Source organism: Cynocephalus volans, chromosome 2 (assembly GCF_027409185.1).
Source record: "Cynocephalus volans isolate mCynVol1 chromosome 2, mCynVol1.pri, whole genome shotgun sequence".
Classification (NCBI taxonomy): domain Eukaryota; kingdom Metazoa; phylum Chordata; class Mammalia; order Dermoptera; family Cynocephalidae; genus Cynocephalus; species Cynocephalus volans.
The window spans coordinates 124,137,718-124,281,896 of record NC_084461.1 but is presented as its reverse complement, the minus strand read 5'-3'; the positions used below and the strand labels follow the sequence as shown (position 1 = coordinate 124,281,896).

Sequence of the window (144,179 nt, the reverse complement as noted above, 5' to 3'; positions counted from 1 at the left end):
GTAGTAAACCAATTTTCTCCCTTGAAATTAACTGAGATCCTATTAAATAGTATTCACTGCAAATTTTGCAATGTAATGATGTGTTCCTATTAATACCTTTTTCATCTTCAGAACTGGACTCACACTTAGCCCCAGAATAAGCATTGGGGTTTTCATTTTAGCTGTAGGACCAGAAAATCCCTCTGTTATGTTCTTTCATTACTATACGTCATGAGGAAGAAAATAATCATTGAAACAATATATTTGAAAGCAATCTCTAAACTCTTAACCATACATACACATGTAAAATAGAAAAGTAAGTTAAAGTTTTTTCTTCTATGTTGAACGGTGTTACTATCCAATTCATACATTCACATTTATTTACTTGTTCATTTAGGAAGCATTTACTAAGCATATCTTATATTGTGGATTCTATTATATAATGAAAATACTAAGTATGCAAAATTACAATGTATGTAAATCTATTTTATTTGCAGTTAACATCATTATCTGAGGGAGAATAATTTATAACACATTTTTCCTCTTATTGCCTAGAATAGTAAAACAAGGGATGCTTGGTTTTCCTTCCCTAATTTCTGCACACCTCCTTCTCTTGTATCCACAATTTCTATAAGAACTTGGAAGTGGTGTAGAATTGCTTTAAAAAATGTTTTCCTGACTCCATTCAAAAAGTCTTGTAATGACAATGGCCACTGGGAATAAACTGAAGTATATGGATCATGTAACTTTTATTAGGTGCATTATTCTCAAATATAGTATTTATTTATTTGCTAAGTATATTTGGCTTCTAAAATAAGAAAATTAAGTCCAAGTTGAATAAACTATGAATAGTAAGTGCACCTTTGAACATACAAATGCTTCTGACAAAAATTACTCATCTTTCTTCTTTGTGAAATACATCAATAAAAACACAAAATTAAATGCTGTCAAGTCCTATACCCAAGAGTATTACTTTCTTTCTATCAGTACAAATAGGTGTTCTGAGACATGCCTATAATTTCTATGTACTTAAAAACCACTGCTGTGGAGTTATCAGCTATGATTTGGAGTGTCATTCTCAAAGAAGACTGCTTTGCCAAAATGGTATTCTGAAAAGTATAGGCTGGAGAATATGACACATTTTACTAAATAGTATATCACTCAAGAGACAAATCAAATGACATTTCTATCACAACCCTTCTCTGATTCTCCCTACCCCACCCAGATGTTCTCTAATGTTCTCTCTCTCCCTTCTTTGAACACTCATTGCAATTTATTTTTACATCAGTTGTAGTTGTCATCTTTTGATAATATATTGTAATGGTTTTGGTAAATGTTTCATCTTCTGTGATACTATGCTCACATTATACACAGATGCTCACATACTTTTCATTCTTCACTTTAGGTATCAGACTGCCTTAAAATATACATTGTTCAAGAAATATTTTTGGTACTTTATTATTTTTAATATTAGATCTTCATGATATACTACTTTTATTGTTTTTTAATAGGTTTTAATTTTTTACCTTTGTTTCTCAGAAACAAACTCCTTGAGTCCCAGGACAATCTTTTAATAATTTTATACTCCCAGAATTCTTAGCACAAGAGAGTTCTAAGAAAGAGCATTCCATTCAACTGATTAAATGTTGCCAAATGTTCATCTAAGAAACATTTCAGAACAGGGCTAGCAGCCATCTCCCAGTCAAAAAAAAAAAAAAAATCCCTTAAAGTTTGCTTACCATGGCATTGACATGTGTGTGATCCCCTTTCCTATTCCGAATCTGAATACAGGATATTGGCAAATTCAGTCCTACCCCAGTGGCCAGATTTCTCAGGTCAGCAGCATTGTACTCCCCACACAAAAGCAAACTGTTATTATCAGAACCAAGTCCCAGAGAGGTCTGATAGAGATAAGTCTGAGAAAGTCTCTCAATTGTAGTGACATCTATTGTGGCTGATGTCATGCAAGGATTTGAAATCATCTTCCTTTCACACCTCAGATCCTCTGGAGAGCGACAGCAGCTCTGACAGTGACAACCTGGGCTCTGGCTCAACTGGATCCACATGAAGAAAAGTAAGCACCCAAAAAATAAAAAGGAAATACAGGCCAGGGCAATTACTAAATACAAGTTCTGGGCAGAAAGCTGCCCTCCTGGCTCCCAGATATCTTCAAAGTCTGGAAGGACCTGAGGGGCAGAGTTGATTAATAACACTCCCAGAATGACAGAGGAGGAGAGTGGTGGATCTCCATGGTCCTGAACCATTACCACTACCTTCTGCTTAACTGCATCAGTGGGAAGAACTAAGCGAGCAGTACGGAGTTCTCCCACACTGGCTGAAATTCTGAAAAGGCTAAAGTCAGAAGCCTGTGAGATGTGATAGGAAAGCCAGGCATTGGAACCACTGTCTGCATCCTCTGCTACCACTTTTGTGACCAAATGTCCAGTTCTGGCAGAGCGGGGCACAATTTCTACTGGAACAGAGCCATTTCTAGGCAAGGGAAACAAGATGACTGGAGCATTGTCGTTCCTATCTACCACAAACAAGTTTACTGTCACTGTGGCACTTCTGGGAGGAATGCCTCCATCCTGGCCTTCCACCTGGAATCGAAATCCCCTGAGCCGTTCAAAGTCAAAGGAAGTTTTGGCAGTGATAGCCCCACTGGATGATTCCACTGCCACCAAGCTAGAGGCTGGTGGCCTATCAGAGGTAATATCCAACAGATCATAAAAGACAAGGCCATTCTTCCCCAGGTCCGGGTCCTGGGCAACCACACGGCCTAGAGAGGCCCCAGGGTTATTGTTTTCAGGCACGAAAAGTTCCTGTTGTGCTTGAGGAAAGCTTGGTGTATTGTCGTTCACATCAGCAACTGACACAGTGAGTGTCCTTTGAGTGCTAAGTGGGGGCGAGCCACCATCTGAGGCAGTGATCAGAACCTGGTATTCACTGATCTGCTCCCGGTCTAGAGGCCCATCTGTTAGCAGACTGTAGTAGTTGTCAAAGGAAGGCTTCAACTGAAAAGGGCCTCCGCTGGACATGCTACAAGTTACCCTACCATTGGGACCAAGGTCCTCGTCCTTTACACTGAGGAGAGCAATCACTGTGCCAGGGATGGCGTCCTCAGGTACTGGGCTGGAGAGAGTCATGAAGTTCACCTCAGGGGCATGATCGTTTACATCAGTCACCTCCACCAGCAGTTTAGCGGTGCTAGCTAGACCGAAGGTGCCTTTGTCCCTCGCCTCGATGTACGCCTCCAACAGCGTTTCAGGCGGTCCTAGTGAAGCAGCTACCAGTACCTCCCCACTTTCAGGGTGCACGTGAAAGCGATGTCGCAGCTCTGCTTGTGTGCTGTTGCTTAAGAAGTATCGGACTTCCCCATTGAAGCCTTCATCCGGATCTGAGGCCTGAACTCGGAATAACACAGTCCCATTGGGCGCAGTCTCTGGCACCTTCGTGCGGTATACGGAGCGCTTGCATACAGGCGTGTTGTCGTTTGTGTCCACCACGATGATGGTGACTTGTGCGTCTCCGGAACGCGCGGGCAGCCCACCGTCCCGAGCCGTGAGCACCAGCAGGTGGGTGGCGCGCTGCTCGCGATCCAGCGCTTTCTCCAGCACCAACTCTGGGTATTCACTGCCGTCTACCCGTGACCCTATGTCCAAGCGAAAGTGCTGGCTGGAGCTCAGGCTGTAGCTTAGTACTCCGTTGCTTCCCTCGTCGGTATCTTGAGCACTAGGGAGAGTAAATCGGGCTCCAGGCGCCAGGAACTCCGGGATGTGCATCTGCACGTCCCCGGCAGGGAAGAGAGGTGAGTTGTCATTGGCGTCCAGGACGTGAACGTGTATCTTATGCAGTTCCAGCGGGTCCTCGAGGACTAGCTCATAGGTCAAGACGCAGGCAGCTTTGGTTCCGCACAGCTGCTCGCGGTCCGCCGGTTCTCGGACCACCAAACTACCGTTGGCCAGGTCCACCCCGAAGTAGAGCTCGCGGTGGCTGGAAAGGAAGCGAAAGTTCCGCAAGGACAGAGCGGCCGCGGGCAGCTCCAAGTCCGCGGCAACATTGCCTACGGCTACGCCCCGCTCCGTCTCCTCCAACACTAAGTACTCCAGCTGTTCGGCGGCAGCGCCGCAGGAGACCCACAAGCATAGAACCGCCACCCCCCAGCCCACCATTGTCTCTCTCGGCGTCCGCGCTCCACCACCAGCGACCTGGGACCATACTCCGGACTCCCGGAGGGCACAAGCCGCGCTGAAGAGCAAGCTCCGACCGGCCGCCTCCGCTGCGAGCTAGAGGTTCAGCGACTGCTGACGTTCCGCCTCCGGAATACCCGGAATTACCCCGGACTGGCCGGCCGGGAGCTAGGTTTGCTAGACTGGAGGCTTGGCAGCCGTCTGGGAAAGCGGAGCAGGCCCGGTGCGGAGGAGCGCAGCGCCGCCTAGGGGCGCAGACACGAGGGAAACCTCCCGGGCTGGGGAAGCGGCGTCTCAGGTCGCGGCGGGCTGGGATCTCGCCCCCGGCTCGGGCCGCGGGCGCCCAGCGGAGCCAGGAAGAATGTAACTAACACGTCTCTCCTTAAACGGGGACAACGCTGCCTTAACCTCCACAACCTCTGCCGGAAGACTGCTAGTGAACTGCGGCTGAGCCCAGCGGGGCTCCTCTCGCCAACTGTTGGAGAGCGGAGCGTCTAGTCCCGGGCGCTCTGACACGCTGACCCCCCTACAGTGCCCGCGCAGAGGGCGGACCTCCGCGCAGAACCGCCGGGGCGGAGGCGGTGAGAGGCGGAACCGTGAACTTGAACGACCACGCCTTCTAGGCTTAAGGAAACAGGAGACTTGAACCAAGTGCTGTGATGCGTTCGGTGCTGGATTCCCAGCCTCTCCGCTGTGGGTTGAAATCTCTCCGGCATCCTCACATATCCCAAGAGCCAAAAGCCACAGAGCACAAGGCTAACGGTTCTACTTTTTCGGTTTTATTTATTTATTTATTTATTTATTTTGGTTTGGGGGGGTTTTGTTTGGTTGGTTTTTTGGGGTTTTTGTTGTTGTTGTTTGGGAGGGGTTGCGGGACAACAGTTTCTCCTTCCCCAAGAGACCCTACTGGCAATGCTTTGCAAGCGGCTGTTGACGGTCTGGGTGAAAGAAGAGGTCATAAACTAGTCAATCCCAAGAACCAGAAACCCAAAGACTTGACAACCAGTTCCCCAAGAGGACATGCGAAGAAGAGGAGGGGGGAGTGAGTACTGAGATACTCTCCAGAGTGTGACCAGAAAACTACTCTTTGTAAATTTACTCTCTGTAAATATTTAGAATACAGCAATGAGGCAAGGTAGGAATAAGCTAGATGTCTCCAGTTTCGCTTTTAATCCAGTCTTCTGCACATAAATCTGGACAGTGATCAGTTAGTTCTATGAGAAACATCGCTGAGACACAAGAAATACAGCCAAATTCCGCGTACCACCCTACAACCGGTGCTTTCCCTGAGAGGGAGGTGAGCTGAAAAGACACTGATTTAATTGACTATTCAACATTAAATCCTTCACTCAAATCCTTCTTTTAATACAATTGCAGTGTTCAAAGCTCTAAGAATCAAAATTTAAAAGGCAAAACTGAACACGGATCAAGTAATGAAGCTTTAGGACATTATATTTTCTGGCCAGAAAACTGCCTAAAATTACTGAAAATTATTAAAGCTGAGTGATAGTGCCTGGGGGTTAATTACACAATTCTCTCATCCTTTGGATATGTTTGAATATTTATATAATTTTAAAATTTTTTCTAATTAAAATGGTGTGGAGAGGGGCAGCTCCAACCTTCTCAAGACTAAAAGTGGGATTGGTAACTACAGGGTTTCGCTGAGAACCAGTGACCTTCTCTGAACTTCACAAACCCATTCTTTATCTTTTCCAGGGAACTAGAAAGGGCAGGCTGCAGATAAGACAATGTAAGTAGTATGCCCCCTAACTTTATGAATTAAGAAACCAGAAGAGTATTAACACCCAGTCTCAGATAAAATTAAAGCAGGAAACATGTTAGCCCATTAGGTAGCATCACAAGTACAGATCATTAAGAGACCTCACTAGGATATGAAATAAAAGTTCATAAAAATTGAATTTATTCTTCACCAATTTTCAAAACCAAAACTAGTTATCTGCTTCAGTGCCAAAGTTTAGGATTTCCATTTCCTCATCTTAATTTAATGCAGCTAATCAAGCTAACCGCTTGCTGTAGATTGGATGCCCCCCAATCTCATTAAAGCTTAATCCCCACTGTAAATGTTGAGGGTGGAAAATCCTATTATGGTAATTGAAAGGTGGGGCCTTGAAGAGGTGATTAGATTGTAGGATCATGCCATAGTGAATGGATTAACAATGGTGGTCAGGGACATGGTTCTGAGGGCTTTAGAAGGAAAGACCACAAAGAGTTTTTCTCTCTCTGCTTCCACCATCTTGCAATGTGAGACCCCAGGGTCACTGTTGCCACCACCAAGACCCTCACCAGATGTGTTCCCTGGACTTTGGACTTCCTAGCCTCTGAAACTGTAAGCAATAAATTTCATTTTCTTTATAAAATACCCAGTTCTGTATATTTTGTTATAAGCAACACAAACAGACTAATACACTGCTTTGAGATGAAAGTTTATTCTTTCTACTTTTCCATTCACACAGAGTGAATATACCTGGAGAGATGTACCCAACTTTTGGAAAACCCCTTACTTTTAGACCTGCAGTCAAGCCTCCAATTATACCAGGCTTAGAAATTCTGAGCTGTACGTATGGGTGTAGATTAGGGCATAAGGAAAAGGAAAAACTCATACAGAGGATCAGCATGGAAAATCGCACAAAAATGACTGTTTCTTCACCCACCTCTCAGATTTTTAGCTTCCTCTTTTCCCATTTTGCTACTTATACTGCCACTGACATCTATGAATTTATCACACAAAATGCCTCCCTAATTTTAGGCATAGCATTGCATTTTTATTCAAATATACTGGGATTTGTGGGAAAGCAATATTTAAGAGAGAAGGATTTTCCATAGATGAGGAAGATTAGAGACTTCTGGATAAGATGACCAGATAAACATTAAAATCATGAATCAACAAAACTTCTCTTTTGCAGTACCTTTCATTGCTAATATTTCATTTTGTCATTTTATGGAATTTTCCATAGTTTCCTCTAATTCATGTATTTTCAAGCTTTTAATTAAGTACAAGTATTATAACTTTAAGTGGACTGTATGCAAAATATAGTTGCAATTTCTGCTTAGGGTCTATTGCCAAGACTATTATTATAAAGTCTTCCCACTAAACTTACTTTTAAGCCATAAATTCAAAAGATTTCTAGCCATATTGCATAAATCTGTATTAGAGAAAATGTTGTATATATACACAATGGAATACAATCAGCCTAAGGAAATCCTGTCACTTGTGACAACATTGATGAATCTGGAGGACATTATGCTAAATGAAATAAGCCAGGCACAGAAAGACACTTACATGTGGACCTAGATCTTATAGTAAAGAGTAGAATGGTGGTTACCAGGGGATGAAGCATGGAGAGATGTTGGTTAAGGATACAAAATTTCAGTTAAACAGGAGAAATAAGTTCAAGAGATCTATTTTGCAATGTGGTGACTATAATTAATAACAATGTACTGTATTCTTGAAAATTGCTGAGAGTAGATTTTAAGTGTTCTCACCACAAAAAAATGATATGTAAGGTAAGGCATATGTTAATTAGCTCAATTTAGCCATTCCACAATATATACATATTTCAAAACAACATGTTGTACAACATAAGTGTCTACAATTTTTATTTGCCAACTGAGAAAATAAATAAGTTGCATGACTCTTGACTAGAGACCTCTAGTTAATTTTATCTGCTTCGTAGTAAAATTTTTCAGTTGTGTAGTCTCGTCTGTAGTTCTCATATCTATTTTGCCTTTTCTTGCAATATTAGTATAAATTCTATGTTGGATCTTTTTTATTACTACTTATCTTTGAGAGCAGTTCCTCCAAGACCAGCTATTTGCAAGTGGAGAATATAAATGCATGGGCCAGCAGTGCTTTGGGCTAAGGTAAACATTCACTTATTTACTGTTTGATAGAGTGGTTTGTGTGTAACATAGCTTTTACATATTTTCAACTGATGAGGGCTGCAGGGCAATTAGTCATCCAGAGTTTTCTCTTCACTTTGCCGCATCCTTAGGTTCAATCTTGAAGTAATGATGCATCTGCTCACTATCACCTTCAGTCTTGCCTTCTCTCCTATTTTGTATTGACAAATACGATTATGAGAAAGTTCTGCTTTCAGCTTCTATACCTAGATCTTTCTGTTTTAAAATAAGGAGTTTTGCATCTCAGTGTGAATAACTATTTTGGAAAACACCAGTCTACCAGCTCTTTCCAAGATCTCCGGGGCAGGCATCCTCTCAGTATTCTCACATTTTGGTCCAATCTTCACAGCACTTGGAAACTTAATTTCATATATATTATGGTTGCAGTTTAAATAGAATTTCATCAAAGATGTATTTAATTTTTGCTGTTCTTTTTGTTGTTTTTGAGAGTTTCATGGATGAGAGAGACATTTAAATGTATGTTTTCATTTATCCATATTGGTAGAAATCACACTTTGTTTAGTTATTGAAGATATGTGGGAAAGTTATGATTTTTATATTTATTTTTTAAACTAATTATCTAAGTGAATGCTTTTTAGTTCTAATTATTTTTTCCTTTGATTCTTTGAGATGTCACAAGTAGAAAACTATATTACCTATAAATTTTATCTAGGAATACGTTTTATCCATATATACAAATCTCCTTATCTTGTGTAGTCTAGAACATGCAAGACAGTTTTGAAATAGCCATCAATTTTTAATCAAATTCTTTTTAAGTATTTATCACAATGATGATCTAGTTGTATTCTGTTTATAATTTTTGAACTGTAATATAGTATAAGATTTGCATAGAGCTTTTTTTGGAGAATGTTGATAGTATTGTTCACAGATTTTTGTTTCAGGTTAGGCACTATCTAATAAACTGATGTTAGGTAAAGTGGTTGGTAGTGCTTGTATGTCTTCCTTTTCATTCACACTTGAAAAAAAATTTTATCTGCAGCTCAAATGATGATCTAGTGTGAATGCTTACTAAATATGTAAGAATACAAAACTTGAATGTGGAAAAATACATTATGTGATTGAACCAGATAGATTAGCTCTTAATACAGTGACATTCAGCAAATTCGAGTAAGAATAAAATATGAAAGTTTAGGACTTTTTGATCTGTAGTTTAACAGCATCTAGCAAAAACAACATGAATTCTGGTCTTCAATCCATCATGTGATGGATTGAAAGTATGTGATGTGGCTGTTAAAGAATCAAATGCAATTTTAACTCCATTACTACATATGCAGTATTTTGAATGAAAGGATCTCCTCCTCTTGGAGCTAATTTGACTAACCAAAGTGTGACTTTAAGTTCTAAGGGCCACATTTTGGAAGTGAAATAGAAAAGCTGTGTCTTAAGCAATTGTATAAAATGATATGTAGAAATATATTGTTGGACCTAAAATGTATAGAAATGTAACAAATTTGCCAATCACAGTACACAAGAGGTGGATGGGAAAACAGTTGTACGAGATAAGTAAATGACACTAGGTGGTAATTCAAATCTACAAAAACAAATGAATGGAACCATAAATAGTAAATAAGAAATGCTGTAAATATATAATTGCTCTCCTTTTTTCTCTCACCATCTCTAAAAAGATATAAAGTTACATAAAGTAATCATTATTATAACAATGTATTATTGGGTTTGTAATATATATAGATGAGTATTAGTTTTCTGTGGCTGCTGTAACAAATTATCACATATTGGGTGGCTTACAACACAGTTTTCCCCCCAGTTCTGGAGGGGAGAAGTACAAACTCAAGGTGTTGGTAAGGCTACACTCCCTTTAGAGGCTCTGTGAGGATTCTGTCCCATGCCTCTTCCATGTTCTGGAGGCTCCTGATGTTATTCCAGTCTCTGCCCACCATCTTCACATGGCCTTCTCCTCTGTGTCTAGGTCTTCTCTTCTGCTATCCCTTTTAAAAGACTTCTCCCCTGAATTAGTGCCCACCTGGAAAGTCCAGAATGATCTCATCCCAAGATTTTTAAGTTAATTACACCTTCAAAGATTCTTTTCTAAATAAGGTCACAGGTTCCAGGAGTTAGGATGTGGACATATTGGAGGAGGGAGGAACAATTCACCCTTCCACAAAATGTAATATGTATAACCATAATAGCAAAAGGGGGGAGGAATAAAGTTATATAGGAGTAACATTTTTATATCTCACTAGAATTAATAGAAATCTGAAGCAGATACTTATAAGCTAGAATGTATGTGGTAAGCTCTAGAGAAGCCACTGAAAAAATAACTAAAAAAATGTACAGTTTAAAATTTATTAAAGGAATTACAACATTACATCCTAAAATATTCACTTACTAAAAAGAAATCAGTACAGGAGGGTATAGGAACAAAAGAGAATTAAGACATATAGAAAAGAAAAAGTACAATGGCAAGCATATACACAGCTATATCAATAATAATATTAAATGTGAATAAACAATCCAATCAAAAGGCACAATTTCCAGACTACATTTTTTTTAAGAAAATAACGTTTAACTCTATGTTGTCTACAAGAGACACCTTTAGATTCAAAGATACAAATAGGTTGAAAATAAAAGGATGAAAAAGCATATATTGTGCCACATCAAACACTTGAGAGCTAGAGTGGTTATACTAACATGTAACAAAAGAGACTACAAGACAAAAAATGTTACCAGAAATAAAGAGAAATACTTTATAATGACAAAATGTAAATTTGCAAAATATAGCAGTTATAAGCATATGTGCTCCTAACAATAAAGCTCCAAAAACATGAAGCAAAACCTGACAGAAATAAAGGAAGATATAGATGATTCAACAGTAATAGTTGGAGACTTTAATATCCCACTTCCAGTAACAATTGTCAGAAGATAAGAAAGGAAATGGAAGACTTGAACAATACTGTAAACCAACGGGACCTAAAATAAATCTGTCTTAATTTATTCAAGCTTCTGTAGCAAAACACCATTTTCCAGGCAGCTTGGAAACAACAGAAGTTTATTTCTCACAGTTCTAGAGGCTGGGAAAGTCATGATCAAGGCACCAGCAGATACAATGTGTGGTGAGGGTCAGCTTTCTTGTTCATAGATGGCACATTCTTGCTTTGTGCTCACATGGTAAAAGGGGCAAGGCCGCTGTCTGGGGCCTCTTTTATAAGGGCATTAATCCCATTCATGAGGGCACTGCCCTCATAACCTTATTACCTTTCAGAGGCCTTACCTCTTTATACCATCACATTGGGAACTCAGTTAAAACATATAAATTTTGAAGGGACATAAACATTTAGTCCATAGCAATATCTATAGAACATTCACCTACCAACAGCAGAATATACATTCTTCTCAATTATACCTGAAACATTCTCCATGATAGACCATATGCTAAGCCACAAAACAAATTTCATTAAACTTAAAAGGATTGATACCATAATACCATATGAAGTATGTTCCCTGACCACAATGGAACAAAATTAGAAATAACAAAAAGAAATTTGGAGAATTCAGAAATATGTGGAAATTAATCAACACATGCTAAGATAAACAGTGGATCAAACAAATAGAGATTACAAAATACCTTAAGATGAATGAAAATGAAGAAAAAGCATGTCAAAACTTATATGATACAGGTAAAGCAGTGCTGAGAGGGAAATTTATAGTTGTATGCGCCAACAATAGAAATGAAGAAAGATCTCAAATCAATAACCTTTCACCTTAACACACTAGAAAAAAAAGGCCAACTAAACTTAAATCATGGAGAAGGAAGGATATAATTAGAATTATAGCAGAAATTAATAAAGTAAAGAATAGAAAAACAGTAGACAAAGATAATGAAACCAAAAATGGCCTCCTTGAAAAGACCAACAAAGACTGACAAGCCTTTAGCTAGCTTGACCAAGTGAAAAAGCCAGAAGACTCAAATTACTAAAACCATAAATTAAAGAGGAAGTATTACCACTGAACTTACAGAAATAAAAAATAGAAGGGAATACTATGAACAATATTATACTAATAAATAAGTAACAAATGATATGGACAAATTCCTAAAAATACACAAATATGAAAACTGAATCAAAAAGAAATAGAAATTATGAAGAGACCTATAAAAAGTAAAGATTGACTTAGTAACAAAAGAACTACACACAAATAAAAGCCCAGGACCAAAATGTGTCACCAACGCATTCTACCAAATATTTGAATAAGTACTGATAACACTTCTTTACCAACTCTTCTAAAGAATGCAAGAGTGAATATTTACTTCCATTCTGAGCCTAACATTTCCCTGATACCAAAACCAAACAAAGATATCGCAAGAAAAGAGAACTACTGTCTTATTCCATTTGTGCTGCTATAACAAAATACCTGAAACTGGGTAATTTATAAAAGAAATTTATTTCTCACAGTTCTGGAAACTGGGAAGTTCGAGATTAAGGTGCCGGCAGGTTTGGTGTGAGGTAAGGGCCCAGTCACTGCTTCCAAGATGGCACCTTGAACACTGGGTCTTCACATGGCAAAAGAGCAGAAGAGCAAAAGGGCTTAATGAAGTGTGAAGCCTTTTTTATAAGGGCCTTAATCCCATTCATAAGGAAGAAGCCTTCATGACATAATCATCTCCTAAAGGACCGACCTCTTAATACTAGTGTATTGGGGATTAAATTTCAAAATGAATTTTGGAGTGGACACAAACATAGTTGCTATGGTTTTAATGTTTGTGTCCACTCCAAAATTCATGTTGAAACTTAATTCCCTATATAGTCACACAAATCTTCAACAAAATACTAGCAAACCAAATTCAACAATATGTAAAAGAGACTATATACCTTGACCAAGTGGAATTTATCCCAGGAATGCAAGATTGGTATAACATCTGAAAATCAATAAATGCAACACACTATATGTGCTAATTTGCTAGGGCTGCCATAGCAAACTATCACAGATAGGGTGGCATAAAAAACAGAAATTTATTTTCTCACAATTCTGGAGGCTACAAGTTTACAATCAATATATCAGCAGGGTTAATTTCTTCTGAAGCTTCTCTCCTTGGCTTATAAATTGCCATCTTCTCCCTGTGTCCTCACATAGCCTTCCTTCTGTGTGTGTTGATGTCCAAATAGCCTCATCTAATAAGACACCAGTTGTATTCCACTTGGGTCCACCCTAGTAACATCATTTTAGTTTAATTACCTCTTTAAAACTCCTATATCAAATATAGTCACATACTTAGGTATTGGGAGTTAGAACTTTAATATATTAATTGGGGAGAGATACAAAATTTAACCTATAACACTCTGCCCTCTGGTCTCCCAAAATTCATGTCCTCACATGCAAAATTTATTCACTCCATTCCAACAGCTCCCAAAGTTTTAACCTATTTTAGCATCAACTCTAATTCCCAAATCTTATCTAAATCAGGTATAGGTGAGACTTCAGGTGCAATTCCTCCTGAATCAAAATTCATCTCCAGCTGTGAACCTGTGAACAAGACAAGTTATCTGCTTCTCAAATACAATGGTGGGACAGGAATAGGATAGATATTTACATTCCAAAAGGGAGAAAATGGGAAGAAGAACAGAGTCACTGGTTGCAAACAAGTCTAAAATCTGGCAGGGTAAATTCCATTATATTGTAATGCTTAAGAAGAAGCCTCTTTGGCACAATCCTCTGTGCTCTGGGCCCACAAAGCTGACCCTGCCCCCTCAACCCTGTGCCCTCTGGGTCCATAATGGCATTGGCAGCCCTGATGACCTCTAAAGCACATTTGAGGTTACTCTTCCCTTTTCTTGAAGGATAATGCATGTTCAATACTGGATATCTCTACTGATCTGTCTTGCAAGATCCCAGAAGCCTGACAGCCTTCCTTCATTTTGTCCCATTTCTGCCCCATTTAGTCCAAGTTGCCAGCATTTCTACTGGTATAACCTTATCTGGCTCCTGCAGAAATGGCTGATTGTACCCATAAGTCACACACCCATAATCTCTTTAGCAAGTATTTGTGCAGCAACACTTTGATGTTTTCTCCGGAACATGCTTTCTCATTTACTTACAACTCAGTAGATTGAAAACTTTCCAAACCTTCAAGTTCTGCTTCCTTTTAGTTTAACAATTCCTTCTTCAATTTATCTCTCTCTTACCATATTTTACTATAAGAAGCAAGAAGAAACTAGGCCATGCCTTCAACACTTTGCTTAGAAACCTCCCCAGAAAAATATCCAAGTTCATCACTTACAAGTTTTATTTTCCACAAAGCACTAGAACATAATTCGGCCAACTTCTTTGCCACTTTATAAAAAGGCTCTTTTTTCTACTAGTTTCTGACAATATGTTTCTCATTTCCATCTGAGACCTCAACAGAAGCACCTTTAATGTTCGTATTTCTGCCAACATTCTGCTCATGATTTTATATGTATATATGTATAATGTATACATATATACATGTATATGTATACTTGTATAATGAGAGAAGCTTTCTCTACAGCTCTCCTCTCTTCTTTCTGAGCCCTCACCAGAATTTCCTTTAATGTCCACATTTCTACCCACAGTCTCTTCAAGTCAATAGAGACTTTTTCTACATGTACTTCTAAACTCTTCCACACTCTCCCCATTACCAAATTCTAAATATGGTTCCATATTTTTAGGTATCTGTTACAACAGTACCCCAACTTCCTGGTACCAAAATCTGTTCAAGTTTGTAGTGCTTCTATAACAAACTACCACAGACTGGGTGGCTTAAACAACAGAATTTATTTTCTTGCAGTTCTGGAGGCTAGAAGTCCAAGATCAAGGTATCAGAGGGTTAATTTTTTCTGAAGTCTCTTTCCTTGGCTTATATATGAACATCTTCCTCCAGTATCTTTACGTGCTCTTCTTCCCTCCATGTGTGCCTATGTCCTAATTTTCTCTTGTGATAACAATGGTTATATTAGATTAAGGCCCACACTAATGACCTCATTTTAACTTAGTTACCTCTTTATAGACCCTATCTCCAAATATAGTCACATTCTGAGGTACAAGGATTAGGACTTCAACATACGAATTTGGAGAAGACACAACTCAGCACATAATACCATATCAACAGAATAAAAAACAAAAACCACACAATCATCTCAATAGATGCAGAACAATCATTTGACAAAATCCAACACCATTTCATAGTAAAAACAATCAACAACCTAGGAACAGAAGAGAATTTCTTCATCCTGATAAGGGCATTTATGAAAAGCCCACAGGTAGTAGCATACTTACAGGTGGAAAACTATATGCTTTCACCAATCGGGAACAAGCCAGTGTTGTCTGCTCTCACCACTTCTATACAACATTCTACTGGAGGTTGTAGCCAGGGCAGTTAGACAAGAAAATGAAATCAAACTCATTCAGACTGAAAAAGAATATTAAAACTATCTTTATTTGCAGATGGTATAAACTTGTACATAGAAGATCCTAAGGAATACACTAAAAAACTACCAAAACTAATAAATGATGTCAGCAAGAATACAAGATCATGAATAAAAATCAAGCAATTATATTTTTATACACTTGCAATGAAGCAATCAAAAATGAAATAAGAAAGCAATTTTATTTAAAATAGCACCAAAAAGAATAAAATATTAGGAGAAAATTTAACAAAAGAAGTAGAAAATGTATACTCTGAAAACTATAAAACATTGATGAAAGAAATTAACAATCCAGATGAATGGAAAAAGAATCCATGTTCAAAAGTCAGAACACTTAATACTGTTAAGATGGCAATATTCCACAAATTGATCTGGAGATTCTATGAATCCTCTGTCAAAAACAAGTTGACTTCCTTGCAGAAACTGACGGACAGATCCAAAAATTCTTATGGAAATGCAAAATATGCATAACAGCCAAAACATTCTTGAAAAAAAAAAAAAAGAACAAAGTTCTAGCACTAACACTTTTGATTTCAAAACTTACCTCAAAGCTACAGTAATCAAGGGAGTGTGGTACTGGCATAAGGATAAACAAACATATCAATAGAATAGAATTGAGAATCCAGAAATAAATTCCAACACTTACTGGTCAATCGATTTCAACAAAGGTTCCCAAATAATACAATGGGGAAAGAATCATCTTTTCAACAAGTGATGCCATAACAACTAGATATCCACATGCAAAAGAATGAAGTTGGACTGCTACCTCACAATATATATAAAAATTAATTCAAAATAAATCAAGGACTTAAATGTAAGAGCTAAAACTATAAAACACAGGAAAAAAACATAGATATAAAACTTTATGGCCTTGAATTTGATGATGATACCAAAAGCAAAAGCAACAAAAATAAAAATAGGTAAACTGGACTTCATCAAAATTCAAAACTTTTGTGCTTCAAGTCACTATCAAAAATGTGAAAAGACAACACATTAAATGAGAATATTTTTGCAAATCACATATCTAATAAAATCCATGTACTAGAATATACTCTTAAAACTCAACAATAAAAAGACAAATAAACCAATTTAAAATGGGCAAAAGATCTAAATAGATATTTCTCCAAAGAAGATATACAAATGGCCAATAAGCACATGAAAAGAGGCTCAAAATCATCAGTTATCAGGGAAATGAAAATCAAGCCACAATGAGATATCCCTTCACACCTGCTAGGATGACTATAAACAAAAAGAGATAATAACAAATGTTGGCAAGGATGTGGAGAAATTGGAACCCTTGTACACTTGGCTAACGGATACAAGGTATGTGTTTCAGGTGAAATAATGTTTTAAAATCTATTGTTGACAATGTTTACACAACTCTGTGAATATACTAAAAACCATTGAATTGTACACTTTGAATGGGTGAACTGTATGGTATGTGAGTTATAACTTAATAGATACGTCACACACACACAAAAAAAAAAAAAAAAAACAGGGAAAGAAAAGGTTTTTTTCAGACAAAGAGAAACTTAGAAAACAAATTGCCCTTACATCTTCCTAGCAAGTAATGTCAAAAATTTTTCTTCAGGCCAGATGAAAATGATATAGGCCAGAAACTCAGATCTTCATAAACAAAGAATGAAATGGAAGAAAGAAATGAAGATAAAATAAAATCTTTTATTTTTATTATTCTTTATTGATCTGAAAGATGGTTGTTTTAAAAAAATAATAATGGTAATGATGTAGTGGGTGATTATAGCCTATGAATAAGTGAAATGAATGATGGCAATGTCACGAGGGATAGGAGACAGGAATTGGGGATACTATGATACAAAGTATCTGTAGTACTCTTGAAGCATAATAGTGGTTTTTGAAGGTGAATTTAGATTAATTCTAAATGTGTATTATAAACTCCAACAGCCACTAAAAGCTTATTTAAAAAGAATTATAAGACAGGAGGTAAAATGGAATTATAGAAAATGCTTAATTAAAACCAAAGAAGGCAGAAAAAAAAGCCTCTGGCAATACGTAGAAAAGTTACAAACCTAGGTGATAGTAAGCCAAATATATCAATAACAACTTTAAATGTGAATGGTCTAGATACACCATTTAAAAAGCAGAGATTGTCAGAGTGGATTAAAAAATACCTAATTATATGTTGTCTACAAGAAACCCACTTTAAATATAGAAACTCTGATATGTTAAAAGTAAAGAGATGGAGAAAAATATACCCTATTAACATGAATCCAAAGAAAGCCTGAGTAGCATATTAGTGTTAGTCAAAGATGATTTCAGAACAAAGAAAATTATTAGGAATAAAGAAGGGCATTGCATAATAGTAAAAGGGTCAATCCTCCAAGAATATATGACAATCCTGAACATGTGCACCTAAAAACAATAAAAATACATGAGGCAAAAACTGACAGAACAGAAAGAAGTAATAGACAAATCTACAATTATAGTTGGAGACTTCAAACCTTCCTGTCAGTAATTGATAGATCGAGCAGGCAGAATATCAGTAAGGATGGAGTTCAATAAGGATGGAGTTCAGTAAGAATGGCAGTCAGGTATAACTCCCCACTCCTCAAGTGTGAGTTGCATATGGTGAATTTCTTCCATAAGGTAAGGATAGACAGGAAGGGGGAAAAGAGGAACTTTACAGTAGAGAAAGCTGAGAAACACTACATGAAGTCAGGTGATCAAGATTAGTATCAACAGTGAGTTACACTGATAGTAGGTACTCTTGCTCTGATATGATGAAATGGCACTTTATCCGTGTAGTCCCAAAACACATTCTGCAAGTCTAATCATGAGAAAAACATCAGACAATTACCAACTGAGGGATATCCTACAAAACACCTGAACAGTAGTCATCAAAACTGTCAAGGTCATCAAAAAAAAAGGAAAGTCTGAGAAACTGTTACAACTCAGAGGAGCCTAACAAGACTTGACTATTAAGTGTAATGTAATGTCCTGGACTAGATTCTGGAATGGGAAAAAGATATTACGGGAAAACTGAGGAAATCCAAACAATGTATTGACTCTAGTTAAAAATAATATACCAATATCAGTTCATTAATTGTGGCAAATGTATCATACTCATAATGTTAATAATAGGGGAAAGTGTGTGTGGAGATTATAGGAACTCTGTGTACTACCTTTGCAATAATTCTGTAAATCCAAATTTGTTCTAAAACAAGAAGTTAATTTTTTAACATGAAGTTTATGTTCTTAACTAATTAACATTTGTAGAATACTTCAACCAAAAATAGCATAACGTACCCTTTTCTCAAGCTTACATGGAATATTCACTAAGATAAACTACATCCTGGGCCATAAAGCACACATTAACAAATTTGAAAGACTAGAACTTATCCAAAGTATGCTCTCAGAACACACTGGAATTAAACTAGAAATCAAGACAATATGGTATTGGCAAACAGATCAGTAAAACAGAATACAGAGCCCAGAAATAGACCTACACAAATACAATCAACTGATCTTTGATAAAGGAACAAAGGCAACAAGATGAAGAATAGTTTTTTGACAGATGGTGTTAGAACAACTGGACATCTATATGCAGTCATCATCATCATCATCATCATCTAGATGCAGATCTTACACCTTTCACAATAATTAACTCAAAATGAATAATACACCCAAATGTAAAACACAAAACTATAAAACTTCTAAAAGATAGCACAGGAAAAAATCTAAGTGACCTTGGGTTTGGCAATGAGTTTTTAGGTACCAAAGGCATGAGCCATGAAAGAAAAAAGTTGATGTTAGACTTTATTAAAATTTAAAACTTCTGCTCTATGGAAGACACTGTTAAATGAATGAAAATCCAAGCCATGGTCTGGGAAAAAATATATGCAAAACACATATCTAAACTTGTATCCAAAATATACAAATAACTTTTAGAACTCAACAATAAGAAAACAAACAACTCAATTTTTAAATGAGCAAGAGATCTGAGTAGACCTCACCAAAGAAGATATATGGATGGCAAATAAACATATTAGTTTGTTTCTGTTGCTAATAACAGAATACCTGGAACTGGGTACTTCATAAAGGAATGAAATTTATTTCTTACATCTTTGGAGGCTGGGAAGAACAAAATCCAGGGATCACATCTGGTGAGGACCTTCTTCTGGATGGTGACTCTGCAACAACTTAGGGTATCACATCGTGAGAGAAAATGGCATGGGCAAGAGTGAGCTAACCTTCTTACTTGCCCTTCTTATAACATCATCAGAACCACACCCATTATTCCATGAATGGACCAATCCATTCACAAGGACACAGTCATCATAATCTAATCACCCTTTAAAGGCCCCATCTTTCAAATACTTTAATCAGATTTCCCACCCTCTTAGCACTGTTACAATGGGGTAAAGCTTCGATGAGTTTTGGGTGGGACAGTCAATCCACAGCACACACGAAAAGATGCTCAACATCATACATCAGTAAAGAATTGCAAATTAAAACAACCTGGGTATGGCTGTGAACTAAAATATTAACACTTACCTAGGGACAGGAGATATGTATATAGGAGTAAGTATATGGCCAGAACCCTTGAAGCACTGGATTCTCTATTCATGAGGGGAAAAAGCAAAAAAACAAGGATATGACCAGAAAGCTTATCATTGACCCAGACTGAGTAAGCAAAAATGCTTTTCATGAAAAACCAAAATTCCAGTACTATATTCCAGTGTTTTGGGTTTGAGATCCTAATTACACTGCTACATATTATAGAGAAACAAGATACCAATAAATTAACAAAAATTTTGTGAAGGATACGTGATACCAGTAGAACACTTATCAAAACAAATGTACAATGAAGGGTAATTTTCATATCCCAGACTACACATTAATACCAAAAGGAGGAGAGCAGGGAAGCACATACCCTGCTTAGAACGAATCTGCAATCAAATTTAAAACAAACAAACTAATCTTGAGTCTTCTACAGATCAAGCAGAAGGATTACAATCTTTTGATAATTCAGAACTTGTGACAATAGAACATTTTCTTCAAATTAAAAGATTTTAAATTATTAAAAAGATAACAATATATAAAATTTTATTTTATTTTATTTTATTTTTTATTATTTTTTTTGCCATTTAACTTGTTTTAAGGTTTCTTCACAAATGGTGAAAAATACTAAAGTACAGACAAGGAATAATCATAATGTTGTTGACAACATTATAAATATGGAAATAAAAATTTTAAACATTTTCTGGTTTAAAAAATAAATCTGGTAGTCACTGTAGCTCTGCAGGGTCTCTGTGTCTAGGAGGGCCGGTCTCTGTATTTCTGACGGTGCTCACTTTTATCCATTTTTCCAGGTCCTCCGTGTCTGCCTCTTCTTCCTCCCATCTGTTTCATCAAAGGTCCAGGGGGACCCCACGGCCACCTCATCTTCTTTTACCAAAGCTACCTCAGTCCATGCCCCAGCCACCATGGAAGCCACCTCTGTCTCCCCCATGGCCACCTCTGAACCATGAGGCCACCTCTTCCTCCCCACGTGCCACCAGGGCCTCCCCTGCCATGACCACCACCCAGGGATGGGAAGGGTGGTGGGAGGAAGCCTTCAGGCTTCAGGGCCTTACACTGTTTGCATTCTGTCCTCCAGGTGAAGTTCTGATTTCCACAATCCAGATTGGGACACTGCCAGCTCAGTGCTGAGCATTTCCTCCTCCAGAGGTATTCCCTCGGGAATCCCAGGGCCCTCTTGGGGGAAAGCTTCCTCTGTGTTCTCCATGGCCTCTCATGTGACCCATGAGTCCCCCAGGGTCTTCTGGGCCCCCTGTACTTCCACTGAGAGGTGGTGGCATCCTTCTGCCCTCACAGGGTGGCATACCACACCATGTGCTGTTCATTGGAGGCTTCTTCCAAGCAAGAAAGACTTTAATTTTGCTCCCTTGAAAATCTTTCCCATCGAACCACTCCACAGCAGCCTTGGCAGTCAGTGGGTCTTCATAGGACACTGTGACATTACCTTTGGGCTTTCCCGTTTTCTTGTCCAAGTAGATGTGGATCATGGGTTGCCCAGTTCTCTTTTTCATCTTAACAACCTCACATTGCTTAAAGAAGTCTTCCAGATCATCTAGAGTCACATTGTCATTTAATCCTTGCACATAAATTGCACTGTTGTCAGAATCTTCATCCAGATCTACAGGTGGACCTAAATCAAGATCTGGTCCTTCATCCATGAGTCCACCTGACTTACTGAAGCCACCTCTCTCTCCAGTGCTGCCCATTCCACTGCATCCTCCCCCTCACCCACCTCTACTCATGCCTCTGTGATCAAATTCCCCTCTCCCCCAACCCTGATTATCAGGCCCACTCATGCTCCAGTTCTCTCCTGGTCCAAAAAATCCTCCAGATTCCTGCCCATAAACACGCATGCTACTGGGGTGATCCTGTCAGAATAAACTCTGCTGCCTGTAGCTGCTGCTCTGCTGGCTATATTGACTTCGAGCCAGGCTGTAGGATCCAGTTTGGAGAGGGTAACTAGCAGGAGGCTGCTGCACATAACTGCCTTGTTGACCACAGACACTCTGCTGTCCATACCTGCTCGGTTGCCCATAGATGTTCTGCTGAGAGTAACTGCTCTGATCATAACTAGTCAACTGTGTAGAGGAATAGCTGGTAGGAGGATAGGATGGAGGTGTAGTGACTGGCTACATGGAGTAGCTCTCAGGTACCTGGGGATAACTGTAGTTACTCTGTCTGTATCCTAGGCTGGACTGGTTGTAACCCACTGTGCTAGTCTGAGGTTGACTAGTCTCAGTGGGCTTGTTACCATCCTGTAGCATTGCAGGTATGGTGGCTATTGGCTGCTGCCTATAGGCTGGGTAAGCAGGCTGAGTGCTATATGCAGACTGAGCTACATAGGAGGCCTGGGTGGTGGTGACTGTAACAGTGGTGATATAATAAGCACCAGGGCCATACCCCTGGACAGGCTGGCTGTACATCTGAGGGGCAGTTGGAGTAGTATAATCAGTGGGAAGCTGTCCATAAGAAGTTGCATAAGTGGTCTGCCCACAGGTCACAGTGGTCTGAGCCTGGGTATAGCAGAATTCAGTGGGCTGTCCATAGGTTCCATAGCTTTGTTGCCCATATGCCTGGGTGGTCTGTGCATATCTTTGCATGGGTTGGGTGGCGTAAGCACAGTAGCCCTACTAGGCCGCAGCTTGGCTGTAGGTACTGTAATCTGTGGATGCCATTTTCTCTCCTTCCTCCTTATTCTGTCAACATCCATCTCCCTCTTGCTTTTCCTCCCAAATATAAAATTTTAAATGTAAAAAGAGGAACCATAAATAAACAATAAATTTGTAAAAGGAAGCAGACAGAATTTCTAAAATAAAAATATAGTCAACATAATTAAAACCTCAAAGAATTCAAAGGATTGTATAGCAGATTTTACAGATTTTTCTCAAAAAGCAGTAAACTGAAGATTAATTTAAGAAAAATGTCCCCATAATGCAGCATAGAATGATTAAAAGATATATAATATAAAAAAGTTCTGCACTGTAGAAAAAAGAATGTCTAAAAGGAATTTGAAAATGAGCTAATGGAATCCACTACAGGAATTATTTAAGAGAGGACAGCTGTGGGGGTTTCAAAATTGAAACAGTCATGAGTCTTCAGCATAAAATACTACATAAAGTTCCTAGGGATAAACAACTCCAAATCCACACCCAGTTTGGCCAGTTAGCCGAGTTGGTTATAACACAGCCTTGTAACACCAAGGTCAAGGGATCAGATCCCCATACTGGCCAGTCTCCAAAAAAGAAAAACACATTACCCAAACCATACCCAACCACATTATGGCAAACTGCATAAAAGACAAAGCAAAAAGTTGGAATAAGCTAAAGAGGAAAGGCAGAATACATATAATGGACAATTAGAATGACAGCAGGCCTCTCATCTAAACAACAGATGCCAGAAGAAAAAGGGATAAAACCTTTAAAGTTCCTTGGATAAAAACCTAGCAACCTAAAATTGTGTAGTAGCTGTTGTGGGAAGAATTCTAACAATGACGTTCATCCTTGTATAATCCCCTTATATTGAGTGTGGGTAGAACTTGTGAATATAATGAGAAATTACTCCCATGATTATGTTATGAAGTATAGAAAAACATAGATTATTTGGAATGACAATGACCTAGTCAGGTGAGCCTTTATACAACAGAGAGTTTTCTCAGGCTGGACACAGTGGAAGAAGTTGGAGAGACATGCCACTATTAGTCCAAAAGAAAGTAAACATCAATGTTGTAAACTGCCTATGGGGACCATGTGGCAAGGAATTATGGACAGCCTCAAGGAGCTAAGAGTTATCCCTGGCCAACAGCTAGCAATAAAACAGGGGTCTTGGTCCTACAGCTAGAAGAAATTTAATTTTTTCAAAAACCTAAATAAACGTGGAAGAGAAATCTGAGCTCCAGTTGAGAACTTTAGCGCAGCTGACACACTGATGGGAGGCTTGTGAAAACATGGACAGAGGATCCCACTAAGCCATTCCTGGACTCCTGACCTACAGAAACTATTAAATAATAAATTTATATTGTTTTAAGCTGATACATATGTGGTATTTGTTACACAGCAAGAGAAAACTAATCCTCTGGGTCAGAATGATGGTGGACTGGATGATTCCTGGTATCACTCCCCCCTAGAAGAGATCAACTTACAAAATTAAGACACAAAATTGCCATCCTGAAACCACTGGAATTAAGGGGGAGGAGGAGGAGACATCAGCTTAGTCTGCAAAGATGTAGAAGACCACAGAGGCAGGAGGAGGGCTGGTGTGGCACAGCTCATGAAGCAGCTTCCTGGAAATGACAAAGCCACCCCAGAGCTTTTTGTGTGAAGCTACTTGGAGCCTGCAGGGATAAAGAGTGCTGTGGCCACTGACTATATATAAATATCACTTCAGAGCACTGAATCCCATTCCCAGGCCAGTGTAGCTACTCGCAAGGTTCCCCTCTGCCTACATAGGAGGGAGAGGCTGCAGCCAACAGGAGGAAGAAATCACTTTAGAGCACCTCATCCCCCACCTTCAGGACCAACAATAGCACTATACTTGGAGAAAGCCACTGGACCTGCAATCTCAGAGGTGAGAGGAAAGAGTAGGAGGTGGGTACCTGATTTTCCCAGAGGCCTATGAGTCTTTAAAGGGAACACATGTGGAACCATTTGGAGTGCTGGAGGTGCTGATTCACCAGGGGTGCATCAAGACACAATGTTGGCAGCAGATCTGCCTCCCAGTCAGAATGGTGCCACACAGTGGTGATCTGTTGGTGCAATGCAACTGCAGGGGCATAGTATACAGGTAAGAGTCAGTCCTGGACCAGATTTTGCACACAGCCCAGTTACCTCCCTACATGACCCAGAAGTGACTAAAAGGCCAAATTTAAAATGCAGTCTTCAAAAATTTTTCCGCAGATTGAGAAACAACAATGCAGCAATTTAGCTGAGGCATAGCATTCAAGTTCTGGTCCCTGCAGTAAGTCTTCCCCTCCCTGAGAATTAATGGCAACACAGAAAATTAGTTCCAATGCAGTTTTTAAGTGGTGGAGATTGTTATTAATTCACTACAGAATGGAACAAAAAAACACAGGCCAGAGACAAAATTCTGTAAAATTCCAGTAAAAGTCTAATACCACCAAAGAACATCTACAAAACCTGGAAGAGGTAGTCATCTCTTCAAATGAACAGACATCAGTGTAAAGAAACAAAAATCAAGAAAAAAAAGAAATAGAACACCACACAAAGAAACCAATAAAGCTCTAGCAATAGACCCAAAAGATCGGCACATTTAGGAAATTAAGAATAATCCTCTTACAGAAGGAAGTCACAAAAAAATACAGATAGAAAACTAAATGATATTTGGGAAACAATCCAGGAACAGAACAAGAAGCCTGACAAAGGAATAGAATCAATTTTAAAACCCCAAATAGAAATTCTAGATATAAAGAATATATTACCTGAACTGAAAAACTCAATAGAAACCTCCAACAGAAGACTTGATCAAACAGAGGAAAGAATCAGTGAGCTAAAAGACAGAACACATGAAATTACCCAATCATAGGAGCAAAAAGAAAAAGGAACAAGAAAAATATTAACAGAAATGCAGCAATTATATGACACCTTCAAATGAAATAATCTCAACATAATTGGCATACCCAAAGCAGACAAAAAAGGAAGAGACCTAGAAAGCATTTTTAAGAAAATAATGGTTGAAAATTTCCCAAGGATGGAGAAAGATGACAGTATCCATATACGGAAAGCTTAGAGATCACCAATCAAATTCAATCCAATGAGAAATACCCCAAGGCACATCATAATCAAATTATCTAACACCAAAGACAAAGAAAGAATACTGAAAGCATCAAGAGTAAAGAAACACATAACATTCAACAGAGCCTCAATATGGCTTTCAACAGACTTCTCAGTAGAAACCCTTCATGGCAGGAGAAAGTGAAATGATACATTCAAAATGCTGAAGGAAAAAGACTGTCAACCAAGAATTCTGTATCCAGCAAAACTAACCTTCAAATATGAAGGAGAAAAAAAGTCTTTCACACACATACAAAGGCTAAGGGAATTCAACACTAGAACTTCCTTAAAAGAAAATGCTAAAGAGAGTTCTTCGGTCTGAAAGAAAATGATGTTAAAGTGTAACAAGAAAACATTTGAAGGTATAAAAATCACTAATAAGGTAAGTACACAGACAAACTCAGAATACTCCAATATTGTGAGGCTGGTGAACAAACCACTTATATCTTTATGAAGAAGACTAAAGGACAAACCTAATAAGATAATAAAAAATACAACAACCATATAAGAGATATGAAATATTAAAAGATGTAACTTGAAACAACAAAATGCCAAGGGGGGGGAGAATAACATCAAAGTGTAAAAATCAGCTTTTTTTTTCTTTTTTCTTAGCAACTGAAGTTAAGTTATTAGTTTAAAATAATTGGTTAAAATTATAACATGTTTTCTGTAAGCCTCATGGTAACCATAATGCAAAAAACCTATAATAGACATACTAAAAATAAATAGGAAGAAGTGAAAATATGCTACTAGAGAAAATCACTGTATCAAAAAGGAAGAAAGTAACACCAGAGAAAATGAAAAAAGGATCTACAAAACAACCATTAAAAAGTAGCAAAATAGCAGTAGGAAGTCCCTATATATCAATAATAACTCTAAGTGTAAATGGATTAAATTCCCCAATTAAAAGACACAGAGTGGCTGAATGGATTATAAAAAAAGAAACCAGCAATATACTGCCTACAAGAAATTTACTTCACTTATAAAGACACATATCAACTGAAAGCAAGGGGATAGAAAAAGATATTTCATGTGAATGGAAACCAAAAATCAGCAGGAATACCTATACCTATATCAGATAAAATAGACATCAAGCCAAGGAAAGTAAAAAAAGAAGGTCATTATATAATGATACAGGGATAAATTCAACAAGAGTATATAACAATTCTAAATGCACCCAACACCAGAGCACCCAGATATATCAGGCAAATATTAGACCTAATGGAACAGATAGACTCCAACACAATAACTGTTGGAGACTTTTTTTTAATTGAATCATAATTGATTATACATATTTTGGGGGTTTGACATTGACATATGTTGATCAAATCAATATTATTAGTATATATATTATTATAAATCATACTTATTCTTTATGCCCCTTATCAAATCTCTCCCTATGCCCCTCTCCCTCCCTCTCCCACCTCTGATAACCCTAGATTCCTTCTCTCCTTCTGAAAGAGTAATGGTTACTGTGTTGATTTGTTGCCTAGATGATCTGTCCAGTGCTGAGAGAGGTGTGTTCAGTTCCCCCACCATTATCATAGAGCAGATTCTTCTTCTATCACACTGAAATGAGCTTTGTGGAGAGAGACATGCTCTTCTTTTCTTTGGTCTCTGCTGGTGACTTTCCGTGTGTCAATGCACTAAAGTGGCTGGCAGGCCATCTGCACAGTGGTTGTGGTGTCTAGCTGCTTTTGTGGCAGCAATGGTTATTGTTGTAGTTGTGGTGGGCCACCCACATGGAAGTAGTGCTTTTGGCATGCTCCTTGCCTGGTTGCACGAGGAGGGGTTGGTCCCCAGGTCTATGCCTTGGGACCCCAGGTGGGACCCATGGCAGTGATGGCATGCCTCAGTGTGGGAGGGCAGACCACACATGAGCCCTTGCAATGACTCTCTGGCCTCTGAGTGGCTCCTTTTATCTGTTGCTGTCACTCCTTGCTCCTATGTGGGTCCATGGGAACCCTGTTAGTGGTCCTTCTAGAATGAGGGCCACCAAGGCCCTCCTCTCCCCCTCTGCCTCCATGCAACTTCACAGGAAGAATACAGCAGTGGCTTTTTCTAGCTCTTGCTCTATGTGCTCACCAGCTCCAGCCTTGAAGTGGCCAGGGTTCTAAATGGTAGGAATGGTCCTTTCTTTCTCTCACTGTGGCTTCTCCTGCCTTCATGAACTCCACAGGTATCTCCCCCTCTTCCCCTGTTGACTATTGTTGCTTTTTAATTTGGTTGATTTGTGGGAGAGAATGATGCTGGGTGCCGTCTACTCCACCATCTTGACTGGAAGCTACTGTTGGAGACTTTAACATCCCACTTTCAGCAAAGGACAGATAGTCCAGACAATTAACCAAGAATCATCAGAGGTAATTTGAACTGTAGACCAATTGGACTTAACAGACATTTATAGAACATTCCATCCAACAGCTCCATAATACACATTCTTCTCATCAGCACATGGAACATTCTTTAGAATAGACTATATGTTAGGTCACAAAACAAGTCTCAACAAATTTTTAAAAACTGATACAATACCAACTATCTTGTCTAATCACGACAGAATAAAACTGGAAATCAATAACAGAAGGGACATTGGAAACTACAAATATAGGGAAATTAAACAATGGGCTTCCAAACAACAAATGCATCAAAGAATAAATTTAAAAGGAAATCTTAAACTTCCTGAGACAAGTGAAAATGAAAACTCAACATATCAGAACTTACGGGATAGAGCAAAAGCAGTTCTAAGAGGGAAGGTTATAGCAATAAATGCTGACATTAAAAAAGTAGAAAGGCTTCAAGTAATCAGCCTGATGTTACACCTTAAGAAACTGAAAAAATAGGAACAAACCAAACCTCAATTAGTAGAAGGAGAGAAAGAAAGATCCGAACAGAAATACATGAATTAGGTCAGTTCCTGCAGCTGCTGCTGGCTGTCCCTCAAGCCAGCAGCTCTGGCACCACCTTGGGCCAGCGTCTCCGGTGGGTGGGAGCAAGGCAGCTGACAGCACAGTGAGGGTAGCGGGGATGTGGTGGCCAGGCAGTTGAGTGTTCCTCCCTCTTGGGCAGTGGCATCTTCACAGGGCTAGCCTGTGGTGCCCAGGCACTCTGAGTATGTTTCCACTGATACTCTGAGGACACACACAGTGGGATTTGGAATTCCTGGAGAATTGCCTTTGTGAGAAGCTGGAAATAAGTTCTTTAAACTCCATCTCTTAGCTTTCATAGCAACATCAAGAAGCCATGAACAACTTTAGTAATGAAGAGTTTGACTATCTCTTCCTCGATGAAGGCTTTACTGCCAAGGACATTCTGGTAGAAGAAATTAATGAAGTTTCTTCTGATGATGATAAGGATGCCTTTTATTTCATCGACCTTGGAGACATTCTAAAGAAACAACTAAGATTGTTAAAAGCTCTCCCTTGTGTCATGCTCTTCTATGCAGTCAAATGCAACGATAGCAGAGCCATAGTGAAAAGCCTACCTGCCATCAAGACAGGATTTGACTGTGCTATCAAGACTGAAATACAATTGGTGCAGACTCCTGGGATGCCTCCAGAGAGGATTATCTATGCAAATCCTTGTAAACAACTGTCTCAAATTAAGTAGGCTGCCAATATTGGAGTCCAGATGATGACTTTTGATAGTGACATCAAGTTGGTGAAAGTTGCCAGAGCACATAAAAAGGCAAAGCTGATTTTGTGATTGCCACTGATGATTGCAAAGCAGTCTGTTGCCTCAGTGTTAAATTTGGTGCCATACTCAAAACCAGCAGGCTTCTTTTGGAATGGGCAAAAGAGCTGAATATTGATGTCATTGGTGTCAGCTTCCATGTGGGAAGTGGCTGTACTGATCCTGAGACTTTAGTGCAAGCAGTCTTTGATGCCTGCTGTGTCTTTGACATGGGAGCTGAGGTTGGTTTTAGCATGGATCTCCTTGATATTGACAGTCGCTTTCCCGGATCTGAGGATGTGAAGCTTAGATTTGAAGAGATCACCAGTGTAATCAACCCAGCATTGGACAAGTATTTTCCATCGGACTCTGGAGTAAGAATCATAGCTGAGCCAGGCAGATATTATGCTGTGTCAGTTGTCACACTTACAGTTAATATCACTGCAAACAAAACTTGTATTAAAGGAAGAGACATGCTCTGATGATGAAGATGAGTTGAGTAAACCTTTATGTATTATATGAATGATGGAGTATATGGATCATTTAATTGCATACTTTATGATCATGCAAATGTAAAGCCCCTTCTGCAAAAGATAACCAAACCAGATGAGAAATATTATTCATCTAGCACATGGGGACCAACATGTGATGGCCTTGATCAGATTGTTGAGTGCTGTGATCTGCCCAAAATGTACATGGGCAATTGGGTGCTCTTTGAATACATGGGTGCTTACACTTTTGCTGCTGCTTCTACTTTCAATGGATTCCAGAGATTGATCGTTTACTACGTGATGTCAGGATGAACATGGCAACTCATGCAGCAAATCCAGAACCATGACTTCCTACCCAAAGTAGAGGGGCAAGTAATCAGCACTCTGCCTGTGTCTTATGCTTGGGAAAGCGGAATGAAATGTCACCCAGCAACATGTGTTTCTGCTAGTGTTAATATGTAGATACCACTCTTGTAACTGTTAAACTGCAAATTTAGCTTGAATTTAGAGATTTGGGGGACCATTTAACCTAATTACTGCTAGTTTGGAAATGTCTTTGTAAGAGTAGGGTTGGCACAGATGCAGCAACATGGAAGACTAGGAATTGGGATCATACTTTGTGTTCCTATGGAAACTATTTGAATATTTGTTTATATGGATTTGTATTCATTTTTCAAAATGCTACTAAAGAGTGCCCCTCAGCTGCTGAGCAAGCACTTGTAACTTGTACAATGGTAGAATAGTCCAAATGCTTAGCATTGTGATCTGTTTTAAAAACAAAGTATCTTGAAATCAAAAAACAAAAAAGGAAAGTAAGAAACAAATTAGAGATTAATAAAACAATACAAAACATCAATGAAACTAAGAGTTTTTTTTTGAAAAGATAAAACAAAATTGATAACCTAATGAAGAAAAAAGAGAAGACTCAAATGAATAAAATCACAAATCAAAAAGGAGACATTACAATTGGTGCCACAGAAATATAAAGGATGATAAGAGACTATTACAAATAAATATATGCTAATAAACTAGAAAACCTAGAAGAAATGGATAAATTCTTGGACACATACGACTTGCTAAGGTTGAATCATGAAGAATTAGAAAACCTAAACAGAACAATAATGAGTAATGAGATTGAAGCAGTAATTAACTGTCTCCCAACGAAGAAAACTACAGGAGCAGGTGGCTTCACTGCTGAATTATATCAAGCATTTAAAGAAGAAATAATACAAATTCTTCTGAAACTCTTCCAAAAAACTGAAGAGGAGGGAATAATACTTTCAAACTCACTCTTTGAGGCCAGTATTACCTTCATACCAAAACTGGAAGAAGACACAACAAAAAAAGAAAACTACAAACCAATATCCCTAATGATCATACATGTGAAAACCTCAATAAAAAAAACTAGCAAACCAAATCCAACAACACATTAAAAAGATCATCCACCACGATCACATGGGATTTATCCCAGGGATGCAAGGATGGCTCAACATACACAAATCAATAAATGTGATACATCACATCATCGGAATGAAGGGGAAAAAAAACATGATCTTTTCAATAGATGCAGAAAAGCATTTGATAAAATCCAGTACTCCTTCATGATAAAAAAAAAAAAAACAACCACTCAAAAATTAGGTATAGAAGGAATTTACCTCAATATAGTAAAGGCCATCGACTCACATCTAATCTCATATTGAACAGACAAAAGTTGGAGACTTTTCCTCTAAAATCTGGAAAAATACAAGGATGCCCACTTTCCCCACATAGTATTGGGCATTCCAGAAGAGCAATAAGGCAAGATAAAGCAGTAAAGGGCATCCAAATTGGATAGGAGGAAGTCAAACTATGCCTATCTGAAGATGACATAATCATATACATAGAAAACTGTAAAGACTCTTCTCCAAAATTACAGAGCTAATAATTAATTCAGTAAAGTGTCAGGATACAAAATCAACATATAAAAATCAGTAGTGTTCCTATACGCCAATAACAAAATATCTAAAGAAAAAGCAAGAAAGTAATCCCTTTTGCAATAGCAACCAGAAAATGAAATACCTAAGAGTAAATTTAACCACGGAGGTGAAAGATCTCTACGATGAAAACTAAAAATCATTGGTGAAAGAAATTGAAGACAACACAAATAAATGGAAATATATCCCATGTTCATGGGTTGGAAGAAATAATACCATCAAAATGGCCATATTACCCAAAGCAATCTACACATTCAATGCAATGTCTGTCAAAATATCAATGACATCCTTCATCAAAATAGAGAAAACAATCTTAAAATTTGTATAGAACCACAAAAGACCCTGTATAGCCAAAGCAATCTTGAACAAAAAGGCCAAAGCTGGAGGCATCACACCATCTGACTTCAATATATACTATAAAGCTATAGTAATCGAATCAGCATAGCACTGACATAAAACAGGCAAATAAACTCATGGAACAAAATAGAGACCCCAGATATAAACTCATGCACTTACAGCCAACTTATTTTTGACAAAGGTGCCAAGAATGTACACTGGGGAAAGGACAGACTCTTCAATAAATGCTGCTGGGAAAACTGAGGCCAACATGCAGAAGATTGAAACCAGACCCCTGTATTTCACCATGCACAAAAACAACTCAAAATGGATTAAAAGCCTAAATTTAAGAAACAAAACCATGAAACTATCAGAAAAAACATAGGGTAAATGCTACATGAAATTGGAGTGAGTGGCACTTTTTTGAACAAGACTACAAAGGTACAGGTAACTAAAGCAAAAATACACAAATTATAACAAATTAAAAAGCTTCTTCACAGCAAAGGACACTATCAATTAAGTGAAGAGACAACCTACAGAATGGCAGAAAGTGTTTGCAAACTACACAGGTTATCTGTTGCTGTATAACAAACCACCCCAATTACTTAGTGTTTTAAAACAACTTACTATTATCTCTCCTGGTTCTTACTCAGCTGGGTGGTTCTTTCTTGGTGTCCCTCAAATGGTTGCAATCAGATGCGGTAGTGTGCTGGTAAACGCTTAATGACCAGCTCTTCAGAAAAAAAAGAAACACCCTGTTTTGTAGTATTTGCCTATTTCTGTGGTGTAAATCCTCCTACCATCGCCAATTTTAAGCTACCAATGTGACATCACTGAATGCAGAGTTGGAATTAAATTTGCATAACCGGCTCTTGCAAGCCAGTATAAGAGCCAGCTCCAGTACATTGTTGGAATAGAGTCATTTGAAGGCTTCTTCCCCTGTCTGGCACCTCAGCTTGAAAAGCTAAAACAGCTGGGGGCTTGTTAGTAATTTTTCTATCCATTTGGCCTCTCACAAGTCCAGGCTGAAATTCTTCACAGTATAACAATCTGAAGGTGGTCAAAATTGATATAAAACAAAATGATATCAAGAATAGATCCAAAGAAAATTAAATCAGTATGTCAAAGAGGTATATTCAATCCCATGTTTATTGCAGCACTATTCACAGTAGCCAAGATATGGGATCAACTTGTGTCCATCAGCAGACAAATGGGTAAAGAAAATGTAGTACACATATACAATGGAATACTACTTAGCCATAAAGAAAAATAAGGTCCCATCATTTGTGGTAACATGAATGAACCTGGAGGACATTAAGTGTAATAAGCCAGGCACAAAAAGACAAATACTGCATGATCTCATTCATTTGTAAAATCTAAAAAAGCCTACCACATAGAAGCATAGAACAGAATAGTGGTTACAAGAGTCCAGAGAGAGTAAGGGGAGGAGATGATGGGGAGTGATTGGTCAATGGGTACAAAGTTACAGATAGATAGGGGGAATAAGTTCTGGTGTTCTACAGCACATTAGAATGACTACAGTAAACAACACTACAGTGTTTATTTAAAAATACCCAGAATAGAGGATTCTGAAAGTTCTTATGACAAAGAAATGATAAACGTGTGCTGTGATGGATACGCGAAATACCACAATTTGATCATCACACAATGCATGTATATAGGGAAACATCACACTGTACCCCATAGATATGTATAATGTGTGTCAATTAAAACAAAATTTTTAAAATAACAGAAAGGGAAATGTCGCAATAGATTCTGTAGAAAGTGTAAACATATAACTGAGAATTTAGACTAAATAGGAAAAAAATTCCTGCGAAAATATTACCTTCTGTTACTGACTCAAGAGGAAATAAAACTCTGAACAGTTTTTTAAGGAAATTGAATCAGTAATGAGAAATATTCCCACCAATAAAACTCCTGATACAGATAAGTTCAATAATGAGTTCTATATTCAAGTAAAAAATAATTCAAAGATTATTTATACCTTTCCAGAAAAAAGAAAAAAAAAAAACACTGCTATATTTATTTAAGAAGCTAGCATAACCTAAATACTGACAAGAAATTGGGAAGAAAAATAAGAACATGCCAGTATCACTCTGAATCTTAGATGTAAAAATCTTTTTAAATTTTTAACAAAATAAATCAAGCAGTTTATAGAAAGGATTATAAATTATGATCAAATTATGTTTATCCAAGGAATTAAGTATGTTGGTTTGCAATAAGACGATCATAAATGTAATTCAACACATTAAAATTGCAGAAGAAAAATTTTGTAAATACCTCAAAAGATGCAGATAAAGCTTTTGACAACATTCAACATCAATTCAAAAATTTATAGTAAACAATAACACAAAGGAAAATTCTAAATATAATTTTTAACTGCAAAAATCATTTGGAAATGAAAAATTTAAACTACATCACATTTAAAAAGATTCTGTATCTGGATATAAGTCTAACAGAGTATTTTCAAGACTTCTGTGGAAAAAACTATAGCACCCTGTAGAGAAACATTGGAGAGGACCCAAATAAAAGGAGACATATTCTATATTCATGAACCGGAAGATGCCTGTTTTAAAGATGTCAGTTCCCCCAAAAAGTGATCTATAGATTTAATGCAATCCCAATCAAAAGTCCCCTAGAATTTTGTGTGTATATGTGAAACTTCAAAAGCTGAAATCTAAAATTCAGCTGAAACTGTGAAGGCCAAGAATTGCCAACTCTTGGATCAGATCAAAATGGGAGGATTTATACTACCGTATGTAGAGTCTTAATTTAAAACTATAGTAATTAAAGTATATTGTACTGGTAATTAAGTAATTATAGTAATTAAGTAATTAAGTATATTGTACTGGTGGTGCTATAAGACAAAAAGGCTAATAAAACAGAATAGGCCACTCAGTAATAGACCCATGTAAATGTGAACACTATAAATGTGACAGAAGTGACATTACAAAGTAATAAAGAAAAGACAGATTTTTTTCAAAAATGGTACTGGGGCAATATCTATCTATCTATCTATCTATCTATCTATCTCTCTCTCTCTCTCTATATATATATATAGGAAAAATATAACTGGACATCTCCCTATATAATATATAAAAATTAATTCTAGAAAGACTATAGAACAAAATATAAAGACAAAAATCATAAAGATTCTAGAATATAATATAAAAGAACATGTCACCACCTCAGAGCAGGGTTGTATTTCATAAACCAGAAACAAAAAAAGCACTGAACAAAAAATTTTAAATATATGTAAATTAAACTACATCCAAATTAAGAATCTAGGTCACCAAAATAGACCATAAAGAGAGGGAAAGAAATCCACATGATGGAAGAATATATTCACAGTATATATAATTAGCAAAGAGTTTGATCCAGAAAATTTTAAATAAGGTCTTTGTAATCAATAAGGACAGACATTATAATACACAACTAATCAAAAAACTTTAAAAGTCACTTCATAAAAGCTGTTTAAATGACCACTACACATATGAAAATATACATAACCTCATCAGAGAAATGCAAACTAAAACCACAATGAGAAGCTATTATACATCCACCAAATTTAAAGATATAACTATAGCAAGTATTGAAGAAAAATAGAACAACATGAATTTTAATATACTGTAGGTGGAAGTGAAAAAATTTAAATTGCTTTAGGAAATATTTTAATATTATCTAATATATATAACCTTTTGTCTAGCAATTCCAATCCTAGGTTTGTAACTAGAGAAATGTATGCCATATGTACCAGGAGACATATATAAGAAAGATTGTTCATAAAACCAAAAACAAAATACAGCCAAAATGTCAAATAACAGTTCTAAATAAATTATTGTATATTTATTCAATGAGATATTTTAAAGAAAAGAATAAATTACAGCTTGCTATGGATTAAATGTGTCCCCCAAAAGTTCATGTATTGGAAACTTAATCTCCATTGTAACAGTATTAAGAGGGTGAGAAATCTGATTATGGTATTTGAAAGGTGGAGCTTGATTAGATTAGACCTGAGGATCTAGTGAATGGATTGATCAATTCATGGAGTAATGAGTTGATGGTTAAATACATGGACAAGGGCATGGTTCTGATGGCTTTCTAAGATTACTCTCTCTTGCTCAACCCATTCTCACCATGTGATACCTTGGTCACCACGGGATCCTATAGAGAGCTCCCACCAAGAATACCCTCACCAGGTGTGTTCCCTGGACTTTGGACTTCCTAGCCTCCAGAACTGTAAGAAATAAATTTTATTTCTTTACAAATTACCCAGTTTCAGGCATTCTGTTACAAGCAACAGAAACAGACTAATACAGAAAATTGGTATGGAAAAGTGGGGTGTTGCTTACAATGAACACTTGAAAATGTGGAGGCAGCTTTGGAACTGAGTGATGGGCAGAGGCTGGAAGAATTTGGAGGAGCAGTATAGAAAAAGTCTAAATTTTGGTGAGGGCATTGAAGACAAGAAGACCAAGGAAAGTTTAGAAAGTCATAGAGACTGGTTAAGTGGTGGTGACAAGAATGCTGATAGAAATATGGTCAGTAAAGGCCATTTTGAGAAGGTCTGAGATGTAAATAAGAAGCAAGAGAGTGGAAGAAAGACCCCAAAGACATTTCAAAGATCTTCAAGCCATCTCCTCCTATCACAGGCCCAGAGGCTTAGGAAGACAGTGGTTTAGGGGAACAAGCCTGAGGTGCCCTCCATGGGCTAACTGGCCAGGGCCACCTTGGAATGCTGCTCCCTGTACCCTAGCTGCTCCAACTGCTCTAGCTGTAGCTAATTTGGCTCCAGATGCTGCTGAATCCACTGCTTTCGAAGATACAAGCCAGAAACATTGGTGATATCCACATGCTGTTACCTCTGCAGACTCACAGGATGCCAGAGCTGTGGAGGCATGGGAGCCTCCACCCTAATTTCAAAGGATGAATGGAAAAGCCTGGGGACTGAGGAAATCTCTCATGGGGTGGAGTCACTGCAGAAAGCCTTCACTAGAGCAATGCCAAGAGGAAATATGGGGTCAGAGTTGCAGCAGAGAAACCTGCCCAGAGGCCATGGAAGCAGGACCACCACTGAGACCCCAAATTGTAGAGCTACCAACATGCAGTGCCAGCCTGGGAGAGCTGAAGAATGGGCTGAGCCCAGGAAAGTCATAGGAGCAGGGCTGCCCAAGATGTTGTATGCCCAACCCCCGCACCGGGGTGCAGAGGATAGCAAACATGGAATCAAGGTAGATTATTTACCAGCTTTAAGATTTAATTCCTGCCCTGCTGGGTTTCAAACATGCAAAAAAGGGGTAGGACCTGTTACCCTTTTCTTTCATCTCACCTCTCCATTTTGGAATGAATTTCTGTCTTATGCCTGTCCCCCTGTTGTATCTTGGAAGTACATAACTTTTTAAATTTCACAGATGACACTTTGGACTTTTGAGCTGAAACAAGTTAAGACTTTGGGGATGGAATGAATGTATTTGCATGTGAGAAGAACATAAACTTTGGGGTCAGGGGTAGGATTCTATGGGTTAAATGTGTCCCCCAATATGTGTCTCCCAAAAGACTAATACACAGCTATATAACACAACACAAAAAAATCTTACAAACATAATACTGGATGAAATGACAAAGACATGGAGACATACTTTAAAGATATACTTTAAAATCCACTTAAGGGCCGAGCCCGTGGCGCACTTGGTAGAGTGCTGCGCTGGCAGCGCGGCCACGCTCCCGCCGCGGGTTCGGATCCTATATAGGACTGACCGGAGCACTCACTGGCTGAGTGCCGGTCACGAAAAAACGACAAAAAAAAAAAATCCACTTAAGTTCAATAATAGGGAAAACTAAATTATCTAGTCTAAAGAAATGATTACCATTATAGTCAACAAAGTAGTTACCATTGGGAAACTGGAAGGGTTGTGATAAGAAAGAAACATGCAGAGGGCTTCTGAGGTGCCAGATATTTTCTAGTTCTTTGAGGTTACAGCATGTTTGACTTATAAACATTTGTTAAATTACATATGTGTGTGTTTAATCACTTTTCAGTAAATATGTTATATTTCACAATCAAAATGTTAAAACAGAAATATAACTGGAAAAATAACATGCCCATTATTGGAAACAAAAACTACACTAAAATTTCCAAATTAAAAGAGGGAAGGTAATAAGAATTAATCAAAACAAGAGAACTAAAAGAGGAAACAACAATGTAAAATAACTAACACTGAGTAAAATGGAAGAAATATAATCAAGTTTATCATGCATTGTACTATACCTAAATGATCTAAATTCTACATTTAAAAAAGGCATCATATTAAGTTTTAAAAAGGAAAATTCAGTTATATGCTTTTATAAGAAATGTACTTAAAGTAATAATTAAAGGTTGAAAATATAGGGATGGACAAACAGATCTCAAGCAAATTCAAATTTTAAAACAGGAGGTTTGTCAATATTTAACAGCTTGTTATTAATAAGTTGAAAAGAAACAAAAAGGATAGAGAGATATTATGCAATGATATAAGATAATGTACAGACTTCTGTTTGTCCTTGCATGATAAATAATTAGAAAACTGCACAAAATATAAAGGAACTGTTTTCAGAAAATAGGTAAGGAAAGACTCTGATCCTCAAAAGAAGGGAAACAAATGAAACAAACCCTAAGATTGCCCCCATCTCAATGTCTGGAGGCAGTAGGTAGAATAATTCCCAGAGCTCACAAAGGGCTGGGAACATTACCCATTCTTACCAGAGAACAGAGACCTCTTAACTACACAGAGCATCAAGTAATGTCCTCAGGAGAGTATTGCTTAAATAGAGGACCAAATTAGTCCTAAGCTAAGAGCTGCTCTGAATGTGCACTAACAATGCTTAAAATCAAGCTTTGAAAGGAACAAATTGATTCCAAGAAACTCAACTTCATGTCAGAGCTAAGTCCAAGACTCTAAAGGAGAGTTTCTCAATGGCAGTACTATTGGCAGTTTGAACTGAATTATTCTTTGTTGTGGGGGCTGTCCTTGTGTTGTAGGATGTTTAGCAGCATCCCTGGCCTCTATCACTATGTGCCAGTAGCAATCTCCCATTTGTAACAATCAAAAATGTATCTAGGCATTTCCATATTATCCCCTGGGGGGAAAACTGTCTCTGGTTGAGAACCACTGCTTTAAAGGAAAACACACACACACACACACACACACACACACACACACACTCCAGCACCTAACAACATAAAATTCACAATGTCTGCCATCTAATCAAAAATTACCAGTCATGCAAAGAAACAAGAAAGTATAATCCACACAAGAAGACAAATCAATCAAAAGAAGCAAACTGAGTAATGACAAAAATGTTGAAGTTAGCAGACAAGAATGTTAAAAATTGTATTATAAATATATTTATATGCTCCAGAATATAGACAAATGAGGAACATTATGTGGAGATAAATAAAATAAAGTTTTAAAGACTCAAATGGGATCTTACACAGGTAAAACAATAAATACACCATCTGAAGTAAAAAATGTACTGGTTAGGATTAACAAATATGACACTACAAAAGAAAAGATAAGTGAACTCGAAAATCTTGAAAATATGTCAATAAAAGCTATCCAAAATGAGGCACAGAGAGGAAAAATGGACAAAAATGAACAAAGTTTCAACAACCTGTGGGACACTAGTCTAATATACATGTAATTGGAGTCCAAGAAAGGATGAAAGGGAAGAAAAAAATATTCAATGATATATGGCTAAAATGTTCCCAAATTGATAAAAATGATAAACCCACAGGTCCAAGAATATCAACAAATCCCAAATGGACTAACATAAAGAAAATCAGCTAAAGCACATCATAATCAATTTGTGAAAATCAGCGATATAAAGGAAATTTTTAACACCAACCATGGCAAGGAGTGGAGAGGAAGACAAGTATACAGAGGAACAAAGATAAGAACAACAGCAAGCTTCCTGTCAGAAACTATGCAAGTCAGAAGACAATGGAATGATACCTTTAAAAACTTTTCAACTATACTCCGTGAAAATATTTTTTCAAAAATGAAAATGAAATGATTTTTCTCAAAGTCAAAGGGAATTTGTTGCCAGAACACATGCACTACAATAAATATTAAAGAAATTCTTCAGACAAAGGAAAAGGGCACCAAATAGAAATTTGGATTTTCACAGAAGAATGAACTTCATTGCTAAATCCCCAATGTGTAGAACAGGCCTAGCACACAGAGAACACAATAAGTATTTATTAAATTTAATAAATGAATGTTTAACATAGAAGTTGGTAAGACCTTTCTAACTAAACCTGCAGACTTTAAAATCCATAAAAGAAAAATAGACATATTTTAATATATAAATTTTAAATCCTTTTATATGATAAAATATCCTGTAAACAAACCAATACAAATGATATAAAAGGAAAAGATATCTGTAAGGTAGATGGCAGATAAAGATTTAATGTCTACATCACACAGAAAATTTCCCAAATTGAAAATTTAAAAAAATTTTTTTTTCAAATTAAAATATCGGCAAGTAATTGATAAATCAAAGAAAATCAAGTCTAAATCAACAAAATACACATGACAACGTGCCAAATTCATTGGTGGTATATAGGAATTAAAATTACAGTAACAATAAGAGATCATTTTATAGAGATCACATTGGCAGAAATTAAGACCTCTGTTGCTTCTGGACATAAAGGGGAAAGAATGCTCATAACTGGTTGGTGGAAATTTAAAGTACTAGAAAATTCTTGGAAAGCAATCTAGCAACATATTTTAAACTCAAGTTATACTTTTTGATGTATTAATTACACATCTGAGAATCAATTTTACAAAAGTAAAATCACCAATATTTTCAGAAATATGTAAAATGAGAGCACAGCATGGTTAATAAAGGTAAAAGAACACTTGAAAAAAAGTGGTTGCCCATCAGTAGGTGAATAACTGAATATGTAATGATACATCCACACTATGGAATACTACACAGCTATTAAAAGTATCAGATTTTCAGGGATTCTGAAAATATATTGGTAACTGAGAAATGTAAAATGTATAATACATGTCAAACTTTCAAAAAGAAACAATAACGACAAACAAAGCACTAGGTTGTATGTGTATGAGTAATCATCTGAGTGCAAATAAAAATGTGAAAGGAAAATCACAAGATATCTCATATTGAACACCTGAGAGAGAAACACTGATGCATCTAGAGGACAAAAAAGGAAGAACCAACCAAAAAAAGTTGTTTTTTTTAAAATAAAATAAAAATAATGTACTGTAAAAAGGCATTTATGTGAAAATTTATGGAGCTCTTTAAAATAGTACATGTACGTGGGCATGTGTACAAATTAAATAAAAAGATTAAATAAAAAGATCTTTAAATTATTAGTTATGATTAGTGTCCTTAAAAGAAAAATTTTTAAATGTTTAAATTCTCACAACGTGAGGTTTTTTTGGTAAATGCTCACATATGCAATAAATACTTAAAACTTTTAAGAATACAACAAAGTATTCTTGTTTTGTGCATTTCATTATGACTTCTGATTTAAGATTCACACTAGAATGTCAATGTTATATATGATAATGAAGAGCAAAATTAAAATTAAACTAAAGAATAATCTGTAAAAAAATGGGATTGAAGACATCTTAAATGAACAGCTAATGTAAAGAGAGCTAAAATATTTAGTAAGACAAACTTTTAAAAATACGAGCTTACCTCTTTCAAATGTTCTGAATCAGCTTCCCTCTGGCCTGTTCCCTCTGCAGAACCCGGGCAAGGAGGTAGGCCTGGGCTGAAGGCCATGAGGTCGGTCTTGGGCGGCCCCTCCCCAGAGCACACCCTCTGCCGCCTCTGCTGCGAGTACGACCAGCTCCCCACCGCGCTGGAGCACACCAGCGTGGCCTTCCCAGGTCCGCACGCGACATCGGTGGGCGGCGCAGAGCACCTCAGCGCCGTGTACAGCAGCAGCGTCAGCACCAACAGGCTGGACACCGCACAGATGGAGATGATCAGGTACACGTTGACATCCACCAGCGCAGCCTCCGGACCCGCGACCCCCGCTGACTCCCGCGACGAGGACTTCGGCACCTGGCCGCTCTCCACCAGCGACACCAGCACGGTGGCCGTGGCCGTCAGCGCCGGCTCGCCGTGGTCCTTCACCAGCACCAGCAGGCGCTGAAGCGGAGCGTCCGCCTCGTCCAGGGCGCGCGTCGTGCTGATCTCGCCCGTGTACAGCCCCACGCGGAACGGGCTGCGCGCACTGCCCACCGCCGGCTGCAGCTCGTACGACAGCCACGCGTTGTAGCCCGAGTCGGCGTCCACCGCGCGCACCTTCGTCACCACGTGGCCCGCGCCCACCGACCGCGGCACCAGCTCGCTCACCGCACCGCCAGAGCCTCCAGCCCGAGACGCCAGCAGCGCGGGCACATTGTCGTTCTCGTCCAGCACGAACACCTGCAGCGTCACGTTGCTGCCCAGAGGCGGCACGCCAGCGTCGCGCGCGCTCACCTGGAACTGCAGCAGCTCCAGCTCCTCGTGGTCCAGCGGCTGCAGCGCGTACACCTTGCCGCTCTCCGCGTGCACCGACACGTAGCTCGACAGCGCACGCTCGCCCACCCGCCGCTCCACCAGCGAGTAGGACACCAGCGCGTTCTCCTGCGCGTCCGCGTCCCGCGCCGACACCGTGAAGATGTGGCAGCCGGGCGGGTTGTTCTCCTTCACGAACACCGTGTACTCGGGCTGCGCGAATGCCGGCGCGTTGTCGTTCACGTCGGCCACCTCCAGGGACACGCTGGCCGTGGCCCACAGCGAAGGCGAGCCCCCGTCCCGCGCTGTCACCACCAACTGGTAGTGTGCTGTGCTCTCACGGTCCAAGGCGCTGTCCAACACCAGCGAATAGTAATTCTTGAAGGTGGACACCAGCTTGAAGGGAACATGGGGTGTTAATGAGCAGGTGACCTGTCCATTGGCGCCAGAGTCACGGTCAGACACGCTGATCAGGGCGATGACAGCGCTAGGCTGGGTGTCTTCTCTAATGGGGAGTGACAGAGAAGTGATGATAACTTCCGGGGAGTTATCATTTACATCTAATACTTCCACCAAAAGGGTACAATGACCCGCCATTGGAACATTCCCTTTGTCAATTGCCTCCACGGATATTTCATATAATTTCTTTTCTTCGAAATCTAGTTTTCCTTTTGTCCTAATTTCTCCACTGTTGGGATTTATGATAAATGCATTTACCACTGCAGGCGATACAGGCCTTCTAAATGAATATACTATATCTCCATTTATACCATCATCAGGATCTGTGGCATTTAGCTTGATCACTAGTGTTCCATTAAATGCGTTCTCTAACACTCTCACTTTATAAATGGATTGGTCGAATTCTGGGGCGTTGTCATTCACATCCAGAATTGTGATCAGCAGCTGAACTGTGCCGGTGAGCTCGGGTTTACCTCCATCACTGGCTGTCAGTAATAAACTATGTTCCTGAATTTCCTCTCTGTCCAATATTTTCCTCAACACAAGTGACAAAGAAGATGTTTGCTCACGATTGTTTTGTGCATCTAATGCGAAATAATCGTTGGGATCGAGTCGGTAGGTCAATGCTGAGTTTACTCCAACATCTGCATCGGATGCGCCATCTAGTGGAAATCGAGTTTCCGGAGGTCTAGATTCTGCAACATTTATTCTTTTCTTACTTTCAGGGAAGAGGGGCGGGTTGTCATTAATATCTTTAACCTCCACCTCCACATGGAAAACCTGCAGAGGCCTGTCCACGATCACCTCCAGGTGGATGCTGCACTCCGCGCTCCGCCCGCACAGCTCCTCCCGGTCGATCCGAGAATTCACAAACAAAACGCCATTCTGCAGATTTACCTCCAGAAGGTCCTCTCTGCCTTTGGACGCCACCCGGAACAGGCGCGGCACCAGCTCCGCCAGCTCCAGCCCCAGGTCCTGGGCGATGCGGCCCACGAAGGTGCCGTGTTTGGCCTCCTCGGTGACGGAGTAGTGGAGCTGGCCGCTCCCTGCCTCCCAGGCTGCGAGGAGCAGAAGCGAGAGCAGCAGGCGCTGGGCTCTTGGGCCTCCACGCCAGGAAAACAGCATGGTACACTCTAAAGGCTTCAGAGTTATCTGCAGTATATAGAATGCCTTACCTCTAACTGCCTCTCAAGGTCCGGTTTTACGATCTCCTAGTGAAGCAGGATTCTCAAATTGCCAAATTTTCTGGAGGAAGAAACGGCGGCTCTTTCCTCGTCGAAACGTTCTCAGTGAAGAGCGACACCATGCGCACAAATATGTAAGTGTAAGAATGACTCGGTTCATATTTTCCATTGATGTAGAGTTTTTGTCCTTGCATTTCCTGACTTTTTCACTGCAAATACGTAATTGAACATTAAATGTTAGCTTTTCCAGAAACAGTAAATCACTGTATTCTGAGCAGCTTTGGATGTTAGTTGAGAATTGGTTGATGAGTTCATCTTTCCACCAATTTATTTTTGCATGTGTAAGACTTTCTTGCAGAATTTTCTTTTCTTTTTTAGGGAGTGTGGGGGGCTGGGGGCTGCTGGCCAGTACGGGGATCCGAACCCTAGACCTTAGTGTTACAAGGCGGAGCCAACAAGGGTTGGCTGAGCGAACCAGCCAGCCCTTATGCAGAATTTTAAAAGAAGGACAATATTCGACATTCGTCTTGGAACAATCAATCTCTAGTTCTGCATAGTCATGTAGGTTTTGGTGGGAACGTCCTCTTCTTGTAATATTTTTCACGGCCTCCTCACACATCAGTCACTGATTCCAAATGGAAACGTAACTATCGTATAAGAATAAAATGAACGAAGGTAGAAAATATTGGTAAATGATACGCAGTTACCAGATGCTGAATAAGTATACCAAATTTATAAATTCCTCCCAGAGTAACTGTGAAACATAGATAAAATATAGTATATGAAAGGAAGTGTTCAGTCAATGTGTGTATGAGTTTGTATGTAAGTATGTGTATGTGTGTAAACACACAGTCATCTAGACCATTTAGACACAACAGTGCTTTAAAATTTTGGATTATTTTTGTATAAAACATGCCAAGAACTAGCATCATATATATTTAATAGAACTTAAATTACTGCCAATAGGTTAAACTTCCCCTTTTCCATCCCCACCTAACTGCATCATCACTAGGAAAAACTTTACTATCGTTTAAAGTGACTCTCATTTTAGCTAGATAAAGAATTTAACACATCTTTAACAAGAGAGAGAGGAAAGGCATCTTACTTTTATTTATTGCTATAACTATCTCTGCCAAGCCAGAGTTCCAGTCCAAATAGCACAGTGAAAAACATAGCATAGCTCCAGTAATTATCTTGCCTGTTCTATGTACAATTCTATAGGAAATGACAGTTAGGTTCATTCCTGTACCTCTGCCCTCCTCTGAAAATTTGGATGGAGTATTTGATATTCTCCTGTTCTCATCTTCCTCTTCTGCTCCATTACTTCTACTTTCATAGCTTGAAATGGGAGTTATTCCCACTTCTTACAATGGGAATAATTCCCATTTCTTACAATGGGAATAATTCCTTGATTCTTTCCAATTCTTCTTGCCTGTCAGGCCCTACATTACTTTGCTGGTGGATTACTTCCCCATCTAAACTGGACTACACAGTCAACAGTTTAAAATATGCCCTTCCAGACACCCTAGAATCACTCACCTACTTATATCACTCCATTCACTTCAGCCTCCAACACACAGTTAACCTAACAATCCATTTTCTCTATTTTTCCTATTGAACTGCTTGGTATAAAGTTGTTACTTAACCATGATGACTATATTCTCAACAGTTTACTCTCACCTTTGCCTCCATTGGGTCCTCAAATGAATTCATAGTTAACCCTTTCCTTTTGCCTACAGAGATTCTTCCATATTCTGTTCCCTCTCTTCTCAGATTCTCAATCTCATTCCCACCACCTGACTTTCAGATGATTTACCCACTGAGAGATAAGTCATCAAACATGACCTCAATGGCTCTCTTCTTATATCATCATCTTTCTTTATTCTATATGTTTCATTCCCTACTTGTTCAAAGGAAAAACTGTCCCCACTTTTAAGAAGAACCATATGCTTTTAAAAATTAATTATCTTCTATTCACCTAACTTTCACATTTTTTATCTTCATTCTCTTGCTGCCTGTCTTCTCTTTAGTATCTCCTTCTTTATTTCCTTCTTTTCCTCATACTACAAAGATACTCAAACATCTCTAACTAAAATATACATAAAAAAATTTAAACATGCTACTTCGGTGGGGGGGACTCTATTATGTTTACTTCCTTCCTTTTACCTTTAACTTCTAATATTTACTTGACGTATTGCTCTTTAAGTTTTATTTCAGCTGCTTGTTGTCTATCACCCTTATGATTTTAAGCCTACTGTAGTATGTTGAATGCTGGCCCCCGAAGAGATATGCCCATATCTTAATCCCTGGAACCTGTGAATATTATTTTATATGGCAAATGAGGTGAGTAAATTAAGGATCCTCAGAGGAGTTTATCCTGGATTATTCAGGTGTGCCCTACACACACACGTACACTTAAAGAACAAACACACAGAGGAGAAGACATGGAGAAGAGGAGGAGGCAATGTGACTGTGGAAGCAGAGATTGGATTGGTGCAGCCACAAGCCAAGGAACACCAACAGCCATCAGAAGCCAGAAGAGACCAAGGACAGATTCTCCCCTAGAGCCTCCAGAGGGAGTACGGTCCTGCCAAGCCCTTGGTTTCAGACTTCGGGTATTCAAAACTGTGAGAGAATTATTTTTTCTTTCCTTATGCCACCTAGTTTGTGGTCATCTGTTACAGCAGTGCCAGGAACCAACACACCTCCTTACCTAAATTCTTTATTTAGAGATATTGCTTTCCATTTTTCAATATCTCTGTTGGTGATTTTATCCTTTTATGGATTCATATTTTTTCTCTAAGAGAATTACTCCCAAATCTACATCTATAATCTCCTCTGAGTTCCAGACCCATATTTCCAATCACAACACAATTCCCCTAGAACTCAAGTGTAACATTTTCTTAAATGTTCATCTCCCTTCCCTCCCTGCACAAACTCAGTTTCTCCAACTGTGTTTTGCATCTTGGTCAATGGAATTCTTATCCTCCCAACTGACCAAATTTAAAAAGTGAGTGTCAACTTCTACTGTTATCTTTCTCTTATCATTTGTTTTAATTCATTCATTTTCTGGCTGCTTCTACTTTGCCAGTGCCTCTTGTACATGTTTCTTTGGGTCCAATTCTACTGCCATAATTTAAGCCTCCGTTATTTAATACCGAAATTATTATAAAAGATTCTTTACTAACTCTCCTGCCTTCAGAATCTCCCCTGCTCTAATCCTTCAAGTGCACACTTACCAGAGCAAACTTCTTATTTATTCACACTTATCTTTCCATGTGTAATATTTTCCTGTTGAAATGTTATCTATCCTTCAAGGCACCGTTCAATAAAACATTGCCTAATCTCTGAAGCTTATCCCCACTTCTAAATGGAGGGGATTGCCCAGGCAGTACATTTCAATACCACATATTTATATTAAAATTATTGATTGAATATATGCTATACTCCAGGTCCTAAACTAAAGATAAGTGAGAGAGTAGGCAAAAGGCTGAAAGTACAATGCCTTCACTACAAGGCTCAAGAATATAAGGCTTTATTCTTGGGTTACAGAGAAGCCTCTAGATTTTTTTGTGAAAGAAAGTTACAAAATGCAAAATGTGCTTTAGAAGATTTATCTGGTAATAGGCACAAAGCAGTAGCATACCATAATCGGTTTGGGATCCTCCAAAACTGTGTTTGAGCCCCTTCTCACTATGTGGCTCAGGTTTTAGGTTTCTCGTCTGTAATATGGGGATGATAATTATTGTACCTGCATGAAGCGGTTCTTTTAATAATTAAATTAATGAGATAATGCAATTTAAATATCAGCACAGGGCCTGGAAAGTAATAGGGATCAGTAAGTATTCATGTATTTTATTGAATCCAAAAATGCCATTACTTGTAATATGCACCATTACTTATGCACCTCCAAGGGGGAAAAAAAGGCCAAATAAATGATTATAAACCTTCAATTACTTCAATTATAAGACACATCTTAATATAAGTGATGCTTAACTATTTTTAAGTTGAGAAATAATTTTATTATATTTTATGTAAATAAGGATAGTAGAGTAGTCAGTCCCACTTGAAAGAAAGGGACTCTGTGTGAACAATGATTTAAAAAATTATTCATCTTAGAATCAAAGACATGTTATTTTTATTATTGTTAAAATATTTGGAATATAATAGTGTTATAATATCTGAATTGTACTGAAATTAGAATGGTCATAACAAAAACTATTTTAATAGCCTAAGCGCATGAGGAACAGTTCAGGTGCCAGTTTATATCTAGACACTGTTTGTACTATTTTTGCAACTTGCCTATAATCCTGAAATTATAACCAAATTAAAAATAAATTTGAGTTGTCAAACTCCAAGCCAGTTTTTAATCTAACATGCTATTATTTTGCAAGGCTAACCATTCATAAATAGTAGAAAAATGAGAAAAAAAAATTTCAAAGTTTGGAGATCCACGGCCTTCATTATATCTTCCTGTTTCTTTCATTAAAGTAATGTTGGTCAATTACGTGAAAGTTTCAAGACTAAGAATGATGAAACCACAGAAGAGGAAATATTAAATTGTTTAAGGGTAACATTATAAAAGCAATAAGTAAACAGAGAGAATGTAGTTATAACCTAAAAGCAAATTCTTAAGGAAAACAAATATACTTAAATTATATCAATGACTTACTTCACTGGAAGGATTTAAACAATCTTCTCGAGACTGTGGAAGGCTGGGGCTGAAGGCCATGAGGTCGGTCTTGGACGGCCCCTCTCCAGAGCACACCCTCTGCCGCCTCTGCTGCGAGTACGACCAGCTCCCCACCGCGCTGGAGCACACCAGCGTGGCCTTCCCAGGTCCGCACGCGACATCGGAGGGCGGCGCAGAGCACCGCAGCGCCGTGTACAGCAGCAGCGTCAGCACCAACAGGCTGGACACGGCGCAGATGGCGACGATCAGATACACGTTGACATCCACCAGCGTCGCCTCCGGACCCGCGACCCCCGCTGACGCCCGCGATGAGGACTTTGGAGCCTGGCCGCTCTCCACCAGCGACACCAGCACGGTGGCCGTGGCCGTCAGCGCCGGCTCGCCATGGTCCTTCACCAGCACCAGCAGGCGCTGAAGCGGAGCGTCCGCCTCGTCCAGGGCGCGCGTCGTGCTGATCTCGCCCGTGTACAGCCCCACGCGGAACGGGCTGCGCGCACCGCCCGCCGCCGGCTGCAGCTCGTACGACAGCCACGCGTTGTAGCCCGAGTCGGCGTCCACCGCGCGCACCTTCGTCACCACGTGGCCCGCGCCCACCGACCGCGGCACCAGCTCGCTCACCGCACCGCCAGAGCCTCCAGCCCGAGACGCCAGCAGCGCGGGCACATTGTCGTTCTCGTCCAGCACGAACACCTGCAGCGTCACGTTGCTGCCCAGAGGCGGCACGCCAGCGTCGCGCGCGCTCACCTGGAACTGCAGCAGCTCCAGCTCCTCGTGGTCCAGCGGCTGCAGCGCGTACACCTTGCCGCTCTCCGCGTGCACCGACACGTAGCTCGACAGCGCACGCTCGCCCACCCGCCGCTCCACCAGCGAGTAGGACACCAGCGCGTTCTCCTGCGCGTCCGCGTCCCGCGCCGACACCGTGAAGATGTGGCAGCCGGGAGGGTTGTTCTCCTTCACGAACACCGTGTACTCGGGCTGTGCGAACGCCGGCGCGTTGTCGTTCACGTCGGCCACCTCCACGGACACGCTGGCGGTGGCCCACAGCGAAGGCGAGCCCCCGTCCCGCGCGGTCACCACCAACTCATAATTAGATATGCCCTCGCGGTCCAGGGCGCTGTCCAGTACCAAAGAATAGTAATTCTTGAAGGTGGACACCAACTTGAAGGGGACGTGGGGTGTTAGTGAGCAGGTGACCTGTCCATTGGCTCCAGAGTCACGATCCGACACGCTGATCCGGGCGATGACAGTGCCCACCTGAGCATCCTCTAGCACGAGGTGTGACAGCAAAGTGACAGTTATCTCAGGGACATTGTCATTCAGGTCCAGAACTTCTACCAGAACCATGCTGTGACCTGCCATGGAAGGAATCCCTTTATCAATGGCATTAACCTGAATTTCATATGCATTATTCTCTTCAAAATCCAGTTTTCCATAAACTCTAATTTCACCCGTGTCTGGATTTATAGAAAACATACATTTCTCACTCACTGGCAAAATCATTTTGATTCCATAGGAAATTTCTCTATTCAGTCCTTCGTCTAGATCGGAAGCATTTAGTTGAATCACTTTCGTGTCGTTTTGGACATTTTCAAACAACACTACTTTATAGCCAGGCTTATCAAACTCCGGAGCGTTGTCATTCACATCCAGAATGGTTATGTGAATCTGAACAGATCCTGTTAGTTCCGGTTTACCGCCATCGATAGCCATCAGCAATAAATTAAGTTCTGACGTTTCTTCTCTATCCAATAACCTCCGAAGAACTAATCCAGGTAATATACTTTTATCTTTTTTCGTTATTGTTTTAAGTACAAAGTACTCGTTTAGACTTAACACGTATGTCAGAAGAGAGTTTATGCCCATATCTGCATCAGAAGCGCCCTCTAGAGGAAAATGAGAGTCCAGAGGCGCAGATTCAGAAATTAATACCTTTTGTTCTCTTTCTCTGAACACCGGGGGGTTGTCGTTAACGTCCTTCACCTCCACCTCCACATGGAAAACCTGCAGCGGCCTGTCCACGATCACCTCCAGGTGGATGCTGCACTCCGCGCTCCGCCCGCACAGCTCCTCCCGGTCGATCCGAGAATTCACAAACAAAACGCCATTCTGCAGATTTACCTCCAGAAGGTCCGCGCGGCCTTTGGACGCCACCCGGAACAGGCGCGGCACCAGCTCCGCCAGCTCCAGCCCCAGGTCCTGGGCGATGCGGCCCACGAAGGTGCCGTGTTTGGCCTCTTCGGGGACCGAGTAGTGGAGCTGGCCGCTCCCTGCCTCCCAGGCTGCGAGGAGCAGAAGCGAGAGCAGCAGGCGCCGGGATCCCGGACCTCCTTGCCAGATAAACACCATCGCAGATAAGGAAGCCCTCTGAAGTGGGATTGCCACTTTTAAAGGAGCACTCTCATGAGATCTTTTATGGGCAGTCTCCCTTTTCTGTAAGCACATATTTAGTGAAATTTTTCCAGCAATCTGGTCAATATGGAGTTGATCCTTGTCTGTGAATGGTTGGAATACCGAGACAAAATTTTCCTTTTTCACCTTTTGAGTGTACAGCGACATCATGTGACTGATTATGTAAGTACAAGAAAGTTCAAGAAAGGTTCTTTTCGATTTAGCCACTTCCGGGGTCACCCTAAATTCTACGTTTCGACTTTTGGATATTTTCACAGATCATTTGTAAATCCCTATTTATATAATATATATGATATTAGTAAAAAAGCACAAATTATTTTATTCTGTAGTTTTAAAAATATTCTGCTTCGAGGTTTATCATAAAAGAATGTTTGAAATACAGTATGTTAGAGGCTACTCTTTAGCTATCACGGAGAATTATATTATGAATAGTATACATCAGCCCTGCCTTTATATGGCTTACAATTCACACTGTTTTAATGACTTTCACCCCTCACAATCATTCCATTGTTAGCCTTTGGGAGAAAGTCAAGAATTCTGTCCTTTAGTAAAGAAAAAGAAACTAAAATATCTCTATCAACTAAGTAATATTTCATTTATATAGATTGTTTTATTCAAATACCTGGTAAATATTAAAGTTCATCATAAATATGAACGACGTCTTTTTTTTTTTTTTTTTTTTTTGGTTCCTTGATGCTTAAATGTGATGACTTTTCATACAATTGCTCTCATCCCCATAACATGCTAAACCACAGTTCAGGTACAGATTCTGGAAAGTTTTGCTCTAGGAGACATAAAGCATTTTTATGTGAAATGTTGAGTAGATGCCTCCAAATTTCACAATATACTAAGGTGGCAATAGAGCACTACTATGCAAAAAATCTCTTGAAGTGTTTTGGAGCCTAACGCCCCTGACTAAAGTCAAAAGAATACAAACAATACTGACCTTTTGGTTTTCCTCTAAGTCTCTCCCTACAGGTAAGGAGCTACTCATAATATGTTTCTTTTCAGAGAATCAGAAAGGTGACTATGATGTAAGGGAGAATCAAAAGACTTTTCATGATTTTATTCATTAATTCGAGACTATCTTTAAGAGAAGACAAAACAGAGATAAGATCCTACAGCTCATTGTGGACAAGAAAATATAAATTTTACAAGTTCATTGATATTCGGGTCAAAATCTTTAAACCAATAAGTTGTTGCCATTCCTTTTACACGCAATAATTAAGGGAACTGAGGTGTGAAATCTTTACATAACCAGAAAAGAATAACCAACAATGGCTCTACAAGTATAAGATAACTTAAGTCAGGAATGTAATCCTGATATCAAGAATAAGTATAAAAGACACTGAATTTCTAGAAATTAGTCCGAATAATTTGTAATTATCTAAAATATGCGTTGGTTATTTATGTAACATGAAAATAATGACTTGCAAAATTTTAACCTGTACTCAAAATATTCCAATGTCTTTTAAAATTAAATTTGAGTGACCTTGAGTTATTCCTAGAACTTCATTTTGAGATGGGTAGTAATGTATACCCTATCTAATATTCACATTTATTATATTTACAAAGTGGTTTAAAAGATATGATAGTTTAATCACTTTTGAGTCTGAGATGTTCTATTTTGTATCTTGTTGCCAACTTTTGAATATTTTAATAAAGGTTTTTAGCCAATTAATATTAAGGTACAAAAGTTCTTAACCTGAGGTCCAAGAATCAACTTCAGCACAGGCTTCTCAAATATTGTGCCAAATAGTATGGTGTGTAACTTTTAGGGGGAAATGGCCATGTATGACTGTAAAAGGGGTCTGTTATTCCTCTACTCTACATGTAGCTAAGAATCACTGAATTAGAAGAATGACATAGAGGTAAATGGTCCTTGCTAGAATCTTCAGATGTGATTATACCATATGGAAAGAAAATTTCACAAACATAAGAAATAACATATTTAAAGACAGTAGTTAAAATGTGAGATGAATGAAACTGATAATTGTTAATAGGCACTCAAGTTAATAGAGTTAACTTTTTCCTTTCTAATTGACCTGAAAACTTAAGGAAAATACTAAGTGACATATATTACAGATATTATAGACATATATACATGCTTTAGCAAGTTTGCCTGACTTGAGCAAATAATTTGAATAGTTTTGTTTGCTTGGTTTACTCTGTAAGCATAAATCAAGCAGTTTTGTTTCAGTATGTATTAGGTGATAAATCTCTTGCTATTTCATGGAAGAAAGAATGGACAGAATTTTAGTTATGTTATTTCAATGAAAGCAGCATGTTAGAATGCAAGCCTGGAATTTTTCTTCAAATAATATGAAAAGCGGTTTTCATATTATTTACCAGCAGTAAAGGCAAAAGTATAGATTATTTAATGTATAATAAATTTTGTTAAGTGGTTAACACTGTAGAAAAAGAAAAATTGCTACTGAGCAAATCTGTGATACAAGCTTGAAGTTGATACAATCTTGAAGCTTGAAGTTACAATAGCCAATTGATCTAACAATGTGAAAATACGAAAGAAAAACACTGTTAAAAGACAAAGATAAACAAATTTAAATAATCTACAGTAATTATCAACCTCACTAAGGATTAGAGATGAAGTGGTATGGGTGGATGAATGAAAAATGGTAATTATTTCAACTTAAGTGATAAAAGAAGTCATTCTTGAATCTTCTTTTAACAATTCTAAGTAAACAGAGAAACAAGACATTTATTGGCTAAGGAAACCTGACTCTTCATTTGATTAAAACACTGGATAAGTATATAATTGGGCATTCCACTAACATTTTTCTTTAAAACAATATTCAAAATAGAGAGGATTCATAAAAATGTCCTTGAAAAAAAACTAGATCTTTAAAGCTTTAAGAAAGACTACCTGAATAGGTGGAATCTGTAAAAAGCTCACCTGTCCAGGGTGATTTGATCCTGCCTCCTGCCTTTCTCCTTCGTCTTCTCTATTCAGACCTGGAGGAAGACTAGGGCTGAAGGCCATGAGGTCGGTCTTGGGCGGCCCCTCCCCAGAGCACACTCTCTCCCGCCTCTGCTGCGAATACGACCAGCTCCCCACCGCGCTCGAACACACCAAAGTCGCCTTCCCAGGCTTACACGCGACCTCGGTGGGTGACGCCGAGCACCGAAATGCCGTGTACAGCAGCAGCGTCAGCACCAACAGGCTGGACACGGCGCAGATGGCGATGATCAGATACACGTTGACATCTACCAAGTCCACCTTTGGGCCCGCGGCTCCCGCCGACGCCCTAGAGGAGGCCTTCAGCGCCTGGCCGCTCTCCACCAGCGACACCAGTACGGTGGCCGTGGCCGTCAGCGCCGGCTCGCCGTGGTCCTTCACCAGCACCAGCAGGCGCTGAAGCGGAGCGTCCGCCTCGTCCAGGGCGCGCGTCGTGCTGATCTCGCCCGTGTACAGCCCCACGCGGAACGGGCTGCGCGCACCGCCCGCCGCCGGCTGCAGCTCGTACGACAGCCACGCGTTGTAGCCCGAGTCGGCGTCCACCGCGCGCACCTTCGTCACCACGTGGCCAGCTCCCACCGACCGCGGCACCAGCTCGCTCACTGCACCGCCAGAGCCTCCAGCCCGAGACGCCAGCTGCATCGGTGCATTGTCGTTCTCGTCCAGCACGAACACCTGCAGCGTCACGTTGCTGCCCAGAGGCGGCACGCCAGCGTCGCGGGCGCTCACCTGGAACTGCAGCAGCTCCAGCTCCTCGTGGTCCAGCGGCTGCAGCGCGTACACCTTGCCGCTCTCCGCGTGCACCGACACGTAGCTCGACAGCGCACGCTCGCCCACCCGCCGCTCCACCAGCGAGTAGGACACCAGCGCGTTCTCCTGCGCGTCCGCGTCCCGCGCCGACACCGTGAAGATGTGGCAGCCGGGAGGGTTGTTCTCCTTCACGAACACCGTGTACTCGGGCTGCGCGAACGCCGGCGCGTTGTCGTTCACGTCGGCCACCTCCACGGACACGCTGGCCGTGGCCCACAGCGAAGGCGAGCCCCCGTCCCGCGCGGTCACCACCAGATCATAAGCAGACACCTTCTCGCGGTCCAGGGTGCTGTCCAGCACCAGTGAATAGTAGTTTTTGAAGGTAGACACAATCTTAAAGGGGACATGGGGCGTCAGAGAGCATGTCACTTGTCCATTGACACCAGAGTCGGGGTCGGATACGCTGATGAGCGCAATGACAGTGCTAGGCTGAGTGTTCTCTCGTACTGGAAGGGACAGGGAAGTCACAGTGACTTCAGGGGAGTTATCATTGGTATCTAAGATTTCTACCCAGACTGTACAGTGGCCTGCCATTGGGGGATTCCCCTTATCTGTGGCCTGTACTTCAATTTCAAAAAACTTGTTTTCTTCATAATCTAAAGTTCCATTGACCCTCACTTCTCCATGATTTTTATCTAGTGTAAATAAAAATCTTCCATTGGGCTTAATCGATATTAAAGAGTATGTTACCTCGCCGTTGACTCCTTCATCTCGATCTGTCGCGTTTAACCTTATCACAAGAGTTCCTTTATCAGCGTTTTCCGTCAATCTCACTTTGTAATCTGATTGATCAAACTCCGGATCATTGTCGTTAACATCCAAGACGCGGACGAACAGTTGAACCGTGCCGGTGAGGTCGGGTTTCCCCCCGTCTGTAGCCGTCAGTAGCAAATTAAGTTCCGGAGTTTTCTCTCTATCCAGAGACTTCTTTAATAGAAGTGACAGTCTTTTAGTCTGCTTATTATTTGTTGATGATTCTAAAGAAAAAAAATCATTTTGACTTAGTCTGTAGGTCAATAGAGCATTCTCTCCAATATCCGCATCAGAAGCTCCCTCTAGCGGAAAACGCGAGTCCACTTGCTTAGATTCAGAAATCAGCAGCCTTTGTTCTCTGAGAGAGAATACCGGCGGGTTGTCGTTAATGTCCTTCACCTCCACCTCCACATGGAAAACCTGCAGCGGCCTGTCCACGATCACCTCCAGGTGGATGCCGCACTCCGCGCTCCGCCCGCACAGCTCCTCCCGGTCGATCCGAGAATTCACAAACAAAACGCCATTCTGCAGATTTACCTCCAGAAGGTCCGCGCGGCCTTTGGACGCCACCCGGAACAGGCGCGGCACCAGCTCCGCCAGCTCCAGCCCCAGGTCCTGCGCGATGCGGCCCACGAAGGTGCCGTGTTTGGCCTCCTCGGGGACCGAGTAGTGGAGCTGGCCGCTCCCCGCCTCCCAGAATTCGAGCAGAAGAAGCGAGAGCAGCAGTGTTGGAGGGCCCAATCCCTTTCTCTGAAAACTGAACATCTCACAGAAAATTGGTTTCCAAAACGAGATTCTATACATTTAAAGTACCAGATTCTTCCGTTTTAGGTTTAAAATCTTGCTGAATTTTTGAGACATTTCCAAGGATCCTTTAACAGTGACATCCGGCATAATGACGTCGTTTTGTGTGGGGAGTGCCTGACTCTTCAGACCAACTATGAATGAATTCTTTCCACCAAGTAAAGAGCGACCCCTTGTGCCTAAAATTGTGAGTAATGTGCGCCATATCCACCACCATAGAATTTCACGTATTTTGTTATTTTTTTTTTCTGTTAATAATATTTCCAAAATGCTTATTTATGGAACACTCAAATTTTAAGTCATATCGAAACTCAATATATGTGGAAATGGCACTTTATTTCTTGATTAGTATCTGATTTAAATTCTTGTTTCTATGTTTGATTTAGGGTTATAAAATTATTCTTTTTGCCTATTGAAAGGCATACAGAGAGAGAGAGACTTCAATTCTTTAGGTAGCCTTATAAAAAAACTAAGGCTAAACATTTCCTGAAGGCATTGTTCCTCATATAAAAATATTATTACATTTGAATTGTTTTACTTCCAGTTTCCCTTGTTACTTTGGCTGCTGAGAAACTCAAAGAAAAATTTGAAGTTTAATAATAATTCTTTATTCTTTAGTCTTTATGTTCTGCATACTATGTTCTTACCTATGTGGACTTGCCTCCCTGTGTCTATTTTCTTAAGTTCTGATTCTTCATTGTTATTTACATTTAATGGTCTTCTTGTTACAAGTGACTTTGTATCCTTTGCAGAACAATAAGAAAACATTAAGATAATCAAATGATATATTTCCATATTTGGTAGTATAAAACAGAATTCACAAGAGAAAAGTCTATTGATCTAGATGAATTGTATGTTTGACATATATGATTTCTCACATGTCACACTGCTAATAGTATAATAAATTAAAATGCTGCTTTACATGAAGGAGTCAATGATATGATAGTAGTATTCTTCTACCGTAGAATGAATTTCAGTATATTCAGTGAAATAAATAAAACCACCGTGAGAATTTCTGTGACATGTTGTTACTTCCAAGTCACCAACATTTGTTTCCTTAATCCAATCAAGATATATTCATGAAAATAGTTTGTTTCTTGTTCAAAGAATTTGGGGTTGAGATCATAATTTCATCCAAAACAAGGAAAGTGAATTTTTAATTATATCTCTTCTAAGTGCCTTATACTGTATTTAAAATATAGAAAATAGCACTGGCTGGTTAGCTGAGTTGGTTACAGCAGTGGTGCTGATAACACCAAGGTCAAGACTTCAGATGCCCTCGCCAACCAGCCACCAAAACAAACAAAATAATAATAATAATAATAATCAAATAACTCAACTAAATGTCAAATGACCATAGTTCTTGTGGAAATGGAATTTCATAGAATAGTAAGTGAAAAGCAGGAATTGTTGATGTGAGTTTTCATTGTCTGAAGTAATAATTTGATTATTTTGTTGTTGTCTTTTTATATATCCTTAAGATTTAGAGGGAAGGAAAGAGGATGCAACAGAAATTTAGAGTAGAAAGTGACCCAGAATAAATATCACTCTGGCTTGTATATTTTGTCGTATAGTTTTGATGGTTTATCCTCAATCTAAAAATATTGTAAGGGCATATTTTAAAATTACCATTATATTTGTATGATGTTATTTTTCTTTATGTTGACTTTTTAAATATGTATATATTCTATAACTAATTTGAGATTTTGTTCTACGTTTTTCAAATTTACTATTTTTCCAATATTATCATAACACTAGAACTCTTAAGTAAATGCAAAATTCTATGTTTAAAAACTGAAGGAGACATATAAATTTTTATGACACTGAATTCTATTATGCATCAGTAAAATAATCAATCATATGGGCCTCTAATTGAAATATAACATTAGACCAGACAATAGTAGACTTAACATGATGTTTGAAGCATGTCAGATTTATTTGGGACAGAGGAAACAACAAATCTCCAACCACCTCATTATGGGAATTGGGGGTTGAGATGTTATATGCAATGTGGAGTCTTCCAAAATAAAGAAATGAGCATGAGAAAGTTTACCCAGGAAAGATGATGTTATCACATATTTGAATTAAAACCAGATGTTAATTTAGGTATTAATTTCCAATAATACAGTATTTTGTGAATATGTAAAGTGATGCTGGACCAACACTAACTCATAAAAGAGTTTGATATAGTATATGAGTCAGTGACTCATCTTTCGCATTTTGGCCGTAATATTTCAGATGATATTGGGTACATTCAGGGTGGTATGGCTGTAGGCTGACTGTGATATTTCAGATGTCACTAGCCTCTAGAGAAGATCTTTGGGGATTGGCCTAATATCTGGCTATAAGTTAATGCCAAGAATTTATATCAGTATCATTGTTAACATTGATTTTGTAAAATCAATTTAAGACTGAGGAACTTTGTTTCTAATCTTTACTAAATCAATTTGGTTAGCCTTACATTCTACCTCTATGTCCTGCCAGTTATATGTTAGAGTGCATGGTTTAATGTTCAAATAGTCCACATCATCCACTAATATTCCATAATAGGTCTGGTGCTATTATTTCTTGAAAATATAAAACACAGAAATAAAGTTTGAAACCATTATTCTCAGAGCCCCAGGAGTTTCTCCAAAATTAATGACTAGAAGAACACTACCCAACCATTGTATTAACTAAATTATAGGATTTACTCAGTGATGCTAATTCTGCTCTTTCATGGCTTATTCAAATAAATAGTTATTGAATCACAAATCATTTGTTCAGTTGGCACAAGCCTCTCAGACATCACAAAGACTGAAAAAGACTGAATCCTGGTAGATCTACACATGTCTAAAAATTTTCACGAGATAGCTATGCCTTTAAAGCTGCTATTGAAGTATGCAGTATTGTGAACATTTCTCGGATCCTTTGGCCTGAAATCATCATATTATTACTTACAGTTGTCCAAAATGCTATCCTATTCACGGCAAGGGAAGAATGAGGTCATTTTTGTATGGAGCACTTGGCTTTGGTGTTCTGCAAAAATATTGGAAACCACGATTTCCTAATTTTGCTCATATGTTAAATGATTCTTTTTATTTACATCACTTCCAAACAACTGATCCATAGCTCTTATAAGGCAACTCTTAATTATTTACTGGTTGAATAATGTAAATACCTATCTAAATGTGGCATTAATCAAAACAAATGATGATGATCATGAACTCGCCTATGAAAAAAAATCACAACATAAAATATCTTAGTGGCCATCTCAATTATGACTTTGTACAAAATTAATGATGAAGATAATCATGAAGTTTTTTCCTAAGCAAAATAAAAAAGAGGATTCACCTGTAAACAGCTGGTGCTTGATTTTCCTAGTCAGAACTATGCTTGAGAAGAGAAAAAATCACCAAAAAATAAAAAAATAAAAATAAACCTCTACATTACAGAGAATAAAAGAATGGCTCTATAATCTGAAAGATATGCATTTGAATATCATTTCCATCATGTACCAGTTGAATGGCAATGTACAAGACAGAAAAATATCTCAACATCTCTTATCTTGTTTTTAAATTTTGGATAGTCATATGTACTTTACAAATTGATGTAAGGATTACATTAAATATATATCTTAAGCCCTCTGTACCAAGTCTAGCAAATAGAAATAGCTCAAACAATGGTAGTTCATTATAGTTACTGACCAATGTTTGCTCTTGTTCTAAAACTATGGATGAAGAGAATTCCAGCAGCTTAAATTAGGGCATGTGGCATGGCTTTCCTTTTTCTGAAGATTTTCCTAATGTTCATCTTAATGAAAATCATCCCAGGAGTCATCTTTCTAGGTAGAAAATAGCCACTAATGCCTTTTCAGCGTATCTATTAACTTTACCCTATCTGTAACACGGTTGTCTTCCCACATGTAAGTGCAGTGTATATAATTTATTTCTACACACAGTAGAATGTTAAAGATTATCTCATTTGTTATTAGTGCTAAAGAGAACAAAGTAACCTTCCACATTATTTGATATGCATCCCTACAGCTCTAAATACAAGATCTCTGGAATCTCTTTAAAGAAAACAACTCATATAAATGTGGTGTTGAGATAAAAAAATATTTTGCATCAAATGTATCTAGAGCATACAAAGTGAAATTCTGAGGTGTGATCAACACCATGATTGTCAAGTGAAAGTGCCTTTATTGATATTCCATGGTTCTTATACTTAAGTTATTTAAAGCAGTGTCATTTTGAAGACCATGTAGCTTGGCAAACAGACTCAATGGCACCACACTTCACCATATATGGAAAAACTCTCTTAAATTCAAAGGACAAAGAATTTTCCTGCCCTAAAATATTTCCATAAGCCTCATTAAAGTTACCAAAAATGGAAGAAAAAATGAATGTGATCAATGCTCAAATAAATCTTTCGAGTAAGTAGAAAAATGCAATAAATTAAACTGGACAGGAGTAAAAATGGTTTAACAGGCAATTAAGCAGAAGTGACATTATGTTAGAAAATAAAGAACAAAATTGTTGTTATGTGAAGGAGTTGAAGACTATGAAGAAAATGAGCTTGAAATTATAACTGGATTAAAGACGAAAGAAAGAAAGAAAGAAAGAAAGAAAGAAAGAAAGAAAGAAAGAAAGAAAGAAAGAAAGAAAGAAAGAAAGAAAGAAAGAAAGAAAGAAAGAAAGAAAGAAAGAAAGAAAGAAAATTACCTCTAAAGGCAAGGCTCAAACTTCACCCTCTGCAACCATAATCTCAAAAAAGCATACCATTTAAAAAACAAAAAAGCATGACATTGATGATAAAGAAACAAAATTGTTTATAAAATGAAACCTGACTCAAGCCTGTCCATACCCCTTAGTGACAGATAAACTCATAGATTATAGGAAAGTGAAATTTTAAGTGTGTTTTAAACTCAAATAAATTATGAAGTTAAATATTATTTCAGTAATTTTGAATACATAAACATAATAATGAGTGGAGGACACCAATTAGACTAAGAAAAGGATAGAAAGAATGAACTTGCTGCAAAATTGAGAAGTAGATTTGAGCATTGACCATGTGCCACATATCCCAACATAATCCTTGTCTCCTTCCTGGCAGACTTAACTTTCCTCGTTTACAAGAAACTTTGGCTCAATCTATTACATTATTACTATTTTCATCATCATCATTATTATTATTGCCACCCAAAGTATATTCCTAAAGAATATTCATGATAATATAGTGAAAAGTGATAAAGATGGCAAGACTTCCAGTGTGCTTTAAATAAACCATCTCAAAAAAAAAAAAGACACAAACAAACAAGTAAATAAAGCAAAAAACTTACAGTAATACACTGGTAAACTACTATGTGAGTGACATTAACAGGCATAAAATACATCTCCAGATTATTGTACTTACATTCTCAAAAATCTCTTGTTGGGCTCCACTGTCTCCAGACCCGGAACTGGGAGGAACACAAGGGCTAAAAGCCATGAGGTCGGTCTTGGGCGGCCCCTCCCCAGAGCACACCCTCTGCCGCCTCTGCTGCGAGTACGACCAGCTCCCCACCGCGCTGGAGCACACCAGCGTGGCCTTCCCAGGTCCGCACGCGACCTCGGTGGGCGGCGCCGAGCACCGCAGCGCCGTGTACAGCAGCAGCGTCAGCACCAACAGGCTGGACACCGCACAGATGGCGACGATCAGATACACGTTGACATCTACCAGCGCAACCTCCGGACCCGCGACCCCCGCTGACTCCCGCAATGAGGCTTTCGGCGCCTGGCCGCTCTCCACCAGCGACACCAGCACGGTGGCCGTGGCCGTCAGCGCCGGCTCGCCATGGTCCTTCACCAGCACCAGCAGGCGCTGAAGCGGAGCGTCCGCCTCGTCCAGGGCGCGCGTCGTGCTGATCTCGCCCGTGTACAGCCCCACGCGGAACGGGCTGCGCGCACCGCCCGCCGCCGGCTGCAGCTCGTACGACAGCCACGCGTTGTAGCCCGAGTCGGCGTCCACCGCGCGCACCTTCGTCACCACGTGGCCCGCGCCCACCGACCGCGGCACCAGCTCGCTCACCGCACCGCCAGAGCCTCCAGCCCGAGACGCCAGCAGCGCGGGCACATTGTCGTTCTCGTCCAGCACGAACACCTGCAGCGTCACGTTGCTGCCCAGAGGCGGCACGCCAGCGTCGCGCGCGCTCACCTGGAACTGCAGCAGCTCCAGCTCCTCGTGGTCCAGCGGCTGCAGCGCGTACACCTTGCCGCTCTCCGCGTGCACCGACACGTAGCTCGACAGCGCACGCTCGCCCACCCGCCGCTCCACCAGCGAGTAGGACACCAGCGCGTTCTCCTGCGCGTCCGCGTCCCGCGCCGACACCGTGAAGATGTGGCAGCCGGGCGGGTTGTTCTCCTTCACGAACACCGTGTACTCGGGCTGTGCGAACGCCGGCGCGTTGTCGTTCACGTCGGCCACCTCCACGGACACGCTGGCCGTGGCCCACAGTGAAGGCGAGCCCCCGTCCCGCGCTGTCACCACCAGATCATAGGCAGATACTCTCTCTCGGTCCAGGGCGCTGTCCAGCACCAACGAATAGTAATTTTTGAACGTAGACACCAGCTTGAAGGGGACGTCGGGCGCCAGAGAGCAGGTGACCTCTCCGTTGGCACTGGAGTCAGGGTCGGTTACACTAATTAGGGCAATAGCGGTACCCAGAGGAGCATTCTCTCGAACAGGGAGTGAAAGTGACGTTACCACTAACTCTGGAGCATTATCATTGATGTCCAATATTTCTATCAAGATTGTGCAGTGACCAAACATAGGGGGATTGCCTTTGTCAACTGCTTCTATCTGCATTTTCCATAATTTAGTTTCTTCAAAATCTATTTTCCCATTTACTTTTATTTCTCCACTGGCTGAATCTATGCAAAAAGCGGCTTCTATGTTAGGGGAGATGTCAGTTGTGAAGGAATAAAGGATGTGGCTGTTTGAACCCTCATCCAAATCCGAAGCGTTAAGTCTAATAACCAACGTCCCGTTTCTTGTATTTTCCAGTAATTTTACATGATAGACTGCTTTGCCAAACACCGGGGCGTTATCATTTACATCCAGCACCATGATATGTAACTCTACGGTGCCTGTCAGCTCAGGTTTGCCCCCATCGGTTGCTTTGAGCAACAAGAGAAGCTCCGAAGTAACTTCTCTGTCCAAAGGTTTTTTTAATACAAGTCCAAGAGGTTTTACCTGCTCGTCATCCGTTGGTACTTCCAGTGAGAAATACTCATTGGGGCTCAGTCTGTATGTCAGCCTAGCATTGTCCCCAACATCTGCATCCGAGGCGCCCTCTAGTGAAAAACGAGAGTCAAGAGTCCTCGTTTCGGAAATAAACAGATTCTTCTGTGTCACTGGAAATACCGGGGGGTTGTCGTTCACGTCCTTCACCTCCACCTCCACATGGAAAACCTGCAGCGGCCTGTCCACGATCACCTCCAGGTGGATGCTGCACTCCGCGTTCCGCCCGCACAGCTCCTCCCGGTCGATCCGAGAATTCACAAACAAAACGCCATTCTGCAGATTTACCTCCAGCAGGTCCCCGCGGCTTTTGGACGCCACCCGGAACAGGCGCGGCACCAGCTCCGCCAGCTCCAGCCCCAGGTCCTGCGCGATGCGGCCCACGAAGGTGCCGTGTTTGGCCTCCTCGGGGACCGAGTAGTGGATCTGACCGCTCCCTGCCTCCCAGGCTACAAGGAGCAGAAGCAAAAGCAGCAGGCGCGGGGCTCCCTGGCCACCTGGTCTGGAAGGTAATGTCATGCTCTCTTTTTGCTTAATAAAGCAATATTTCATGAGTAGAAAGATGTAGCTCCTTTGAGACGTTTCTTTTGATTCTTTGCTCCTGAGGTCCCAGCTGATCTTAACAATATGGGTGTGCTTATAGGCTTTAAAGCCCCGGAGCAGTGGAGCATCTTTCTCATCCAGGAATAATCTGATTTTCTTCGGTTAAAAAAGAAAAGGAAAGAAAAACTCTTCTTGGAGAACAGCGACATCCTGTGGCTCAAAATGTAAAGCGCGTTTCCGTTTATATTATTTCACTTACCTTGTTTCTTTCCTAATTCCTTCATATTTGTCCATGTTTTTCTTTGTGGGCTTTTAAGTCATTCACTATACCTTCTTTAAGCGTCGCCAGAAGCTCTTCAAAGGTGGTTTTGTCTTACAAATTAGAATTCCAAGAAGAATTTTGTCTTGTATATAGACATCTAAGAGAATGTATTACTACACTAACTCATATATATAAATATTTAAGAGACCATATTTGTAGGATACTAGTGATACTGTGGTTTTAGATTTTTCAGAAACTGATAATTTCGGACTGACTTCTTATAAGGTCTATTCCTACCCCTCTTTAATTTTCTATTGTGTAATCCTTATGCTATGTTAAATTATTCTAAACTGCTGGACTAGTGTGTAGAGAATAACCCAAGATGAAAATTCTCTAAATTGCCATCTCGACATAATGGAATTTCAAGTCAATGGTGGTAAGCTATTTATCAGTTTATCCAAAGATTCTTTGCTTGGATGTTAATTAATTTACCCAGTACTGACTCCTGAAAACACAAAGTATATTTATTAGACTTTGTTTCATTTTAAAACTTGTTTTCAATCACTGTATAAGCTCAGGGTGAATGTTGTACTTTCCATTCTGAAGGACTACTTCAATGTGCATTATCTTCATCGCTTATTTGCTTATTTGGCAAAGATAACTTCTTTCTCAACAAACAAACAAACGAACAAAAAACCCACTGAATCAGGCATTCAAATTACATGTCTGTTTATACCCATTTTAGTTCAGAGTTGGTCTGAGGAGGCTAGAATATAAAGATTATTCTATGTCTCATTCATTCACTCAATTTTATTTTTCTGTTTTTATCTCAAACACAAAAAAATACATTGAAATTTGCATAACAACTTTTATGAATTGCAATAAAGTTTAGCACGCTGTCTTGAGAAGAACAATGTTTTAATCATTCTCAAGGCTGTAAGAAACCAACTATCCAACATCTGAATCCCTCCAATAAGATGAAGACAGTTGAGAAAAATCCCAAATTTCCCTACTAAAAAACAATTATATATTGATACCCAAGGGAATCTTAGCTTTTACATAAAAGTGAGCCCCAATCTTCATTTTGAAGCCTTTGTAAAAATAGCAATTCAATGATAATAAATCTATGCCAAAGATTTATAGTTCTGATTACTTCTAATTACTTTTTTATTGTGGAAGACATAAATTCTACACCAACATTTTGCATAAACAAAAGAACAAGAAAAATTTTAGCACATGAAGGTGACCAAGTTCAAAAAGAGTGATGTTTTAAAAAACAAATTTAAGAAACAGGTTTAAACTTTTTACAAGTTTTAAAAAACCTTTTTATGTTTGCTGATTGAAATGATCCAGTCTCTCTGGGAATGACTTCATGCTGAAGGTCCATTCCATTTTTAGCTTAAAGAATTGCCTCATTAATTATGTAATATAAAGAATAATTTTAAAGTCCCCAAATCCCAAGGCTTTCATATAGCTAATAACTAAAGTATACCAATAAAGCTATGGGTTAGTTACTCATCTCAAAACAGACTATCACAAATACTGTATCAACGAGAACTAAAAAGCACTCATGATTATCCTCATTTTAATGTTACATAATAAAGACTATGTTAAACATGATTTTAAAAATAAGATGTTACAGTTTTAAAAGAAATGAACTAATTACTTTTTCGGCAAGGATGTGAAAAGCAATCCTTGATTTGGGAGATTTTCTGGTTTCATACAATTTCTGAACTGAATGAAAGAAATTGTCCACAAAGTTTTTAAAAAATATTTATCTTAATGACAAAGCCATAGGAAGACACTGTCAGACTGAAATCAGTAAAATTTGTTTTCGCTACCTCTTGATTTCTCATTCTGAATTCTCTCCTCATTTCTTCTCTTTTCTGCACTTTCTCCTCCATATATCTTAGGGTTATTATGCTGCTGGATAAAATACTAATGTATTTATGTTAACATTTTTTGTTAAAATTTGTATTTTTAAAGAAAACATAACCAAAAGAGGGCAAAGTAAAATAAACAGGACTAAATTGGTAAACACATAATTCTATATTTTATTAGTAGCTCAGGTAAAGAGATATCTTTGGACAAGATTGTTTTGCAGAGATTGCACATGAACATTATAAAGGGCCATTAGAAAGGGCAGATGTAAGAAGAAATTGGACATACAAGTTGAAATTATGCCAAGTATGAAGGTTATTGACAGGTCTGAGGATTTATGATTACAGAAGATCAGAAAACACTCAATTCCAAAAAGTAATTAAAAGTCACTATTTTCAGTTTGGTAGTGGGAAATCACAATATGCACTTTAGAGAATGAGAAAAGAAAAGATTGAGCTATATATTAATTTTAAATAAACTTTTAACGGTATCTTCTTTGGTTGTATACTGTAACAACATTATTGCTCTGAGTTTAATCAAAGACCACTTTGTAAAAAAAACTTTTAATAATATAAAAAACTGCTGAGTGAAAAGTAGTCATAGATCTGAAAAAATACACAGCAACTCAGTACATTTATACCTACATTAGAAAGAACAAGGAATTATAAAAGCAAAGATATCCATAGTTATATATATGCAATGATGAGCATTCTCTTTCTAAAGGTTAGGGGACCCAACCAGGATATCTTCACCTTGGAGGTTAAAACGCCTCTTAATATCTACACTTCAAGACTAGAAATTATATGAATTTAAATTAGTATTGATGGAGAGATGGATGCACCTGCAGAACTGAGACTTTGATGATTGATATGAGCTCTTACTAAAGTAAAAAGAGATACTTCAGCATGATATAAGATATTCAGGAAAATGTTTTCCAAATATTTGAGAAGAAAGCATATATTTCATAAACATATTTGATATAGTAGTAACAAACACATTTTAAAACTCTGCATTAACTTATCATCTGTAATCTCTAAGGATAGGAGACAAGCCATGTCTTCATTAACATTGAAGACAAGGCCATTCTTAAATTCCTGCCACAATTGTCTTTTTGGTATTCCTAAATGTGAATAATACTTTCAACCTTTATTGGAAGCTGCTTACAAAGAACATACTAAGTAACAAATTCATTATATTCTTCATACTGAAAGGGAAGGAGAATGGAAAAAGCAATCGCTAAGAACCAGAGTCAAGATGATAAATAAGTTGCATTGGTTTTTGGTAAACCTGGAATTAATAAAACAAACAAAAAATAAAATCATGGGTATCAGGTAACAACCAGCTTCACCAAAACATAATTGATCAGGTAGTTTTGCCACTGTGCAACTTAATTCGCTTGCATTTCTGAATCTATATCATCCAAATCAACCATATTTAAAATGATTAGAGACGTTATTAAACTAAACTACACTACGTAATATCAGATCAGTAGAAAACATTCTAAGAAGATAATTCAATTTTCTCTTCAGACTTCTAATATTAATTTAGACTAAAGTAAGCATTTTCAATATCTCCTTACGATTAAGAATGATTTCTCAAATGCTTCCTATTATTAAATATAGTCGGATTCCTTCCTCAATGTGGAAGAGCTTATATTTGAAAATAATAAGCAATGCTTAATGCTGATAAAGGAGCAGATAATGAAGATCTGCTGGATAAAATTATGTAAATAACTATGAAGTTCACTTGTTTTCTGCTAACAAAAGTGAATAATACACACTGACACAGACACCGCAACTACCAAAATAAAAATGAAAAAAGAAACATTTTTAAAGCTCAAACGATTTAACTTAATTCTCAAGATTAGGAGCTTTTTAACAATGAACTGCCAGTCTACTCACTACATTATTGAGAAAAAATATATAATCACTGAATATTGAAGATCTAGTATGCCATATGAGTTATGGTGCACTACACATATTTTGTAATTAGAGAGCAAAAAAGCACATTTTCACCAAAAAGAGATACTGATCAGTGCAGTCTTTTTGTTAATGCAATAGATTTAAGACAAAATTTTTTGTTCTTGTTTTTATTTTTTATACTTTTTGTGTTTTATTTTCTTCTTCAAATTATTTTTTTTTCAAGTCAAAATTTAAATTTGAAAATGAAACAAATATGAATTAAAGTACTGGTCTTACAAATATTTGTAAATAATAAAAGAGTAGGTATAAAAATAATCAAAACTGCAGCCTAAATCAAATATTAGTATTAGAAAACATTAATGCATTTCTAATAAATGGCTATTTTAAAAACTGAAGTATTAAGCAAAGGTTGATACACTGGGTAGGTTAGACAAAATATAAAATAAACTTCTGAAATAAAATATATTACAAAAGATATTACTAGAAATATTTGAGCATAAATGGTATGTAGCCAAAGAATGAAAATATTCTGAGACATGTTTCAAGAAAACAATGCGAGGAGAGCAAATATTATTGGCAAAGCAAAATATGAAAATGAAAATGTAATAACGTACCTTCCCAGAGTGGTCCGCTTGATTAGACTGATCTTCCACTTCCATATCTGCCACTGGAAAGGGCGGAAGGCTGGGGCTGAAGGCCATGAGGTCGGTCTTGGGCGGCCCCTCCCCAGAGCACACCCTCTGCCGCCTCTGCTGCGAGTACGACCAGCTCCCCACCGCGCTGGAGCACACCAGCGTGGCCTTCCCAGGTCCGCACGCGACCTCGGTGGGTGGCGCCGAGCACCGAAATGCCGTGTACAGCAGCAGCGTCAACAACAACAGGCTGGAAACGGCGCAGATGGCGACGATCAGGTACACGTTGACATCCACCAGGGCTGCCTCCGGACCCGCGACCCCCGCTGACACCCGCGACGAGGCCTTCGGCACCTGGCCGCTCTCCACCAGCGACACCAGCACGGTGGCCGTGGCCGTCAGTGCCGGCTCGCCGTGGTCCTTCACCAGCACCAGCAGGCGCTGAAGCGGAGCGTCCGCCTCGTCCAGGGCGCGCGTCGTGCTGATCTCGCCCGTGTACAGCCCCACGCGGAACGGGCTGCGCGCACCGCCCACCGCCGGCTGCAGCTCGTACGACAGCCACGCGTTGTAGCCCGAGTCGGCGTCCACCGCGCGCACCTTCGTCACCACGTGGCCCGCGCCCACCGACCGCGGCACCAGTTCGCTCAGCGCACCGCCAGAGCCTCCAGCCCGAGACGCCAGCAGCGCGGGCACATTGTCGTTCTCGTCCAGCACGAACACCTGCAGCGTCACGTTGCTGCCCAGAGGCGGCACGCCAGCGTCGCGTGCGCTCACCTGGAACTGCAGCAGCTCCAGCTCCTCGTGGTCCAGCGGCTGCAGCGCGTACACCTTGCCGCTCTCCGCGTGCACCGACACGTAGCTCGACAGCGCACGCTCGCCCACCCGCCGCTCCACCAGCGAGTAGGACACCAGCGCGTTCTCCTGCGCGTCCGCGTCCCGCGCCGACACCGTGAAGATGTGGCAGCCGGGCGGGTTGTTCTCCTTCACGAACACCGTGTACTCGGGCTGTGCGAACGCCGGCGCGTTGTCGTTCACGTCGGCCACCTCCACGGACACGCTGGCGGTGGCCCACAGCGAAGGCGAGCCCCGGTCCCGCGCTGTGACCACCAACTGGTAGTGTGATGTGCTCTCACGGTCCAAGGCGCTGTCCAGCACCAAAGAATAGTAATTCTTGAAGGTGGACACCAGCTTGAAGGGGAGGTGAGGTGTCAGGGAACAAGTCACTTGCCCGTTGATGCCAGAGTCTTGGTCAGACACAGTGATCAGAGCAATGACAGTGCCGACAGGAGCATCTTCTTTCACTGGAGGAGAAAAAGAAGTGACAACTACCTGAGGTGAATTATCGTTTTCATCCTGGATTTCCACTAGGACAGTGCAGTGACCAACCATAGGTGGGTTTCCTTTATCTGTAACATCTACATGAATTTCATAAATGTTACTTTCCTCAAAGTCAATAATATCATTTACTTTTATTTCTCCTGTCCTTTCATTTATTTGAAATTTCCTTCTTACGATGGGTGGGACCAAAGAACTAAATGAATACATCATTTCCTTGTTTATTCCTTCATCAGCATCAGAAGCGTTTAGCCATATTACTAATGTTCGGTTTGCTTGATTTTCGTACATCCTAACTTCATAAACGGGTCTGTCAAAAATAGGAGCATTATCATTGGTATCCAATACCAGGATCAGCAGAGAAACAGATCCGGTAAATTCGGGTTTGCCTCCATCGATTGCCATCAGTAACAACTTAAGCTGTGAATTTTCTTCACGATCCAGCAATTTCCGCAGGACAAGCACTGGGGATTTACCTTGATCCTTTTTGTTTATAGTATCAATAGTGAAAAATTCATTTGGACTGAGTTTGTAAGTAAGCATTGCGTTATCTCCAACATCTGCATCCGTCGCGCCTTCTAGCGGAAATCGAGAGTCAAGCAGTCTAGATTCGGGTATTGAGAGCTTTTGTTCTGTCACGGAGAACATTGGCGGGTTGTCGTTAATGTCCTTCACCTCCACCTCCACATGGAAAACCTGCAGCGGCCTGTCCACGATCACCTCCAGGTGGATGCCGCACTCCGCGCTCCGCCCGCACAGCTCCTCCCGGTCGATCCGAGAATTCACAAACAAAACGCCATTCTGCAGATTTACCTCCAGCAGGTCCTCTCTGCCTTTGGATGCCACCCGGAACAGGCGCGGCACCAGCTCCGCCAGCTCCAGCCCCAGGTCCTGCGCGATGCGGCCCACGAAGGTGCCGTGTTTGGCCTCCTCGGGGACCGAGTAGTGGAGCTGGCCGCTCCCTGCCTCCCAGGCTGCGAGGAGCAGAAGCGAGAGCAGCAGGCGCTGACCTCCTGGACAGCTCGATCTGGAGACCAGCTTCGTACCTTTCTCTTGTTCTATACATCGATGAATCAGCGGTCTAGAATGCGCACACGCTGCGACATTTCTTGTTCGATTTTTTACATCCATTTTCCTTAAGAAATGAAATGGCCGAGATCTGGGAATGTAGCTACTTCCTAGTCCTTGCGAAACAGTGTGTTCTGCTTTTGTTCTAAAAAGCTATGTTGTGGACGACAGCGACATCCGGTGGCTTAATGTGTAAGTAAAATTCCACGAGTTTAAATTTTCTTTCATTCGTATTTTTTAATTCAATTTTTATGCATTTTTATTTCTAAGGACTTTCAAAACCTTACATTGTGTCTTTTTTGCATAATAATAATAATAATGTAGATCCTAAGTGAAAAGTTTTCTTTACTGTGGAATCTCAGAGAAGTAATTCCTTCCATAACCACATAATTATCGTTAGCTAAATTTCAAACTGCTCTTAATATTTACATACTACTGAGTGTACTAGTATTTCGTTGGATGACAAGTTTACATCTCTAAAATTCCGATGCTTAATTAACTTCTCCTAGTGATAATTTTGAGATTCAATAAACCTTACATAGATACTAATCTCAAGCATCAATTATCTGTGAAGTGTTTTCAATTCCTAAGTTGCAATCATCTCTAGAATATAGAGAGATCACTGCCTTCAACATCAGACATTTCTTCACATAGATTTCTATTATTCTTCTTACTAGCCATGTGACTTAGGGGAAATTATTTACCTTCTCTCTGTCTCAGTTTCCATTTTCATAACACTGGTATAGTAGTAATATGGTAATTGCATAAATTATGATATATTAAGTGGCGAGTATAGAACCTTAAGGGGCATGAGTGCTTCACAAATGGGAATTATGCTCAGACTTCAATTTGGCTATTTTTTTTTCATGATGCTCAAAACCAAATTTGGCTCCTCAGGAAAAATTATTACATATAGAATGTTAGAATGTTGTCACTCTACAATGCCTTTATTAATGCTACTCTGCTGTCTGAGAGTGGTGGTTCCTGTCTTTAAGAAAACAGAAAAGTGTTGTATTGATAAATCAGTTATACGGGGAGGGGAGATGTTTCACTTTATGATTTTTTTTTACACTGTACGATATCTTAAATGGACAAAAAGAATCTTAGTTATGACTCTAAATAAAGTAATTAACAAATTTATAATTTCTACTTTTAAAAGCAACTGCTTTCACCACTGTTATATTTAAGATTTCAAATAGCTAAAAGATACAGTTCTGGAATTTATCTAATAGTTTTATCAATTTCAATAAAGTATTTCATAACCACATGCAGTAAAAAAAATTTGTCCTCTTTCAAAGTTCTTGGAATCAAAATTCAAAAACCAAAAATCTCCACTAATATATCCATGCTGCTGGTAAAATTAGTTTTCTCTTTTTCCAAAAGTGGAAAGTAATAACAGAATCTTTCATCCTATACAGAGGTTGATTTCTTTAATTTAATGATGTTATGACTTGTACAAGAGATTTTTAACATGTCAATTATTTTAAACTCTTAGTTATTAAAATATGAACAAAAGAACAACAATTTTTATGGATAAGAAAATTGACAGGAATGAGGGTCACTCAATCCATTAGCTTATGTGTCCTACTAAATTCTGTTCTGATACTGCTCTACTCCTTTGGAATGACTCCAGTGTCAAAATTTATTCAAGTTCTGATGTTAGGGATTACTTTTTAAATAAAGCATGCATTGAAATGTAGTAAGTTATCAATCCATCCATCCACAATACCAATGCTCACTTTGAGCTATTAGCTGTAGTCTATAAGTTTATCATTGATTAATCATCTCAACACAAGATAAGGACAAACACTAAAATTCATTCCTGCTAATGTGCATTTTATATCAAGCAGTAACATAAATATCCCACTATGGATCTCCAATATTCAGTAAGAAGGAGGAGCTGATTAAGTTACATCCCTTTAATAACAGGAACTTGCTTTGTGAAGTACCAAATAGGGCTAAGGATGTAAAACTTCGGTTCGATAAGAATTTCCTTGGGTGTTTGTTAAAGTGCAAATTTATTTGTACTGCTCATTTCAGAAATTCTGAGGTAGAGTCTTGAATTAGAATGTTCAAGGAGGACTCCAGGTAATGCTAATGCAGTTAGAGTTAGCAGGTCCAAGGATAGGATAACCACAAACTCCAATTTGCTTTAGACAGGCTCATTGTTGTCTGTGGTCTTGTATGCTAATTTATAGTGTCCCTTTCACTCTCAAAAGTGTCTGAAATTGGGTGATAACTTAGTCCACCCTATCTAGTAACTACAATTTGAAAAGAGTTGCTGTTGGAGGAGCTTCATTATTGGTATCATGATTCTGGCTTGAATTAAGGAGTGTTGGCTATAGAAGCATACAGGGATAGCAAAACACTAAGGAGTCTTCAATGCTCTCTCCTCTGTTTTGTACTTGCCAGCCTTTTTGAATTCCAACCTCCCTGGATCCCAAGGTGCTCATGCATCCAGATGACACCAAAAGATACTCATTACTATGTGTTCATAGCTCTTCTGAGAATTTGCATATGATGACAGTCCATACTCTGGGAGACAATAAATATTAATATAAAGAACTAAATTACCAATTACATCAATAAAACCATCACTAATAAGAAATAAAATTTTAATTAAAGAGGATATAGTAAAGGCTCAATAAATACTAGGTCTAAGAAACTAGAGGAGGTTTTTTGTTTTTGTTTTTTGTTTATGGTTATTTTGCAAATAACATTTATAGCACCCCTCGATCCATATCACATAATCAAACACCTGGCCCCAGGCTCAGATGGCACATGGAACCTGAAAAACGTGCACAGACAGAGATACTTGAAAGTATAGGACTGGATTCAAGGTGAGTTGTGCTGATAGAAAAAACAGGTTTAATGACAGGGGCTCAGAGACTACTCAAGTTTTGAAAGACATAAAATGAAGAAAGATAAAAAAAAAAAAAAAAAGACCGTTGTAGCATATTCCAAATATATGTTTTAGAGGGAAAGGAAAACATTCTAAAATATTTGATTTTAAATAAATTTTACTTTCATTTTTATAGTTATTATTGTGGCTCTATACTCAAGGCCACTCTTATTTTGCTCTGCTGATCTTTTAATTAAAGAATACCTTATATAATACCTGACACAACATAAATAAAATAGCTACAAGATAAATATAAATCACATAATGAAAGCTAAGCATGAGTACAAGTGAAGTTTCTAAAACGTAAGTTAGTAAAGAAAAAGATATCTTGTAATATAGGTACAGTGTGAAGAATCACCAATTTGAAAGTCACAAACTACAATCCAGAAAATATAAATGTAATATGCAGTGACTTTAATGGTGTACAATCTCATATCCAGATTCCTGACTGTTGACTACTGACAGAAAAAGTAAATCCTCGTCTAAACTGGTAGCCATAATTTTCTATATTAGAAACTAAGAATTTCAAGAGAACTCAAAGTTTAGAATCTTTCCATGCTTCAGCATTTTTTCACTAAACTGAGAAAATTTCAATAAAAGGAAGAATATCTTTTTGAAGAAAGAACCTGTCAGAAAATATTTTCTCCAATATCAGGAGAAAAATGAATTTCAAGAAAATTTCTAAGTGTAGAAAAGATCATCAACATTTTCTTATACTTCAGATTGTCAGAAATTTAGAAACATATTTTATAAAAGTTAAAATGAGGGCTGCATTGTAACATTTATTGACAGAATTGGATTCCTAAAGTGGAGCAACTGTTTTTTAGAGTTTAGGGGAAGTTCCTTATTAAAGTAATAGATATGGAGTGGTGCTGAAGAACCGCATCTTTAGAAACGCTCGAACCAGAGAAATGTAGAACTAAAAAATTAACAAGATAACAGTTACTATATATTTCTGCTACGGTTTCTTATAAACAATAAAACACCGTTCATAATATAGAAATGAATAAATGATACAGTGGTGTTCAGGTTTACTGAATTAATAACAACCAAATTGGTTTTCACACCTAATAGTTTTTAGTTGCTATAAAAGCTCAGTATTAAGAATTCAATGTCACTCTCATCCAGGTTCTAAATACAATTGATTCAGCACCCAATAAATATTTGTTTAATGTACAATTTATGATGACCCTCATTTGGAAAGTCAAAACACGAAAGTCTCCTATAAATTTAAGAGGTTCACTTTTGAAAATTAAAATAATCTGTAGACTCCTAAAAATAAATTAAGAAGATTTAAATGTACCATAGGAAGTAATAAAAATATCTAAAGGCTAAATAAATAATTATACACATAAACAAAATGCTAGCTCAACCCACCTTCCCAGCGGAGTCCAAAGGAGCAGGTGTTTCTCCCATTCCATCTGCAGATCCAGGACACGGAAGAAGTCCTGGGCTGAAGGCCATGAGGTCGGTCTTGGGCGGCCCCTCCCCAGAGCACACCCTCTGCCGCCTCTGCTGCGAGTACGACCAGCTCCCCACCGCGCTGGAGCACACCAGCGTGGCCTTCCCAGGTCCGCACGCGACCTCGGTGGGCGGCGCCGAGCACCGAAATGCCGTGTACAGCAGCAGCGTCAGCACCAACAGGCTGGACACCGCGCAGATGGCGACGATCAGGTACACGTTGACATCCACCAGCGCTGCCTCCGGACCCGCGACCCCCGCTGACTCCCGCGAGGAGGCCTTCGGCGCCTGGCCGCTCTCCACCAGCGACACCAGCACGGTGGCCGTGGCCGTCAGCGCCGGCTCGCCGTGGTCCTTCACCAGCACCAGCAGGCGCTGAAGCGGAGCGTCCGCCTCGTCCAGGGCGCGCGTCGTGCTGATCTCGCCCGTGTACAGCCCCACGCGGAACGGGCTGCGCGCACCGCCCACCGCCGGCTGCAGCTCGTACGACAGCCACGCGTTGTAGCCCGAGTCGGCGTCCACCGCGCGCACCTTCGTCACCACGTGGCCCGCGCCCACCGACCGCGGCACCAGCTCGCTCACCGCACCGCCAGAGCCTCCAGCCCGAGACGCCAGCAGCGCGGGCACATTGTCGTTCTCGTCCAGCACGAACACCTGCAGCGTCACGTTGCTGCCCAGAGGCGGCACGCCAGCGTCGCGGGCGCTCACCTGGAACTGCAGCAGCTCCAGCTCCTCGTGGTCCAGCGGCTGCAGCGCGTACACCTTGCCGCTCTCCGCGTGCACCGACACGTAGCTCGACAGCGCACGCTCGCCCACCCGCCGCTCCACCAGCGAGTAGGACACCAGCGCGTTCTCCTGCGCGTCCGCGTCCCGCGCCGACACCGTGAAGATGTGGCAGCCGGGAGGGTTGTTCTCCTTCACGAACACCGTGTATTCGGGCTGCTCGAACGCCGGCGCATTGTCGTTCACGTCGGCCACCTCCACGGACACGCTGGCGGTGGCCCACAGAGAAGGTGAGCCCCCGTCCCGCGCTGTCACCACCAACTCATAGGCAGACACACTCTCGCGGTCCAGGGCGCTGTCCAACACCAGCGAATAGTAGTTCTTGAAGGTGGAAACCAGCTTAAAGGGGACAGAAGGTGTCAGGGTACAGGTGACGTGCCCATTTGCACCTGCATCTAGGTCAGTCACGCTGATCAGAGCAATAGCTGTCCCCTGTTGTGCGTCCTCTTTTATGGGAAGCCAGAGCGTTTTAACCGTTAGTTGTGGAGCATTGTCATTAGCGTCCACAACTTCCACAAGAACTGTACAATGACCAGCCAGTGGTGGAAAGCCTTTGTCGATAGCCTCTACTAGAATTTTGTGAGCTTTCCTTTCTTCAAAATCAATAAGTCCTATCACTGTAATTTCCCCACTTATGGCGTCAATGTGGAACTTGGATTTTATTTCTGGAGAAACATCACTAGAGAATGAGTAAATAATATCCCCATTCAAGCCTTCGTCTAAATCGGAGGCATTGGGGTTAATCACCTGCGTTCCAATAGAGACATTTTCTGGTAACTTCACCGTATAGAGCGTTCTGTCAAAAACTGGGGCATTGTCATTGGCGTCCAGCACTGTGACGAGTACCTCAACAGTGCCAGTCAGCTCGGGCTTGCCTCCATCGGTGGCCGTGAGCAATAAATGCAGCTCCGGAGCTTCTTCCCTGTCCAAAGGTTTCCCTAACACAAGTCCAAGAGGTTTTACCTGCTCGTGGTTGGTTGGCACGTCCAGAGTGAAGTACTCATTGGGGCTCAGTCTGTAAGTCAGCAGAGCGTTCTCGCCGCTATCTGCATCGGAGGCGCCCTCTAGTGGAAACCGAGAGTGAAGCGGCCTGGATTCCGCGATAAACAGACTCTTTTGTGTCGCGGGGAACGCAGGCGGGTTGTCGTTCACGTCCTTCACCTCCACCTCCACATGGAAAACCTGCAGCGGCCTGTCCACGATCACCTCCAGGTGGATGCCGCACTCCGCGCTCCACCCGCACAGCTCCTCCCGGTCGATCCGAGAATTCACAAACAAAACGCCATTCTGCAGATTTACCTCCAGGAGGTCCGAGCGGCCTTTGGAATCCAGCTGAAACAGGCGCGGCACCAGCTCCGCCAGCTCCAGCCCCAGGTCCTGCGCGATGCGGCCCACGAAGGTGCCGTGTTCGGCTTCTTCGGGGACCGAGTAGTGGAGCTGGCCTGTCCCTACTTCCCAGATTGCGAGGAGCAGAAGCAAAAGCAGCAGGTGCCTGCCTTCTGGGTCTCCTCGACCTGAGTACAACATTTCATAAACTCGGTGTTTTTCTAATTAGTAAAAATTGCCTCAAAGTTAAGAGAAATCATCTGATCCCGTCAGTCCCATCGTTTTGTGTTCGCCGTTGTTCAACACAGGGAGGGTAAGAAAGAATGGAGCGTCTTCCGTTGGGTAAAAGGATGGCTGTTTTTGCCTTGAATCAGAGAGAACGTCACGGCAAAGAGGGACATCACGCGGCCGGAAGCGTAAGTACAAATTCGGTGAATCAACATTCCGCCGTTGTACTGTAAAACTTTATTTCATTCTCTGGTTTTTTTCTCATTTAATTATTGTTGAAATACAAGACCACGTTTCTCTTGCTGAAGGCATTCTTAGCGGACGGACTAGCTCTAAAAGTTTGGTATGACCATGATCATGGCTTTCTTATGCCTGAGAAAACTCTTCACATAATTTTAAAATAATGACAAAATGAAGCAACGATTAAAATTTTTAATTAAACTACCACGAAATTTAAACTGGTACATTCTTTTACCTGCAATTCAGAATCTCTTATGTTTCTAGATTTAAGATTCTGGTGTAAGAAAACTCGATGAGCCAGTATCCCTATTGACTCCAGAAACACAGAAATCTACTGATAAAAAAGAAACATGCTCATGTCTGAAGAAAGTAATCAAGAAAAATGAGCAACCAGTTGAGGTAGTTTTCTTCAGTAATTTTATGAATTGAAGATGTATAAAATATTCCAAGAAAAGTAAGACTTTGTCCTAAAATATTGCTTGGCAAAGACAAGAAAATTTAAACACACACACACACACACACACACACACACACACACACACACACACACACAAAACCAAAAAAGAGAGAAGAAAAGATCTTGCATGGGAGAAAATATTCTATATTTTTAATCAACATTCAATCTAGTTTGTATTATGTCTTTTCATAATGGTTTTAATTTCATTACTGTTCACTCTTAGTACTTCGGGCAATTTCTGTTTTTAAACATATGATTGGGATTCTTTTCCTGCCTAAGTTCTACAAAGCTCTCTTGTGAGTTGTAGTTTCTCATTCTAAAATTCAAGTAGACTCATTAAATCTAGTTTTTAGTGCTTCTTAAGTCTAATGGCAAAAATGTGACAGTTTACAATGTTTTTGTATATCTGTATTTTACTTCATATTCTTACTCATAACAACCTAAGATGAGCTTTTAACTGATTGCTGTTATCCTTGATTATTGCAGTAGCTTCCTAGTCTGTCTTCTCATTCAATCTTCTTGAATTGATTTATTTTGTTGATTTATTTTGCTCAAAATAATTTGAGAACTTCCAATTACTTCTGAAGAGAATCCAAATTCCTTAATCTACTACTCAAAGTCACTTAGTCTAGTACTCAAAATCAAGAAATTTTCTCACGTTATTCTTTCTGTCTTTATTCTATGCAAACCATATATCTAAACCAAACTAGACTATTTCATGTTTCCAGTCACGTCGATGCTTCTCTGTAACTTCAAATTTGCTTATGTTTTCTCCTTCACAGAAATGTCCATTATTCCCCATAATATTCTCCCAAGGGAAACTTACCCATTTAAAAACCATTGAAAGTGACATGCCCCTTCAAATGTTCCTCCCAAACCCAAATAGGAAGTGATTTTCTTTCACCTACAGGCTTACTATGATTTACTTCTTTTGTGCCTGTTATAATATCTTCCTTGCATTCTATGACTCATACTCCTTATTTTACCTCAAACTTTTGAAGTCAGAATCTGAGTCTTGATAATTCAGTAATTCCTGATTATAATGACATATTTTAGAGAACTGTAAGGACTGTACTTAATGTTTAATGAAGACTGGTGACTATCGTTTTCTCTACTTGCTAAGAAAGTATGTTTTAAAAGTTATTCTATAATTATTTCCTTCATTAGTAGAACTGTAACCTAAAATGATTTTAAATTATCATCAAAACAGTATTGGATATTTCTTTTTAAGAAAGAGAAAACTCTATTGGAATGAAACACGTAGAGATTTCAGACACCTACTCAGAATTCTGAAAGACCTCTGGCAACTTGTAAATATAGAAAAAGATGCAACAATCCACATCAGTACTCCAGACTTTCCTTGAAGGATATTTTAAACTTTAAAGATCCAAAAACTTTTTTTCGCATCCGTGGTGCTAATTTGACTTTCCAAAACCTATAAAAACTAACTTTTAGATTTTAAATTCTATCACACAGCATTAAACATATTGAGACATCCTGGGTTAATCCAAAAATGATTTCACAAAAGACAATTTTTATATAAAATAAGATTAATATGGAAGGCCATAATGACCTTTTGACAGCTTAGATTTTCTTTTCATAATCATTACTTTTTTTCTCTTGAAAATAATAACTAAATTTTCTCTTGTACTTAGCACTTGCCAGACCTTCTTATAAACAATTTATAAATATTAACTTGATTCTAAAAAAATCTACACAGTAGAATTTACATTTATAATGCATAAATGTACAACCAAGGAAATGGACTACAAATGTTTTAGCAAAGGTTACACATACAAAAATTGACAGAAGAGGACTTTGATACAGGAAACTTCAGAACCCACAGTGCTTAATAACTAAGCTCTGATGACTTTCAATTTAAGAAACAGTTAATAGCTAAAAACATTACCATAGATAAAATAGTAAAAAGTATTAGCATATAAGAAATAGATTTAGACTCCTTCTTTGTCAAAAGCACACGCCCAAAATGAAATTCAAGTATCAATTAAAGGAAACAATGAGTTGTCAAATACCATGCCAGGGGGTGGAGAGGACCTTTGTTTCTATTTATGGTACATTGTAAAAACCAGTTAAACATTTAGAAGAAGAATTCAGTAATTAAAGTTATACCTAAGAAAAAGGTAACAGACAGAATAGGAAATGTAAGAGTAAGATCACTTTCACAAAGAAAAAACTCCAAACTCTATTCAAACAGTAGAATAAAGATAGCATATAAGAAAGACAACAGTTCCTAAAGTTGAGAACTAAATTAAAATAATTCTTTTTTTTCTAATACGTTTTTAATAACCAAATATAATGCTAGGCATGGGAGCTGGCCGGTTAGCACAACTGGTTAGAGCACAACTTTGTAACATCAAGGTCAAGTGTTTAGTTCCCTGTAACAGCTACTCAACAACCCCCCCACAAAAAATTTATAATTAAAATTAAAATTAAAAAAATAAAATGCTAGGCATGGACAGGCATTATGAGAAATATAAAATCAAACCCTTTTAGATTACTTTCAATTGTGCCAAGAGAATAAAATGTGATCTTAAATGATAATAGAAATGGCTCATAAGTGATAAAAAGATAAAGAACTATGTTAATAAAAATTATTAACAAATTATATAAATTTAGAGTCCTGGAAACCCTTTATTCCCTTCCATTAATTCCACCATTCCCTCCAAAAGAATATGCTCAAAATCTAATAGGTATTTAATATCAAGGCAGGTAAAACAGTCACATGAAGCAAAGGTAAAAAGACAAGAAAAAGTACTAAAAGAATGAAAAGGTTGAATGACAAGAAGACCAAATATCCTCAACTTTTCAAAGATTTACTCCATAATACTACATATTTCTGCATGAATTAATTAATAAATCCTGATTATCCTGAACATTCTGTGTAATGAATATAAACTATACATTCAGTCTGCCTCAGTGGAATTACTGTATACAGTTTTTCTGATTGAAATATTTTTCTGTCATATATTAAATGCAAATTTAATGTAAAATATTTTTGATAGTATTCCAACTCACATACAAAGGACTGGTAGTATTTTACTCAATATAAATGACTAGAGTTTAGTATATATTTATCAGAATAGAAACAATTATATTTAAACATAGGTGCTCAAAAAAATGTTAAATTATTGACAAGACTGTAAAAAACCATCGAAAAGTAAAAAACCTATCTCCATATAGTAAATTGTTCTGGGCCGAGCCCGTGGTGCACTCGGGAGAGTGCGGCCCTGGCAGCGCGCGGCGACGCTCCCGCCTCAGGTTCGGATCCTATATAGGAATGGCCGGTGCACTCACTGGCTGAGTGCCGGTCACGAAAAAGACAAAAAAAAAAAAAAAATAGTAAATAGTTCTAAAAGATATTGTATTGAAAAGGAGCATTGCTAGATTTTACTGTATGTACGTTTAAAATAATTTTTCCAAATTTATTGCGGTATAATTGAAAAAATTGTATATATTTAAGGTTTTTTAAAAAGAAAGAAGCATTTCATATTTGTCCCCATGTTTTTATTTTTAGCTGGTTTAGAATAATATTAGGAAGAAATAAAAACTAAGTTTTAAAAAGAAATTATTCTGTACTTTATCACTAAACTGCTTAAAAAGGTAATAGAGAAACATGATGAATACTTGTGACTAACCGACACTAAAAGACAGAAATTAAGATGAATAAACTGAAATAATAAAGCGAATAAAACTTAGAAGCAAATTTCAAAGCACTGCATATGGAATAAGGTTAAAAGTTCAGTGTACATTCACGAAAGAATGAACGCTTTAGACGAATACATTTCTCTAATTACTACGGAGAACGTTAGAGTATTGTCCAGAGATGACTGGTGTTACCAAGGCTAAAATCAGTAGTCAGTACAAAAAATAATTAAAGACTGATAATTTGAATTTGAGGACAAATTCAACTTGTGAACGAACTATAGTTAATACTTCATCACAGCAATTATAAATGAAAATTAATTATAAAAATTTTAAACCTATAACAAGGTCTGATGTTGACAGTAAAATACACCAAAAAATAAAAGTAAATAATGCTTTAAAATAACTATAAAATTTTCAAAACGTAACATAATTTCTAAATATAAATGGACTTACTTTAACACCATGTTCCACATTTAAATCTTGCTCTTCAACTGCATCCCCTGGTCCTGGACAGGGCGGAAGGCTGGGGCTGAAGGCCATGAGGTCGGTCTTGGGCGGCCCCTCCCCAGAGCACACCCTCTGCCGCCTCTGCCGCGAGTACGACCAGCTCCCCACCGCGCTGGAGCACACCAGCGTGGCCTTCCCAGGCCCACAGGCGACATCGGTGGGCGGCGCCGAGCACCTCGGCGCCGTGTACAGCAGCAGCGTCAACACCAACAGGCTGGACACGGCGCAGATGGCGACGATCAGGTACACGTTGACATCCACCAAGGCCGCATCAGGGCCCGCAGAGACCGCTGACGCCCGCGATGAGGCCTTCGGCGCCTGGCCGCTCTCCACCAGCGACACCAGCACGGTGGCCGTGGCCGTCAGCGCCGGCTCGCCGTGGTCCTTCACCAGCACCAGCAGGCGCTGAAGCGGAGCGTCCGCCTCGTCCAGGGCGCGCGTCGTGCTGATCTCGCCCGTGTACAGCCCCACGCGGAACGGGCTGCGCGCACCGCCCACCGCCGGCTGCAGCTCGTACGACAGCCACGCGTTGTAGCCCGAGTCGGCGTCCACCGCGCGCACCTTCGTCACCACGTGGCCCGCGCCCACCGACCGCGGCACCAGCTCGCTCACCGCACCGCCAGAGCCTCCAGCCCGAGACGCCAGCAGCGCGGGCACGTTGTCGTTCTCGTCCAGCACGAACACCTGCAGCGTCACGTTGCTGCCCAGAGGCGGCACGCCAGCGTCGCGCGCGCTCACCTGGAACTGCAGCAGCTCCAGCTCCTCGTGGTCCAGCGGCTGCAGCGCGTACACCTTGCCGCTCTCCGCGTGCACCGACACGTAGCTCGACAGCGCACGCTCGCCCACCCGCCGCTCCACCAGCGAGTAGGACACCAGCGCGTTCTCCTGCGCGTCTGCGTCCCGCGCCGACACCGTGAAGATGTGGCAGCCGGGCGGGTTGTTCTCCTTCACGAACACCGTGTACTCGGGCTGCGCGAACGCCGGTGCGTTGTCGTTCACGTCGGCCACCTCCACGGACACGCTGGCGGTGGCCCACAGCGAAGGCGAGCCCCCGTCCCGCGCTGTCACCACCAACTCATAGGCAGACACACTCTCACGGTCCAGGGTGCTGTCCAACACCAGCGAATAGTAATTCTTGAAGGTGGACACCAGCTTGAACGGGACGTGAGGTGTTAGGGAGCAGGTGACGTGTCCGTTGATGCCTGAGTCGAGGTCGGACACGCTGATTAGGGCAATGACAGTACCGAACTGAGCGTCCTCTCGGACGGGCAGCGATAAGGAAGTCAATGCAATCTGAGGGACGTTATCATTGTTATCCAAAACTTTCACTAAAACCGTGCAATGACCCACCATTGGAGGGTGGCCTTTGTCCGTCGCATCAATGCGGATTTTATATAAATTCACTTGTTCAAAATCCAAATTCCCTTGAATGGCTACTTCTCCAGTGCTCGGATCTATAATAAACCGGTCAATGACCGTGGGTGAAACAAGGCTATTAAAAGAGTATGAAATTGCCCCATTCGCACCTTCATCCCGATCAGAAGCATTCAGTCTGATAAGTGTTGTTCCGTTGTCTGCATTTTCGAATATTCTTACTTCATATTCAGACTGTTCGAAACTGGGAGCATTGTCGTTCACGTCCAGCACAGTGACCAGCAGCTGAACAGAGCCAGTGAGCTCAGGTTTGCCTCCGTCGGTGGCCGTCAGGAATAAGTTATGTTCAGAAACTTCCTCTCTGTCCAAAGATTTTTTTAATACGAGCTCAACCAGTTTATTCTCATCGTTCTTTGATTTCACATTCAGCATGAAGTAATCATTAGAGCCAAGCCTATAGGTTAAAACGGAGTTAGCTCCAATATCCGCATCCGACGCGCCCTCTAGCGGAAACCGCGAATCTGGCATTCTGGATTCTGAAACAAACAGCTTTTGTTCCTTTACTGGGAACACCGGCGGGTTGTCGTTAATGTCCTTCACCTCCACCTCCACATGGAAAACCTGCAGCGGCCTGTCCACGATCACCTCCAGGTGGATGCCGCACTCCGCGCTCCGCCCGCACAGCTCCTCCCGGTCGATCCGAGAATTCACAAACAAAACGCCATTCTGCAGATTTACCTCCAGCAGGTCCTCTCGGTCTTTGGACGCCACCCGGAACAGGCGCGGCACCAGCTCCTCCAGCTCCAGCCCCAGGTCCTGCGCGATGCGGCCCACGAAGGTGCCGTGTTTGGCCTCCTCGAGGATGGAGTAGTGGAGCTGGCCGCTCCCTGCCTCCCAGGCTGCGAGGAGCAGAAGCGTGAGCAGCAGGCACCGGGATCTCGGGTTTCCTCGCCAGAAAAACACCATGTTAAGTACTCGTCTTGATATAAAGATGAACGATTGTATTGTCTCGAGTCTTTTAATCTAATACCGCAGCATCTGCCATTGTTCAGCCATTAGAGACAAATACTGTTATAGAAGCGTCTCTGGAGCTTGGCTGGAAAGAACTTCTTAGTAGACAGCGACATCATGCGATTCCAAAAGGTAACGATTAAATGAATTAACTCACCTCCGCAATAATTGGGTTCTTTCGTGCAATATTTTCTTTTCCTTTATCACACTTTAATAATAGATATTTACCTTTATCGGTTGCAGAGGTGTTCATACTGTCTTGCACCTTATATTAATTCAGTTTCAGCTAGGGATCTATTTTTTCATAAGAAAATGAGTTTCTTCCTAGTATTTTAAATATCACTATCAATTAGCAATAAATTTAAGTATGATCTAGATATGTCATGGATATTAGAGGTATAAACTTATCCTTTACACTTTTGTGTAGAAGAAATGTGTTAATATATTTCTGGTTACTGGAAACACTGGTATATATTACTCTGAGATGAGCAAATAATTCTAAATATTCTATATTTCACCTTATTTCTTCTGGATAATTGTTAAATTTGTGCTTTTTAAATTCAATGAATGTCAAATTCCCTAAACTTTTTTATTTAGTAATATAAAAAAAGTAAGTCCATATTCTTTACAATATTTCTTACTATCTCTGTAGCTTATTAAAATATGTCTCTCACTTACATTTTTCTTTGTAGATTTCTGTCACTGTAAACCCTAGGAGTATTTCTACCATTGATCTTCTCTGTCGGTTTTTCATCTTTCTGCTGCTCCAAAATATGAATATTTTCCAAAATTATGACTTTAGCCTTCTTATGTATTCCAATCCTTTTCTTTAAGTGTTTCTATCTACTTCCGTGCCTTCTAACTGGCCTATTATTTGACATATTCTTAAATCCATATCCACTCACCTACTTTTATTTTCTACTTGAAATTTTTACTAGTGCACCCTAACATTGCCTACAAAACTAGTTGATTATAATCAAAAGAATATCTAACTAATAATTACCCCCAAATCTAAATCTTTAAGGATCACAATTTTTATAGCATGGCCATTCTTCAGACTTACTTTAGACTTACCTTTTCCATGCCTACCACATTTAAAGTTTGCCTACATCCAATCTCTCCTATGATGTATCATAATTTTTGTCCTCATGAGTACAGTTTTCATTGTATTGCACTAAAACCTCTAACAGTTTTTCTTTCTATTGAACAAATATCAAGACATTAGACTCTCATCTGAGAGATACAATATGTGACCATGAGCCACTCTTCTCAGTGTTATCTTAACCATTTTCTAATATGAATTATATTTTACAGAAAGGACGTTGCATCTTCCTTGACACACACTTTGTTCAAGGTTTTTCTCCTATTACTTCATCTCTGTATGTCAACTCTATTCACCCTTCAAAATTTACCTCAAAAGTAAATTCTCCAAGTATTCCTTACAAATGACTCTTGCATGTGATTGATATCTCCTTTGAATTCCTACAAAATCCTTACAAAAGGGCTGCCCGTGGCTCACTTGGGAGAGTTTGGTGCTGATAACACCAAGGCCAAGGGTTCGGATCCCTATATAGGGATGGCTGGTTAGCTCACTTGGGAGAGCGTGGTGCTGACAACACCAAGTCAAGGGTTGGGTTCCCCTTACCGATCGTCTTTTTTTAAAAAATCCTTACAAAAAAGCAAGTAAATGGAAAGGAGAAATAAGGTCACTTTCTGTGAAACTGCTTCTATTTGTCCTCACTTATTTACTCAAAGACTCTCTGTACAGTTGATTGTAAATGATAGCAAAGATTTTGTAAGGAAAATAGCATTGTTCAATATCTCTGTGAGAATTAGCAAGAAGAAAAAAATTCATAGTCATCACATAAGTCAAAGAGACTGAATTTCTAAAGAATAATATGCTTTCAAAACAAAAGTAATAATGGTTGGTGAACACAGAATGGGGTACTAAGGAGGATCCCCTATCAACTTCTAGTCCTTCCCCAAATAAGTAGGATTTAAAACTTTTCTTAGTAATATCCTAGGAAGGTTGGGGTTTTTTTTTTAAGTATATGCATGTAAGAATAAAATTAAAATAAGCAAAGCAATGAAAGCAGAATTTCAATTTCCATTTCTTACTGTCTAGAATATTTGTAGATTTTTTTTCCTACAAAACTGATTACTCTTGCAACAGGAGCTACAAGTTTAGTCTGCTTATGGTGAATTCAAATTTACTGCTTGATGGCAAATAATTCTAATGATTGTTGCACAAGTTCTTGACTTTGTATACCTCTACATTTACTCACGTTGAAAACAAAAAAAGCAAGCTATCTTAAAATAACAGCTTAAAGTATGTTAGGATTTTACCAACTGTGAAAGATGGCAATTATTTTTAACCAACCAAATTACTGTATATGTAAACTTTTCTAAATACGGGTTTGGATAATTAAGTTATTGTTCCACTAATGTCCATAATAGAGAACTGGATGAATAAATCTTAAGGTACTCATACAATAAAACAAGAAGCAGATATTTTTAAATGAGAAAACAAATGACCAAAAAGAATGAGAAAGCTCTTACGAAATATAATGGCATAAAAACCAATATGTAATGTAAAGTGCAAAAATGCAAAGTGCAGAAGAGTGAGTTTAATGTGCAGTCACTTGTTTTTTTAAAAAGAAAGGTTGGGTCTGGTACTTAGCTCAGTTGGTTAGAGCTCCACCTTACAACACCACGGTCAAGGGCTCAGATCCCAGGTCCCTGTACCGGCCAGCCACCAAAAGAAAGAAAAGTAGATTGTACACACATATAGTCTTGGGAAATACAAAAGAAACTGAAACTTCTTCAGGAATTCAGAGAGATGAAGTGAACGCTTTAGGGTTTGAGGTAACAAGGAAACTTTTCACTATATGCTAGATTCAACTCCTTCAAATTTTTAATGTACAATGACCATGACAAAAATGCCATTGAACTGCCATTTAAACTGTGCTTTTAATAATTATTCATTCATCATGAAAATGGCAAATGCAATTCTATAAAGTAAGTAAAACAGAAGTCAGAGCTACACAAATATGATTAAAGAAGAGATGATAAATTGGTGTAATAAATTAAAATAATTCAAGTTGTAGACCAAACACAAAAAGGCAAAATTAAACAGATGATATTAAAACACTTATTTGTTTTTATAAAATGAGGACAACACATAGGATAAATATTAGGTGAAAATATATCTGTCATATTTTATACTACAGCATTTACAAAGATTGAAGAGCAAAGTGTGGACATGTAAATGTTTAACATTGAAAATCCACTGTAGAATAAAAGGAGGGTGAATCCATTATTCCAATTTGCAAAATCTTCATACAAAAATAGAAAAAACCAAAATAAATTATATATTCTGATCTAAAGGACTACATGCATCAAAACTGAAAGTACATATTAAACATCAATATAATTATGAAGAATTATTTAGCGCAAATAGAACACAAACTGAAAAGATTTAAATTAAGTATATACAAATCCATCAGAAAAGAAAATAAGAAATTAGCTAAGAAATATTTAGGTAATAAAGCTTAAATATTTATTTTTAGACTTGTTGGAAACAAGATTATTTTAAGACTCACGTTTTCTGTAGAGCTAGGACCCTGAGGGAGACTGGGGCTGAAGGCCATGAGGTCCCTCCTAGGTGGCTCCTCCCCAGAGCAGACCCTCTGCCGCCTCTGCTGCGAGTACGACCAGCTCCCCACCGCGCTGGAGCACACCAGCGTGGCCTTCGCCTGTCCACTCGCGCTCTCTGTGAGCGGTGCCGAGCACCGCAGCCTCGTGTACAGCAGCAACGTCAGCACCAACAGGCTGGACACGGCGCAGATGGCGACGATCAGATACACGTTGACATCCACCAGCGCCGCCTCTGGACCCCGGGCGCCCGCCAACGCCCGAGAGGCTTTCGGCGCCTGGCCGCTCTCCACCAGCGACACCAGCACGGTGGCCGTGGCCGTCAGCGCCGGCTCGCCGTGGTCCTTCACCAGCACCAGCAGGCGCTGAAGCGGAGCGTCCGCCTCGTCCAGGGCGCGCGTCGTGCTGATCTCGCCCGTGTACAGCCCCACGCGGAACGGGCTGCGCGCACCGCCTGCCGCCGGCTGCAGCTCGTACGACAGCCACGCGTTGTAGCCTGAGTCGGCGTCCACCGCGCGCACCTTCGTCACCACGTGGCCCGCGCCCACCGACCGCGGCACCAGCTCGCTCACAGCACCGCCAGAGCCTCCAGCCCGAGAGGCCAGCAGCTCGGGCACGTTGTCGTTCTCGTCCAGCACGAACACCTGCAGCGTCACGTTGCTGCCCAGCGGCGGCACGCCAGCGTCGCGCGCGCTCACCTGGAACTGCAGCAGCTCCAGCTCCTCGTGGTCCAGCGGCTGCAGCGCGTACACCTTGCCGCTCTCCGCGTGCACCGACACGTAGCTCGACAGCGCACGCTCGCCCACCCGCCGCTCCACCAGCGAGTAGGACACCAGCGCGTTCTCCTGCGCGTCCGCGTCCCGCGCCGACACCGTGAAGATGTGGCAGCCGGGAGGGTTGTTCTCCTTCACGAACACCGTGTACTCGGGCTGCGCGAACGCCGGCGCGTTGTCGTTCACGTCGGCCACCTCCACGGACACGCTGGCGGTGGCCCACAGCGAAGGCGAGCCCCCGTCCCGCGCTGTCACCACCACGTTATAGAGCGACACGCTCTCGCGGTCCAGAGCACTATCTAAAACCAACGAATAGTAATTCTTGAAGGTGGACACCAGTTTGAAAGGGACGTGGGGCGTCAGGGAGCAGGTCACCAACCCATTAGCATCTGAGTCGAGGTCGGACACACTAAGCAAGGTGATTACTCTGCCTGGCTGAGCATCCTCTGAGATAGGGAGAGACAGGGAAGTGATAATCAGTTGTGGAGCATTGTCATTAGCGTCCACAACTTCCACAAGAACTGTACAATGACCAGCCAGTGGTGGAAAGCCTTTGTCGATAGCCTCTACTAGAATTTTGTGAGCTTTCCTTTCTTCAAAATCAATAAGTCCTATCACTGTAATTTCCCCGCTTAGGGCGTCAATGTGGAACTTGGATTTTATTTCTGGAGAAACATCACTAGAGAATGAGTAAATAATATCCCCATTCAAGCCTTCGTCTAAATCGGAGGCATTGGGGTTAATCACCTGCGTTCCAATAGAGACATTTTCTGGTAACTTCACCGTATAGAGCGTTCTGTCAAAAACTGGGGCATTGTCATTGGCGTCCAGCACTGTGACGAGTACCTCAACAGTGCCAGTCAGCTCGGGCTTGCCTCCATCGGTGGCCGTGAGCAATAAATGCAGCTCCGGAGCTTCTTCCCTGTCCAAAGGTTTCCCTAACACAAGTCCAAGAGGTTTTACCTGCTCGTGGTTGGTTGGCACGTCCAGAGTGAAGTACTCATTGGGGCTCAGTCTGTAAGTCAGCAGAGCGTTCTCGCCGCTATCTGCATCGGAGGCGCCCTCTAGTGGAAACCGAGAGTGAAGCGGCCTGGATTCCGCGATAAACAGACTCTTTTGTGTCGCGGGGAACGCAGGCGGGTTGTCGTTAACGTCCTTCACCTCCACCTCCACATGGAAAACCTGCAGCGGCCTGTCCACGATCACCTCCAGGTGGATGCCGCACTCCGCGCTCCGCCCGCACAGCTCCTCCCGGTCGATCCGAGAATTCACAAACAAAACGCCATTCTGCAGATTTACCTCCAGGAGGTCCGCGCGGCTTTTGGACGCCACCCGGAACAGGCGCGGCACCAGCTCCTCCAGCTCCAGCCCCAGGTCCTGCGCGATGCGGCCCACGAAGGTGCCGTGTTTGGCCTCCTCGGGGACGGAGTAGTGGAGCTGGCCGCTCCCTGCCTCCCAGGCTGCTAGAATTATAATAATCAGCGGTAGATTTCGGGCCCGTTGGTCGCATCCGCTGGAGTATACCATTTCAGTTTATTGGCGTTTTATTCTAATCAGCGAAACTTGCCTCAAAATCTAGAGGAATCTTGTTATACCTTCATTACAATCCTGACTTGCTGGCCATTGCTGAGCATCTGAAGAGTGAAAGAGCCGAGCGTCTTCGATGGGAAGACGAATGACTTCGTTTTGTTGAGTACGAATGAAGTTCGCGGTAAAGAGCGACATCATGTGGTCCAAATAGTAAGTACGAATTACAATATTATCTTTATTTTAATAATATGAAAAGTTTTATTTCAAACTCTGAGTTTTTTTCTTCATTATTGTTAAAGTATAGGACAACCTTTCTCACTCTTCTTGGAGGCATTCATAGGTAATTTTTGGCCTTTGCATATTTAGTGTGACCGTAATTGTGACTTTCTCGTGCCTTAGAAAAGCTTTTTTCCACAGTTTTAAATACAGATAGAAACCTCAGTGACAATAAAATTTATCACTTAATCAATCCTAAGTTTAAATTCCTTTGTTCTAGTGTTCAATAAACTCCATATTCTTAGATTTAGTATCCCCTATTAAGAAAACTACTGGACTCTCTGGGGACCCAGGATTTCAAGAATCTACTAAGGGAAGAGAAACTTAGGAAGTTACTGTTTTAAGAGGAGGCACAGAAAATAAGCATTTATTCAGATACTTTTCTCAAGAAAATAAAATAATAGAAGATTTTTGGAATCTTTGACAAGGAAGAATTTGTATTAAGTGAGCTTTCTGAGAGAAAAGTTCTGAATTTCTCTCTTCATCAGAATTTTTATATTCTGTTTCAGGAGTTCAGGGTTCACATATTTATTTACACTTTCCATCCTTTCTAAGCTTTGTGTTTCATAAATTCGTGCTTCTTTTTACAATCTCAAAGGTGGCTTAGATTATCCCTTTTATTTTTATTTTTATTTTTTTATTTATGTCTTTTTCGTGACCGGTACTCAGCCAGTGAGTGCACCGGCTATTCCCATATAGGATCCGCCGGCTATTCCCATATAGGATCCGAACCCGCGGCGGGAACGTCGCCGCGCTCCCAGCGCCGCACTCTCCCGAGTGCGCCACGGGCTTGGCCCAGATTATCCCTTTTATAATACGTTTATTTCATTTGATAAATGCTGGTATTCATCCATCATACATAGAGCAGTCCTTTACTTGGTTCTTGGAGTATTTTATCCTTTTTGGATCTACGAAACAGAGCTAATTTGTTCCCAACTGCAAGTAAAATAATTACGTTTGTATTCCAATGCTTTCCAAGTCTGGTATCTGAGTTTTTATAATTGCTGCTCTCCTTGACTATTCCAACAGCTTTATTGTGTCACCTTGTCTTTCCCAACCTCATTAATCCTTCACTTAATCCTTACAGCCATCTTCCTGAAATATCTTTTATTCCTATTGTTTGGCACCTTCTGATAGCTTTCAAGTGACTTTTGAGGAGAACCAATGTTTCTTAGTCTAGTACTCAAAGTAACCTAGAAGATTTTTCTCATATTTTCTTACCTTATCTCATACTCTCTCCTATGAAAACCATATGCTTTAACCAAAGTAGACAGGCAAACTTGGGATTTTCTGTGTACTCATTTACTTAAGTTACTCTCCTCCCAAGAATACCTATTATTCTCAATAGTCTCCCAGGGAAAACTTCTTCATTTTAAAAATCAATAAAAATGTCATGATTCATGAAGTTTTCCTTCAACAAGGAAAATAGGCAGAGACTTCTTTCAATTACAATCACGTCGTGATTTGCCTTTCCCGCACCTCTTATAATATTCTACTTTCCATTATGCTCATATTTATGTATGACATCTTTATTTTTCTATGGAATTCTTGACGCCAGGGACGGGGTATTGTTCATTAAATGATTCTTAGCAGGCACAGTGCCATGCTTTTAGAAGCCCACCTAATACCTTTTTTCCTTTTAAAACATTTACTCAGTAGTAATGGCTATAGTTCTTCTCTACTTCTTAAGAAAACATGCTGTTTTGAGTTTGTTTGGTATCATTATCTATACAAATGGTGCTTTTTATTGATTAGTATAACCAGAAGCAAGTTTGTTACTCTTGGGGGAGGGGATTTTTTCTTTCTTTTACATTTTGTTTCAAAATTGTTTAAAAAAATTTTTTTAAACAGAAAATACTACTAGTGGTTTCTGCCATTTCAAGAGTGGAAAATGAGCACACTGGGGAGTACAAATCCACCTCAATCTTCTAATGGACCTTGAGCAACTTTTAAATGTAGGACAATACACCATTCAAGTTTAAGGTCGTCTAAAATTTCCTGGGAAATATGAACAACACAAAAGGTTAAAACCATCTTCAGGAAATCACCAAGTGCTCAGCAGCTTAAGAGTCTTCTGAATCCAGAAAGCTTTTCCACTGCCAAAGTCTTAATGCAATTTTCAACCTTGAAAAACTAATTTCAAATTATTTTTTCAATGTCGTACATAGCATTCCAAATTTGGCAATTATAGCATTCCTGTCAATAAAAAAAAATATCACCTTTACAAAAATAACGATAATATAGAATTCATAATGACAGCTTTCTGATATAAAATGAAAAAAAATGTTTTGTTTCCTCTTCAGAATAATAATAATTAAATTTTATTAATAATACTACTTACTATTTGGCAAACACTGTTTGGCAAGTACCTTACGAATATCAACTTACTAAATTTTTACAACAATTCTACAATGTGTACTACTGTTTATCATCCCAAATTTACATGTGGGAAACTGCAAACTGAAAGGTTAAACAGTCTACCCAATGCTGTACAAGCAAAATTGGTAGGAGTGGAATGTAGGCAAGAGAGGACAGCTTCAAAACTCACAAGACTCAATCACTACTCCTTGTTACTTTCGTGTAAAGAAACAGTGAATAGTTTAAATCAGTATAGAGAGAATGTCGAAAGCATTAATAAAGAAATAGGTTTAGACTCTATTAAAGGAAGCCCACCAAATTAAATCCAAACAAAAAAGGGAAAGTTGCAATATGAAAGGAATGTAAATTTTATAAGAATTTACTTGATCAAAGTCCAAATTCCTTCCAATTACTATTTCTCCTGTATAGTACTCCCACATTATCTGTGATTCCACTTTCCATGATTTCAGTTACTCGCTGTCAACCTTAGTCTGAAGATATCAAATGGAAATTTCCGGAAATAAACAATTCTTAATTTTAAATTGTGCATCCTTCTCGGGAGAGAGATGTAATTTCGTGCCGTTCTGTTCTGTACTGTCCCGGATGTGAATCATCCCCTTGCCCAGTTTATCCACGCTTCATACCCTACCTCCCCATTAGTCACTTAGTACCCTTCTCGGTGATCAGATCGAAAATACAAACTCTATACAGGGTTCAGTACTATCTTCGGTTTCAGGCATCCATTGGAAATCTTGAAACATACCTGCTGTGATAAGGGAGGACTACTGTATTTGGATCCCTAATAAGCTGGGCAATAACCATAAATGCAACAAGGTTATCAAAGAGCATGAAATCTCCCCTTTCATTCCTTCATCCCTCTCAGAAGAATTTAGGCTGATAACTATTATTATGTCCTATATCCCTAATGGCTTAAAAGAGCAATAGTAAATGAACACTATTGTCTCTTGGCATCACAAGGCCCAAAGGGGAATTTGGAAAATAAGATATGATGGGCAGAGTTCTTACAAAACATGGATAAATTGAAAATGTTAGCTTAACAAAAGTCATCAGCTGAGAACCATCAAAATAGGAAGTGTAAAAGCATAAGTGAAACTGGTGTTGAAATTTCAGCATATTATCAAAAAAAAGACTATATGTGAGAAAATTCTCCTGAAGTTCAAATGCAAAGATATAAAAATCCTAGATGACTAATACGAAAAAAATACTACTAGCAAAGCAAATAAAAATTAAGCAGAAAAGAATAAATCGAAGGAAATTTTGAGTTTGAAGACAAAAGTCTTGAGGTGTAGAGTGTGCTCAGTAATGTCCAATTCCACTTTAAATTAAGGATAATAACAATAAAAACAAATTATAATAAGGACTTCAATAAAATGAAAACATGTAAATCTGTGAAATATAAATCTTAATGTTAAAAATAGGAAAATATAAAACAGAAATATTTTTAAAATTATAAATTTGAAATAAATTAACGATTAATTTTAAAAATTCAGACTTACTCTGTCACAGTGATCTTCATTTGAATCCTGTTGCTCGCTCAAACCCGCCACAACAGGATTAGGCTGAAGACTAGGGCTGAAGGCCATGAGGTCGGTCTTGGGCGGCCCCTCCCCAGAGCACACCCTCTGCCGCCTCTGCTGCGAGTACGACCAGCTCCCCACCGCGCTGGAGCACACCAGCGTGGCCTTCCCAGGTCCGCACGCGACCTCGGTGGGCGGCGCCGAGCACCGCAGCGCCGTGTACAGCAGCAGCGTCAGCACCAACAGGCTAGACACGGCACAGATGGCGACGATCAGGTACACGTTGACATCTACCAGCGCTGCCTTCGGATCCGCGGCTCCCGCCAACGCCCGCGACGAGGCTTTCGGCGCCTGGCCGCTCTCCACCAGCGACACCAGCACGGTGGCCGTGGCCGACAGCGCCGGCTCGCCGTGGTCCTTCACCAGCACCAGCAGGCGCTGAAGCGGAGCGTCCGCCTCGTCCAGGGCGCGCGTCGTGCTGATCTCGCCCGTGTACAGCCCCACGCGGAACGGGCTGCGCGCACCGCCCGCCGCCGGCTGCAGCTCGTACGACAGCCACGCGTTGTAGCCCGAGTCGGCGTCCACCGCGCGCACCTTCGTCACCACGTGGCCCGCGCCCACCGACCGCGGCACCAGCTCGCTCACTGCACCGCCAGAGCCTCCAGCCCGAGACGCCAGCAGCGCGGGCACATTGTCGTTCTCGTCCAGCACGAACACCTGCAGCGTCACGTTGCTGCCCAGAGGCGGCACGCCAGCGTCGCGCGCGCTCACCTGGAACTGCAGCAGCTCCAGCTCCTCGTGGTCCAGCGGCTGCAGCGCGTACACCTTGCCGCTCTCCGCGTGCACCGACACGTAGCTCGACAGCGCACGCTCGCCCACCCGCCGCTCCACCAGCGAGTAGGACACCAGCGCGTTCTCCTGCGCGTCCGCGTCCCGCGCCGACACCGTGAAGATGTGGCAGCCGGGAGGGTTGTTCTCCTTCACGAACACCGTGTACTCGGGCTGCGCGAATGCCGGCGCATTGTCGTTCACGTCGGCCACCTCCACGGACACGCTGGCCGTGGCCCACAGCGAAGGCGAGCCCCCGTCCCGCGCTGTCACCACCAACTCATAGGCAGACACACTCTCACGGTCCAAGGCGCTGTCCAACACCAGCGAATAGTAATTCTTGAAGGTGGACACCAGCTTGAACGGGACGTGAGGTGTTAGGGAGCAGGTGACGTGTCCGTTGACGCCTGCGTCGAGGTCGGACACGCTGATTAGGGCAATGACAGTACCGAACTGAGCGTCCTCTCGGACGGGCAGCGATAAGGAAGTCAATGCAATCTGAGGGACGTTATCATTGTTATCCAAAACTTTCACTAAAACTGTGCAATGACCCACCATTGGAGGGTGACCTTTGTCCGTCGCATCAATGCGGATTTTATATAAATTCACTTGTTCAAAATCCAAATTCCCTTGAATGGCTACTTCTCCAGTGCTCGGATCTATAATAAACCGGTCAATGACCGTGGGTGAAACAAGGCTATTAAAAGAGTATGAAATTGCCCCATTCGCACCTTCATCCCGATCAGAAGCATTCAGTCTGATAAGTGTTGTTCCGTTGTCTGCATTTTCGAATATTCTTACTTCATATTCAGACTGTTCGAAACTGGGAGCATTGTCGTTCACGTCCAGCACAGTGACCAGCAGCTGAACAGCGCCAGTGAGCTCAGGTTTGCCTCCGTCGGTGGCCGTCAGGAATAAGTTATGTTCAGAAACTTCCTCTCTGTCCAATGATTTTCTTAACAGAAGCCCAATTTGTTTATTGTCATCACTGTTTGTTTTCACATCTAGCGCAAAGTGTTCGCTGGAACTCAGTTTATAGGTTAAGATGGAATTTGAGCCAACATCTGCATCCGATGCGCCCTCCAGTGGAAACAGAGAATCCGGCAGCCTAGATTCATAAATCAGCAGCCTTTGTTCTGTTACAGGGAACACCGGCGGATTGTCGTTAATGTCCTTCACCTCCACCTCCACATGGAAAACCTGCAGCGGCCTGTCCACGATCACCTCCAGGTGGATGCTGCACTCCGCGCTCCGCCCGCACAGCTCCTCCCGGTCGATCCGAGAATTCACAAACAAAACGCCATTCTGCAGATTTACCTCCAGAAGGTCCGCGCGGCTTTTGGACGCCACCCGGAACAGGCGCGGCACCAGCTCCGCCAGCTCCAGCCCCAGGTCCTGTGCGATGCGGCCCACGAAGGTGCCGTGTTTGGCCTCCTCGGGGACCGAGTAGTGGAGCTGGCCGCTCCCTGCCTCCCAGGCTGCGAGGAGCAGAAACGAGAGCAGCAGACACCGCATTCCCATTCTGCCTTCCAGGGTAAACACCATGTCCGAAATTTCTTGTTTCATTTTCATTAGAAGATTTTGTCTCGGCATAAAGTTGGAAAACTGTATGATTCCGAGTCTACTAATCCAGTTCTTCTGAGGCCGCCATCATTTAGCTTTCATGGAAAGATGCAGTACAGAAGAATCAGGCTTTGAACGCTGGCTAGATATAAATTCATGGTAGACAGCGACACCATGCGGCTCCAAAGGGTAAGAAATGAATTCATATGACCGTGCTGTACTATACTTCTTTAAATTAAAAAAATATATATGTATATATTGCATTACTTCTATAGTAAATCCTCTTCATGCTTGCAATTTGCATATTCAGTGTTCTTCCGTGTAATTTCCTTTATTAGTTTAGAGTTTGTAAGGAATCTGATCATTCATAGCCAAACGACTTTCCTTCCATTATTTTAAAATTGGTACGAACCAGTTTAGTAAATTCATGTGTGATTCTAACTAGTCTTGGGATTTAGAAGTGTAAACTGTCTACTTTGGGTAGAGAAGAAATTTGACCATATATGTCTGCCGGAACTATTATATATTGCTCTGGGGAAAGAATGTAATTTAAAATTATCAAATTTTATCTGAATTTTTAAAACCTTATAGAATATTGCAGTCTATTCTTTTTCTGTTCAACACATATCAAATACTTTTAAGGTTCTTTTTATGCAGTAATGGAAAATGAAATTTTTGGTGCATATTTTTTACAGCATTTCTTAATTTCTCTGCAGCTAACATTAGGCATTTTGCTTAAAATATTTTCCTTCCATATACTTCACCACTTCAAATTCTAGTGGGATTTCTACCCATTGTGCTTTGCTATTCTTGCTCTTTCAGCTGTTCCTAAATGACATCCTTTTTTCTCAATTTCAACCTCATCCTAAATTATTTTCCTTTTAGTGTTTCATCGACTTCCAACTTTCAAATAATACTTTTACTGAGGTATTCCCAAACCCATGTTTTCATCTCCACTTTTTATGTTTCTAATTTCTAGTGTACATCACTTTCACCCATACATGCTGACTCCTAAAAATAGTTTACTATCAAAGAGTGACTAATCATTAACTCCCAAATTAAAATTCTTGAAATTTACATTTTAAATGGCATGAACATTGTCCACATCATCTATACTAACTTTTTATTACTCTTTCTCCCTTACCTGCCTTATTCAAAGTCAGCCTATGATCCATCTGTCTTTTACATACCACCGTATTTACCTTTATGGGTACAGCTTTCATTGAGTTGAAATAAACCTAGAAATTCCATGACATTAGAATCACTTCTAGGTGACCTAAGATGTGATCAAAAATCAACTTTTCCAGGGTTATTTTCAATTACTCTCCAATATGAATCTTATTTTGCAGACAGCATACACCACATGCTCTTTCTCTTCCCCAATACACCTTTGGTCAAGCTGAGTTTTTAAATTACCTCTATATCTACCTATAAAAATGTTGCCTTCATATCAAAGTCAAGCCCAAATATCCACTTCACCCTTAATTGATTCTTAGTGTTATCAACTAGAGGTGATTACACACTCCTTGGAAGGAGAAAATTCAAATTACCAATAATACTTTTCAAATGACATATGTCCATCCCAAAATTCTGACACATATTAAAAAGCCTGACAGACAATTGTAACACAAAACTCTTCCTTCCATGAGATTTTCTGTCTTCAAATAATTAACCTGGATCTACTTAGTAGTCCTTATCATTTAATTCCTATCACATTTATTTTGGGGAAACAAAGAGTTAGTTTGCTAACTTATAACAACCCCCAAAACAAGAAATTTATTTGCTTGCAGGAAGACAGGCCTTCACAAAAGATACATTAATCTGTATGTAGTCTTTTTGTTGAAGGAAGGTTTTTCACAGACTTTGACCTAAGTAAAGTGTACTATTTACATTATATTTCTACTGTTTAAAATTAATTAATTAAAGTTAAGTATCATATCTGAACTCCCGTTGCCAATCCCGGCCATCCCTAGAACCTTTAGTATGTAATCGAATTAATTGGAACAGTTGTAACAATTTTTATTGGTTCCAGGTAGAAAACTATAAAATGTTACTGAAATCCTTTATTGTAAAATAAATTAACACGAAAAAAAATGACACATTGGCCTTCTCTGAGAAACAGCTTACATTTGTCTCCATTTTACCTATTGTTTATCAAATAGTTTATTCTAGTCAAGAGGGAAGATTGTGTGGAGAAGAAATAGTCAATCTCTATAAACAAACAGCTTCCTCCCCCAGCAAAGAAAAAGTTTATAGTTTTAATATAAACCAAAGAGTTTATATTTCAAAAGTAATATTACTTGATGTCTTTAAAGTAGATAGCTGTTATTTACAGATTTACACAGTGGCAAGAACTCACTCTCAATTTCCAGGAAGTAACTCAGGGTATTAGAAATACATAAACAGGATAGTAAAAGGCTAATTATAAATTTTTACTCAGTTCATGTTCATAAAGATATGTATTTATAATGTTAAATGAATGAGAGAACAAAAGAAATGGGCAAAGCAACCAAAATAGGGAATTAACATTTTATCATATGAAGTGTGGAATATTTATTACCTAGTAAACCCACACTTTTCTCACCAAAAAAGAGAAGAATAACAGTTCTTATTATTTGAAATGGAGAGAGTCTTTGTCTATGGTGAACTTAAATGTACAGCTTTGCTATAAACAACTCTATTTGTAAACCACAAACTCAAAGGGGAGTTTGTATCCTGGTACTTTTATTTTTTAAATGTGGAAATGAAAAGCAACAATAAATAGTAACATTTTTATAGTAAAATATGTTAGGATTTTCCTAACTGGAGAAATTTGCCATTACTTTTCATCAAAATAATAATTTATAAATTAAAAAATATGCAAGTCTCAGGAAAATGAAATCATTGTTCCACTAAATGTCAACAAACTGATACATCCACACAATGAAACACCATAGATCTAGACAGAAGAATGACAAACCTCCTTCAGTAATGATAATTCACGATCACCAAGATATATTAAGTGGAAAAAAATCAAGATTAAAAGCAATGCAATGATTATGTTTTTAAAAGAGGTAGGAAAGTTTATTTGTCTGTAAAAAGATATCTCTGGAAGGATACCCTAGAAACAGAAATGTTTCAGTATTCAAAAAGGTTTATTAAGGGGCTTTATAATTGAGGAGAAAGGAAAATTTTAATTACTGTTCTGTACTTCTAGAAGGTTAAATCAAAATGTATTTCCTATTCAAAAAAAATCAAGAAATGCGGCCATTAATACTAAAGTTTTAAATTACAAATATCAAATTTATTATGAGTTTGGAAGTCCAACTGTTCAAATTTGAAAGGAATCATTTGCTGCACTAATATGACCAAATAAACTAAATTATTGTACTAAAAACTTCTAAAATTGAAATTCAATAGAAACAAAAAGCGCAAAATTGAAGGAGTGTAGTTAAAACATTTTTACATAGACATAAGATGACAGTTTGAGAATAAATGACTCCAAAATATGTCTTGCAATTTTTTTCTGACATTTCCTGAACGTTAAGGTATAAATTGTTTAAATAAAAATATAATTTTGAAAACACAAGATAAAAAGAAGATAAATCAATTACTGCATCAATAAAAACCTCATATAAAAGAAAATACTTACTGAAAGATTTAGTACAAAGAGATTATCTCATATAAACTGGGTTATAAATATAATTGTGATTTTAAGTATATGACTTAAGTACCAATACAGATTTAATATATAACAGGCTGACCCAATAATTAGAGCAAAGGCTTGTAACACCAAGGTCCAGGGTTCAGACCCCTTACTGATCAGCCGCCAAAAATAATAATAAAATAATAATAACAATTACGCATTAAGCCATGATTTTTAAAAAAGAGAAATTATGGGAGACAACATGAAATATTTAATATTAAAGAATTAGGAAAAAATTAGTGAGACTAAGATTTTTGAGACTCACATTGTCTGCAGAGCTGGGACCATGAGGTAGGCTAGGGCTGAAGGCCATGAGGTCGGTCTTGGGCGGCCCCTCCCCAGAGCACACCCTCTGCCGCCTCTGCTGCGAGTACGACCAGCTCCCCACCGCGCTGGAACACACCAGCGTGGCCTTCCCAGGTCCGCACGCGACCTCGGTGGGCGGCGCAGAGCACCTCAGCGCCGTGTACAGCAGCAGCGTCAGCACCAACAGGCTGGACACCGCGCAGATGGCGACGATCAGGTACACGTTGACATCTACCAGCGCTGCCTTCGGATCCGCGGCTCCCGCCGAAGCCCGCGACGAGGACTTCGGCGCCTGGCCGCTCTCCACCAGCGACACCAGCACGGTGGCCGTGGCCGTCAGCGCCGGCTCGCCATGGTCCTTCACCAGCACCAGCAGGCGCTGAAGCGGAGCGTCCGCCTCGTCCAGGGCGCGCGTCGTGCTGATCTCGCCAGTGTACAGCCCCACGCGGAACGGGCTGCGCGCACCGCCCGCCGCCGGCTGCAGCTCGTACGACAGCCACGCGTTGTAGCCCGAGTCGGCGTCCACCGCGCGCACCTTCGTCACCACGTGGCCCGCGCCCACCGACCGCGGCACCAGCTCGCTCACTGCACCGCCAGAGCCTCCAGCCCGAGACGCCAGCAGCGCGGGCACATTGTCGTTCTCGTCCAGCACGAACACCTGCAGCGTCACGTTGCTGCCCAGAGGCGGCACGCCAGCGTCGCGCGCGCTCACCTGGAACTGCAGCAGCTCCAGCTCCTCGTGGTCCAGCGGCTGCAGCGCGTACACCTTGCCGCTCTCCGCGTGCACCGACACGTAGCTCGACAGCGCACGCTCGCCCACCCGCCGCTCCACCAGCGAGTAGGACACCAGCGCGTTCTCCTGCGCGTCCGCGTCCCGCGCCGACACCGTGAAGATGTGGCAGCCGGGAGGGTTGTTCTCCTTCACGAACACCGTGTACTCGGGCTGTGCGAACGCCGGCGCGTTGTCATTCACGTCGGCCACCTCCACGGACACGCTGGCGGTGGCCCACAGCGAAGGCGAGCCCCTGTCCCGCGCTGTCACCACCACGTTATAGACCGACAAGCTCTCGCGGTCCAGGGCGCTGTCCAGCACCAAAGAATAGTAATTCTTGAAGGTGGACACCAGCTTGAAGGGAACCTTGGGCGTCAGAGAGCATGTCACCTGCCCATTGGCACCAGAGTCTCGGTCAGACACGCTAATCAGCGCGATGACGGTGCTGAGTGGAGCGTCCTCTTTAACAGGCAGAAAAAGGGAGGTTATGGCCATCTCTGGAGGATTATCATTCACATCCAACACTCTCACTACTACTTTGCAGTGTCCTGTTAATGGGAATGTACTTCTATCTACAGCATCAATATTAATTTCATATAAGTTACAGTCTTCGTAATCCAGTTCTTCCTTAATTTTTATTTCACCACTGTTAGAATTGAGTATAAATTTAGATTTTACATCGTCAGGAACAAGATTACTAAAGAAATAAGCTATTTCCTTATTAATGCCCTCATCTGCATCGGAGGCGTTCAGTTTAATAACTAATGTCCCACTCGGTGTATTTTCCAGCAATCTGACATTATAAACGGATTTATCAAATTCCGGGGCGTTGTCATTCGCATCCAATACATTGATCAATAACTGTACTGTACCTGTTAGTTCAGGTTTTCCTCCATCAACTGCAATCAGTAATAAACGATGTTCTTGGGTTTCTTCTCTATCTAAGGTTTTCTTCAAAACTAGCTCTAAAAAGTTCGTTTCTTCTTCATTCGTTTTAACTTCCAAGTCAAAATATTCGTTAGGATTTAGCTTGTATCTCAATTCTGCGTTTGCTCCGATATCCAAATCAGCTGCGCCCTCTACCGGAAACCTAGAATTTGGCATTCTTGACTCTAAAATAAACAATCTTTGTTCTTGCCGGGAGAAACTAGGTGGGTTGTCGTTAACGTCCTTCACCTCCACCTCCACATGGAAAACCTGCAGCGGCCTGTCCACGATCACCTCCAGGTGGATGCCGCACTCCGCGCTCCGCCCGCACAGCTCCTCCCGGTCGATCCGAGAATTCACAAACAAAACGCCATTCTGCAGATTTACCTCCAGAAGGTCCTCTCTGCCTTTGGACGCCACCCGGAACAGGCGCGGCACCAGCTCCGCCAGCTCCAGCCCCAGGTCCTGCGCGATGCGGCCCACGAAGGTGCCGTGTTTGGCCTCCTCGGGGACCGAGTAGTGGAGCTGGCCGCTCCCTGCCTCCCAGGCTGCGAGGAGCAGAAGCGAGAGCAGCAGGCGCCGGGATCCCGGACTTTCTCTCCGGGAATATACCATCGCAATCTTCTTCCAATTCTCAAATATCTATTGTATCACCACATGTTATCCTTTGAAATACTTATTTATAACACATAATTTATCATATATTTTCTATTTTTTCACCTTTCTGAGCTTCTGTAGCAGCACCAACAATGGAAGGTCCTCTTCCTTTCTAAGGAAAATGTACACTCTGTATTCCTTTGGTGTTGGGGGAAATTTTTTCCGCGGTGTCCAGCGACACCATGTGGATGAAAAGGTAAGTATTTTACTTCGATTTATTTACCTTACATTCGTCAAATATTTTCCAATTTTGAATCATTCCTACAATGTCAAAGCATATCCCTTACTTCTAATCAAAATGTCATCAAAATTTTAATAAAATGTATCAATATAAGCACAGCATTAAAATACTACAAAATTACTACATCTTAAGTCATGAAACCACAAACTGTGCTAAAGTAATCTGTATTAGTCTATTTTATTTAGAGAGGGTTTACATATTCCCAAACTGGTAAAAATAACTTTTAATAGCTAAAATTTTGAGTTTTCTCTTCTTTTTCTACTTAAATATCTTACTAAAATCCATGGGTTCTTCTGTATTATCTTCATGGTATGTTTGTGTACTACATCTATGTTATTCATAAAATGCATTTTTACTCCAATTTGCTATGTTTAATACTGACACTTTGTTGATATTATTTTCAAAATAACCAACAGTATTTGAATAATATTCTTACCTGGGTTCCTTTTCCAAGTGCTAATTTCCAGGTTGATGAAAACCTATTCCTTTAATTTCTCTATAACACCTACCTACTATTTGTGTTGACTCAAAAACTGTTATGTGGAGATCTCAATTTTCTAGAAGCAACTTTGGTAAGCATCTTGACACTTTTCAAATCAGAAGCACGTAGTTAGCATTTCTTCAAGTTGCTATTATGGATAAATCAGTTATTATAAATTGTGAAATTACATATCTTTTTAGTTATGCAGCAAGTCAAAATCCTAATGTCTGTAAGATGCAAAATTCTACAAAATGTTTTCTTTCCAGTAAAAGAAATCATGTTAAAAGGAATATCACTTATTAACCAGGCTACTTCTCCCTAAGATTCATTACTTTTCAGTCCCCCAACTATTTGCTTAATGAATATGGCCAAAAGAAAATGTCACTAATTTTTCTATTGAAGGAACAGTTAACATTCTGCTTCTGTACATACTCCATAGAATTCCTTAAATATTACAATTTCTTCCTTACCTGTGAAGACAAGAGGCACCAAGAAATCAATAATTCCATTACCGAATAATTTACATTTAAAATACAGCTTGAAAAAAATGAGAAATTATCAGAAAATGCAAAATAATTTGAAATTCACTAGATTTCCAATCTTCAAATGTGTAATGTAAAAAAATAAGGTAACATCACAGAATTTGTTTCTGATATAATTTTTATAGGTGTATTTATCAGTTCCTTTTGGTTTTGTGAGATTCCTATCTCTACTATCATGGCTGCCCCCTAACATCTGGGTCATTGAACACTACTAATCCTTTTCCAGGACTTCTTGCCAGGAGTAATTTGTAGGGATAATTTGAAACTGAAGCTGAGAGAATGGGAAAAAGAGTGTTCAAAGACTTCACATAGAACCATAAAACTCCAAGAAAACATAGGGGAAACACTTCAGGAAGTAGGTCTGGGCAAAAACTGTATGAATACAAGCCCAAAAGCACAGGCAACAGAAGAAAAAATAAACAAATGGGATTATATCAAACTGAAAAGCTTCTGCACAGCAAAACAAACACTTAACAAAGTGAAAAGACAACCTAGAGAGTAGAAGAAAATATTTGCAAACTACGCATCTGAAAAAGGGTTAATATCCAGAATATACAAGGAACTCAAACAACTTAATGGTAAAAAAAAACAAATAACCCAATTAAAAAATGGGCAAAGAAGCTGAACAGGCATTTCCCAAAGGAAGATATACCAATGGCCAACAGACACATGAAAAAATACTCAACATCACTCAGCATCAGGAAAATGCAAATCAAAACAAAACCACATTGGGTTATCATCTCATTTTAGTTAAACTGGGTATTGTCAAAAAGAGAGTAATAAATGCTAGTGAGGATGTGGAGAAAGAGGAACCCTTCTACACTGTTAGTGGGACTGTACATTAGTGCAGACATTATGGAAAATGGTATGGAGGTTCCTCAAACAACTACAGGTAGAACTGCCATTATGATCCAGAAATTCCACTGCTGGGTTTATACCCAAAGGAATGGAAAGCATCATGTCAAAGGGATATTCACACTCCTATGTTTATTGCAGCTCTATTTACAATAGCCAAGTGTTGGAACCAACCTAAATGTCCATCATTGAACAACTAGATAAGGAAAATGTGGTATATTTACACAATGGAATACTACTCAGCCATAAAAAGAATGAAATCCTGCCATCACGGCAACATGAATGAACTTGGAGAAAATTATGTTAAGTGAAATAAGTCAGGCACAGAAAGAGAAATACCACATGTCCTCACTCATAAATGGGAGCGCACACACACACAGAGAGAGAGAGAGAGAGAGAGAGAGAGACAGCAATCACAATGATACACTTAACTTTCAAAAGGAAGCAGAAGGAGGTTACCAGAAGTGGCAAAGGGGGAGGGAGAGGGGGATAAGGGAGGAAATGATAACAGGCCATGAAAAATGATTACATTGTATAATGTTTAATACACTATTATCCTGATTTCAGCACCACATATTGCACACAGGAACCAATATTCAACTGTACCCCACAGATATGTACAATCAACTATGTTTCAATAAAAATAAATTAATTAAAGTAATAAATATATTTTAGTACACAATGGTAAAAAACTAGAAAATTATAATAAATGTTTTGAAAATAACAGCTGATATTACCCACTTTCTATTATAGAACAGCAATTGATGTGAAACTACAAGGCTGTGGCATAAACTATAGCAGAAAGTCATGCAAAACACATGAAGATATCCCTTGAAAAAAGTAAATATTAAGTACTTAAATGCTAAACTGACAGAGTGGCATTAACAATGTGTGCATTGTAATTTACAGAGTATTTTTGGTAAATATTGAGTATTTAAGATATGTTCAATGGTGAAAAGGTCATTAACAGTATCAGTTCTCATGTTCCTCTCAGTCTGGAAAAAAATATCTCATGTAATTATATAGATATTTCAGGAGAAAACAAGACTTGACATCTGACTCATCTTCACATCTGTTAAATATATCTAATTTTTGAATTATCATCTGTGTACATCTTACAATGATCAACACTTATTTTGAAGGTTACTTTCTCAATAATTATAGATTCTCAAGTCTGAATTCCATAGAATACTCAATAGGAAATGAAAAGAAAATTTAATCTTCTTCTGAGCCATTCTTTCAATCAAATATTATAAATTACTTTCTTGACTGATCTAGTTAGTCACTGTCTTCTCTAGAAATTTCAGTCATATTTAATTACCATTGTATAAATAGAATTCTTTTCTTGAGAATGAATTTAGATTGAGAAAACCAATTAATATTTTAAGATGTCTACAATTAATTCACTGAAAGTCTTCAAGAATACACTAATCAAAGAAAATTTAATTTGCATAATAGTACAGATGTCCTTCCTTTTCAACAAAAACCCAGAATAAAATTTTAATAAACCACATTTCTCTTCTCCTATTTTAAAAAAATTATATAGGTCTACCATATTGCAGAGAAATAAGAGAAAACATTGAAGCGATTGTATAAAGATGTACACTTGACCCCTGAAAAGTTATTTGGTATGAAAATTACTTTATCCTTCTGTGAAAGCACACTGTGCTTATGGTACACATCTTAGCATTGCTTATAGAATGGTTCAGAGGGAAAAGGTATAACTACCCTATAAAGGATTGTGCCAAAATACTTCTATTATATATATATATATAATTTGGGTAGAAAATGTGGAGATAATTCTAAAGGACCTCTGAGAGAATTAAAAAATTAAAGTAAGCATTATTTTTTCATACATTATGTTGTTTTCATTAGTGTCAAATTAACCTACCTAGCAGAAAGGGATAATGGAGCTAAATTCAAGGCATGTGACCTCAGGCAAATATTTTTATGCCTCTCAGCTACAGGGTTTTTTTAAAGTTTTTAATCAGTATATTCATTATTATAAATCATACTTATTCCTTATGCCCTTCTCCAATCTTTCCCCCTTCCCCCTCCCTCCCCCCTCTAATAACAATAGATTTGTTCTCCCCTTCTGATAGATTAACTGTTTCTCTGTTGATTTGTTGCCTAGATGATCTGTCCAGTGCTGAGAGAGGTGTGTTCAGGTCCTCCACTATTACCATAGAGCAGATGTTTTTTCTATTACTCTGGAATGTACTTTGTGGAGAGAGATGTCCTCTTCTTCACTGCTGGTGACTCACCTTGCATCAATGCCTTCAAGTGTCTGGTGGGTCATCTGCACAGTGGCTGTGACTACTGCTGTGGTGACTAGCCACTTTTGTGGCAGCTGTGGCAATTATGCTGGATATGGTGGACTACCTACATGGAAATGGTGGTTCTGGTGTGCTCTTTACCTGGTCGTGGGTGGGTTTGGCTTCCCCTGGCTCCATGCATCAGGGCCCTGAGAGAGGGGTGGGCCATGGAGGTGGCCCGGCATGCCTGGTTGCAGGCAGGTTTCTTGGCTATAGTTGATTCATCAAATTGAAAGAAAAGATGATCTTTTAGGTTAAATCCAGTTTTAAAATCCTAAGTCAAGTGAGTGGAAACTTGGCAGGAGGAAAATTTCTCACAACATTAGACAGTACCCAAGGAAGAAAGGTAGAAAGTAGGGTAATTAAAGAGCAATAAACTTCAATAAGCTTGGTTCTTATGATTCAGTGATGTGGAGGAAAAAAGCAGGTGTTAATATAAGATAAAAATCCTTATTCTAATAATTTATTTTACTCTAAGTGAGTCTAGAAAATAGAACTGGGTGGATGAGTGAGGGTGACAAAAATAAAATGTCACAAGATTTGTGATGACAGAGAGCATAGTAGTAGATAAAAAAGAAAAAGAGATAAAATATGTATTTTAACTCAAGCTTTTTCATAAATGCCCTAAAACCATATGTAGCAGATATTTCAAAGTTCCTATCCTTCTCTGAAAAAATATAACATAATCTGGAATAACTAAAATGCACAATATCCAGAACTCAATTCAAAATTATCAGGCATACCAACAAAGAAGACCATGAAAAAAACAAACAATAGAAAAAGACAAACTGATAATGAAGATGTTACAGTGACCTGGCAGATTTCAAATGACTATGATTAATGTGTTACATAATAAAGTAGAAAATTTCATCCCAAAAAAGCTTGTAGTCTATTTTCAAAAGGAAAAATAAAATTCTAAAACTGAAAAATGCCATCACTAAAGTTAAGAATTCGATTGATGATTTTCATAGTGGACTGAGCTAAGAAAAGGAGAAAATTACTAAAGTAAAACATGACTCAGAATATAATATACAGCATGTAACAAAGAGCAAAAGTGATTTGAAAACAGAAATAGAATATAAAAGACAAAAAATGATATGATGAAAAGATTTAACATACATGTACTTTGAGTCACAGAAGAGGAAGAGAGAAAATATGAGGTAGAAGCAATATTTGAAGGTAGACTGCTAAATCTTTTCTAAATCTGATAAAATACTCTAACCCACAGATACAAGCAGCTTTAAAAACTACAACCAAGATTAAAAACAAAGTAAACAAAAACTGAGTAAAGCTATTGAAAAATTAAAAATAGGAAAAAAAAGTGTATAAAGGAGCTAGAGAAACAAAAAAGACACACTAACAATAAACCTGAACAGTAAACTTGACATCCATCTTCTCAAAAGAAGACTATGGAATGTCATCTTAAAAGTGCTGGAAAAAATAACTTCCAAACCAGAATTCAATACCCAAGAAAACTATTTATCAAAAGTGATAGTAAAATAAAGACATTTCCAGAAACATAAAAACTTGAAATTCCTTCACCAGCAGGCCACACTAAGAGAAATATTAAAGAATCTCTTCAGAAGAAAAATGACACTAAAAAGAGGACTGGCTGGTTAGCTCAGCTGGTTAGAGTGCAGTGTTATAACACCAAGTTCAAGGGTTCAGATCAAGAGTTCAGATCCCCTTACCAGCCAACTGCCAAAAAAAAAAAAGATATTAAAAAGAAACAGAAATGCAAACATAAATGGATGTTAACCACACACAACAATGATAATAACATATTATGTGTCTGAAACACATGTATAATTAAAAGGCATAAGAGTAATGAAAAGTAGGGAAGGTAAACAGAGTTATTACTCAAGGTATTAACATTTTCTGGAAGTGGCAAAAGTATTGACTTAATTTAGGTCTTAACAAGTCAAGGATGTGTGTTATAATCTCTATAAAATCAATAAAAGAGTTAGTAAAAGATACATAACTTAAAAAGACAACAGGTAGTGACATCAGAAAAATGATGGTATAGAAAACCCTAAACCCTTCACCCCACTCCTCAGACATACAAGGTCAACAAAAATACATGGATAACATTCCATTGTGAGAAATCCAGAAACCAGTTAAGAGGCTCCTATACTCCAGGTAAATGGGAAACCAGATCTATCAAAGCTGGTAGGAAAATTTGGGGCACCCTCTCACTGTACTCCCTTCCCCTGGCATAGTGCCACTCAATTGGGAGGGAACTCCCAGCTCCTGGCTTCTCCCCAGGGTAAAAAAGAGAAGAGCAAAGCATGCATCCAAACTTCTTACTTTTCAGGAGTGCTGCCTAAGGTACTGGATTCTATCTCACCTGTCTCAGAGCACTGACAGAACCCAGTATATTCCAGATTCCTGAAGGTAGCTGAAAATAATAGAGTTGAGTGGTGTGCTGGTGTCCCTGTAGAAAACCATGACAGAGGAAACAGAGCACAACTCACCTCAGCAGCTTCTCCCTCATGAGGGAAAGATTAAGGGTGGAGCTTGCATCCAATGTTCTGGCTTTTCAGTGGGCAGTCCAAGGGACTGATTTCTGTCTCATCTGACTCAGGGCACTGATAGGACTAAGCATATTCTAGATGCCTGGTGTCAACTCAGAACAAAAAGGAGCTGAGCAGATGCTGTTGCTCCAGAGGATCCATAATATGGTAGACAGATACTAAAGACAGCAGGAGACTATGAGCTTCCAAAAAAGAAAACAGCAAATCTCTCTAATTAGGGATTTACACACACAAGTCCATGGATGATGCATCCACAGAAAAAATTTGAGAGGTGTTCAAAATATCTAGCCAGTCTGACTAGTGAGGATCTTTCCCTGTATGAATCCAGGCCATAAAGACTAGGAGAGGTGACTGTCTTATCAAATGCATGGCTATTAACACAAGTAACAAGGAATATAAAAAAACAAAAACAAAACCAGGGAAACATGGTCCAATCAAAAGAAAAAAAATAAAAATCTCCAGAAATCAAACCTAAAGAAACAGAGATATGTGAATTACCTGACAAAGTATTCAAAATAACTGCCATAAAGATACTCAGTGAGCTCAAGAAAATAATGCATTAACACAATAAGAATTTTGACAGTGAGGTAGAAAATATAAAAAAGAACCAAACAGAAATTTTGTAGCTGAGGAATGAAATAACTACACTGAAAATTTCACTAGAGGGGTTGAAATGCAGACTTGGTCAAGTAGAAGAAAGGATCAGTAAACTCAAGTACAGTTGATTTGAAATTATCCAGACAGGGAAGCAAAAAGAACAAAGAATGAAAGAGGGTGAAGAAAGCCTAAGGGACTTATGGAACACCAACAAGTGTGACAATATGCACATTATGGCAGTCTCAAAGGGAGAGACAAGAAAGAAAGGAACAGAAAACTTATTTAAATAAATATGGCTGAAACTTCCCAAATTTGGGGAAGAAATGGACATACAGTTTCAAGAACCATAGCAGTCTACAGATAGGATGAACCTAAAGAAGCCCACATTGAGATACATTATAATCGAATTATTAAAAGTCAATGCCAGCATTTTGAAAGCAGCAAGGTAAAAACTACTCATCACAAGCAGGGGAATATTCATAAGACTATCAGCAGATTTCTCTGTATTGAAACCTTGCTTGCCAGGAATAAGATGATATATTGAAAGTGATCAAAGAAAAAAAACTGCCAACCAAGAATACTACATCCAGAAATTTTTTTCTTCAAAAATGAAGGACAGATAAAGACCTTCCCATATAAACTAAATCTAAAATTCATCACTACCAGACATGCTTGACAAAAAATTAAAAAGTTAAAAGAAAATCCTTTAAGTTGAAATGAAAGGATGCTAAACAGCAATATATAAGCATATTAAAGTATGATGCTCACTAGTAAAGATAAATATATAGACTAAAACAGAATATTGTAATAATGTAATGGTGATGCATAAATCAATTTTAAATCTGGTGTAGAAGTTTGGAGACAAAAGTATAAAAAAACTGTAACTATAAAAGATGCTAATGGATATACAATATAAAAAGATGTAATTTATAGATGAATAATCTACAGTGTGGGAAGAGGAAAAATAAAAGGGAAGAGTTTTTATTTTGATTAAAGTTAAGTTGTTAGCTTAAAATAGATTGAAATAACTATAGGTTGTTGTTTTTTTTAATGAAAGTCCATGATAACCACAAAGAAAATGCCTGTAGAAGATACACAAAAGAAAATAAGAAAGAAATCAAAACATATCATTACAAAAAAACTAATGAAATACAAAGGAAGATAGCAAGAAAATAAAAGAAGGAAAAGAGCTACAAGACAGAAAACAATTAATAAAATAGCAGTAGTTAGTTGTTCTCAATCAATAATTACTTTATATATAGAATAGCCACCCCACCCATCAAAAGACAGACTAGCTTAATGAATTTTTAAAAAGAGGATTTAACTATATGTGTCTAGAAAAGATTCACTGTGGATTTAAGTTCCCATATGGGCTGAAAATTAAAGGATATAAAAATATATTGCATGGAAATGCTAATCAAAAGAGAGCAGAAGTTATATCAGACAAAATAGTATTTAAGTCAAAAAGTGTCATAAGAGACAAAAAAGGACATTATATAGTGATAAAAGAATCAATTCACCAGGAAAATATAACAATTATAAATATATATGTCTCTGACGTCAAAGCACCTGAATATATGAAGCAAATATTGACAAAACTGAAGAGAGAAATAGACAGGAACACAATAATAGTATAAGATTTTGATACCCTACTTTCAATAAGGGATAGGATATCCAGACAGATGGTTAATAAAGGAACTGAGGACTCGAACAACACTACAGACCAAAAGGAACTAACAGTCAAATACAGAACATTCCACCCAAAAGCAGCAGAATACACATACTTCTCAAGCACACTCTGAACAATCTCCAGGATATATCCCATGTCAGGTCACAAAACAAGTCTTAACAAATTTAAGAACATTGAAATCATAGTAGGTATCTTTTCTGACCACAATGGAATGAAACTGGAAATAACAGTGGAAGGAAAACCGGAAAATCCACAACTATGTGGAAATTAAACAACAGACTTTAGAACAGCCAATGAGTCAAAGAATAAGTCAAAAGGGAAATTAGGAAATATGTTGAGAGAAATGAAAACTAAAGCACAACAGACCAAAACTTATAGGATGAAGTAAAGGCAGTACTAACAGGGAAGTTTATGGTGATAAATGCCTACATTAAGAAAGAGGGAAAAAATGGCAGGCTGGCCAGTTATAGCTCAGCTGGTTAGAGCATGGTGTTATAACACCAAGACCAAACGTTCAGATACCTGGACCAGACAGCTGCCCCAAAGATCTCTCTTTTGAGAGAGAGAGAGAAGAGAGAGGCAGAGAGAAAACCTCAAATAAACAACCTAACTTAACACCTCAAGGAACTAGAAAGAGAAGGACAAATGAGGCCTAATGCAGAAGGAAGAATATAATAAATATTAGAGCAGAAATAAATGAAATACAGAATAAAATAATAGGAAAAAATTAACAAAATTTATACTTCATTTTTGGAAAAGATCAACAAGATTGATAAATGCTTAGTTAGACTAAGAAAAAAAGAGACTCATATAAAATCAGAAATGAAAGAGGAGACGTTGCAACTGATACTACAGAAATAAAAAGAATTATGAGACTACTATGAACAATTATATGCCAATAAATTGAAAAACCTAGAGTAAAAGAATAGATTCCTAGAAACAAAACCTACCAAGACCGTATCATGAAGAAATAGAAAATCTGAATAAATCTATAACTAGTAAAGAGATTAAATCAGTAATAAAAACCTTCTAACACAAAAAAGCCCAAGACAGACTGTCTTCACTGGAGAATTCTACCAAATGTTTAAAGAAGAATCAATGCCAATCTTTCTCAAATTCTTCCAAAAAACATAGAGAGAAAAATTTCAAACTCATTTTATGAGTCTAGCAAAAAATGGGGAAAATTAATCTTGATTCCAGCTTCACAACAATAACAAAAAATTACATTACACATGAATTGTAGATGTAATGTGAACAATGAAACAAAAATATTACCAGAAATTATCTTCATGACATATAATCAAGAAAGAAAGATTGATAAGTTGAACTACTGCACAAATAAAATATAACATGGCCAAGAATCATACAGAAAGGTGCTCAACCTGATTTTCAAATGAAATGAATTCAAAATGAAAATAGAAATTATTGATAAATTGAATCAAATTAAAATTTAGAATTTCTATTCAACAAAAAACACAATTAAAAGAATCAAAAACAAGCCATGGAATAGAAGAATCTCAAGAAAAAGGTTATGTGTAGAATATAAGACATTTATTTAAAGTAATAAAAAAAACACAAGATAAAGAAATAAAGTTCCATGGTAGGAAGGAGGGAAAAAAACAAAAGAAAAGAAAGATACAACAGAATAGAAAAATAGGTAGAAGACAACTATTGCACAAAATAAGATATAAAAACAGCCAAGAATTATGTAGAAAGGTGCTCAATCTCATTTAAACATGAAGTTAATTCAAAATTAGAGAACAAAACACACCCAGTAAAATGGCTAACATAAAAATAATCTGACAAATGTAGAGATGATATGGAGCATCAGAAGCTCTCATACACTGCTATTAGGAATGCAAATATGTAAAAGCACCTTGGAAAATTGGTTAGCATTATCTATTAAAGAAAGATATCCACATAATTCTATGATCCACTAACCCAACTCCTAGGTAAACACTTAGGAGGAATGTGTATACACAGGCATCCAAAGAAAGGTATGATATATTTAGGACAGCATTATTCAAAATAGACATAAAGAGACACAATGCAAAATCCTCAACAGTAGAATAAATGACGCATAGTATATTAGGAAAATAGTTCTAGAAATGAAATTAAATGAAGTACAACTGCATGTAATAATATAGACGACTTCATAAACAATGATGATTTATAAACAAAAAGAACTTAGAAACAAACACGTGCACATTTTGTGCCATTTTTTCCTTTTAAAGTTCACGAAACAGGCTACGATTAATCCCTGTTATAAAACTCAAATGTGTGGTTACATTGGGAGAAAAACAAGGGAAAGTTATTTGAAAGGTGCATATGAGGGGCTTTAGGAATGGAGGTAAAAGGTTTTCACTTTCAGACAATCGACTGAGCTGTATTATTTCTGTCTGCGCGTGTTTGTGTATCATTATAGGTGAGTAAGAGTAAAGTATTTTCTAAATAATTGATTATCACTAAAAATAAAAAAGGTAAAGATATTTATTAGAAACAGTTAAATGAATATGCATCAAATGGTGAAGGGTTTAAAAAGCATATATATTGCCGTGATGTCCTTTAATTCAGAAAGATTTTGGTTAAACTGGGCACGTAAAGAAAGGTAAAGAAATTTAACACAAAACAATTTGATTTTGAGAAATAAAATTATGATTATAGAAGAAAATTATATGAAAATTCAGATTAAACAAAAGAATATTATAAACTAACCTTTGCAAAGGAATCCCCGGTTGTCTGAGGCTGATAGTCCCTGTCCCTAGACTCCAGTAAGCTGGGGCTGAAGGCCATGAGGTCGGTCTTGGGCGGCCCCTCCCCAGAGCACACCCTCTGCCGCCTCTGCTGCGAGTACGACCAGCTCCCCACCGCGCTGGAGCACACCAGCGTGGCCTTCCCAGGTCCACACGCGACCTCGGTGGGCGGCGCAGAGCACCGCAGCGCCGTGTACAGCAGCAGCGTCAACACCAACAGGCTGGACACCGCACAGATGGAGATGATCAGGTACACGTTGACATCTACCAGCGTAGCCTCCGGACCCGCGACCCCCGCTGACGCCCGCGATGAGGCCTTCGGCACCTGGCCGCTCTCCACCAGCGACACCAGCACGGTGGCCGTGGCCGTCAGCGCCGGCTCGCCGTGGTCCTTCACCAGCACCAGCAGGCGCTGAAGCGGAGCGTCCGCCTCGTCCAGGGCGCGCGTCGTGCTGATCTCGCCCGTGTACAGCCCCACGCGGAACGGGCTGCGCGCACCGCCCGCCGCCGGCTGCAGCTCGTACGACAGCCACGCGTTGTAGCCCGAGTCGGCGTCCACCGCGCGCACCTTCGTCACCACGTGGCCTGCGCCCACAGACAGCGGCACCAGCTCGCTCACCGCACCGCCAGAGCCTCCAGCCCGAGACGCCAGCAGCGCGGGCACATTGTCGTTCTCGTCCAGCACGAACACCTGCAGCGTCACGTTGCTGCCCAGAGGCGGCACGCCAGCGTCGCGCGCGCTCACCTGGAACTGCAGCAGCTCCAGCTCCTCGTGGTCCAGCGGCTGCAGCGCGTACACCTTGCCGCTCTCCGCGTGCACCGACACGTAGCTCGACAGCGCACGCTCGCCCACCCGCCGCTCCACCAGCGAGTAGGACACCAGCGCGTTCTCCTGCGCGTCCGCGTCCCGCGCCGACACCGTGAAGATGTGGCAGCCGGGCGGGTTGTTCTCCTTCACGAACACCGTGTACTCGGGCTGCGCGAACGCCGGCGCGTTGTCGTTCACGTCGGCCACTTCCACGGACACGGTGGCCGTGGCCCACAGCGAAGGCGAGCCCCCGTCTCGGGCGGTCACCACCAACTGGTAGTGTGATGTGCTCTCACGGTCCAAGGCGCTGTCCAGCACCAAAGAATAGTAATTCTTGAAGGTGGACACCAGCTTGAAGGGGACTTGGGACATCAGAGTGCAGGTCACCTGTCCATTGACGCCAGCGTCGCGGTCGGACACGCTGATCAGGGCAATAACGGTGCCCTGTGGCGCGTCTTCTCTGATTGGAAGTGATAGGGACTTGAATTCCAAATCTGGGACATTATCGTTTTTGTCTTCTACTTCCACAATAACTCTACAATGGCTAGACAGTGGGAGCTGTCCCTTATCAATGCCCTCTACAAGAATTTCAAAGGACTTGCTTTCTTCAAAATCGATATATCCCTTTACCATAATTTGTCCAGTAATTGGATCTATGTGGAACTTTGATTTCACATTAGGTGAAATATCACTTGAGAATAAATAAATAATGTCCCCATTCAATCCTTCGTCTAAATCTGAGGCGTTAAGTTTAATTACCGACGTTCCATTAGGAACATTCTCTGCTAATTTCACCATATAGAGTGTTCTGTCGAAAACTGGAGCATTGTCATTGGCATCCAGTACCGTGATGAGTAACTGAACAGTGCCAGTCAGCTCAGGTTTGCCACCATCGGTGGCCGTGAGCACTAGAAAAATCTCCGGAGTTTCTTCTCTGTCTAAAGATTTCCGTAATACAAGCCCAAGACCTTTTACTCGCTCATCATTGGATGGTTTTTCCAGTGAAAAATACTCATTGGGGCTCAGTCTGTAAGTCAGCAGAGCGTTGGCCCCAATATCTGCATCGGAGGCGCCCTCTAATGGAAACCGAGTGTCAAGCGGCCTGGATTCCGCGATAAACAGATTCTTTTGTGTCGCAGGGAACACAGGCGGGTTGTCATTAATGTCCTTCACCTCCACCTCCACATGGAAAACCTGCAGCGGCCTGTCCACGATCACCTCCAGGTGGATGCTGCACTCCGCGCTCCTCCCGCACAGCTCCTCCCGGTCGATCCGAGAATTCACAAACAAAACGCCATTCTGCAGATTTACCTCCAGAAGGTCCTCTCTGCCTTTGGACGCCACCCGGAACAGGCGCGGCACCACCTCCGCCAGCTCCAGCCCCAGGTCCTGTGCGATGCGGCCCACGAAGGTGCCGTGTTTGGCCTCCTCGGGGACCGAGTATTGGAGCTGGCCGCTCCCTGCCTCCCAGGCTGCGAGGAGCAGAAGCGAGAGCAGTAAGCGCTGAGATTCCTGACCGGTTCCGTAGGAAAACTCCATTTCAACTGCACAATGCTTTTTGTTCATTTGGGATCTTGTCTCAAAGTCAAGAGAAATTTTCTTATCGGTCAGTTCAGTGCCGCTGCATCCTCCATTTTCAGATTCCAGATAGTGGATACAGCTTCTTTGCAGTAAGATTACAAAGGATTTTTTCCTCTTTATTTCGTCTGTGTAATCTATTCTATGGTAAAGAGCGACATCATGTGGCTCCAAACCGTAAGTATCGATTCTGGAAATCCATAGTCTACTGTAAACTGCTAGGCTTTACTCTTTCAGCTTCTTCGCATACTTTTCCCGTTTTGGAGAATAGGATTACGTTTTGTACTACGGAGGTAAACATTTTGTATCATTGATTGATTGTGAGCCTTAGTTTCACCACAGGGGTAAACTTTACTTCAGTAGATATCCTCTTTTCAAACAGGTTTTAAGTATTTAAATGTTTACAAAGTGTATATTCACGCAACATAGTTCATACAATTGAAGTGTTGATTAGGAAAAGCCATGATATGTTACTTGTGTTCCCAAGATTACCAGAGGGAACCTTATTAATGATGGCACACTCCTCATCCTTGGGTTTGTATTTCTGGTGTTGAAGACTTGGGAGAAAATATCTCTAGGGAACCTCTGATCCCAAGGACAAGCCATTGAAAGGGAAATTTGCAAATGTTTTTAAAAGGAATAAAAACCCATCAGCATTTAATTTAATGTCTGTTTTTAGTCATCTAAGAGATGAAAGTGCAAGGAAAGTTTAACAAGAAAATAGAAATCTATAGTAAATAGCTTGCATGAAAAAGTATTCCAAATAATTTTATTCAGTGAAACTAACCTCCCATGAACAAGGTTGGCATTCTTATTTTGACTCATGGTTACCTGCCTATTCTCCAGTGTCCATGCTTAAGCCTCTATCTTCTCCCCATAGTTCTCGTATATTTTAATCAAACTGGATAATTTCTTGCTTCCAAGTACATTTTTTACTAAACAAGCATACTCATTTTGTCCCCTGACTAAGTAAAACACATCATTTCCAAACTCTTCACAAACCAATCTCCACATTTTATAACCACTTAAAACTTCCCTAACCCATGAAGAATTTCATGATCAAACCAATCACACAAGCATCTTTACCTTCTTGTATTATATTAGTTTCTCTATAGAATTTTAAAGGAAATAGATGTAGTTTATTTTATTTTTCTGGCAGCTGGCTGGTATGGGAATCCAAACCCTTAACCTTGGGGTTACAAGGCTGTGCTCTAACTAACTGAGACACCAGCCAACACTGAAATAGTTGCGTTTTACTAGTTTAAAAGCTCAGAGGTGGAGGTATTTGGCTAAGATTTGCTGAACATCTACCCAATAGGAATGGTTTGATATTCTTCAATTTCCTAATAAAATACATTAATTTAAGGTTATCATATAGCTAGTCAGGAAGATATGATATCTCAGCAGCCTCTGTAATATTCTAGAGATACAAAAAGATTTTCCTTAAACATTTCCCTAATTAAGAGATCTTTTAATTTCCATGGTAAAACCCGGATTTTAGCTTAATTTTCATTCTAAGTCTTGTCAGTCACAATCTTTTAATAATCTCGGGTTTTAGTGTGGGCAATGAAAATTTCCCAATAAATAGAGCACAATACATTTTCCTACATAAAGTAACTTAATATAGAAGAAAATTATGGTGGCCATTTTCAAACTTTCTTTGCCTCTTATGTTTATAAACTCCCCACCCCCATATTTGCCTAGACCAAAAATTTTTTTAAATCACCAATCTAGTGAAAATAGCTTTAGGTTCCCTCAATAAAGATTCACACTCATAAAAATCACAACAAAAATCAGAGTGCTTTTACCATTTGGGGGCCCAAATTATAGATTTTTACTAAGTGACCATAGATGTCAAGAACACTGAACAAAAGTTAAAAGAATTCCCTTTCCATTCATTTTACTTAACAAAATATTTAAATGCTTAATTGAGAGATGCAACAGAATAGAAATGGATACTTATTTGGGAACTATTCAGTATTCGCTTGGTATACCATCAATACATCTAAAGAGAAAAAAATTAAAAATCCTCATAAGACTTTAAAATGTCTCAGCCAAGAGTCTTATCAGTCAAGAATTTCAAGAGGAGAACTGGATTTGAAAGCTGAAGTCCCATATCTGGAGGGACAAGAATTCTGGATGGCCCTATTATTTACAATAGATGATAACAGGACTAATAATATAAAAATTGAACTGAGGTTGGACATACTCTAACTAATTGATGGACAAAGGGACAGCAAAGGATAGTGCTGGAAAAGAAAATGAAAGAGAAAAAGGAAAGAAAAGTATCTTACATGTTAGACTCTGCACAATGTCATTGAGTATTAATTAGGTTTCATCTAGTTTCTAATTTTCTCCAGTAGCAAGAAAACTGGAGTATGAGTCCAACTATTTGCTGGCGGAAATGACCAAAATACATGGGGTAATGCCTGGAAAATGGTCTCACTGCAGTTTTATTTGGTGCCAGTTATATGGAATTTTCTATTTGCTGTTTTCTGACATTAAAGTATTGTATGCAAAAGAGGTTAAATAATAAGTATTTTTAGTAGATTAGTAAATTAATTTATTAAATTAATAGTGTTTTTAGTAAATTAATTTTAATTTAAAATTAATAGTAATTTTAAATTAGATATACAGTATTATTTTCAACAAATAATTCAGATTGAAAATAATTCTTAAGATTAAAAATATTATTTTTAAAAGAATAATTGTTTACCACATGTGTACTGATTTTTCACTTTATCCTTATATTTTAATCATTACTAATAAAAGTAGTGAGAAACTGAAGATGAACAAAGATACAATTCTAGAAACAAAACAATTGTTATTCTACTTCCCTCCCCCCATTTGGAAATCTAGCAACAATAAACAGTATTGCCAAGTGAGAGCACAAGGCCCAAAACGAACCATATTTACATAGAGAGGAGGGGCTAAGACTCCAAACAAATGAAAAAGAGAATAAAAGAGGCTCCGTGAAAGACAACAGGTGTAACTAACTAATATTTGAAACTGAAGGTGTAAAAGCATAACAAAAATGAAGATGTAAGCATTTGGGATGAACGCATAAAATAGGCCAGTGACATTTGTATTAACATTTAGAAGTCCAAATGAAAAGTGGTAAGAGATATTGAAACACTATGCAGGGATTACACCATGAAGAGTGGACACCACGTGTTGCAGTCGAATTCTCTAAATAATGCAATATATCCAAGAAAAAATATTTCGTTTTGTACCCAAACTTCTAGTAATAAAATAATCCTACTACTGCAACTAATAACAACAACAACAACAAAAACAAGTGTAGATCTCACTAATTATTACTGATTCGGTTCAAAAATTAGTCACAAAAATCCTAACATTTTAACCACAAAAACAGTAAGTGAAAAATTCTAATTTTGAAACACATAGTGTGGCGTAAATAACCAACATCTTTCCAAGACTGGAAACGTTGGAAATAAAAAACAAGAACATTTTGAAAAGGATTTTATAAAAAAATTACTCACTTTGGCAGAGATATGAACGTCCACATTTAGTTGCTCCTCTCCGTCCTGGTTAACTGGACAGGGCGGAAGGCTGGGGCTGAAGGCCATGAGGTCGGTCTTGGGCGGCCCCTCCCCAGAGCACACCCTCTGCCGCCTCTGCTGCGAGTACGACCAGCTCCCCACCGCGCTGGAGCACACCAGCGTGGCCTTCCCAGGTCCGCACGCGACCTCGGTGGGTGGCGCCGAGCACCGAAATGCCGTGTACAGCAGCAGCGTCAACAACAACAGGCTGGAAACGGCGCAGATGGCGACGATCAGGTACACGTTGACATCCACCAGGGCTGCCTCCGGACCCGCGACCCCCGCTGACACCCGCGACGAGGCCTTCGGCACCTGGCCGCTCTCCACCAGCGACACCAGCACGGTGGCCGTGGCCGTCAGTGCCGGCTCGCCGTGGTCCTTCACCAGCACCAGCAGGCGCTGAAGCGGAGCGTCCGCCTCGTCCAGGGCGCGCGTCGTGCTGATCTCGCCCGTGTACAGCCCCACGCGGAACGGGCTGCGCGCACCGCCCGCCGCCGGCTGCAGCTCGTACGACAGCCACGCGTTGTAGCCCGAGTCGGCGTCCACCGCGCGCACCTTCGTCACCACGTGGCCCGCGCCCACCGACCGCGGCACCAGCTCGCTCACCGCACCGCCAGAGCCTCCAGCCCGAGACGCCAGCAGCGCGGGCACATTGTCGTTCTCGTCCAGCACGAACACCTGCAGCGTCACGTTGCTGCCCAGAGGCGGCACGCCAGCGTCGCGCGCGCTCACCTGGAACTGCAGCAGCTCCAGCTCCTCGTGGTCCAGCGGCTGCAGCGCGTACACCTTGCCGCTCTCCGCGTGCACCGACACGTAGCTCGACAGCGCACGCTCGCCCACCCGCCGCTCCACCAGCGAGTAGGACACCAGCGCGTTCTCCTGTGCGTCCGCGTCCCGCGCCGACACCGTGAAGATGTGGCAGCCGGGCGGGTTGTTCTCCTTCACGAACACCGTGTATTCGGGCTGCGCGAACGCCGGCGCGTTGTCGTTCACGTCGGCCACCTCCACGGACACGCTGGCGGTGGCCCACAGCGAAGGCGAGCCCCCGTCCCGCGCTGTCACCACCACCTTGTAGTTAGATATAACCTCGCGGTCCAGGGCGCTGTCCAACACCAACGAATAGTAATTCTTGAAGGTGGACACCAGCTTGAATGGGACGTCGGGCATCAGGGTGCAGGTGACCTGTCCGTTGACACCTGAGTCGCGGTCGGACACGCTGATCAGGGCAATTACGCTGCCAAGTGGAGTGTCTTCTAATACAGACAATGATAGTGACTTGATAACCAACTCAGGTACATTATCATTGATGTCCACAATTTCCACTAGAACCGCACAGTGATCTGCCAGTGGGGGAATTCCTTTATCCGTCGCTTCCACCTGCATTTCGTATGACTTAGTTTCCTCAAAATCTATGTTACCCTTTACACTAATGTGTCCACTGACCGGATCTAAGTGGAATTTCGACAGAATATCTGCAGACATATCTGTATTGAAAGAATATACAATGTCCTTATTTACTCCTTCATCCAAATCAGAGGCGTTAACGATAACAGCTATGGTACCATTTGGTGCATTTTCGAACAATCTGACTTTGTAGACCGTTCTCTCAAACGCTGGGGCGTTGTCATTTACATCTAGAACGGTGATCTCCAGTTGAGTCGTGCCAGTGAGCTCTGGTTTCCCACTGTCAACAGCCTTTATTAGCAAATGATGCTTAGGAGCATCCTCTCGATTTAAAAGTTTTTTCAACACAAGTCCAAGGGATTTAATTTCCTCATCATTTCTTTTAACTTCCAAGGTAAAATATTCGCTGGAATCAAGGCTGTAAGTCAACAATGAATTTGTTCCAATATCGGCATCTGATGCGCCCTCTAGCGAAAACCGAGAGCCAGGCTGTCGGGATTCATAGATAAACAGATTTTTTACTGCCATTGGAAAAACCGGGGGGTTGTCGTTAATGTCTTTCACCTCCACCTCCACATGGAAAACCTGCAGCGGCCTGTCCACAATCACCTCCAGGTGGATGCTGCACTCCGCGCTCCGCCCGCACAGCTCCTCCCGGTCGATCCGAGAATTCACAAACAAAACGCCATTCTGCAGATTTACCTCCAGAAGGTCCTCTCTGCCTTTGGACGCCACCCGGAACAGGCGCGGCACCAGCTCCGCCAGCTCCAGCCCCAGGTCCTGGGCGATGCGGCCCACGAAGGTGCCGTGTTTGGCCTCCTCGGGGATGGAGTAGTGGAGCTGGCCGCTCCCTGCCTCCCAGGCTGCGAGGAGCAGAAGCGAGAGCAGCAGGCGCTGAGCTCCAGGATCTTCTTGCCAGGAAAACACCATCGCAAGCCTTTTCCAAACACCAGGTCGCTCTTACATCTATCCAGAATCTAGAGAACTATTTGAGTTCCTTGTTCTTCGTTTCTGAAACTCCTCACCGTTATCATATTTCAGAGATGATGAAGAAATGAGTCTGAATACGTAATACACGCTGTATTTCTTTTGTGGAGAAAGACCTTGTGGTGGACAGCGACATCATGTGGCTAAATGTGTAAGTATTAAATACATGTACTTATCTTTTCCTTACAGGTCGTTTGAACTTTCCCAAAATTTCTATTTTCAGTTGTAATTCCTTCGAAAACTCCTCGAAGTCTTTATTTTTTCTGAGAATATATCCTGAGAACTTTATGCTAATTTCATCACTTTCACTTGTGCCAATTCGTGATATTCGGTACAGTAAAAGATTAATTGTGATTACTGTTATAACAGTGTACATTTATTGTAAATGTTTTTCAAGTGACAGGCACTGTTCTATTTGCCCTGATGAAATTACACCATTAAATTCTCACAACAACCCTCGCAGATAGATAATAATACGACTCACTTTTTACAGAGGTTAAGAGATGTTTGGGTGAGATCTCAGTCTGATTCAAGATGCCCTGCCATTAATCACTTGGCCTCCCAGGCTACATTTTACAGAAAAATTAGAGTCTTTGATATATTCGACCATTAAACATCAAGACATTGAAGTATTTGTAAAATGTGTGCATACATATACCAACATATATATTTACTTTTATATTATGGCAATTGTTAATTTACAAAATATGTTTATTTATGTTTATTAATGTGTATAATGTCTATAAATCATTCTTGTGTCCTTTATTCAAAGACTATATCCTCGTTAACTGTCTTAACTATTATTTATATGAAGATGTAAAAAGTCAGTCTTTTACAGTGAAGTTCTTTTGGAAGTTTGTTTCCTTTCGCAGGACAACACTGTTTCATTTGAATATTTGTTACATTCACATCACACCGAGTAAGAATATATTAATCTTTAAAATTTCCACAGCACTTATGCATTTCAATTTAGCTGTATGTCATAAAATGCTCATAATATTAAATAATTGTGTTTTTTATTATCTCCACTCTGGACGAATTTCTGGGTTCCAGTTTATTAAAAAGTTGTTACTTGATAGAACTGGTGATTTATTCAATCAGTGAAGAGAGACAGCTAACTTTGGAACATGAGTCACTACTCAGACATGAATCACTACTCAACATGTATAAGGTCAGGCAATTAGGTTTTTCTAAAGATCTCTGTGAATACAGTGAGAGACATGACTTCTCTGAGCATTTGGAAGTTGAGCAGAGAAAATTCATGGAAAGAGGTCAAAGTTAGGGAAGTAAGAGAATGTCCAAAGTTTTGCTTATAGCCAGACCGTTTTTAAATGAAATCAAACACATGATTTAAGTATTAAAAGCAAAGTTTTAATATCATTTTTTGTTTCCTATGTACTCACTAAATAGAAGTCAGGCTTGCAACTTACTCATATTTTATCATCTATATTTAGAATAGAATAAATTATCAATTAATGTTTTATGGAATGAATAAGTGAATATTATAAAATAACTTTTTCAAGTATGATAAGAAAAGAGTTGTTACATTAATATTTGTTAAAATCAAACTTATGTAATTTCTAATTGATTCTATTGTGCTAGATCATGAAGAAGTAAACATTTAAGAATTATTTCTGAAAGGCATTGAGTTGAGGAAGTAATTATAGATATTAATATGCCAGTTAGTACTTTGATGAATCTTGAAAGGTGGTAGCTAATTTGAAAATGGTAGACAAAATTAAAAATTTTAAACATCATGGACTTCATATTAATGAGATGCCTTTCACAACTTTCTGCAATATTACACATTTAGGAGTTATACTTTTGCAAAATGGAATACCACGTGGAAATTTATAACAGAGTAGATTCCATTCTGATTATGAGGAGACAAAGCTAATACTAAAGGAACTATGAGTTTAAAAGATTGAGGCAATGTGTGGATAAGGTATCAGTGAATAGTTTCTATCACCTAGATAACTCCTTGGGCAACTTAATCAAGAAAAAATGTAAATAAGAATAAGAAACCAATAATAACTTATAGAGCAATAGACTATGACTCCTGGGGATCTGAGCACATCTGGACACAATCCTAAAATCTTGTCACTTATCTATGGTAGTAAAATAGTGACCAGACTTCCAGTAGGACAGATTCCACCTGACCATTCAGGTATTCTGCACACAGCCTCAAGGAGGTGGTGAGTAGCTATGATATTCCAGGTAGGATGACTCCTCCCAAGAAAGAGATTCTTCCTCATTTGTTCAACCCATTTGTTTTTGTTTTGTTTCTCTGTAAAGCCTCAGGTGAACTTTTCTGATTCCCAGGAAATATATACTCTCTGTATTTTGAGACTTAACTCTGAGGAGATAATAAGCTTCCTCTAGGAACAGATTATCCTAAAATGGATTTCGAGATTTCCTCACCAAACTCCTCAACTCCTTTAAAAGCAGAACAGATGGAAATAAATATTCTGGCTTAACTGTGAAATGACTGAGACTAAGATTACTTAGCGGAGGTTATTTCTATGAATTATCAATATGCACATATATTTGGGGGGAAAACAACAAATAACTAAGAACCAAATAGTAGAAGACAGTTTTAGACAGTTATTTCACCCCAACACATCATCCTCTGATTGAAAAGAATTCAAAAAATCCTTTCCAAGTGTAACATTTACGTGTCAAGTTCAGTGTTTTAATTCCCCAACATAGAAGTTTCAAATGAAAATGTAGTCATCCAATTCCAGGACTTACCTTTTGGAAAAACCCCAATTCCAATAGAAATAGGGACACTGCCAAGTAAAACTGAGTGAGTTCACAATGCTGAAAAATGTAATCCCGGGCACAGAGTGAGGTGTCAGAGGAAGGTAGCCCATCTTTTCAGAGTGGAAGCCTATGTACATCAGCCTAATGATTTTAATACTGGAAAGATGACTATTCAACCACTAACATAAAGACTGGGTTAGTATAAGTACTCTCTACTTGTGTGAAGAAAAACTCCCACCACCTGGCCAACTCCAAAGTGATTTTTAAATGTCCAGATTTTTGAATTAAGGAAAATTGTAAGCGGCTCTTTTCTCAGTGAACCCTCTATTTTGCCTGATAACTCAAAGATTTTGGCAGTGTGGAATCTTTATCACAACTAACAGCTTATTTTACGTATAAAAGACATACCTAAGATTAGCAACTATTCCTAAATGCTGTTGTGTGTTGTAATGACCTGTGATAGATATTTTTGGAGGTCCTGGCATTAAAGGATCCATTCAGGCTGCTTTCAAATACAAGGAAAAGAAAATATAACTTATTAACTGTTGCATAAACAGATAAAGAAAATACAATCTTGATCCAAAGAACAATCAAGGAAATGTTCAGAATATATAATATACTCTTATTCCAAACATATTCTGATAAAATGAATAGAAAGTGTAAATTGGAAATACATATTATATATTCAAATTCTTTAAATTTTTTCCAATTGTGACAATAAAAACTTTTAAGAGAAATAATATTTACCAATAATGTTAAATTTTCAAATTTTGCTGAAATTTTTTCAATTCTTCAAAGTTCTATTACTAGTATACAAATTTAATTATGGAAAAGCCAAAATGTAAAGATAAGAAAGACATGTAAGTAAATTGTTCAAAATGCAAGAAATTGATATCTAATTCATACCCAATATTGCATGGTAGAATGATATAAAATAAAGGCAAAGCTACGACTCTAAATAATTAACAGACATCATAAAAAAAATAAGGAAATACAACGATTCTAGATCTGGCAAGAAAAATTAAAAGGCTCACCTTTCCTAAGTATTCTGCTTCTGAGAGCTGTTGTCTTTCTTCTGCGGAGTCTGGACCCTGCGGTAAGCTGGGGCTGAAAGCCATGAGGTCGGTCTTCGGCGGCCCCTCCCCAGAGCACACCCTCTGCCGCCTCTGCTGCGAATACGACCAGCTCCCCACCGCGCTGGAGCACACCAGCGTGGCCTTCCCAGGTCCGCACGCGACATCGGAGGGCGGCGCCGAGCACCGCAGCGCCGTGTACAGCAGCAGCGTCAACACCAACAGGCTGGACACGGCGCAGATGGCGATGATCAGGTACACGTTGACATCCACCAGCGTCGCCTCTGGGCCTGCGGCGCCAACCGAAGCCCGAGAGGAGGCTTTCGGCGCCTGGCCGCTCTCCACCAGCGACACCAGCACGGTGGCCGTGGCCGTCAGCGCCGGCTCGCCGTGGTCCTTCACCAGCACCAGCAGGCGCTGAAGCGGAGCGTCCGCCTCGTCCAGGGCGCGCGTCGTGCTGATCTCGCCCGTGTACAGCCCCACGCGGAACGGGCTGCGCGCACCGCCCGCCGCCGGCTGCAGCTCGTACGACAGCCACGCGTTGTAGCCCGAGTCGGCGTCCACCGCGCGCACCTTCGTCACCACGTGGCCTGCGCCCACCGACCGCGGCACCAGCTCGCTCACCGCACCGCCAGAGCCTCCAGCCCGAGACGCCAGCAGCGCGGGCACATTGTCGTTCTCGTCCAGCACGAACACCTGCAGCGTCACGTTGCTGCCCAGAGGCGGCACGCCAGTGTCGCGCACGCTCACCTGGAACTGCAGCAGCTCCAGCTCCTCGTGGTCCAGCGGCTGCAGCGCGTACACCTTGCCGCTCTCCGCGTGCACCGACACGTAGCTCGACAGCGCACGCTCGCCCACCCGCCGCTCCACCAGCGAGTAGGACACCAGCGCGTTCTCCTGCGCGTCCGCGTCCCGCGCCGACACCGTGAAAATGTGGCAGCCGGGCGGGTTGTTCTCCTTCACGAACACCGTGTACTCGGGCTGCGCGAACGCCGGCGCATTATCGTTCACGTCGGCCACCTCCACGGACACGCTGGCGGTGGCCCACAGCGAAGGCGAGCCCCCGTCCCGCGCGGTCACCACCAGATCATAGGCAGACACCTTCTCGCGGTCCAGGGTGCTGTCCAGTACCAGTGAATAGTAGTTTTTGAAGGTGGACACCAGTTTAAACGGGACCTGAGATGTTAAGGAGCAGATGACCTGCCCGTTGACACCAGAGTCGCTGTCCGACACTGTGATGAGGGCGATGACGGTGCCCAGGGCAGCATTCTCTTGGATGGAACGTGAGAGAGACCTTATTGAGACTTCTGGTGTGTTATCATTGACGTCCACGAGTTTTACTGAAATTTTACAGTGTCCGGACATTGACGGGGTTCCTTTGTCAGATGCAATGACCTGAATCTCATAGGTCTTCGTTTCTTCATAATCTAATTTTCCCTTAGTTCTGATTTCACCTGAGTTGGGATCTATTTTGAACGTAGTCTGTACAGTGGAAGACACACCACTACTGAGTGAATACACAATTTCACTGTTTGACCCTTCATCTGCATCAGAAGCATTTAATTTAACCACTAAGGTTCCATTGGCAGCGTTCTCTAACAAGTGGACTTTATAAATTGATTGGGCAAAAGTAGGTTCGTTGTCATTCACATCTAATACTTTAATAAGTATTTGAATGGTGCCTGTGAGCTCAGGTTTGCCCCCATCTGTAGCCACCAGTGACAAATTAACCTGAGAAGTTTCCTCTCTGTCCAGAGATTTCCCCAGCACAAGAGACAAAGATTGGCTTAGTTCATCATTTGTCAGTATGTCTAGAAAGAAAAACTCACTGGCACTGAGCTTGTAGGAGAGAAGAGCGTTTACTCCGATATCTGCATCAGATGCGCCCTCTAGAGGAAACCGCGAGTCAAGCAGCCTCGATTCGGGAAACCGGATAGTCTTTACTGTCATTGGAAATACCGGCGGGTTGTCGTTAATGTCCTTCACCTCCACCTCCACATGGAAAACCTGCAGCGGCCTGTCCACGATCACCTCCAGGTGGATGCTGCACTCCGCGTTCCGCCCGCACAGCTCTTCCCGGTCGATCCGAGAATTCACAAACAAAACGCCATTCTGCAGATTTACCTCCAGAAGGTCCTCTCTGCCTTTGGACGCCACCCGGAACAAGCGCGGCACCAGCTCCGCCAGCTCCAGCCCCAGGTCCTGCGCGATGCGGCCCACGAAAGTGCCGTGTTTGGCCTCCTCGGGGACCGAGTAGTGGAGCTGGCCGCTCCCTGCCTCCCAGAATGCGAGCAGAAGCGAGAGCAGTAAGCGTCTGGCCCCTCGGCCTCTTCTCATAGAAGACACCATTACCAATCTTCAATAAGATGATCAAATTAAAAGATCATGTTTTGTAAAAATTTAAATATTGTAGTCTGTGCTCAAGTCCTGCTGCTTCTCTTATTGTTCCGCTTCTCTGGAGTAACAAAGGGGATCTGGATATTTTCCTTCCTAAGGAACACTCTGTGGTAGACAGCGACATCATGTGGCCAATATGTAGGCTCTACTGTTTGTCTTGTAGGTTAAAACCAGACAATTATCTGCTCTTAAGTTTACTCATTATCTTGGAAAAAGACCTACTTTAAGCCCTAAGATATATTACCATCTTGCCCTTTTTATTGTGGTGGGGAAAAAACCACATAACATAAAATTTACCATGTTAACCATGTTTAAGTGTACAGTTCAGTAGTGTTAAGTGAATTGTGAATTTTTGTAAAACTGAAACTCTATACCCATTAGACAACTCTCTTTTTTCCCTACCCACAGATCCTGATAACCACCATTCTACATTTTGTTTCTATAAATTGGACTATTTTAGATACTTCACATAAGTGGAATCATACAATATTTGTCTTTTCGTGACTGGTTTACTTCACGTAGTTCTTCAAGGTTCATCTGTGTTGTAGCATACGACAGGATTTCCTTTTTTAAGGCTGAATAATATTCCATTATATGTATACACTAGGTTGCGTTATCCATCCAACCGTCCATGGACATTTGAATTTCTTCCACATGCTGGCTATTGTGAGTAGTGCTGCTACAAACATGGGTGTGCAAATATCTCTTTGAGACCCTGCTTTCAATTCTTTAGGATATATTACCATTTTTTAACCCTTTCTTCAAATGAAGCACATAGGAATCAGAGGGTATTTTAGCTAATTGAAAATGTATTTATATATACTGTTTTATTAATTTTGATTTTGAATTATTTGTAGATGTTTGGATGGAAATTAATAAGTTATTTGTTTCTTATTTAGATAATGTATTAATTTAGGAATATTTCCTTTTCTATTATATTTGGATTTTTATTGAAGAACAATACAATTGATCTTTTTTAGTGTTAAGATTACTTGAGAATATCTTCTTTTATTAAATTTTAGATGGCCCCTCCACATGTGAAAAAAATATGAAAATAGAATGAACATAACACTGGGATGAAATAAAATGAATCGAGGAGTAGGTCAGTGTACAAAATACATAACAAAGGGTCATTTTCAGTTACTCTAAGTATGTCATAAATTTTGTTTCAACTTCCTAGAGCAAAGAAGAAAACAAAATTAATTGCAAAGTTTACCATGTCCATAAAAAAAAAAGAAAAATCCTTGCTAATGAACAGCTAGCTTTTCCTTGAGTTGGAACCCAATAATACTTTTCCTCTTGAGTCCAATATCTTAAGACACTTACTAACATCATCTCTGGGAGTGTATATTTATAATAATCATGATCTAACAATGAACCCCAAGTAAACCAATTTAATAAACGATGCAGAGCATCATTTATTGGCTTATATCATTTTCACGCAGAGCTGTGCCTACACAGTTTAATAATGCCATAAGGAAAATATCTCCACATTTACAATTTCCTTTCCTATGCCAACCTTCCTCTCTGGCATATTTTCCCCATGTGATGGCAAAATGGCTGAAGTAGTTTTCAGGCTACATATTACCAGTTTAGTGGCTCTCAACAGAAAGTGCCCTTTTCCTAATAGTCCCAGCCAACATTCTCAATATCACTTCCTACAGCCCAGTCTTGGATGCTGTATCTTTCCTTTAGTCAATAGTTGTGATGGTTCTCACATTGGCCAGACATGGGTCACTTGTTTATTCCTGAAGCAAGGAGATAAACCACCCCCCCTAAATTAGGTCGACTGAAAAGGAGGAGGTTGGTTCTTGTGGAGACGATGGAATGCACTCAAATTTTCTTGGAGCTTAAACTGATTGTACATAGCTACAGACTTACCATTACCACATTACATAGTTGCAATGCAACTGCATATGTATGATACCCAGTAAGTTTTATATAATCAGTAACCAACTACTGACCTCTATGGACACATGAAGATATTATTATCCATAGAATCCAAAAGTTAGTTCCAGGAAACATGGCTCACTTGAGGGAATTTTTTGCAGTCATGTAAGATAATTATGCTGGATTTTTAGAATGACATATCTGGGGCATTTTGTGCTATTTTCAGGCTTTCTGAAGACCTGAAATATCTTTCTCTCTCTCCCAGAGAGATAGGGTACAATTGACAGACATGCAAAAACATTTCCCCTAATGGTGGAAGGAGACTGAGAAGCCATGCTCAGCAAATATGCCCATAGCAATACAGGGAAGAAGGAAATGTGAAGACAGAGGTAGAAAGTGTCTTACACTACCACAAGCCAAGGAATGCCCAGAGCCACCATAAACTGGTGAAGCAAGGAAGAATTTTCCCCTACAATCTTCAGAGGAAATATGGCCCAGCCAACACCTTGATTTTGGATTTCCAGCCTCTAGAACTGTGAGAAAATAAATTTTTGTCATTTCAAGCCACCAAGTTTGTGATACAGTAATTCAATGCAGCAGCCCAAGAAAACTAATATAGTATCCATTGTTTAAATTGTACCTTTTGCACCTATCAAAGCAAACTATAAATTCCATACAGTTTACATGTCCGAGCATTCATTCTTGCAAAACCTTAAAACCCATCTTTCACAAAACTACTGCAAAGTCCCAAAAGGAAAAAAAGACAAGAAAGGGGAATGAATGCTAATCAAGAAGAAAGAAGGGATATTGATGACATTTTAAATTTTCAGTTCATTTTTCTTTTACTACCTTTTATATATATATGAAATAAATCACAACACAATAGTTTTTTCCATGGAATCTAAGTTATCTAATCTCCTTAATGGTTCAATGCCTTAGTAAAAATATCAATAATAATGTTCTCTATCAGTTGTATTACCTGTTGTAATTCTCTCCTCTTAAAATTTATGCTGTTCACATTAGCTTAATAACAGTGGGACCCCAATGAATATATTGCTGTGCATTGACTATTTCAGTTTTCCCTCTAAAATGAACACAATTTTATTTCTTGCTCTTGCAAAGTCCTCTGTGGTTATGGGAGACTTCCTATGACAGCTTTTCTGTACATATTGGCTCAGCATCCCTGACTGCTTTGACCTTATGGCATCTCAATATCAACCTGTGCTTCTGTAATTGCTGAAGAGAGTCTTGCTCTGGTAGTTACATAATTCTGCTTGAAAGTGACACACATCATTTACATTTCATCGGCCAAAGAAAATTACACAACTATGCTACTCAAGGAAACTGGGAAGTGAAATCCTCCAGTGTACTCAGAAAGAGAAAAGAAATATTGGTAGTGGTTATCAAAATAAACAACCATTTTTCATTCTCATCTATTTGTATTCTTGAATGACTGTAAGTCTCAAAAAATGCCTAAAATGATACCATACTTTTCTAATTATTTACTGTTATACAAGATATAGATTTATAATTCTAATCTGAAAAAGAAGGAACATACCAAGAAATAAGGTTTTCTCAATTTTCCTCTTTTATTTCAGGCAATGTAAAAATAAAATTTTCCTAAAAATTAAATTGCATTGGTATCATCATACCACTTCAGGGTAACTTGAAAATAAAATTACAATTCCTGAAAAAAGAGTCACGAAACCAAAACTAACTACTGAGGTTGAATAATTCAAAATTAACAATTTATGCTTCATCAAGATTTTACTAAAAATCATGATAGTTTTTGTTTCTGTCGGGCATTTGAAAATTGGAGCCTCCAGAAAAAAATGAAACTAACAATCTTATTCTCAATATGCACAGCACAATCATATTTGTCTAGTTTTTTTCAGGTACACAACAGAGGTGCGAAGCTGCTAATCTTAATGGACAATTAATATTAACCAACTTTAATCCAACTGCATGACAATGGTTATAATCTGGTAATAAGATCTCAGCATATATAACATCACCTTTACAGTATATGACCATTTTTAAGTCAATATATTTCCTAAATGAATGTCTAATTTAAATTTTAAACATACTGTGGAGTAAGCACTAAGGTATAAATTTTGCCATGAATCTATATTATGCTATGTTTCTATTAATACTAAAATATTCAATGAATCATAGGAAAGAACAGGTAGGAAAATAAAGCAACTGGGTCATCTTTACGAAGAATAAGGGAGGAAGGAACGTAATACATTTCATGTAAAAATCTTGTGAAGAAAGACAAAACTATTAACACTTTTGTTAACTACACAAAGATTCTGATGAGACAATAACAATAACTATCAATGGAAAATCCATCCATATTTATGTCAAAATAAATGCCAAGTAAAACTACCAGTTCACAATCATCTTTTCCTCCATTCTAGAATTAACTTTTCATAGACAAAAATCACTTTTCAAATTTTGTAGTTCTATGCCCATTTCTGTTGGTTTAATATTAAGTGATTAACTAATATTTGAGATTAACCTCCTAGTTAGTACCTTCAACTAACCCAGCAAACTTTTGAGCATTACAGCAATCATTATAATATGAAAGAATTGTTTGATTGCTCTTAGATCCATAATGCAACAATCTAAAACTTTGTTTTTCACAGTGATCTCAATGCAGTTATGTGAAGGCATGCTTAAATTTAAAAGGCTATTGATATTACCAAAAGATGCTCAATTCTATTCATAATCTATGGTTAATCTCTCATTGAAGTACTGTCAGATAATTGTTTTTTCAACCTATATAAATTATTTTTAAAAACGAGCTGTGCCATTGTGGCTTTAAATGCCAGCCTCTAACACAAGTTCTTCTGGACTGATAGAAGAAAATATGAATTTACCCTTTAAATATCATTTATGACTTTCACTTTGGCCTCAAAACATAGTTCCTTCTATCCCTCCCAATAGCTTGATCATTTTAATTGCCCTTTTCAGGGCATTTTCCAGATACTTGATTTTTTTCTATTTTTCTGGAGCAATGAGAATTATACACGGCTTTCTGAGTACATGTGCATAAAGAGGGAATGTCTTAATCGGCTTCATTTCCAGAAAACTTGCTAATAACATTCAGCATTTTATTGCCTATTTTTTCAAAAGTCACCTGTAGAATGAGATCCTCCTTTATGGATACCTTGGTTAGAGAAAGAAAACTAAAAGGAAATATTACACCAAATCCGAGGTTTTTTTACAACCCAATTGTTATTTTAAATAGGTTAGAATGTTGTCTCCTTGAAGCCAGGGACCTTGCCTATCTTGTTTCACTGTTACTGTGGCCTAGGGTCTACAGCAGGGCTTAGTATGTATACACTAGGATCTCAATATGTACTTGTTTGAGTGGATCAATAAATAAGTATTGAATGTCTCTAGAGGCAATCTTAAGGCTGCACATTAATAGTCTTGGCAAATGTATCTATGGGGACATAATAATGTGAATTGGGAAGAGAAATTATTTTGTGACTTCCTAATCTATCTTTTCCAATTTTATAACCGTGCCAAGTTTATCTCATATTTAGAGGAGCTGGGCAGTTTTCTTGGAAACATGACTCTAGAATTTTTTTTTTTTTTCTGATTCTTGCCAAAAGGCTTGGTATGATAAGTAATATATGAAAGGTTACAGAAATATGCTTACAACCCATTTCTTACAATGCTCTAAGCAACAGCTCTGTATCAACTCAAATCTTTGGAATATTAATTAAATCTTAATCTTACCAAATTATATCAGTTTTTCATAGAATGTTTTCGGAAAAGGACTCTGATGGGCCTTTTTCTGTATGTTTGCTTGAACATTTGGCAAATAAAAATATATTCATTTAATACTTGGGTAACTTCAGAATTAAACATAGGAAATAAAATTTAACATTATGCTCTTGACTGAATGACTAGTGAATACAATGATATCTATATCAAATGTTTCCACTGGTTTTGCCAAACAACTATAAAACATACTGCTCAGTATATTGCTCAACCCTTACATAATGATCAGTAATCACATCTTCCTTTATTTTACAGGAGGAAGAGAGTTTGTTTGTTTTTCCTCTCTCTCTCCCTCTCTCCTGAAGAATTGGTATAGAGAATTTCCTTTTTTGTTGTCATTATTTCTCATATTTCTTTATTCACCTCTGGGAAGGATTTGCACCCAGCTGAGTTTTGACTTTTAGAAAAATACTCCCACCTTTCTCTTGATCTTTTACTTTGGTGTTTAAACAGATTTGTTAAAATTTGCTTTTGCAAATTTCCTCCATTGTAAGCTACCTTAAATATTTTATGAAATGCAATAAATGGTATTTTAAAAAGCAAGTTTTGGATATCCCTGGGAAATTTGAATAAAACTTAGTAATAATACTGAACTTAAGTTTTTCAGAGCCTCAGCACCTTCATCCATAAATTGAGACTAAAGTAGTCACCTCACAAAGTCATTGGAAGGATTAAATGAGGTAAAAATAAAGGGTTCTAGTAAATGGGAGGTGCTAAATATGTGTTTCATAACTGGATTCACTAAATAATGAATTCATGCAATATTAAGACGTCTAGACCCAGGGGAACTCAAAGTCAATGGCATTAGGAAATTGTCCATAATGATAATGAAGTCGGGGTTGTTTGTTTTATCATGGAAATGTAATATATCACCCAATAAATACATATTAAAGTACATTTGCTTAAAACTATTCTGTTTCTGGCCTACTTTGAAACTTAGCAAGCTAAAGGGAAAGTAAATGGTTTTTGTAAGTTTACCTACAATTATTTATCCAGGGCTTGACATTTCACCAGGAGATATAAGGTAAAAAGTAAATCTGAAAATATCACTGTATTTGACCATACTGAGATCCTGTGTTAAATATGATCAACACTACTTAGTATGAAAATGTTTTTTAAAGTATCCTACCATTTAAATCAAAGAATATGATAATTTGTCCCTACATTTTTTGTTTCCTAGTTTCATTCAAGATGCAGCTGCCATTAATAGAATGTCTACATGAAATAAGATTTATTTCAATGTTAATGAACATATTGAAGACATTTTCTTTAAGTGACATTTGAAAAGATGGTTAGATAAGTTAAATATAAAAAAATCTTATAAAACCAAAGCTCAAAAGTTGAACTTACATTACCGGAAATATCCCAATTTGCTTCTGAATGTTCATTTCTTTCCGACGTGTTCAGACCGGGAGGTAAGCTGGGACTGAAGGCCATGAGGTCGGTCTTGGGCGGCCCCTCCCCAGAGCACACCCTCTGCCGCCTCTGCTGCGAGTACGACCAGCTCCCCACCGCGCTGGAGCACACCAGCGTCGCCTTCCCAGGTCCGCACGCGACCTCGGTGGGCGGCGCCGAGCACCGCAGCGCCGTGTACAGCAGCAGCGTCAGCACCAACAGGCTGGACACGGCGCAGATGGCGATGATCAGATACACGTTGACATCTACCAAGTCCACCTTTGGGCCCGCGGCTCCCGCCGACGCCCTAGAGGAGGCCTTCAGCGCCTGGCTGCTCTCCACCAGCGACACCAGTACGGTGACCGTGGCAGTCAGCGCCGGCTCGCCATGGTCCTTCACCAGCACCAGCAGGCGCTGAAGCGGAGCGTCCGCCTCGTCCAGGGCGCGCGTCGTGCTGATCTCGCCCGTGTACAGCCCCACGCGGAACGGGCTGCGCGCACCGCCCGCCGCCGGCTGCAGCTCGTACGACAGCCACGCGTTGTAACCCGAGTCGGCGTCCACCGCGCGCACCTTCGTCACCACGTGGCCCGCGCCCACCAACCGCGGCACCAGCTCGCTCACCGCACCGCCAGAGCCTCCAGCCCGAGACGCCAGCAGCGCGGGCACATTGTCGTTCTCGTCCAGCACGAACACCTGCAGCGTCACGTTGCTGCCCAGAGGCGGCACGCCAGCGTCGCGCGCGCTCACCTGGAACTGCAGCAGCTCCAGCTCCTCGTGGTCCAGCGGCTGCAGCGCGTACACCTTGCCGCTCTCCGCGTGCACCGACACGTAGCTCGACAGCGCACGCTCGCCCACCCGTCGCTCCACCAGCGAGTAGGACACCAGCGCGTTCTCCTGCGCGTCCGCGTCCCGCGCCGACACCGTGAAGATGTGGCAGCCGGGCGGGTTGTTCTCCTTCACGAACACCGTGTACTCGGGCTGCGCGAACGCCGGCGCATTGTCGTTCACGTCGGCCACCTCCACGGACACGCTGGCGGTGGCCCACAGCGAAGGCGAGCCCCCGTCCCGCGCTGTCACCACCACGTTATAGAGCGACACGCTCTCGCGGTCCAGAGCACTATCTAAAACCAGCGAATAGTAATTCTTGAAGGTGGACACCAGCTTGAATGGGACATGGAGCGGCAGAGAACAGGTAACCTGCCCGTTGACACCTGAGTCGAGGTCGGACACCGTGATGAGGGCGATGACGGTGCTGAGTGGAGCGTCCTCTCTGATGGGCAAAGACAGCGAAGTGATCGCCAGCTCGGGGGCATTATCATTTACGTCCAGCACTTTCACCAAAACCTTGCAGTGATTTGACATGGGAGGACTTCCTTTATCAACTGCCTTTACCCGAATTTCGTAGGATTTCGTTTCTTCATAATCCAGTTTACCAATTACTCTAATTTCTCCTGACCTGGAATCAATTTTGAATTTTTCTTGAATGTTAGGAGAAACATCACTGCCTAAGGAAAAGACAATTGCACCATTTACACCTTCGTCAGCGTCGGAGGCATTTAGTGTGGTCACTAATGTTCCATTTGCCGTAGTCTCTAGTAAGTGAACTCTGTACATGGCCTGGTCAAACAGTGGGGCATTATCATTAACGTCGAGCACAGTGATCAGCAGCTGAACTGTACCTTCCAGCTCTGGTTTGCCTCCGTCAGTGGCTGTCAATAATAAATGAAGTTCTGGTGTTTCTTCTCTATCCAAAGATTTCCTCAATTCAAGCGAAAGAGATCTACTTAGTTCATCACTTGCCTGTACATCCAAAGAGAAATAATCACTGGGGCTGAGGGTGTACGTTAGAAGAGCGTTGGCTCCAATGTCTGCATCAGCAGCGCCCTCTATCGGAAAACGAGAATCTAGCTGTCTAGATTCAGGAATGAATATCCTTTGTTCTCTGCTTCTGAACACCGGGGGATTATCATTAATATCCTTCACGTTCACTTCCACATGGAAAACCTGCAGCGGCCTGTCCACGATCACCTCCAGGTGGATGCTGCACTCCGCGCTCCGCCCGCACAGCTCCTCCCGGTCGATCCGAGAATTCACAAACAAAACGCCATTCTGCAGATTTACCTCCAGAAGGTCCGCGCGGGCTTTGGACGCCACCCGGAACAGGCGCGGCACCAGCTCCGCCAGCTCCAGTCCCAGGTCCTGGGCGATGCGGCCCACGAAGGTGCCGTGTTTGGCCTCCTCGGGGACCGAGTAGTGGAGCTGGCCGCTCCCCGCCTCCCAGGCTGCGAGAAGCAGAAGCGAGAGCAGCAGACGCCGGGCTACCAGGCCTCCTCGCCTGGAAAACAGCATCGCAAAAGCACTATGTACCTTTCGTATTGCTCTCAACTTACTTCAAAATCGTGCTTTTTAAATTCATATTTTCAGTCATTTATCTCCTTACCGTGTTTATCGTCTCTCGGGCAGTGACAAAATGGAGCTTCCTCCTTTAGTTTTCAGTTATCAAGTAGCTCATTACCATTGACAAGACTTTCTGGTATACAGCGACATCATGTGGCTAATGTAAATTTTAGATTCATTTTCATTAATCTTCCAAAATATCGTTTCTATCTTCATTTGTAATTTATTCAGTGCAATCATTTTCAACTCTATGCCCTTTAAAGACCCAGAACATTAAAAAACTCTTTTTAGTGTATGGAATTCAGTATTTTCCTACAGTTATTACCACAAAGACATTAAATTAGATTTAGGAAAATTTAAGATAAGCTTAAATAGCCTCTCATTACATCATTTTATTGAAAACGATTTATCAGCTCATATGTTTTTATTATTAAATACTTGTGATTGAATGCTGGAGTTTTAAAATAAGGCACTTTGATCACTAAAGTTCACTTTATTCTAGGATAGTTTGGGTGTTTTTTTTAAAAATGATATAATTACGTGCACACACACGTACTTACATATAGTTGCCAGGTACTTACATATGACATTTTTAGAAATTTTCTGGAGTACATTTAAAATTCCTTCAATTTTGTATGAATAACAACATCATTTTCTGATACTTTAATTGTTATAATAAAAATATTTGGGACATTTCCCTTTCTTGCTTGTTATATAAGATAATGACCTAAATGCTGTACTTATAACTTTGACTTCCTAAAGTCATTATTCCAAATTGAATTGGTGTCCACTGGATCTTTATTTCCACATCAAAGTTTTAGCCATACCTTTTTTCTTATCAAGACCAAACGTTGTCATATCGCAACAAAAATAACATAGATATTGAACTACTATCAAGTACATACAGTGGTAATCTTGAAGTAGCCTACAGTCAAAATGAAAAATGTAAATCTATAGTGAATATCAAGTTTTTAGAATAAATCTTTGAAAATAACCTATTAATAAACCTCTCTTTCAACTTCAGTCCAATTCATAATCAGAACCCCATAGCTACATCAAAGTTTGACTAAGAAGTGTAGTCAGAATAAACTATCACTAATTATTTTAAAAGAATGGCCTTGATGTTTCTACTTAAGTACTATAAATATTTAAGAATTTTAATATGAATAAGAATTATTTAATCTATTATGTCTTCATAATCAGAAAGCCTATATCCTTGTTTACTTGATAATTTAAAATATAGGTAAAACATAGAGTTATTTTATTTTTTTACGTACTTTATACATTTTAATAGTAGCTCAGTGTGGTTATTTATTACAAAAAGCACATGAATCTCCTCTTATTCCAAAAATGAAGCAAATTCAAAACTTCGAACCTTTCTAAATGTCAGTAGATTTAGACAACACTGTCATCATTTGAGTATGCAAAGTACTTTAATGGGTTATAAATTTAGGGGCCTGAAGAGTGACGCAGTGGTCAGCTCCCTGAGTTTTCTTTTTGCCTTATCTATTCCAGACTTGGAGTTGAAGAAGCCAACAACCCAGAAACAAAAAAGGGGCAGCCTAGTAAGACAAAAGATAATTTTAGATAATTATTTACTTCAGGCAAACACTGTAGAAAAAACTGTGGCCCCATACCAGCAAAGATTGAGTGGGGCCCCTACATTTACACCCAAGAGTGCAATGAAGCACCAATATCTCAGGTGGGTGTCACAGAAAGCACAATATGGAGCTGGGACTTTTATTTCCACCACTGGTAATAAGCCCACTGGTTGTAGTATCAGTGGAGATCATGTGGTAGCCTACTCAACAGTAACATAGTGCTCCCTACTCCTGTCTGCTGGTGTAGTGTCAGAGAAGGTCTAGTAAAGAGCCAAAACTTTTCACCAGGTGATAACAAGGCCACCCCCACCACAGTGTCAGTGGAAAGTACATGCAGAGCCAGAACTCCTACTCCACATGGCAGGATAGATGACACTCCTGCTCAGGTGTCAATGGAGGTTCATGGGGAACATGGACTTCTACATCCATGTGGCAGTAATGAGGCAATGCCCACCCTCTCTCTGACAGAGCAGTGTCAGAAGGAGCTAGCTAAAATAGAAGGCTTAAGTAGGATCCAAAGCCTCAGAACATAATATAAAAATGGCCAAGTTTCACCACCCAAAAAATTACTCATCATATCAATAACCAGAAAGATATCACACTGAATTTAAAAAGAATCTATAGATGCCAACAATGAGAGGGCAGATCTGTTAGAATTCTCCGATAAAGAATTTATAAAGCAGCCATTATAAAAATGCTTCAATGAGCAATTTCAAACATGTTTGAAAGAAATAAAAAATAGAAAGCCTCAACAATAAAGTGGAAGGTCTCAGCAAAAGACTAGATGATAAAGAATTAAATGAAAATTTTAGAACAGAAAAATACAATAACCAAAATAAAAAGCTCAATAGAAGAATGGAATGGTCAAAAGAAAGAATGAGTAAATTAGAATATATAAAAATAGAAATTACCCAATGTGAACAACAGAGAGAAAACAGACTAAAAGGGGGGTGGGGAGAAAAGAACCTCAGGGACATGTGGGACTATAAGAAAAGATCTAACATTCATGTCATTGGAGTTCTGGAAGTTGAGGAGAAACAGGATGCAGCTGGGAAAGTACTTAAAGAAATAGTGAGTAAAAATTTGCCAAATTTAGTAAACAACACAAGGAAGTGAGTGAACCCTAAAGAGGGTAAACACAAAGAATTCACACCAAGACACATCATAGATAAACTTCTGAAAATGAAAGACAAAGAAGAAGAACTCAAGAACAGCAAGAGAGAAAGGACATCTTACCTACATAGGAAAAACAATTCTACTTACAGGAGATTTCCCATAAGAAACTATGAAGGCTGGGAAAAAGTATCACAATGTTTTTAAAGTTCTGAATGAAAAGAATTGACAGCCCAAAATTCTAGATTTAACAAAAATATCCTTCTGAAATAAAAAGAAAATCAAGAGATTTTCTTATGAAGGAAAATTAAGAAAATTTGTTACCAGCAGACCTACATTAAAAGAGAATGAAGTGTTCTCTAAACAGAAAGGAAATTATAAAAGAAGAGATTTGGGGATATTAGGAAGGAAGAAAGAACACAGTAAGTGTAAATATGGGTAAATACAATGGAATTTTCTGCTCCTCTTGAGTTTCCTAAATTATATTTGACCATTGAAGCAAAAATCATAACACTGTTGTATGTGGTTCTAAATGAAAGTAGAGAAAACTCTTAAGACAATTATAAACAGTGGAGGGTAGAGGGATGTAAAGGAATTATGTGTACTAAACTTCACTTGAACTGGTAAAATGATGACAGCAGTAGACTGAGAAGATGTTATATAACGTAATATCTACAGCAACCACTCAAAACCTATTAAAATAGTTAAACTAAAAATACTATAGGTAAATCAAA

At 40.0% G+C, this 144,179-nt stretch overlaps 14 protein-coding genes and 2 pseudogenes across 14 annotated transcripts; 1 reads left to right on the top strand and 15 right to left on the bottom strand.

Annotated features, from left to right (window-relative positions):
- Nucleotides 1-1,703: 1,703 nt before the first annotated feature.
- PCDHAC1 (protocadherin alpha subfamily C, 1) lies at nt 1,704-4,151 on the bottom strand. The gene has a single exon (XM_063087654.1). It carries the CDS (start codon nt 4,149-4,151, stop codon nt 1,704-1,706), a length of 2,448 nt encoding a protein of 815 aa, XP_062943724.1.
- Nucleotides 4,152-20,803: 16,652 nt separating this feature from the next.
- Nucleotides 20,804-22,743, bottom strand: LOC134370600 (RNA-binding protein EWS-like; annotated as a pseudogene).
- A 6,348-nt stretch (nt 22,744-29,091) lies between these two features.
- Nucleotides 29,092-30,473, top strand: LOC134371223 (ornithine decarboxylase-like; annotated as a pseudogene).
- An 11,558-nt stretch (nt 30,474-42,031) lies between these two features.
- PCDHA13 (protocadherin alpha 13) lies at nt 42,032-44,488 on the bottom strand. The gene has a single exon (XM_063088240.1). It carries the CDS (start codon nt 44,441-44,443, stop codon nt 42,032-42,034), a length of 2,412 nt encoding a protein of 803 aa, XP_062944310.1. The 5' UTR covers nt 44,444-44,488.
- A 4,674-nt stretch (nt 44,489-49,162) lies between these two features.
- PCDHA12 (protocadherin alpha 12) lies at nt 49,163-51,637 on the bottom strand. Its single transcript, XM_063084502.1, has one exon. The coding sequence runs from the start codon at nt 51,635-51,637 to the stop codon at nt 49,163-49,165; it is 2,475 nt and encodes an 824-aa protein (XP_062940572.1).
- Nucleotides 51,638-54,458: 2,821 nt separating this feature from the next.
- LOC134370599 (protocadherin alpha-11) lies at nt 54,459-56,909 on the bottom strand. Its single transcript, XM_063087653.1, has one exon. It carries the CDS (start codon nt 56,907-56,909, stop codon nt 54,459-54,461), a length of 2,451 nt encoding a protein of 816 aa, XP_062943723.1.
- A 3,238-nt stretch (nt 56,910-60,147) lies between these two features.
- LOC134370598 (protocadherin alpha-10-like) lies at nt 60,148-64,727 on the bottom strand. The gene is made up of 2 exons (XM_063087652.1): nt 62,343-64,727; nt 60,148-60,159 (listed from the first exon to the last, which is right to left on the bottom strand). The coding sequence occupies exons 1-2, from the start codon at nt 64,725-64,727 to the stop codon at nt 60,148-60,150; spliced, it is 2,397 nt and encodes a 798-aa protein (XP_062943722.1).
- A 3,341-nt stretch (nt 64,728-68,068) lies between these two features.
- Nucleotides 68,069-78,524, bottom strand: LOC134370597 (uncharacterized). Its single transcript, XM_063087651.1, is given in 5 exon segments — nt 68,069-68,098; nt 69,431-71,742; nt 71,745-71,841; nt 74,257-74,299; nt 76,192-78,524. Coding segments are annotated over 5 exon segments (4,815 nt in total).
- A 4,828-nt stretch (nt 78,525-83,352) lies between these two features.
- On the bottom strand, nt 83,353-85,761 carry LOC134368084 (protocadherin alpha-8-like; the record flags this gene model as incomplete). Its single annotated transcript, XM_063084681.1, has 1 exon — nt 83,353-85,761. A coding segment is annotated over exon 1 (2,409 nt), but the record flags the coding sequence as incomplete, so codon positions are not given.
- A 3,596-nt stretch (nt 85,762-89,357) lies between these two features.
- Nucleotides 89,358-91,815, bottom strand: LOC134370596 (protocadherin alpha-7-like). Its single transcript, XM_063087649.1, has one exon. The coding sequence runs from the start codon at nt 91,758-91,760 to the stop codon at nt 89,358-89,360; it is 2,403 nt and encodes an 800-aa protein (XP_062943719.1). The 5' UTR covers nt 91,761-91,815.
- Nucleotides 91,816-93,959: 2,144 nt separating this feature from the next.
- LOC134370595 (protocadherin alpha-6-like) lies at nt 93,960-98,356 on the bottom strand. The gene is made up of 2 exons (XM_063087648.1): nt 95,915-98,356; nt 93,960-94,037 (listed from the first exon to the last, which is right to left on the bottom strand). The coding sequence occupies exons 1-2, from the start codon at nt 98,354-98,356 to the stop codon at nt 93,960-93,962; spliced, it is 2,520 nt and encodes an 839-aa protein (XP_062943718.1).
- Nucleotides 98,357-102,228: 3,872 nt separating this feature from the next.
- Nucleotides 102,229-104,631, bottom strand: LOC134368073 (protocadherin alpha-5). Its single transcript, XM_063084678.1, has one exon. It carries the CDS (start codon nt 104,629-104,631, stop codon nt 102,229-102,231), a length of 2,403 nt encoding a protein of 800 aa, XP_062940748.1.
- Nucleotides 104,632-116,631: 12,000 nt separating this feature from the next.
- On the bottom strand, nt 116,632-119,082 carry LOC134371238 (protocadherin alpha-4). Its single transcript, XM_063088270.1, has one exon. The coding sequence runs from the start codon at nt 119,053-119,055 to the stop codon at nt 116,632-116,634; it is 2,424 nt and encodes an 807-aa protein (XP_062944340.1). The 5' UTR covers nt 119,056-119,082.
- Nucleotides 119,083-122,456: 3,374 nt separating this feature from the next.
- Nucleotides 122,457-124,964, bottom strand: LOC134370594 (protocadherin alpha-3-like). Its single transcript, XM_063087647.1, has one exon. The coding sequence runs from the start codon at nt 124,962-124,964 to the stop codon at nt 122,457-122,459; it is 2,508 nt and encodes an 835-aa protein (XP_062943717.1).
- Nucleotides 124,965-128,746: 3,782 nt separating this feature from the next.
- Nucleotides 128,747-131,206, bottom strand: LOC134369201 (protocadherin alpha-2-like). Its single transcript, XM_063085433.1, has one exon. It carries the CDS (start codon nt 131,204-131,206, stop codon nt 128,747-128,749), a length of 2,460 nt encoding a protein of 819 aa, XP_062941503.1.
- A 7,002-nt stretch (nt 131,207-138,208) lies between these two features.
- On the bottom strand, nt 138,209-140,683 carry LOC134370593 (protocadherin alpha-1-like). Its single transcript, XM_063087646.1, has one exon. The coding sequence runs from the start codon at nt 140,681-140,683 to the stop codon at nt 138,209-138,211; it is 2,475 nt and encodes an 824-aa protein (XP_062943716.1).
- Between the last annotated feature and the right edge of the window lie 3,496 nt (nt 140,684-144,179).

Coding starts and splice junctions, on each gene's coding strand:
- LOC134370595 (XM_063087648.1), bottom strand. CDS start 98,356: ATGCCGAGACAAAATCTTCTAATGAAAATGAAACAAGAAATTTCGGAC. Junction 94,038..95,914: donor ATGAAGATCACTGTGACAGA/GTAAGTCTGAAT, acceptor CATATTTCCCAG/GAAATTTTAGACGACCTTAA.
- LOC134370598 (XM_063087652.1), bottom strand. CDS start 64,727: ATGACATTACCTTCCAGACCAGGTGGCCAGGGAGCCCCGCGCCTGCTG.
- LOC134369201 (XM_063085433.1), bottom strand. CDS start 131,206: ATGGTGTCTTCTATGAGAAGAGGCCGAGGGGCCAGACGCTTACTGCTC.
- LOC134370593 (XM_063087646.1), bottom strand. CDS start 140,683: ATGCTGTTTTCCAGGCGAGGAGGCCTGGTAGCCCGGCGTCTGCTGCTC.
- LOC134370594 (XM_063087647.1), bottom strand. CDS start 124,964: ATGGTGTTTTCCTGGCAAGAAGATCCTGGAGCTCAGCGCCTGCTGCTC.
- PCDHAC1 (XM_063087654.1), bottom strand. CDS start 4,151: ATGGTGGGCTGGGGGGTGGCGGTTCTATGCTTGTGGGTCTCCTGCGGC.
- LOC134370599 (XM_063087653.1), bottom strand. CDS start 56,909: ATGTTCAGTTTTCAGAGAAAGGGATTGGGCCCTCCAACACTGCTGCTC.
- PCDHA12 (XM_063084502.1), bottom strand. CDS start 51,637: ATGTGCTTACAGAAAAGGGAGACTGCCCATAAAAGATCTCATGAGAGT.
- LOC134371238 (XM_063088270.1), bottom strand. CDS start 119,055: ATGAACAAAAAGCATTGTGCAGTTGAAATGGAGTTTTCCTACGGAACC.
- LOC134368073 (XM_063084678.1), bottom strand. CDS start 104,631: ATGGTATATTCCCGGAGAGAAAGTCCGGGATCCCGGCGCCTGCTGCTC.
- LOC134370596 (XM_063087649.1), bottom strand. CDS start 91,760: ATGGTATACTCCAGCGGATGCGACCAACGGGCCCGAAATCTACCGCTG.
- PCDHA13 (XM_063088240.1), bottom strand. CDS start 44,443: ATGCTGTTTTCCTGGCGTGGAGGCCCAAGAGCCCAGCGCCTGCTGCTC.